Below are 140,364 nucleotides of genomic sequence, written 5' to 3'. Positions count from 1 at the left end.
CCCGGCCTTCCATAGAGTTTTGCACCCCAATGTGGCCCTCAGGCCAAAAAGTTTGCCCACCCCTGGGCTAGGGACACTCAGAGCATGGTTTTGCATCCCTGCCCATCCTGGCTAATAGCCATTGATGGACCTATCCTCCATGGACTTATCTAGTTCATTTTTGAACTCTGTTATAGTCTTACATCCTCTGGCAAAGAGTTCCACAGGTTGGCTGTGTGAAGAAATACTTTCATTTCTCCTCATACGGAAGCTGTTCCATACCCCTAATAATTTTTGTTGCCTTTTTCTGTACCTTTTCCAATTCCAATATATCTTTTTTGAAATGGGGCAACCAGATCTGCACACAGTTCTACACAAACGGAGAAGACCGTGCGCGCCTTTAGAGGATGCCAAAACTATTTAGGGGGATACTGCCCAGGATGGTCCAGGGGTTAGAGCACTGGCCTAGAAGTTGGGAGACTTGGGCATAATTCTGTGCTCTGCCACAAACTTTTTGTGTGACCTTGGGCACATCAGTTAGCGTCTCTGGGCCCCAGCTTCCCAGCCGGAGTTGTGAGGCTTAATATATTACAGCCTGCCTGTGAAATGCTTTGAGATCTACTGGTGAGAAAAGTGCTGTATAAGAATGGGGCGTTATTATTATCAACAGCTCCTTCCCTTGTAGTGTGAAAGTCCATCAAACAAACAAATAGGAAAATCTACAAATGTGCTACTCTTTAGCAGAACCTCAGGGCTACAAACACCTTGGAAATGGAGGTTGCTCTGAACTCTGAAAAGTGCAGAACTCTGAACAAAACTTTATGGTGGTTCTTTCAAAAGTTTACAACTGAACATTGACTTAATACAGCTTTGAATCTTTACTTTGCAGACGAAAAATGCTGCTCTCCGTTTTTGTTTTTTGTCTCTGCAGCTGCCTGAATGCGTACTTCCGGTTCCAAATGAGGTGTGGGGTTGACTGGACAGTTCGTAACTCTGGTGTTCTTAACTGTGAAGTTCTACTGTAACTCAATATGCCGCATGTTACAAAGTAAGTCTGAAAGGTGGCATATGACTTCTACCCCTTGATTAGCTCATTCGGTACGTTAGTTTGGAAGCAGTAGCAGGCTCATGATTCTCTGTGTTTTCTGGCCGCTAGAAGAGGCCAGAGGCAGACCGACATACCCACACGCAGAATTTTAGCCTGGATTACACTAAATTTGAAGTACCAACTATGGCATGATCCAGCCAGTGGGTGAGTGGGACAAAGAACCACTCTGTGTTTGAAGAGCTTGCAACAGAATGAAACCAAGGAAGGAAAAGTTGAGAGTAATTGTCAGGGAAAACTTCCTAATAGTGAGGTGTGCTAGGCTGTGGAATGTTCTTCCCAAGAACAACAGTGAGAGCTCCCAATTCTTGAGATATTCTGGCCAAAATCCTGGGTCATGTGGTAAAGGGCATGAATGAATGACACAGCTAGTTTTTGCAGCGTCGTCGTAGAGCGTCGTGTGTGGCGCAAAAGGCTTATCTCTCCCCAACAGAAGTTGGTCCAATAAAAGATTCCCCCCCCAAAACACACACCTTGTCCCAGCTGATCTTTGACACCCATCACTTCCGTGAATCTGTGACTCAGCTTTCAAAGAGCTAAATAACAACACAAAGATCAGCAGCACACAGACTGTGCAGGAATCTGGGGGGTGTGGGGTATCTAACACAGTCTCACCTGCAAGAATTCACTCGCTGGCTGCTGGCACTTCCCCTCCATCTCGCAGACCAGATCGCTGAGGCAAGAGAGCGCCTTAGAGTATTTGGTGGCATTTTCATCCCTCATCTTCACAATCTCCTTGTCCAGCTCGCCCAGCCGGCCCAGGTGGTATCTCTCTTGTTCCTCCAGAAACACGCGCAACTGCTGAAATTCAGACACAACCTTCTGCCTCTCGGCTTCCACTTCTTTCTGCAGCGAACATGCACACAGACAGGGAAAAGATCAGGTCAGGGACACACAGAGAGTCATTGGGACATTTCATAGACTCTTCTGTAGCTCTCTGCAGGATAATTACAGTAAAGGCTTTGTTATCCGGCGTGTTGGGGTAACGGGGGCTGTCGGTTAGTCAAAAACTCCGGTTAACGAAAAATTATACTTACCAACGGAATACCAATTTTCAAAGAATTAGAATACAATAAAATGAATACAGTATAAAACAGTAGACAGGTACTCACCAATCCAGTCATGGTACTGCACTGCGGAGTGGTTGGTTTCTTGAAGCACGTAGGTGTATACAGGGAAAGTTTTCTGTACAGCAGGTTATCTTATGACACTACATATCACGCTGGGCAGCGCATGGTGTACACCCAGATCACTAAAAATAGACAACACTAAAACGATACTGAACAGAATTTAATCTTTCTGGGATGGTCAAGGTTCCTCCCCCACTCTGAACTCTAGGGTACAGATGTGGGGACCTGCATGAAAAACCTCCTAAGCTTATCTTTACCAGCTTAGGTCAAAACTTCCCCAAGGTACAAAATATTCCACCCTTTTGTCCTTGGATTGGCCGCTACCACCACCAAACAAATACTGGTTACTGGGGAAGAGCTGTTTGGACACGTCTTTCCCCCCAAAATACTTCCCAAAACCTTGCACCCCACTTCCTGGACAAGGTTTGGTAAAAAGCCTCACCAATTTGCCTAGGTGACTACAGACCCAGACCCTTGGATCTTAAGAACAATGAACAATCCTCCCAACACTTGCACCCCCCCTTTCCAGGGAAATGTTGGATAAAAAGCCTCACCAATTTGCATAGGTGACCACAGACCCAAACCCTTGGATCTGAGAACAATGAAAAAGCATTCAGTTTTCTTACAAAAAGACTTTTAATAGAAATAGAAGTAAATAGAAAAAAAAATCCCCCCTGTAAAGTCAGGATGGTAGATACCTTACAGGATAATTAGATTCAAAACATAGAGAACCCCTCTAGGCAAAATCCTTAAGTTACAAAAAAGATACACAGACATAAATAGTTATTCTATTCAGCACAATTCTTTTCTCAGCCATTTAAAGAAATCATAATCTAACACATACCTAGCTAGATTACTTACTAAAAGTTCTAAGGCTTCATTCCTGGTCTATCTCCGGCAAAGACAAAATGTAGACAGACACACAAACCCTTTGTTTCTCTCCCTCCTCCCAGCTTTTTAAAGTATCTTGTCTCTCCATTGGTCATTTTGGTCAGGTGCCAGCAAGGTTACCTTTAGCTTCTTAACCCTTTACAGGTGAGAGGAGATTTCCTCTGGCCAGGAGGGATTTTAAAGGGGTTTACCCTTCCCTTTATATTTATGACAACGGGGAAAGTTTTCTGTACAGCAGGTTATCTTATGACACTACATATCACGCTGGGCAGCGCATGGCGTACACCCAGATCACTAAAAATAGACAACACTAAAACGATACTGAACAGAATTTAATCTTTCTGGGATGATTCAGAAGGCACTTCAGGATCTTGCAGTGCCTCCGGGACAGCATTATCAACATCAATTATCGTTGTAGACGGAGAAGGCGTAGGAGATTGGGCTGAATCTGTTATGATACACCCTGGAAGCTGCTCTTTTGACTAAATCCCTGATATCCTCTTGCTGACTTGTCTTCTGTCTCTTTGGCATAAAAGCAGAGTGCAGAATATGCAATTGCATAACCTCCTGGGCAGTATACTTGACCCGGTTACTAGATTGAAGATTTGTATTGGGAGAGATCAGAAATGCCAGTTAATAGAGCTTGCTGGTTGATAAAAGTGCTGGATAACACAGCTTTTACTGAGTATGGCAACCCATAACAATACAAGTGCAGACATATCCTGTTGACAGAGAATTTTCTGATCGCTTCCCCAGTAGCAAAAGCGCCTCCTCTGGTCAGCAGCCTCCTTAAACCAGATCCTCTGAATAGCAAGAAGGGGAGGAGGCTGGCCTCAGAAGGAGGGACTTCGGAGAGCAGGCATGGCAGAGAACAAGCATTATTAACCTCATTGTTTAGATGATGCATTTTTCTGCAGTCTCCATTTTCCTTCTTAGGCTCCATGTACATTTGTGTTAGCACCTAGAGCACAGGCGCTGACTTTCCAAAGTGCTCAACCCTCAGCTCTGCCCCAGGCCCCGCCCCCACCCCCAAAGCCTCACCCCACCCCATCTCTTCCCGCCCCATCCCGCCCCACCTCTTCCTGCCCCTGCTCCACCCCCACCCCACCTCTTCTTGCCCAGTTCAACCCCCTCCCCCAAGCATGCTGCGTCCTCGCTCCGCCCCCTTCCCCCCCCAGAGCCTCCTGCATGTCTCGAAACAGCTGATCTCGGCGGGCCGGAGGCGCAAGGAGGGAGGGGGAGGTGCTGATTGGCAGGGCTTGCCAGTGGGCAGGCAACACTGGGGGGTGGGGGGGAGCTGATGGGGGGCTGCTGGTGCGTGGTCAGCACCCACCATTTTTCCCCCATGGGTGCTCCAGCCCCAGAGCACCCACAGAGTCTGCGCCTATGCCAAGAGGCCCAGACCCATATATGTGTATGCAGTACCTATCACAAACAAAGAATCTCTGAACCAGAAGAGAATTTGCAAAAGACAGCAGAGTAAGTAAGTACTGATCTCACTCAGAGGGGAGCATGTTACTCTTACGTTACTCCAAGTATCAGTGATGTCCTGGAGCTGAGAAGCAATAACGGCACCTACCAGAAGTTCCTGGCTTTTCATTTCCCCACTCGATTGAAACACTAGAATCTCAGCTCTCTCTTTCTTCAAAATCTCCAGGTGGCTCTGAATTTGCACCTAAGAGGTTGGGAGATGAACAAAAATAAAAATGTTTTATGAGCTCTGTTTAAACATACAACATATTTTTGAGGCTTTTCCATCAACAATAACTAATAGATTATTTTTTAGCCCTGTTGCTTATTAATATGGTGTATTCATTCCTGTGTTTTAAACCGGGTGCTAATGCTTACAATATTATTAGTTAGAATGTGGTAGCAGCCATAGGCGGTGACTTCTGCAGGTGCCGGTGGGTGCTTGACCTCTGCTGCCCAGCCCTGCCTCCACCCCAGCCCTGCTCCTTCCCACCCCCATTCCAACCCCTTCCCCAAAGTCCCCGCCCCAACTCTGCCCCCTCCCTGCCCCTATTGGACTCCTTCCCCAAATCCCTGCCCCAGCCCCGCCTCCTCCCCTGAGTGCGCCGTGTTCCCGCTCCTCCCCCCTCCCTCCCACAGCTTGTTACGCCGCGAAACAGCTGTTTCACAGCGGCAAGTGCTGGGAGGAGATGCAGGGACACTGCACGCTCAGGGGAAGAGGCGGAGGTGGAGATGAACTGGGGCGGGAGGGCAGGATGCTTGGCTGCCAGTGGGTGCAAAGCACCCACCAATATTTCCCCGTGGGTGCTCCAGCCTACGGAGTCTGTGCCTATGCTCCTGTCGACGTCTATAATCCACCTCAATGAGCGGCAGAAGTTCTGTCGCCGGGAGCGCGTCTCCCGTCGATGTTGCGTAGTGTGGACATGGCTGTAAACTAACCTAAGGTACATCAACTTAAGTTACGTTACATAACTTAACTAGTTCAACTTAGATTGATTTACAGCACTAGTGTAGACCAGGCCTAAGTCAGTGATACTCAGACATGAGCGGTTCAGGAGCCAAATGAGCGATCAACATGACCCAAAAGAGCCACAGTCATGTGAATTCATTGTTTCATTTACTACAATATTATTCGTATTTAAACAGTAGGACAGGGGAAAGATTTCGTTTGAGCATTGGCCTACTAAACCCAGGGTTGTGAGTTCAGTCCCTGAGGGGGCGATTTAGGGATCTGGGGCAAAAATTGGGGATTGGTCCTGCTTTGAGCAGGGGGTTGGACTAGATGACCTCCTGAGATCCCTTCCAACCCTGATATTCTATGATTCTCACAGCAAATAAATTAATAATCTGGTGCAAGTTAATAATTTACTTGGTTAATAAGATAGTAAAAAGCATGCTGATTGATTTAATTGTTAACCCTACAATGTTTTAAGATCATGTGGTAAAGGAAGACACATTAAAGAACCACTTGTGGCTTGCCAGCTGCGGTCTAACTATCACTGGTCTAAATAGCCAAGGCAGAAGGGGGAAGGGGGAGTTACTCGTCCAAGGCCACCGGCAGACCTAGAACAAGAACCCAGGTGTCCTGAATACCAGTTTCACACTTAAACGCTGCCCCGGGCTGGGTCAAGTTGAGCAGGTGCTAACAAAAAACAGACCAAATCTTGTGACTAAAAACAAACCCCCCTCTCAGTTGTTCAGGTTTTCCTCTTCCTTATTACCGGTGACGTCATAACCCTGTTATGGGGCTTTCAGGGAAACGAAACAAAACAGGCACAATAAGACCTAAATGCAGAATGGGGCTAGTGGTGAGAAAGCTCCTTGTGAATGGGTGTGTGTGGGGGGGGAGACGACAGAGAAATAGGAGAGACAGCAGCTCCTGAGGCTGGTAGGGTACAGCTCGCTCCAAACTGGGAATCAGTTACTACCTGGTTCCTGGCCCAATTCAGGGTGCCAGAGAGGCTGTTCCAGCCCCTCTGGGTCCCATTCTTATCCCCCAACCCAGCTTGTGGGTGAACTGATGCAGGGACAGAGCCCCCACACTATTTCCAGTGCAGAGACTCCACCCCGCACTGCAGCCCCGGTTCACCACCCCATGCAGAGTAATCCCATGCCTATGGGGGGAAAATGAGGTTTAGATCCTTTAGTGTGTGTAAAACCGTACTTTAAAAAATTCTTTGTGTATTCCCTTTAGCTATAGAGTTTGCTATGCAAGATCTCTGTAATAATGCAGTGTTTCGCCAGTGATTTCCGCTCTACTCCGTGCTGATTAGGTCTCAGCTGGAGTATTGAGTCCAGTTCTGGGTGCTGCATTTCAGGAAAGATGTGGACACATTGGAGAAAGTCCAGAGAAGAGCAACAAAAATGATTTAAAAAATCTAGAAAACATGACCTACGGGGGAAGATTGAAAAAATTGTGTTTATTTAGTCAGGAGAAAAGAAGACAGAGAGGGGACATGATACCAGTTTTTAAGTACATAAAAGGTTGTTGTTACAAGGAGGAGGGAGAAAAATTGTTCTCCTTAACTTCTGAGGATAGGACAAGAAGCAATGGGCTTAAATTTCAGCAAGGGAGGTTTAGGTTGGACATTAGGAAAAAATTCTGAACTGTCAGGGTAGTTAAGCATTGGAATAAAGTATCTAGAGAATTTGTGGAATCTCTGTCACTGGAGATTTTTAAGAGCAGGTTGGACAAACAGCTGTCAGGGATGGTCTAGATAATATTTAGTCCTGCCACGAGTGCAGGGGACTGGACTAGATGACCTCTCGAGGTCCTTTCCAGTCCTACGATTCTATGGTTCCTACCTTGTACTCCTGGGCAGCCTCTTCTATGGGAACCACCGTGTGAGCCCTGTGCTCCTTGGATCTGTCACACACCACGCAGATGGGGGTTTGATCCTCCTCACAGAAGAGTTTCAGAGCCTCCAGGTGTTTCTCACACACCCTCCCACCTCGGGGCTCTTTGAACAGCTGCAGGCTGAGCTGTTTGGCCACCTCTGCCATGTTGGCCAGCTGCCTGTTGGGCTTCAGGTGACTCTGGGGGAAGCCGCCCCTGCAGCAGGGGCAGGAGAGGCTGGTCTCCTGTCGCCCCAAGCACTGGGTGATGCAGGCTCGGCAGAAGTTGTGCCCGTAGTCTATAATCATCACCGGGTCTTTAAAATAATCCAGGCAGATGGAACAAGTAGCTTCCTCCTGGAGCGTTTTGGCTGGATTTGCGGCAGCCATTGTACCCGGCTGGGCAGGTTGAGTTGAGCTGCACTTATCTGCTTCCTGAAGCCCAGGGCTGGGTGGAGCTTTCATCAGCAATCAGCCCCCTTCCTGACGTTGCAAGTTGTTTTGGCCGTTGTCGCAGCAGCAGCCACTGGGCCTGCTCAAGAGAACAGAGCCTGAAGGTTTGTGTGCTTCCCAACTTCTGGCCAGCCTACACGTTTTGCTCGTGGTGGGACTGATTGGTTGCCAGTTCACTCCAGTTTGCACACACCTGGATATATGCTAGCACCGTGACACCCCAGGCATGTTTTGGTTTGCCCCAGTGCAGGGGCTCTCAAACTTTTCAGACGACTGGAGTCTGATTTGTCTTGCCTTCCCCCAAGTTTCCCCTCACTCAAAACCGACTTGCTGACGCCATCAGACATAACCATACAAAAGTGTCACAGCACGCTAGTCCTGAAAAAGGGCTGACTTTCTCCTTGTTCCCCTATAACGATAAAATAAATCCATTGGAATATAAATAGTGTCCTTACGTTTTCAGTGTATCGTCTACAGAGCAGTATAAACAAGTCACTTGTCTGTCTGAAATTGTAGTCTGTCCTGACTTTGCTGTTAGTGCTTTTTCTGCAGCCTGTTGTAAAACTAGGCAAATATTTCGATGAGTTGGTGTACCCCCCACCGGGGAGGTCTCTGTGTACCCCCAGCGGGACACGTATCCCCGGCTGAGAACCCCTGCCCTAGCGTGGACCACAAAGCAACCTCAGAGGCAAATATTTATGTCCTGGGAGTAATAGTGCTGGTGATGCTCATGGGGCTTGAGCAGTGATGAGCTGCCAAAATCTTGACAACGGGTTCCCTCCTCACCCCACGAGGGGGTCGTTGCCCACCCCCGCCCCCCCAGGACTCCTGCCCCATCCAACCCCCTCCCCTGTCCCCTGACTGCCCCCAGAACCAGGCAGGAGGGTCTTGTGGGCCACTATAGTGGGTGCCCAACCCACCCCTAAGAGCCGGAGGGACCTGCTGGGGGGCGAGGTGGGGAGTCCCGGTGGTGCTTACCTGGGGCAGCTCCCAGGAAGCATCCGGCAGGTCCCTGTGGCTCCTAGAGGCAGGGGAGCATAGCTGGGGGGAGCAGCCGCTCCCCCCACTGGTCACATCAAAAGTGGCGCCTTAGGCGCCGACTCCCTGGGTGCTGCCGGGCTGGAGCACCCAAGGGGAAAATTGGTGGGTGCAGAGCCCCCACCGGCAGCTCCCTGCCCCGCGCCCGGCCCCAGCTCACCTCCGCTCCGCCTCCTCCCCTGAACCCACCGCCTCGCTCTGCTTCTCCGCGCCTCCCCAGGCTGCTTCCCGCGAATCAGCTGTTCGGCGGGAAGCCGGGGAGGGCTGAGAAGCAGGCCGCGGCTTCCCGCTCAGGCCGAGGGTGGCGGAGGCGAGCTGGGGCGGGGAGTGGTTCCCCTGCACGCGCCCCCCCTCCCCGGTTACCTGCTGCGGCTCGGGCGGCCCTCCTCGCGCCCCCTCCCCCCGCCCGAGCTCAGCTTTGCCTCCCTGGGCCTGAGCGGGAAGCCGCCGCCTGCTTCTCAGCCCGCCCCGGCTTCCCGCGTGAACAGCTGATTCGCGGGAAGCCTGGGGGGGCGGAGAAGCAGAGCGGAGCAGCGCCTTCAGGGGAGGAGGCGGAGGTGGAGCAGAGGTGAGCTGGGGCCGGGGGTGGGGTGGGGAGCTGCCAGTGGGTGCTCTGCACCCACCAAATTTTCCCCGTGGGTGCTCCAGGGCTGGAGCACCCGTGGAGTCAGCACCTAAGGCACCACTTTGGGCCGGTTAAATTTAAAAGCCCATTTAGAACCGGTTCTCCCTCTGGTTCTAAAAGGGCTTCTAAATTTAACAACCGGCTCCAGCTCACCACTGGGCTTGAGGAGCGTCTGTCTAGATTATAATATTGCCAACCTCAAAGGTTGAAAAACCATGACTCAATCCCCCCTTCCCCCCCAAAAATGTTGAGATTGGCCCCAAACCCATGAGATTAAAAAAAAAATGGAGCAGTTTTTTGGGGGTCTGTCCTCTGATTTTTGAACTCCCTCCAGTGTATGTCAATTAATGTTGCCCCCTCTCCCAAATGTGTGACTTTGGTCTCTGCTGCAGGTGTCCGTCCCCCCATCTGAATATCCCCTGCCCAGCAATGAATTCTCCCCTCCCAAAACCCAGATCAATCCTGTCCCCCACTCCCAGATCTGACTGTCACCCAACCTCCACATCTGTCCTTCTCCCTTGTCTGCCCCCCTCAGCTCCTACCTGAATTCTGCCCTCAGATCTGCTGTCATCCAGCTCCCTCCATCAGTTCTGACCCCACATCTGCCCCTCAGACCCTATATCCCCTTTGCAGCTCCTGGGGTTCTTCAACACCTGAGCCAGATGAGCAGGAGAAAGAAGTGGACTCTCAGACCTGGCGGAGGTGCTGTAGTGGGGTCCCCGTTCCCAGGCTGCGTGTTGCAGGGATGGGAAGGGGTGGGAGTGGGGGGGGGGCAAAGCAGAGGAGCCATCCCATTGTTCATAGTAGGGGAAAGGAAGAAAAATGAGGGAATGGATTTGCCTTGAGCTGCTGGGTAGAGCTGAGCAAAAAAATCAATTTTTGATTCAGTGGCCAAACAAGAAAAAAGAAAAGAAAAGAAAAGAAATTGTTGCGGGTCAACCTGAAATGACTGTTTACTTGTTTTTTTCTCAGCAAATATTCCAAAGCCATCTCACTTAAAATGACAATCTTCTTGAACTTCATTTTTTTTTCCAACCTGTGTTTAGCAGGCAAGGAGCTGGGAAAGGATTGAGATGCAATGAAGTGAAAAAAGGGACTAAATGTTTATTGCAAAATCAGGGATATTTCTGCTAGTTACAGAAAAGCAGGAAGGACACATTCTGAACAGAAATCCCCTCATTAACAGGCCTGGGGCATGCCTGGCACTGGGCTTTGTTTTATTCTGTGCATCTCACTGGAGTTTCCCATTGACTCACTTCACATTTATTTCATATTCCCGTTATTGCTGGGGTAGTCCCCACCCGAGCCATTGGCTTGTTTCTTAACTTGAATAAAACAGGGATGGAGATGAGGAAGGGCCAGCCCATGATGGGCCTGGAGCATCATTCTCATATGCCTCATGTCTCGTTCCCTTTCTGTCACAGAGCAGAGAGAATAGACCATATGTATGTCTACACAGCAACCAGACACCCATGGCTGGCCCATGCCAGCCGACTTGGTCTTGCGGGACGCAGTCTACCGGACTGTTTCATTGCTATGTGGACTTCTGGGCTCGGGCTGGAGTCTGAGCTCTGAGACCCTCCCGCCTTGTGGGGTTTGAGTGCCCTGCCTCAAGCTGGAGCACGGAAGTCTATACCGATATTTTTAGCTCCATAGCCAGAGCCCCGCGAGCATGAATCAGCTGATCTGGGCTCCGGACTCTCTGCCGTGGCTTTTTAATTGCTGTGTAGACATACCCTATGCTGCTAGGAGAGTCTCCGCGGGAGCATGACCACAGAGACTAGGGAGAGAGTTTCACTTCCTCAAAGCTATTTAGGTACCTATCTCCTACTGAGAATCTGGGTCTAGGAGGTTAGGAAGAGGACAAGACGAAGCTCTGAGTGAACTAGGGAGTCTTCCAGGCTCATCAAAGCTAGAAACGAAGGGTAGATCTGCACTGCATTTTGGAGCCCAAGGGAGTGAGAGACTCAAGCTCACGGGGCTGGTGCTAGTGCTCTGAACGGTGCTGTGTGGACGGGGCTTTGAAATTGAGGCTTGGGCTCTGAAGCCCCTCCTCCTCCCCAGGCTTCAGACCTGAGCTGCAACGTCTACGCACGACGTTTTGGAGCCCTCGCGCTAGCCCGAGACCCTTGACCCAGGCTGGGATGATCCACAATGGGGCATAGACATTCCTGAAGGGCTTGTCTCCGTGCAACACTGCACCTGTTTAACGACACCTGGGATTTAAGCCGCATGTAGTTAAACCCCTTCAAATGCCTGCGCGGACCCTCTTAAATCAAGACAAACGATCCTTTTAAAGGCAATTAGGAGTAAGTTTAAGCTAAAGCCAGTCTTGCCAACCCCCAGTGTTCAAAAATGATGAGTCAGGGCTCCTCAAAAATCAGGAGATTTTAAAAAAAGATTGTTGTAGCAGCTAGTCATGGATCAGGACCATGTTGTGCAAGGTGCTATACAGACCCAGATTAGAAAATGACCCTTTGATGCAAAGATATTACAGTAATAAATGTTTTAATTTGTTGGAGCCTTTAGGAGTCACATTTTCAATCTTTCCTCTGCAACTCGGAGGGCTGAAAACTTCTTTTAGGTATTGAATTAATCTTCTTCTTCTGTTTGTGTTATTAACGGTTAATTAATAATTACCATCACTATTATTATTTTAATGGACTGATTTAATAAGAGCGCAGATCCGGATGGAATCACAAGAAAAAAACCACCAAATATCATGACACTCACAAGAAAACCACGTGTGCTGGCAACGCTTAAAATTGAGCCACACCGCTCTTAAACCAAATTAAGATCATCCAGACTGGTGTTTGCTCCAGGTTCAAATTAAATCAAACCCTGGTGCAAAGCCTGCATGTAGACAAGGCTGCAGAGGCTCGGGGAGGCGGTGCAGGAAATGGCTAGAAAGAGGGGCACATTTCATGGGGGGGGGTCCCAGTGGGATGTTTCCCCCCCGTGCCTCAAGGGATCAGTGTGAGGTGGACCCCTCCGCCCAAGTAGAAGAAGGGGAGAATTTTTTCCCCGTCGAAGGAGGCCAACATTATAGTCGTACGGTCATCTTCATAAAATGCCACCCACCCCCCTTCATAATCCAGACAAACCCCGATCATCCCAGGCCTCCCACTATGGGGTTGGAGGGTCTCAGAGGAGCCGAATGCCTCCCTCCGAAGCCACCAGCGCCCTTGAGACCAGATCCCATCCTCAGGGCTAAGAGTGAGCCATTCCTTCCTCTTCACGGACTCTCTGGCAACCCCCACGGCCCACTCCCTCTGATCCCCAAACTCCACCTCCCAGTAATGTCTTCCTGAAGTGAACCCCTGGGCGCCCAGTACACAGGGAGCAAGATCAAATCTTTTGGGATTCTCAGGCAAGAACTCTTGTGGTATCTCTCCTGATCGCACAGATTTCCCGTCCGCAGACACGATGAGCCACGGGTTCGCGGTGTCAGGATCCAGAATCACATCCTCTGAGAGGGGTGAGAGAGAATCAGAGCGTTAGATCTGGCTGTGTACAGCACATGGGGTCCGAAAGATCTACAGATGCTGGGCTTCTCTCCCGTAGACCATCCCTGGGCAGTGCTCCAAGTATCTAGAGCTGAGAGGGCATCTGGCCAATATTGCCAGCAACCAGAGCTTCATGCGTTCCTCATGTATCTAGGCTCAACAGCCACAGCATTTGGGGTGCTCACCACCTGCATCCCAGCTGGGAGTGCCTGGGAACTGTCATCCTCGAGGAATTGCTTTAGGAGACTCCTCAACCACCAGCGTACCGGGGAAAGGGCATCCGCTCCTGTAGCCCCTTAGTGGTGGGGCTGGTCAAAAGTGTTCCTTCCACTGAAACTGTTCCAGTGGCAATTGTGGGGTTTGTTGAAACGGAAAGGTTCTGCTTTCCTTGATTTATTTTTTTTTAATTGCTATTTTTTCATTGGAAAACTAAACAACACACATCCGTGCAAAAAAAAAAACAGCCCAGATTGATTATTTTTCCGCCGTAGGCCAAAACTTCTTCCATTTTCACTCTCCCTTCCACCTTCCCCCAGCCCAGAAATGTTGCTTTCCAGGTTGTTGTTTGTTTGCTGGCTTTTAAGAAAGGTAACATTTTTCCGCGCAGGGGCGGGGGTCGTCTCCAATTTTCCAGTCATCTCTACTTAACAGCATGGGGCCCTTCCCCTCTGCCCAAGGCCCCGCCCCTCCTTTTCTGCCCCCTCTCACCCGCTGGAGCCCAGAGTGGGCACACACACACACACACACCCCTGTGTGCCCCCAGCCCCAGTGCACCGGCTTCAGGGAGGAGCATGGGCGGGCCATGCAAGGCTGTTTGGGGAGGCACAGCCTTCCTCAGTTTATGCTATCCACCACCCATGCAAAAGCTTCCTCAGTCACTGGAGTGCACCAGGAAACTCATCGGCACCTCCAGTGGCTGTGAGAAAGCATCACACCATGGAGTGTTTTAGGCTCAGGGTTAGGATGGATTGATTACCTCTGAATTCCTCCAGAAGCTCACTTCTCTTAGGGAAAGTCGCATGGATGAGTTTTGGATCGGGAGCAAGAGTCATCTCTGCCTGAAACTTCCCGTCTGACTGCTAGAGATAAAAACAAACCAACCAACTAACCAACCAAACCCAGAGATTGATAATACCTCTTCATCTGATTGTTCAATCCTAACAAGCTTTATCCTTGGTCTTTGCCTTGGTGTGCAAGCGCGGCGGGGTTGGTGTAAGCTTGAGTGTGACTGGGGGTGCCATCAGGAGAGGAATTAGTAAGGGTGAGACAGGGGGTTGCAGAGGAAGATCCAGGGAGGAACATGAACATGGTCAAGTTCAGGCTGAATATTGGACAACGTCCAGATTGTGAGATGGGAAAGTATCAGGCTGTGGAATCGTCTCCCAAGAGAACTTCCAGGAGTGGCTGCTCCATCACTTTGGAGTGTGGACACAAGACTGGACAAAAACCTAGAAAATGGCCTGCAGGGAGAAATCTTGTCCATGGGTAGCAGGTGAAACTTCCCCTGAGGAAGGCTGGCTCCCTGTCCCACCTCTTCCACCCACGGCCCTGCCCACACTCTACCCCAAGCACTGCTCAATCCCCACCCCACCAGTGGCCGTGTCCCTCCTCTCCTCCACCCTCTCCTCTGTGGAGGCATGGCGGGGTGCGGAGGGGAGAAGTGGGCGGGAGGGGTCTTGTGGGGGAAGGGTGGCGGAAAGGAGGGACAGGGCCGGGACCTCCAGAGTGGGGGTGGAGTGGAGGAGAGGAGGGACTCCCCAGGCAGTGGTGGGGCCTCGGGGACAGGGTGGAGCAGGGAGGGGAAGAGGTGGAGCACAGACATGGCTTAGCCTCTCCTGGCCTATTATACCCACCACCTATGATCGTGCCCTAGCCCTGGGAAGATGATACGGACGGTCTAACCGTGCCTTCCCCCTCAAAATTTATGATTCCTTGAAGTCCCTAGACAATCCATTACCTGTTCTTTGCAGCATTGTTGTAGCCGGGCTGGTCTCAGGATATTAGAGAGACAAGGTGGAATTGATTGGGCCAACGTCCAAAGAAAGCCCTGTATAGCTTGCAAGCTTGTCTCTCTCACCATCAGAAGTTGCTCCAATCAAAGATATTACCTCCCCCACCACGTCTCTCTGTTTCACAACCCAGCATTTCAGGACAACACACTCTGCCGTGGGCGGCAGGTATCATAGGCAGGGGGAGGCGGTGCCTCCCCAAACAGCCTAGCGTGGCCCCCGCCCAGGCTCTGCCTCCAAGCCAGGCCCCCTCCTGCTGTTCTCAGCGCTCTGCCCTGGCCCAGATTGGCTGGCCTGCCTCCCACAGGGACTTAGAGTGGCTGGTGCTGGGGCCGTGCTGCCCAGCTGCCCGGCGCTCCGGGGCTGGCCACTTTCCACACCAGAGCTGGAACCTTGCCCCCTGGCCGCCCAGCGCTGGGGCCAGGGGCAGTGGTGGGGAGCAAAAGGGAGGGGGAGGGGTGGCAGAAGGGGAGGAGCCTCAGGCACTAGGGGCGGGGCCAGGGGCTAGCCTCTCCCAACGGCTGGGTCACCGGCCACCCCTGAGCCCCGCACTTAGCAGAGGAAAATATTTTCTGTAGATTTCCATTAGCCCTAACTGCACTTAAGGGTTGGGTATCATTTTTCAAAACATGACCAGATGATTTTGTTTAGTAGTCCCTGGAAAGTCATATCCTCTCAATAGCAGGGTAGGTGGCAGAAGAAGGGACTTCTTGAGACCAGCCAGGGTAGAAGAAAAGCAAACCACCACAGCTTTCATTTGAATGGTGGGACTGAGGCTCTTCACACAACACACACTGAAGTGGCCACGGTCCACACAGACGTACAAGACTTGATGGCCAGAGATGCTAAGAACTCAGAGCTTCCACAGCCTCTTTGTTTATTTGCAGCTTCTTCGAGGCAATTTTTTTCATTATTTACATGAAAAAAAATTTTTTTTCATAATTTTGAGCCAAAAAAAATGAGAATTTGGCAGTTTGGGGCTGATTTTTGTGTGTGGCAGTTCTGGAGCAAAACTTTTTCAAGTGTTGGCAGCTTTTGGCTGAATATTTTTGGTGTGTGTCTGAAAACTGAAAAATAAATCAGGTTTTCATTTTCTTTTAAGTCAAAATTTTCTGTGGAGAAAACAAACATCCCAATTTCCAGGCAGTTCTATTATTTGATCCTCTTCCCAGAAAATAAAAAAAAAATAAAGTACACTCTTGTTAAAAAGCAGGAATCAGCATTCAGAGACTTCACAAACCCATCCTGAGCAGACAGATTGTAATCCCTGTTAGAGACAAACCAGACGTCTGCTCTGATCAGAGGCTGTACAGCCGAGTCAAAGGAACCCTCACAAAGCAGTAACAAATTGACCAAACACACAGCCCACCAGATCCCTTACCTCCAAGCACAGGGTCTGCAGCTACTTCTCCGAAACTCCCCGATAGCCTTCTCAAGGGCGCTGGTTTGCAACTGGCTTATATACCTAGCCTCACAAACCCTCTATTCCCAGCTCTCTCCCAGATTGCGAAACAAAATATATGTCCAGTTCGACAGGATTCCCCGCACGCCTGTTTGAGCTGAAGTTTTTCTGGCGAAAGATCTCTCTGCGCTCAGGGGAGGAGGTGTTTCTGCCTGGTGCCTCTGAGCACTGGGTGATGCAGACTCAGCAGAATTTGTGCTCATGGTTTGTAAACACCAGATTTCATACACAGTCCCAGTGGTGCTGGAATACATTTAATAGCGGGGGTGCTGAAAGCCATCCCCCTTTCCCCTGTCTGTCCCCTATCCACAGAGCTGGGGCTGAGAGCAGAGTCATTTCTCTGGAAGGGTGGGACATGGATGGGGCCACAGCTGAGGGCAGGCACTGGGCCAGCAGCAGGACCCTGGGCACAGGGCTGACAAGCAGGACCCCAGGCGCGGGGTTGGGAGCCAGCATTCGGGACTGGGACCAGAGCCTCGGGAGCAGGGCCAGCAGCCAGGACCCCACATGGGGGCCAGAAGTGGAGCCCGGCTGTGGGGCCAGCAGCTGGGACCCTGCATGGGATTCGGGAGCGGAGCCCCATGTAAAACCCCTGCACCCCAAATCCCGCGCCTATGTACAATCTAGACAGCTGGGTGAAACAGCCTCCTGTTGGAGTATTTTCCTTGATTCACCGAAGGCAGAACTCCTTCTGTGAAGTTCAGTTCCAATCTCCTCTTCACAGAAATGAACTGAGCCTTGACCCAAGGTTTCCTGGAATGGTCTTGTGCATGTCCTTTGGCTGATTGCATTGTGTCTATTTTAATCAGTCTGTAGGTCAGAGTTAGAGACTTTGGATGACTCAAACAAGAATACCCCATGAGGTAGGGGGGCCTCATTGAGAGATCACTAGACTGGGCCTCAGGAGACCTGGGCTGTAGTCCCAGCTCTGCTTCCAGATGACCTTCCTGCCTCAGCTTCCACACATGTCAAACAGCAATGATGCTAATAACCTCCTTTGCAAAGTGCTACATAAGAGCTAGATATTATCATGAAAGTGCGTGCGTTCCCCGAAGTTGGAAAAGGCACATTCGCCCGTGGCATAACTCCTCGGCAGCCAATGGTGTTATCACTGGGATGCATCTGACCCTGAGGAAATCCCTCCATGCAGATCAGAATGCAAATTCCTTGCTTTGCCTGAGAGGTCCATTGGCCATTGACCCTTGGAAGCAAAGTGTTGATGGCCCATTGAAATCAACAGTGAGTCTTTCCACTGATCATCACAGGTGCTGGATCTTATCAATTAAATGGCACAATGACCTGATGTAGGGTAGGGAGACACACTCTAAGCGAGTGCAATTGCTACCAGGTTGGCAACACTTGTGCGCCATCACTTGTGAGCCATAACACATGCTCGTGATGGTGCAGGCATAGCAAATACCAGATCTAGTGTAGACTGACTCCAAGACACAACTCTAGGCTTCCCCGCATCCCCACAGAGAATGTTCCTACTAGGGAAAATCTCCACGCTATTGCAGTGCTTCTCAAACTGTGGGTCGGGTTGGGACCCCAAAGTGGGTCATAATCCCATTTTAGTGGGGTTGCCAGGGCTGGCTTAGACTTGCTGGGTACTGGGGCCAAAGCCCAAGCTGAGCGCTTCCGCTCTGGGTGGCGGGGCTTAGGTTACAGGCCCCCTGCCTGGGACTGAAGCCCTTGGACGGTGGGGCTTTGGCTTTGTTACCCGCACAAAATTCTCTGTCACTTGCTCGCTCTAGGGCACCCACCTTTACCCAGTTCCAGGGCTCAAGGCTTCCACCTTTACCTAGTTCCTAGGGTTCAAGGTGTAACCCTCTTAATTTAGGCATTCATTTTTATCCCGTTCCTAGGGCTCAGGCGTAACCGTATGCTCTAGGGCACCCACCCTTACCCAGTTCCTAGGGCTCTGGCGTAACCCTGTCAATTTAAGCACCCATTCCCTCCGGGCTCCGGGCAGACACCAGTTCCCTCTGGGCCCCAGGCTTAATCTTTTGTGGGCTTACGGGGTCTTTTACCAGTGAAAGCGTCTTACACAGTAATATCCTACTTAACATCTATTTATTAACAATTACCAAAACCAGAATACAATGCTACACCTGCAGTGCACACCACTCCCAGTAAGGCAGATGAACTTTTCTTGATGGCCAGTCGGGATCAGGTCCATCTGGGGGACTCCAGTTTCTGAACGGTGTCATTGCCAAAGTGTTGAGGTCTGGCAGCTCTGATCTTTGGGACTGTGTCCTGGAGTTGGTTCCCCAAAGAACTTCCTTTTGGACCCCAGTTTTTATAGTGAAACTTGAGTCCTGCTTAGCTGTACCTCAACCAATCATTTTACTAAAATTTTACTAACCAATCCTAACAAAATTCTCCAACCAATCATAACCCAAAACCTTAATTAATTTACACCTAGCAAAACTAATTATATGGCAGACAGAAACAATCAAAGGACCAGACAGAGATCATACAGACAAACAATAGGGAAGTGGGGACCATAATGACAAAACAATACAGAAATGAGGATTTCCCAACCACAACTACTGATAAGTGGTCTCTTGCCAGACAGGATGCCATCAAACTAAGTTTTCTTTAACCATCTTAAGATCTGTTTCTTTATCTGGTGATAGTGGGTGCCATTGGGACAGGATCTCCTTCTTAACAACCTGATATTACGTTGTTTTAATCTAATTTATATGGAATGAGAGGATGTGACTTCCTGCTTCTCAGCTAATGGCGGCTGCTCTTTTAATCTGGCTGCAGACAAAGGCAGTAGGCTTTCAGCCTAACGATAAGGCTATAGGCCAAACAATATGGCATCCGATGAAGTGAGCTGTGGCTCACGGAAGCTTATGTTCAAATAAATTGATTAGTCTCTCAGGTGCCACTAGTCCTCCTTTTCTTTTTGCAATATGGCTACAGGAAAAGGCCTTATCCTTACAGTTCCACTCCCCCACCTGGGGTGGTAGGGCTCAGGCAGGCTCAAGCTGTGGCCCCACTCATGGAGTCCTGTAGTAATTTTTGTTGTCAGAAGGGGGTCGTGGTGCAATGAAGTTTGAGAACCCCTGGGCTATTGTATAGCCAGAGAATAGTGATTGTGAAGGGGCAGCTAAGGATCATTCACTGAAGGGTAGAAAATAGAGTTGGTCAAGAAGTGTGGCTTTTTGTTTATTTGTTTGTTCCCCTTCCCCCTCCACTTGGGTTAATTTTACACAGAAAAGGGGGGAGGTTGCCTACGTTCTGAGTGGAGAATGTTGCCTTTTTGTAAAAACAACAACAAAAAAATCCCCATGAAAACCAGAAAACTCACCAGACAGCAAAACATTTCTGCTGAAAAATGCACCAAACCACACAGGATTTTGGCTAGCAGCATTGCTGCAAACTGGAAAAGTTTCGATTTGGGGTGACAATAAATAAATAAATAAATAAATAAAGTAAATATGAGGAAAGCAAGCAGCCATTTTGTGCAAGAAAAAAAGAGTGAATTTCATCAAAAATCCAATTTTCCAGTGAAAAGAGGTTTTGATGGAAATATTTGACCAACCCTAGTAAAAATCATCTCAAGAACATTGTGATTCTCATTAAAAACCTATAAAAAACCCTGGTAAAGACAGAGACTGTATTGCATAGACAGGCCAAATAAACAGGGATGGCTGATTGGGGACAGCAGCCGTAGGCCCAGTTTATAAGATGATACAACATATTTGCATCTAGTTTCCTTCTAGGATCCAGTTCCCAGTGCAACAATACCTTATCTGGGAGGAACAATTGCATCTCTCTAGCCCTGCTAGTTTTTCCTGTCCCTAGTGCCACATACTTTCCCTGGGAGCTTTTACCAGTTTGAGGGCAGGGACCAATTGTCCTCTGAGAGATGTCAAAGGATAACACCGAATCTCCCTCATTTGGAGCGTCTTTTCCTGTGTTTTAGGGGCCCCCCAGGGATTAGAATTAGACAAAAAATGGGGGGTGGGGGGTGGGGAGTTGCGTAAAAATGAAATTTCCAAGTTATTTTCATTTCAAAGTGTTTGGAAATACCCAGGTTTAGAACTCTGTTTTTCTCTCTCTCTCAGAAACTTTCTTGGAAATGATTGAGATCCAATAAAGTGAGTGGTAGGTTCTGCAAAATCAGGGGTATTTCTATCCAATACAGAAAAGCAGGGGAAAGTGACTTACACAAAGAACAAATATGACACATTTTAAACACAATTCCCCCACGAAATAAATCTGGAGTGAGATGCACACAGAGCATGTTTTTATTCTGTTGTATCTCACTCACTTCACTTTTGTTTCATGTTGTTCCCATTATTTCTGGTGTATGCACCACACCAGCTGTTGGGTCCTTTGCCTAATTGCTTAAGCAGAAACCACAAGGTATGATGGGTCGATGGTATTTGTCCTGTGTTCTTCATGTACTTTAGTCTTTCTATCACACATTCGATTGGTCTGTGGGGAAAAAGAAAAAAAAAGAAAAAAGCCTGGACAGAGGCTTTCAAGCATCTGCTGTGGATTAAAAATAAATGCGGAAACCAACCTTCTGCTTCCATTAATACACTGACCTCAAAAGGCGTCCCACACAGCAAACCAGAATGTGTTATAAGACCCCTTTTAATGACCAGTTTCCCAGGCATACCGTACGTCTACACTGCCGTAAAAGACACGCAGCACAGCCGGCCTGGGTCGGCTGACTGAGGCTTGCAGGGCTAAACAATTGCATTGTAGACATATGGGCTTGGGCTAGAGCTTGAGCTCTGAGCTCCCACAAGAGGGGAGGGTCTCAGAGCCTGGTCCCACATATCTAGGTTGCAGTTTTAGCCCCGCAGCTCAAGCGTGTGTCAATTAACCCGGGTTCTGAGACTTGGCATTGTGGGTTTTTATCACAGTGTAGACATAAACCATAGAGTCTAGGCACTAAGGGACTAGGAAGGGCCCATTTCTCAATTATAATGAGGCAATTATATATAGGAGAAACTCAAGAGACTCTTGACTGTCCCCAAGTGAGCTCAGCCGTGAAGGCATCTGAATCTTGCTGCCTCTTGGGGAATTCCCCTACTCATTCCCTGTCCCCGCACAGCCAGATTCCCCCTGGCTTTGTGACAGTGAGAGACTACCATGGTCTGTCTCAATGACAGAGAGACATACAAGGGCACTGGTGGGATGGCTGCTGTCTTGGCCAATGCATAGTTACACACAGCAGTGAGTGTGGATGTAACTGGTCTTTCAATATGGAGTGCAGATACACATACCCTATGCACCACTGCAAGAGTGGGCAAGGCTGTAGTCCACAATTAGAGCGTCTACACAAGGAGCTACTATGGAATAGTTGTTCAGGCTACTTCCCAGCGTAGACAAGCCCTTAGTCTTGGATACCAAGGAGCTGCCTTCTATGCCACTGGGCAAGTTTTTTGTGACTCATGTTAAGACAGGTTTCAGAGTAACAGCTGTGTTAGTCTGAATCCGCAAAAAGAACAGGAGGACTTGTGGCACCTTAGAGACTAACAAATGTATTAGAGCATAAGCTTTCGTGGGCTACAGCCCACTTCATTGGATGCATAGAATGGAACATATAGTAAGAAGATATATATATATATATATATATATATATATATACACATACAGAGAAGGTGGAAGTTGCCATACAAACGGTAAGAGGCTAATTAATTAAGATGAGCTATTATCAACAGGGAAAAAAACTTTTGTAATGATAATCAAGATGGCCCATTTAGACAGTTGACAAGAAGGTGTGAGGATACTTAACATGAGGAAATAGATTCAATGTGTGTAATGACCCAGCCACTCCCAGTCTCTATTCAAACCCAAGTTAATCGTATCTAGTTTGCAAATTAATTCAAGCTCAGCAGTTTCTCCTTGGAGTCTGTTTTTGAAGCTTTTCTGTTGCAAAATTGCCACCCTTAAGTCTTTCGCTGAGTGGCCAGAGAGGTTGAAGTGTTCTCCTACTGGTTTTTGAATTTTATGATTCCTGATGTCAGATTTGTGTCCATTTATTCTTTTACATAGAGGCTGTCCAGTTTGGCCAATGTACATGGCAGAGGGGCATTGCTGGCACATGATGGCATACATCACATTGGTAGATGTGCAGGTGAACGAGCCCCTGATGTGATTAGGTCCTATGATGTGTGTCACTTGAATAAATATGTGGACAGAGTTGGAATTGAACTTTGTTGCAAGGATAGGTTCCTGGGTTAGTGTTTTTGTTGTGTGGTGTGTGGTTGCTGGAGAGTATTTGCTTCAGGTTGGGGGGCTGTCTGTAAGCGAGGACTTGTCTGTCTCCCAAGATCTGGTCGAGGTTCTAGGCATGTGTCTGCACAGATCTGTTCCTGGGCTTTTTCAGGGAGTTTCTTGAGCAGATGGTGTAGTTTCTTTTGGTAATCCTCAGTGGGATCAGAGGATAATGGCCTATAGAATGTCGAGTTAGAGAGCTGCCTAGCAGCCTCTTGTTCATATTGCAACTTATTCATGATGATGACAGCACCTCCTTTGAAGACAGTTGGTCTTCATCTCCCTCTAGTCACTGGTCTATGTACTACACCCATTAATAAGCCTAGTCCTTTAGTACCCAGTGTTATCGGCTGGTGCTTTTAGAGTTGAAGGACTCAGGTTCAAACCTCACTATTTCCATAATTTAACCGCAGCTCCCTACAGTGGAAGCTTTTCTGGAAGCTGCTCTTCCATCCCCGCTTCCCTGCTGGGGCTGCTTTCAGAGCAGAAACAAAGCAGGAAAGGGAAGATGAGGAAGCCACTATATTCAGTCCCCTGCGTTGACATCACGCCCAGCTCTCCAGCCGCACACAGACAGGGAGAATGGAGGAGACTGTGCCTGTGAGCGGGGATACAGAGTCCTCTACAGTCCAGAGGAGAAATGACACATTTTAAATACACTATTCAGCTGGTAGAAGAAGTAGTCCTGGGATCAACTCCAGCCCTGGAGGAGAAAGGAAGTGGTAGCCTTGAAGAGAGAGGGCTCAGTGGACATTTCTCTGAATGCTGGTATTTAAAACAGCACGTCAATGTTTACTGGAACTAGGGCATCAGCGTCAAGGTGTTTTGGGTGCTGTTTCTATTCAATATAGAGAGTTTCTATTCAATGTTATGTGTGTGTGTGAGAGAGAGAGAGAGAAATGGCTGTTTGTGTGATCGTAGCTTGTGATTTCCTTAGTTTATAATGTTTCTATTTGTATTTTTGTGGTGGGTCTTATTTTGATATGAATGTAGAAGCTTTAGCTGGAACGTAATTAAAGGGGTTTGGGGTTTTTTTTTTGAGGGGGATTGGAAGAAAAAGTTCCACATGGGAACTTACCCTTTTATAGGGTCCCATAGTTTTAATCATTTCTTTCTCCAGGTTAGGTGGCTGAGCATCTGGTGGCTGGAACAGGTGAAAGAGACAAAACTAGTATATTATAATTCTGTATACTCTATTATAATAGCCCATAGAAGTCCCAGGGGCTAGATCACACAAAAAATCCCCATGGAAAATGTTGGCTTTTTATCTCCCATTTCCCCCCAGATTTTTCTTTTTGTTTTGTTTTGTTTTTCAGCAACCAAAAATTCTCAGCCAAAAACTGCTGAAAAACAAACAAACAAACAAACAAAAAACCAAAAGTTTGACAACAATTTTTTTAAAAAATTTGTCTAATTTTTTTTGTTTCAGTTTCCTGATTGGAAATTGAATTTTTTTCAGTTAAATTAGACACATTCTGATATTGAAAATAATATATTAAAAAAGTTTTGAGGGAAATTGTTTTGACCAGCCCAACTCGAGCCCCAGTGTGTTAAGCTCTTAGTACAAACATGTCAGGAAAAGACAGCCTCCGCTTCTCAAAATTTACAATCTCAATAGACATCTAGAGACAAGTGGATACAGCAAAGGATTGGTGAAGGAGCACAAGTGAACCATAAGATTTCATGCTGCCTGGCCCAATTTTATGGCGATGTTTTTAAAAATGTGGTTAAGGTAGTCCCTTAAAAGGAGATTGAACATTTGCAATCAAAACGGCGGGTTTTTTTAACTGAAAATTGGGTTTTGGCCAAAAAAAAAGTAGAAAAATCAAATGCCTGAAAACCAAAATATGGAAACTGAAAAATTTCCATGCAGAAACACTTCCATGGTATCTCAGATGGAGCAGTCCAGAGAGAGACTGGTTGTATAGGTGTGGAGAGGTGAAAGTTAGAGTTGGTGAGACCCCCACCCACCCACTCTGGCCAGCCCCCTCTTAGCAGGAGACCATGGCCGGGAATCTCACTCTCCCTCCAGCCACTAATTCACTAATTTCGTATTGGAGAGACCTGATGGAAAACTAGCTGAGCTGAAAGCCGACCCCAGCATGTCTTTGCTGCTCTTCTGCTGGACCTGGCTAGAAACTTACAGTATTATCGCCAGACCTCTTTTTCTTCCATATATACTGCTCTATAGGCGCACAGCCTTTCAGTCACCCGGGCTTGTGCCTATATTTGCTCCACCTGGCAGCCTCAGAATCTCCTTTTTGGGTGAACTTTGCACCCAGGGAGCGAAGGGGCAAGAATGAAGCAGACAGCTCTTGTGTGCTATCAACGCCAAGCGAATCGCTATCAGGCAGAGCAACCAACCTACATCTTCATAGAGAGGTTGATCTCCTCTAGCTCTATGCCGGTAGATTCTCAATGATTTAAACAGAAGAACGCCATATTTAAATGGTTTTGTTTAAGTTCAAACTACTTCCAACAAAGTCTGATGTCAAGCCAAAAATCTGGGAAAATGAGAAGGGAAGGGGGGAAAGTATCCAGAAAAGAAGACAGACAACAACAGGGGCTCTCTCTGGTCAAAGGTTTTGAGACCTGGGTGCCTACAATTAAAGTCTTAAATACATAAGTAAACTCCAAAAATCTGTAGGCTCCCCATCCCCTCCCCCCCCAAAAGTTCTAAGTTATCAGCAGCACCTATTCAGCTCAGGAGTAGCTGCTGGGTGGACAGTGGTTTTAGAATCAGGACACCTGTTCAGACACCTAGGAATAGATTTAGAAACCTAATTTCAGACACATAGAGAGAGAGAGAGATTAGATGAAATGATTTTCCCCCCAAACAAGTTAATTGTTTAATAAAGGACAGGGATGACAAAGGTTAAAAAAATCCATTGACCCCTGCAAAAGGAGCCACATGGCTCTTTTGTACAGATGGCAAGTGCTGATCAAAACGTCTATTTTCTGTCAACCTGAAACTGTGTACCAAGAGTCAAAAGGCCAATGGTCAGAACTGCACGGAACTGGTTCTTGTTACATCTATGATTCACATGTAAAAAGTGAAAATAAAATGATTTTTTTTAAATATGGGAAAACAAGATAACTTCCAACACGCTAGACATTCTCCAATGGAAATTTAAATCGTAAATATTCTGACTTTTACAAAGCTTTGTTGGAATCGTAGAGGATCAAACTGCTTTGCTGAGAGTGTGCTAATCTAAGAAGAAAGTCTGAGACAACACTAGATTATATCAATTATGCCGCCTTCTCAGTAGCAGATAGTGAAGAGAGCCGTCATGTTCAGGCGATCGGACTTGACGCGCGAACGAGGAGTGGGTAGAAAAGGGGAGGACCGAAGAGCTTTCAGTTTTCATTCAGGTCGGCCAACAATCTATATAAAGACGAACTCCGAGGGGCTTGGTGTTTCTTTATGTTGGTGGAAAACGAGAAGGAGAGCAAGATGTCTACGCGTGTGCCGAAGAAAGGGGGAAAGAAGCTGATTGCGGAAGGTGCGAAGAAAGGCGATAAGAAGCGTAAGAAGAGTCGCAGAGAGTCATATTCGATTTATGTCTACAAGGTGTTGAAGCAGGTCCATCCGGACACGGGCATTTCTTCCAAGGCCATGAGTATTATGAATTCTTTCGTGAGCGATCTTTTCGAGCGCATCGCTGCAGAGGCGTCGCGTTTGGCTTTATACAATAAAAGGTCGACTATTAGCTCTAGAGAGATCCAGACGGCGGTCCGCCTGCTCTTGCCTGGGGAGCTGGCGAAGCATGCTGTTTCGGAAGGCACTAAGGCTGTCACCAAATATACCAGCTCTAAGTAAAGCTTTGCGTGCTATGGCAGTGCTAAGGTGAAACCATCCACCGAATTAAGACCCAAAGGCCCTTTTAAGGGCCACCCACTTTTCCCATAAAAGAGCTGCTTATAGTAAGGGAAAGTAATCTAATTAGATCAGTTACTGATCGAAGTTTTATCAATTAAATATTCGTCATTTCTGAATGTAGAGATGGGATAAAAGCAATATTGGGGAAGGAAACTGGTAAAAAGGTTGTTTCTTAACCTATCCACATAAGAATCCTTCGTGGAAATTAGGTTTGGCTTATAAAATGAGGTTTACCGTGCTATAAAGTCTTTGCGTAGTAGATATTTTGATTGTTTAATAATCTTGCCTTTTATACTGAAATACAGGAATGAAGCGCAGCTAAGGAATTTTTTTTTTTTAAGAAACTTCAACTTGTTTTTATGAATATTGCAAACTCTTGAAACGTTTTCATTCGCAAAGGACTTGGAGACCAAGGAGTCTTCATTTCCCAAAGGCTGGAAAAGCAGCAGCCCCAAAGCTATAACGAAACAAAAAACACCACAAGCCGAAATGAAAGGGGATGGGGAAGGAATAACGTATAAACTGCTTTCATCTTCCCCCAAATAACCTGACGCCACCGGGCTCTTTCTCTCTCTATACCCCTTCTTAGCCCTATGTTAACAAAATCCGCTGATAAAATTTCAGTCTGAAATGGTTGTTTTCCTCTCCGACAATTGCAGCCTGCTGTCACTGTAAAATACCCTCACTGTCTGCACGGGGCTGTCGCAGGAGCCTGGGCATAGCCGTGGAGTGATGCTAACTAAGCACCAACCTACTTGTAAATCTGCAGTTAAGGTGCAGACCGCTCGCAAATACACCAGGAACCGCGAGGCAAGATCCACTCCCTGCCTTTCCAGCTGCGGGAAAACCAACCGCGCTCGGACATATACAGGGCGGGTGGCGGCTCCTCCTGCTCGAGATCACTGGTGGTGGTTATAAAACAGCTTTATCAGGTCGGGGCGGCAGCATGCGTGTGACGATTATCTGATGGGGGAGCAGGTCCTTTGTGCTGTGAAAGCCTTTTTGAAAGGCAAATTCCTCCTAAATCTTAAACTGGAGCTTTTATAAGACAGGGCCACCTACCTACCTTCCCTGCTCCCCCCACATGTCCATATTCTAATCTGCCCTTGAAAACGCCGGAATCTTGGCCCTCCACCCCAGCTAGCCCTGGCTAGTTGGGGGCAGAAACTGGACAGTCCTGTCCCGTCCTTGAACCCCTCCCCAGCCGTGGGTAGTCACGGAAACCTTTCGAGCATCCTGACATGACAGCATTATGGGCAATATCAGAATGCACATAATACGTGGGGATTTAGGTTGTTCCCAGACTACTTGTACGTTTCCTCCACCTCTTACATCATATTCTGAGATAAGGTTGTGAAGAATTCTGGGGTTTAAAATTTTCATAGTTCGATACACACAACTCCTATGTTTTCTGGTCACTTGCTCACCATATCTGCTGGGGGGGGGGGGGGAGGGTTTCCACAACGTTCCCGTCAGACATTGAGAGAGGTTCCATCATATTTAACAGTATAGCAAACCTGATCGCATATCTCGTCTCTTTCTAAAGGGCAGATCTGAAAGCCTATTTCTGGTTTCCGAGCGCACCCACTATTTTCTGTTGAAATCAAAAGGAGATTTACCAGAGTGAGCAATGCAGTATTTGGTCCTAAACAATGCACATCAGGGCCTTCGTGCTTAAAGCTCTTCTGGAAATGGTTTAGGGTGGCTCTTAAAAGAGCCGTTGTTGTTTCGTTGCGGTGAATCAATAGATCTGTTAAGATTTCCCCTGGGGAGCCATTGTCCCGCGAGCAGAGGAAACCGCAGAAGTCTTGCCAGCTCCTTTGCCTTCGGCCACGTTCCTCATCTTCCCGGGGGCCTTTGTCCCCGTGCCTTTGTTTTTCTTCTTGATCTTTTTAGCTTCCTGGTTGGCAGGCGGCTTTTTATCTGCTTGTCTCTTCTGCTTTGCCGGCTTCTTGGCCTCCTTGGTCTTGGGCAGCTGCAAAACGAGCTGCGTTTTGCCGACGCCTGGTTCTTTGCAGAGCTTGTAAGAGCCGGGAGCCCCCGTAACTCCAGGCACCTTGCACAGGATGTTGTTGGTGACCAGCTTCTTGAGCGCCGCTTTGATGCGGCTTTTGTTCCTCTGGACGTCGACTCCCGTCGCCGCTAGCTCCTTCTCGATGGCCACCAGGGAGAAGCCCTTGCGGCTCTTGGAGAAATCCACGCTCCACAGGATGAGCTGGGCAAAAGCCGGCCGCTGTCTTCGAGGCGGCTTCTTCTTCCTTCTTTTCTTTTTCCTTTGGCTGGTTGGAGCTGGAACTGCAGCAGGAGCTTCAGCTGTGGTTTGCGCTGCATTCATCTCGGCCTAGAGGCGGCGCCGCTTCTCCAGCCACCAGCACCGCTCCGGTTCCTATTCCTTGGAAGCCTATTGGCTCGCTGCTCCAGTCGCTGCTCTCGCCGCTCCGGCCGCAGACTAGAAGCCAGGGCTGCTGCCCGCGGCTAATTATAGCCTGGACCCGGACGCAACCGAATCAACCTCCCGGCCCTCCTGCCTCCGCAGCTCTAGGTTCCCCTCCAACGTGTGTCTCTGTAGCACCGAGAACCCGCGTTTCCAAGAGCCCAGGAGGCCTCCTGTCATTCCACAACAGACATCTTGCCGAGATCTGGAGGGTGTTTCATTTTCTGGCGATGGTGTTAAGGAATGAACCTTCTGCTGAGGGGCGGGGGGAGACAGAGAGAAAATAAAACCACCAAAGCCACGCACACATCTCCAGCGCTACACTCAGACGGGACCAGTGTTTGATACGTTTTTCTCTTAACGAATGTTAAAATTCGCAGCCTTACCTCTGACAGAAAGAGGAACAGGGATGAATGAACAAATCAACCTATGAAGGAATTCAATAGATGATTTTGTGGGGGTGGGGAGGAATTGTTTTTAAATTAAGCGGGTGAATTTATCAGTCAAGACGATCAGGGATCCAACACCATGCTCTGGGTGTCCCTAAACCTCTGACGGCCAGATGCTGGGACTGGTAGACTGGATAGATCTCAAGGTAATTTCCTTGTTCTGTCCATTCCTTCTGAAGCATCTGGCATTGGCAACTTCAGAAGACAGGCTATTGGGATAGATGGACCATTGGTCTGACCCACTATGCTCATTTGTGTTGATGGTAGAGCATGACAATTTTAGGGGAAAAAAAAGACCGAGAAAGAAAAGGGGCCCTCTCACTGGTTTGTTCAGGATCCTCATTCTCATTGGTTCAGGGGAGTTGGACTCCTACTAGCCAATCAGGATGGAGGAACTGCCCGGCTCTGAGGTTATAACAAAAGTCACTCAACCATTCCGTTTTGTTGAGAGAAGAAAGCGGTCCAGTTGATGGGTTGTAAGGAAAGGAAGTTGCTTGGGTGGGGCTATGGTTCTCTGTGGGTAGGCTGAAAAGCTACTCCATGAGATGTAGTAGAAATATTGCCTTTAGATAATTTGGTTGGTGTGCTGAAGTATCTGAGGACTAAGAATCTTCTATTAGCAGAGAATGAGTCCTGGGAACAGTGAGAAGAGCCCAATTGTTCTGCACCCTAGCTGTCTACAAAGATTGAAGTGCTGAACAAGCTCTTGTGGGGTCTTGCCCAACATTGAAGCTGTGTTTTTGTGTGAGAAAGCACCACCCAGTAACAGTAGTAACTAACACGGAATGTAGTATCAAGAACTAAGGCTGTGTCCTGTTTTTGCCTTCCTATCACCTTTATGGGAATGGGCATAACAAATTCTCCCTGACATAGATAGGAAGAAACTTCTGATAATACATCAGCCCCACTCTTCATTCTAGCCAGCTATTGTTAACTATTTCTTTCATTGATCTGTATGGTCTTCATGATAGAAAACACTCCAGAGGGAGCACTGAGTACCGGTAATGCATAGTCCACCCGATTGCAATGCATATAATTCCATAGTGGGTGCACACAACAAAATAAGAATTTGTCTCAGTATGTGGCCAGCTAAGAAGTATACAGCTCGACTGGGTATCTATGTATATGGGATATGTTCATTTGCACATTTCTGAAAATTTGTTCGTTAAATGAGAAATGTTTAGATACATAAATGGGAGATTTTCAAAGGTATACATGGCAGTTAAACTCAATCAGAGTTGGGAGTCTTCTTTAGAATTAGGCTGTTCCAGGTAGGCCTAATTGCTATTGGTGACTTTGAAACTCTTTCTTTAAAAGTCTACAAGGACAAAAGGATGCAGAGTTACAGGAGAATTAAGGAAAAACAACGAGGAGTCCTTGTGGCACCTTAGAGACGAACAAATTTTATTTGGGCATAAGCTTTTATGTGCTGGAACCCACTTCATCAGATGCATGAAGTGGAAAATATAGGAGCAGGTATAAATACATGAAAGGATGGGCGTTGCCTTACCAAGTGTGAGGCACAATCATAAAGGATCTCAGTGCTGTAGGGCTTCTTGTAATTTTTTGGCAGGTAAATGTACTGCTTAATGTTTGTAATCCTCAATCAAACACATTTGTCATATAGTTACACAGCCCAGTTTTGTGACCTATCCCAGACAGCAACTTATGAATATTTCGGACAACGCCAGCGGGGGAACTAGCTCAGTGTCCTCGAGCGGGGAGGGGAAACGATTGTGCAATCGGGGCTGGCGCTTTTTTGCGGGCAACTTGAGTGGGGCAGAAGAAACACCGGCTGGGGAGAGGGCGCAGGGGCAGGAATAAAGCAGGGGATTGATTCGGCTGCGTCGGGCTCTGCTCTCTATCTGGCCTCAGCGGCGGCCGCTGGGTTCAGTGTCAGGGCGGCGGCCCCACGTGTGGGTCTGTGTGGCAGCAGCTGGGATTGACTCGCAGGGACATGCCCGGTTCGTGTCCTCTCCCCGCGGCTTTTGCAGCCTCCCGCCCGGCTGGGGAGAATCCCCCGCGCAAGGGAAGGAAGAAACCGACTCTCAGCCAGGTCATTCTCCGGGCGGCTGATGTCCCCGCCGCCGGCAGAGGCGCCTCTCTGGCCGCCATCAAGAAGACGCTGGAGGGCGAGGGATACGACGTGCGGAAGAACAAGGGCCACATCAAGACTGTGCTCCGTTATCTCCTGAGCCTGGGGGCTCTGCGTCGGGTCAGTGGCAGCGCTGCCTCTGGCTCTTTCAGGCTCCAGCGAGGAGGCGGCTCCCCGAAAGCAGAAAAGGGGAAACAGCCGCGTCCAAGAGGAACCAGAGCTCGGCGAAGACAGGAACAGCTGCCCCAGGGCCAAATGACCCCAGCGGGGAAATGAAACCGGCTGCTGCACGACCCAAGAGGGTCAGCAGGAGCCCGGGCAAAATCAGGGGGACGGTGGCAACCCGCAGGAAGCAAATTTTAGAGGAGATTATTAAGGGCACTTTCCTTATGGAGTGAGGGCTCAGGCCGGGGGGGGGGGGGGGAGGAGGAAATCAAAACGGTTCTTTTCAGAACCATCCCCCAGGGCTCATCAAAAGAGCGAATGTCTTTGCTCTCTGGTACCATATTTTGTATCGCGGCTTTTTCAGAGATAAGGGAGGGCTGTGTGTGTTGTATGTATTCATAGAATAGAAAGCAAACTGCAGCGCTACCATTGATGAATGCATTTTATGATAGGCAGGTCAGGAAAACCAACAGCAGGAAAAGGCAGGGAGCTTTCAAGATTAGTTAGATCCTGCCATTGAAGTAACTGACTTAAAATAAAGGGGGGGTTGTCCTTTTTTGATTTGGTAAAGAAGGCAGCTGACCCAGGCTTATATAGTTTTCATCTTCCCTAACCCCTGGGATCTGGTCCTATACAAATACAGAAAAAAAAGTTGTTTTTTTTTAAAAGGTACATTTGTGTTAACGCTCTTTTAGGGAAAGTTTTTGGGGTGGCTCTTAAAAGTGCCTTTGGGTATATTTATTTTTTCAGCAGAATGAACCGGTAAAATTATGCCTTTTAGGACTTCCCTTCGAGAGATGTTTCCCGATCCACAAGATCCCCTGCTTTCTTCTTGGCTTTTTTCTTCGCTGCTTTTTTTTTTCCTCTTGATTTTCTCAGCCCCCTGCTTCTTTGCCGATTTGTCCTTCTTCACCGGCTGAGGGGGTAGCTTCGCTTCTGCGATAAGCTTGTAGGAGCCCGGGACCCTAAGCAAGTCATTAGTGGAGACCAGCTTCCCGAGCCCCGCTTTGATATGCGCTTTGTTCTTCTTGACATCGATCCCCTCCGCCGCCAGCTCTTTCCTGATGACTCCCAGGGAGATCTCCCCGGAGTGCTTGGAGAAATCCGCGGTCTGGAGAATGAAGTGGGCAAAACCTTCCAGGTCTTTTCGAGTTATCAGCAGCGCCTTCCTCTTCTTCCGCTTGGTTCTCTTGCTGGTTGGTGCCTGGGAAGGGCCAGCCGGCTGATCTGTGTTCATCTGGGTAGGTACAAGAGGCGCTGCGTTTTCTATTTTTGATAGTTGTTCTCTACTTGCTCCGGCGCAGCCTGAAAATCAAGCTCGTCGCCTCCTGCACCTCAGGGTGCCGCAGATTGAAGCCGGGCCCGGCAGCTGCAGCCCCAGGGGTAGTTATACCCCAGTGTCTGACGCAACCGAATCAACCTGGTTCCATCCCCTGCTCCTCAGCTCTAACAACCTGCGTGGTATGTTCTCCTGGTGACGATATTTCATTCTCCAGAGTTTGGTGATCAGATCAACTAAAACAATAAAGCTCTGGCAGGGAAAACATACACAAATCTCGGATCTGCTCCCCGACTAAGGAAACAAAAATCGTGATTTTTGTCTTCAAATTACTGTTAAAATTCCATCATTTTCTCTGGATATTCTCTAAAATAAGGATAAGAGAAGGGTTTACACTATGGCATTTTAATTTCATGTCAGATACTTTAGAGGCGGGGAAACATTGGTTCTATTTTTGCTTGGCTTGCCGGATGAGCTAATGAAAAGGAGAAATGTTTGGATCCTTAATTGCACATCAAGAAAGCGAGGTGTGATGGGTAGATATAGAAGTGAAAAAGGGTGAGACTTCTAGTAGCGAAAGCTTAGGTGTTAGGTGGTCTCAGTCTCCCTTCAGGTCTGCCACTACTTAATAAATGGGAACTCTGCGCTCCTACGTTTCGCTTTTTTGTAGGGAAAAGAATAGGGAGACAGGTGCTGATTGGTGATGTCGCAAAGAAGTGTGCTGAAAAAGAGGAGGAAAGAGTTTTATTCCGCATACTTGTACGAGATGCTGAAGTAGGTTCACATGGGCACCCGGGCATGTTTTCTAACGTCCTGAGCATCTTGAATTCTACCGCAAATTACCTGTCTGAGCGCATTGCCACAGAATTTATTGCGCCCGTCCATATACAGCAAGCTCCAGGGAAGTCGAGGCTGCTTGGATCTTGTCCTGAAGCGTGAGTGGGTTTGTGCTTTCTAGGTCCCCCCCCCACACACACTTGTCTCTTCCCTCTCCTTGTAATGCTAAGTGTAAATGATCTTGTTATTTATACAACTATCCAATCCTAAAGTCTTTTCCTCAATAATTTTGAGTCCTGCTGGGTAATTATTGCGTTAAATCATTCTTGTCCGTTTTAAAGTTATTCCTTTTCGATTATATGGTTATGTTGAATGACACTTTGGTCCTGTAATGTGAGACAGCAATTGTCAAATAAATTGGTTAGTCTCTAAGGTGCCACAAGTACTCCTTTTCTTTTTGCGAATACAGACTAACACGGCTGCTACTCTGAAACCTGTAACATCTGAATTATCAACATCAATCAAACCACTACTTCTCCCCTCCCCCCAATAGTCTGGTGCTGGGAACTCGACATTTGAGGCACCCATAGCTTCTAGCCACTTTTGCAGGTTACAGGTTAATACCTTTAAGCCAGAGGCATAAAACAATCGGGTTCTAAATTCTTCACAAATATGAAGGTTTTAATAAAACGAAATAAAATAAAATGCCTCTGTTGTAAAACCTAAAGTATCATATCATAGTTAGCTTCCCCTTTTACTAAAAACCTGTACCTTAAAACAAAATAATTATTTGCCAAACACATGAAAATAATTATTCTTCCTCCCTGTTACATTTTTTTCTGCATGTGTATCCTACAGTTTTCTCTAACTTTTGCACTTTCTACTGAAGTAAATGGATATTTTGACATTAATTTCAGCCAGGTGAATGAGAGTAGGATGCATCCCTATAGAAATTAAAATAGCAGTACGTTTAAAGTACTTGGTAATGTTTTACTATGACAGAAAACTAGAGATATTTATTTCCTTTTGAAAGTAGACAAATCCTCATAGGCGAGTATGGGGAATCCTAGGTGTGTTTCTTGTTTGTCTTTGGAAGGGCTCTGCACAAAAAGACAAAGAAGGAAATCATTTAATTTCTTTGTGTGGGATACCTCACTCTGCCTTAATACTGTTCCCTCGATATCTTGAGGGCAGGTACAAAAATTTAATTGTAATTTAAGATTAAACCCAAATTTTGTTTACTTTTGGGGGACAGGCAGACGGATAAATCGAGGGTTTTGTCGATTTCTGGCGGGGGGAGCCCATTCGGTGGACCCAAAAGATGCAGCGAATGAAAACACCTAACAGTCCTAGCCTGGGGACGTCTACATTAATTGAGCAAAAAGCCAGTGGGACTTTTAAAATTAGAGATCAGTGGAGTTTCAGAAACACAGATTTGTGTGACGCTGGGAGGCGAGTGGAGGCTCATTGATTCTGTTGCGTCCGCCGTCGGGGGAGGTGGTGCGCGCGGCGAGTTGGTTGAGTCGGTTGCGTCGGGTTCTTCTCTATATAAAGCCCGGGAGGGGGCCAGTGAGATCAGTTTGGAGCGGAGAGTCCTGGAAGCTTCGTGAGAGGTTATCGCTTTGCAGATAAGAGGCGGCGGCGGCGGCAGCAGCAGCAGGCAGGCGGTGGCGGTGGCGGTGGCGGTGGCGGTTCTTGTGGCTGTGAATACAGTGGGGAGACATGCGAGATTTGAGCTCCATTCTCCAGACTTCTTCCTCAGACGTAGCTTTAGCTACTTTTCCAATCAAGAAAAGAGGGAGGTCGTCTCTCCCCGACCTCATTCTGCGGGCTGTTTGCGTCTCTACAGCCCGCAAGGGCGCCTCTCTGGCTGCCATCAAAAAGGCGCTCTTGGCCGAGGGGTACGACGTGCAGAAGAACAACGGTCGCCTAAAGGCGGCGCTCAGCTCTCTGGTTAGCAAAGGGTTGCTGCAGCGGGTGACGGGCAGCGGGGTCTCGGGATCCTTCAGGATCAACAAGCACCAGAAGAAGGGGGGCGCCTTGAAAACAACGAAGAAAAAAACGGCCGTCAAGAGACCCAAAAACCAGATAGTAGCCAGGAGATCTCCGAAAAAAATTAACGTCCCAGCAGCTAGGAAAGCAAAGGGGCCCGGCAGGGAGACCAAGCTAGCTGTTAAAAAACCCAAAGCTCGCAAGAACCTGGCCAGGCCCAAGGGGAGGGCTGCCCCTCGTGGCAAAGCTGCTGTCAAGAGGCATTAAAAACATTCCTTGTCCGCTAATATAAACTCAAAGGCTCTTTTAAGAGCCACCCTCAATACTCACTAAATGAGCTAATGTTTCGGCGGGAGAGCATGGGCGGTGTGGCGTGAGCTTTTACCAACGACGATGCTTCTTGGAGGGAAATCTTTGATTCGGAATTTCATTCTGTGCATCTATTCACGATGATAAGGTTACACTGAACAATGTAAAAAAAATCCAAAATTTCCTATGGAAAAATATTCAAAGTTGATTTTTTAAATAGTTAATAAAATTGTCCTCCCCCGAAAAAAGAGTCCCGTGAAAAAAATCCTCACGTAAACACAGACTTTAAAAAGGTCATTTTACTCCGTAGTAATGATCAAAAATCGTAACCTCAATACACTTTGACTAGGAAATTTATATCCATGTTTGTCTCTTTAACAACGATTCTAGGGGAGAACTGGAGCCCGGGCTTCCACTGGTGCCTGTTTCCTATCAGGTCCAGCAAAGCGGTAACGTACTGCCCAAAGAGAGTGCAGGCCTCCTTCCCCTGCCCAATCCCTGTCCTCCCCCTCAAACGCTCTACCAATTATTCCTCTTTTCATCCAATGAGCACCCGCCCTTGCCTCTATCTATGAGCTCACAATTGTACCGTATTTCCTGTTGTGGTTATTTGATTGGTGTTTTTGGTGTAGCAATGTTGAGACATTCACTGCCTGGTTGAGGTGAGACCAAGGCAGATTGCTGGGAAATCTACTTGGGGGGAGATGCCACAGAGTCAGCAGGCACCTAACGCTGTTCGGAAGCATGATCTTGCTGCAAGTGGGATGAAAAAAATTAATCGGTATCGATTTAGCACTTGTGGCGCTGCAGGTGGTTTGCTATTGCGGCTCCTCCCTAAACTGCTTTCCTAGCTAGCGCCTGGTCAGAAAAGTCGCTCCAGATTTCAAGAGCGACCTTCGTTTTCAGAGCTCCGCTGTCCTGGTCCCGTAAAAAACAAACAAACAAACTGAAAAACAATGAAGCTTATCTCGTGGTCTTATTAGAAGACAGTAATTTGTGAGCTGTTCCACTAAGCGAGACACCTTCCCACCGGCCGCTGTCCGAGCGATTTGCTTTGTTCTCACTACTATAGCGGGATACAGTTTGGCTCCTTTAGGGACATTCATGGATTTATGAACAAGGCGCTGTGTTCTTGCTACCACCTGGGAGAAAAATGTAGGAATGAAACAAAGATCCTTTGCTGGGCCACAGCACTTCCCCTGTATTAAGAGAAAAAAAGAAAACAACCCCCCCACACGCACACACACACTTTTTGGGGTGCTCCTCTGTGATAAGGATTCTGGTTTATCTATCACACTTGTGCTTTGTAAATGGATAGAGGCAGAATTAAGGGATTATTTCAGCAAATATTTCATTGTATTGATACATCAAACTGAAACCCCGATCAGGAACGAAGCTTAACTATGCTAGGCGCGGTCGGACCATACAGCCCCGGTCCCTGTGAGCAATGGTTTCTAAGTAAGAGAGGGAGCCATGTCCCCCACCATGAAACAAGTCTATATTTTCCTTCAAAAGTCAGTGCCGTTTGATTGGTTTCCCAAACAAACCAATGAAAAAGCGAATGGGCGAAACGCTTCCGTTTATTTCCATATCCAGGTAGGGAGGAGTTGCTGTTCGCTGCTGGAACACGCCAGGGGGCAGTGTTACCCCAGGGCCGCAGGGCAAGAGGTCTCAGTCTTCCTTCAGGTCCTCCACGCTCTATAAAAGGAGCTAGGGCGGGGGCAGCGGCCCGTTGCCTGCCTGGAAAAGCAAGCAGAGAAGGGTGCATTTATTTATTTTGGTGATGTTGTAGAACAGAAAAGTTGTATTATTTATATTTCTCAGGGACCTTATACAGCTAGTTCTCCCAGTCACAGGCTTGTTTTCAACGGTTATGAGTGTAAGAATGTATTTATAGCTTACTTGTTTGAGAGTATCAGTGGAGCAATAATATCACTGGCTTGGTACAATAAGTGCTTGACCACAAATTCTAAGAAAGATCCTGACTGTGGTGTGCTTATTACTATGTGGGGAGCGATCTAAGCATGCTTTATTTAAAGGTACTACTAGAGTTGATGCTAAATACACCATCTCTAAGCAAAGTTTTTTAGCTAACCCTTTAAAATTATTAGATTCCAAACACACTTCAGGGTCACCCATTTTCTGGGGGTTTTTTTGGTTTTTTTTTTTTAAGTTCAGTAAAATCTTTAACTGAAGAATGTTTTTTTAATATTTATTGAATTAAAAATTTTTAACGTATAGTAAATTTTTACATAAACTAAACTTATAAATTTTTGGCATTTATAGGTTCTATTCCAGTAGCAGTAAGACAAAAAAGGACCACAACCTGTATCTGTAGAAAACATGAAATGGTGTAATGATTTGCTGTGGCTAGAAATTTTATGCAGGTGCTCTGCCTAAACTCGTTCAATACTTCATCTTTCAGTAAGAACATTGCACAGGGGAGGTGTGAAATAATGATAGTTTTATGAACCTGATAGCCTTCAGATATGTTAAGGGCTTCTATGAAGAGGATGGTGATCATTTTTCATGTCCATTGAGGGTACAACAAGAAGTATTTGTCTTAATCTTTAGCAAGTGAAATTTAGGTTAGCTATTAGGAAAACTGTTCTAACTATAAAGATACTTCAGAAATGGAATAACCTTACAAGGGAGGTTGTGGAATCTCTGTCATTGGAGGTTTTTAAAGAACAGGTTAGACAAACATTGTCAGGGATGGTCTATCTAGGTCCCTTCCAGGCCCTACACTTCTATGAATCAATGAAAAATCTAGAGTACAAATTAAAAGGGGGGAAAAATTTAAAGGTATGAGGGGGATAAAAGCAAGAGCCAAAATAAAATGGGGAAATAATTATCTCTATACTGAAAACCATGTTTTTAGTTTAGGTTTCCCTTCCAGCAAATGCTATTAACATTTGTAAAATCAACTTCGAGCTAACTGCATCCTTTCCTGGACACCCAGAGTGTTTATGGAAACCTTTTAAAACTCAAAGCCATGACAGCCTGTGCTACAAACCAGCTCTGTCAGCCAAGAGTAATAGAGAGACAAAGTGGGTGAGGTAGTATCGTTTATTGAACTAACTTCTGTTGGTGAGAGAGACGAGCTTACACAGAGACCTGAAAAAGAGCAAGCTCGTCTCTCTCTCACCAACAGAAGTTGGTCCAATAAAGGATACCACCTCACCCGCCTTTTCTCTCTACTATCCTGGGACCAACACAGCTACACTACCACGGCATACAGTCAAGGCTACTGCAGTTTTATCAACCTGGGTATGTGACCCAGCCATCACTAGAGAGGGATAAAGCTCCACCCTGAGTGGAGTTCGATTACAGATCCATTGATAAAGCTCAAAGTTTCTTCAGGCGATTTTATCCTTTCAGCCACTCCTAGCCCCCCATCACTTTAACTATCCCTGCCACGCAGCAGGTGGGGACACCGTGACACCCTGGGAGCAGGCCAGGGATGGTGAGAACTAAGCAGCAAACTGGGCTCATTTTTCTGGCTCTAAGTAAAGCTTCGAACATGTCTCCAAGAAGTTGCACAAAAAGTCTTTCTGGACGTCCCTAAGAAGAGCTGGTGAACACACACACCAAAGAAGCATCTGAAGAAGTGGGGTTTTTACCCACGAAAGCTTATGCCCAAATAAATCTGTTAGTCTTTAAGGTGCTACTGGACTCCTCGTTGTTTTTGTGGATACGGACTAACACAGCTAGCCCTCTGATACTTGACACGCACCAAAGGAAGTTTGCCCTTCGGGCTTTGTCAGTGAGTGGGCGTCCAAATAAATCACAGCCAGAGCACCTGCTTAAACAGGTGCCCCACAAACACCTGCCTCTCAGTCACCTCCAGCCAAAAAAGATAGAGAATGTTAGAGAAGCCAAGAAATTCCCCATCCATGAGAAACGTTAAATTCCCCTCCAAGAGGGCAAAGCATCCCAGCAGCCAGTGAAGAGCAGCGAGAAGGCTCAAAAAGAGCAGCGAGAGTCAGAGCACCGGAACTCTCTCAAACACAACCATAATTATTCTTAACAAAGAGGACCTCTTGCTGTACACTGGCAGAGGGCTGTGCTGGACACCTCCCCCTCTGATGCCAAGCTCCGTAAGGCGCTGACTGTCTTTGGTGTCTATTCTTAGCTTGGCTCCTGTCTCCTCAGGTCTGGCAGATTCCCAGCCAGTTCTCTCTCCTTCCTCTGGGAAGGAGCTGGACTTCTCTGCCCTTCTCCCAACTCTTGGTCAGCAGCTTCCTCTGCCACTGACAAGCCTCAGCTGCCTTTCAGTCCCATTAAGTCAGTTTACCTTTCTCCCCATGGTAAAGAGTTCCTGGCCATTCCTTAGTCTGCCTCTGCTCCCAGCTGATCTGGGTTATCCCCTTCACTGGACCAGTCCCCCCTGCTTCTCAGCCAGCTCAGTAAATTATTTTTCTCTTGTTTCTCTCCATGAGCGACATGTAATGCTGCCAATCTTTTCCCACAGGGGAGACGAACTGATTCACTCACTGCTCCCCTGCCCTGCCGTCTGAGGAGCATCTGGCATCCCTTGATGCTTGTCATATGTTTGATTGTGTTCTATCTTCCCCCACACACCACACTTTCTTAAACAGCCTTTCATCACACCAATGTGAGTGGCATTTCCCGTTTATGTTGAAGAATCCACATATGAAACACACACACGGCAGCTAGGAAAAAATAATAAAGTGGTGGTGGGAGGGAGAGAATAAAAACATACTTTTTTAATAAAGTTTTAATTAAATACACGTGCAGCTTAAAAGGAGTTGACTATAGCTGGTGTGAAAAAAAAAATTAACCAATTGGTGTGGGGTTTTTTTGTGTCACACTTTTGGAAGTTTGCTGACCCGCTCCACTTCACAGTCACAGTTTGGTAACCCAAGCAAAGCCAACAAACGGCCTACATTTGAGAAGATTATTTTGAAGGCAACTGCCATGTTCCCATTTGTCCTAAATTGGGGGCTCAAAGGGATTATTACTGTTTGTTAGTTGCACAATACAGTAGACCCTCAGAGTCCTGAACACCAGAGTTACAAATTGGCCGGTCAACCACACTCCTAAGTTGGAACCAGAAACTACTGTAAACTACTAAAAAAGTAAAGGGAAAATTAAAAAAAAAAAGATTTGACAAGGTAAAGAAACTGTTTCATGCTTGTTTCATTTACATTAAGATGGTTAAAAGCATTTTTCTTCTGCATAGTAACGTTTCAAAGCTGTATTCAGTCAATGTTCAGTTGTAAACTTTTGAAAGAACCATAATGTTTTGTTCAGAGTGACGAACAAGCTCCGTGCCCGAGGTGTGTGCGTAACTCTGAAGTTCTGTATTCTCATAGCGCCAGTCTTTGATCAGGGTGACCCACTGGGCTCGATGCTGTAGAGACAGAGACCAAAACCACAGTCCCTGCCCCAAAGAGCTCAGCACCCAAGTAATAAATTACAGTGTCCCTTTCAATAACATTTAACACGCTTGTTTCTCTCTTCCCTTTGCCGCACGTTTCTTATACCTTCCCTTCTCCCTCCAGGTTACCCTGTTCAGTCCCTGCCTTTCTCCCTGAATCCTTCTCCCCCACCAGGTTCCCCTTTCCAGTCCCGACTGTTTTTCCCTTCACCCTGCCTCGCTCTCAGACCCCCATAAGCTGTCGTCATGCTACATCGGCCTAGTATGGGGTTTTCAACGGGCTTGGTGCAATGAGTTTGGCTTATCCAGCTTGATCCTTGGGTGCTCATCGGCAGGCGGGAAACTTTTAGGGCTAAGTGACACTTTGACCCCCTGCCGTCGGCTGGGATGCGCCTCGCGTCTGTGGCTGAAAGCGTTGCTGTTGATTACGGACGGGGTTACGCAGCCTGTGATTGTTCCGGGCTCCATTGTTCGTTCACTGCTAGAGGGGGAGGCAAGAAGCGCAATGACCAGCTGCCTCCACTGCCAAACTGCCTATAGGTCACTGGATTGAGAAGGACCCACGTTATTCCTCCTAGAAACACCACCCTTGGCCATCCCCCCCAAGACCTGAGCGGAAACGGCTGATGAACAGCGAATTCTTACACATCGAAGGGTGCCGCACTAGAGGAGTGGTTCTCAACCACGTACCCTGGGGGGTACGCAGAGGTCTTCCAGGGGCGGCAGGTTTGTATAATTTTTGGTGGTGCCCAGAACAGGTCCAAGTCCCGCCCCCCCCACACCTGCCTTGTAAGCTGATATATATATTTTAAAATAATGTAAAAATGTGAGGGCTTTGGGGTGGGGCTGGGGATGAGGGGTTTGGGGTGTGGGAAGGGCTCAGGCAGAGGGTTGGGGTTCAAGGGTGAGGGCTGTGGGGTGGGGCCAGGGCTGGGGGGTTCATGATGCAGGACGGGGCTCAGGGCTGGGGCAGAGGGTTGGGATGTGGGGGGTGAGGGCTCTGGCTGGGGTGGGGGAGAGACTGGGGGGGATGAGGGCTCTGGCTGGGGCTGGGGATGAGGGGTTTGGGGGGTGGGAGGGGCTCAGGGCTAGGGCAGAGGATTGGAGTGCAGGGGGTGAGGGCTCTGGCTGGAGGTGTGGGCTCTGGGTAGGGCAGGCCTGGGGATTAGGAGTTTGGGGTGCAGGCAGGCTGCCCCAGGGCTGGGGCCAGAGAGGAGGACTTCCCCCAACCCTCTCCCCACCGGCAGCATGCTCACCCCACACCACTGTCACTGCACATGCTCCTAGGGCCCCTCTCAGGTCCAGGAAGCCCCCTCACCTCCCCTGTGGTGGGTGCAGTTGGGGGGGGCTGCCATCACATGTGGGCCTCGTCCCCTGCTGCTGCCCCTCACTGGGATGGGGCTGCCCCTTGCCCAGCGTGGGGCAGGAACGGTGACTGCAGGCGGGGGGGCCCTGTGCTGGTGGAGGGTCCCGCTGGAAAAGGGAAGGGTCCAAGGCAGCACTAGTGGCTTGGGGGGGGCACTAGGACCCTGCGGCAGCAGTTGATGCCGTGAGCCAGGGAAGCGCAGTGGGGGCCCAGGGGAGGCCCACAGGCAGCACGTGGGGGCCGGGGGACACTCAGGGGAGGCGCATGGGAGCGGCAGGCGGGGCCGGGGGAGAGACCTGGCCTTGAACATTGGTGGAGCCAGGCTCCCGGGCCCTGAATTTGCTGGATCCTGGACACCACGGGCCCATGTAACTCGCCGCCCCTGAGCACCTCATAGCTTTTAGCCCAGTGACTAGGGGTCTCAGCTGGGTGGGGGGGACTCAGCTTGGGCTAGGGCCCCTCCAATTTCAGGTCCCCTTCACCTGAAGGGAGAGAAGGCATTTGAACAGAGATCTCCTACTTCTCAGAGACTTCTCCTAACCACTGGGCTGTGGGATGGCCTTAAGCAGGGCTCCCTCAGTCTCTCCCTGCTGAAGCTGCTCCGCTCTGGATAAATAATTAAAGACTAATTGGAGCAGGAGATTGTGGGTTTCCCCACGTCCCAGCTGAGCGGCCTACCCGCCAGGGTGCAGAGGCATTCTCACGGTCGCTCTCTGGCCCGTGGAGCGCTCGTGCCTCCTGATACTGGGGGGGAACAATGTAAAGGGGGGGGGATACGTCACTTCTGGAGCCCCGGAGCACCCACAGAGTCGGCCCCTGTGACCCCACTGCTATCCCACACTGCACTGCTGTCTAGAGAGGCAGGAGGAACAGCGGGGAGCTGCAGGGAGGGGCCACTGCTTTCTGGGGGGGGGTGGGGGGCTGCCTGTGGGAGGCATGACTCAGCTGTTCCGAGGTTGTGCCTTCTCCCCCTTCCCCCCACTGTCAGCAGGCTTGGGTCGGCTCAGCTCTGAAGGAATACTGGGGGTCCTCCAGGGACATGGAGACTCGGATTTCAGAGACTCGAGGAGGCCCATTGAGGTACTGAACCCAACGGCTCAGGGACGCAAGCTGAGCCAGGATCCCCAGAGCCAGAAAAAAGGGCAAATTCGCTCCCCGGTGAAAGAAGCCAGCAGGAAAGTGCAGACCGGTGTCTTGTTACCAGCATCGAAAAATGTCACCTGCCCCCTGTTCGCACAGCGGGGGATAATGAAAACCTGTGGGTTCAGCTATCCCTGCCCTGCTGTACTTGCAGCCAATGCCAGGCCTGGAGGAAGGAGAAGAAAAGGGAGCCTGGATCATTTGGGGGCTGACCAGGGTGCAGACAGGAATTCTCTGCCTGCCTGCAAGGGATGGATCAGCGACCTGCCAGCCAGCAGATAAGCCCCAAATGTGGGGTAAGTGGACTAAAGAGACTTGTAGGAAGTAACCCCAGGACCCTGGTCTTGACCCCATCTCCCCTGTTTAGGGGTTGAGCTACACAGGGTCCTGGGCTGGGACCCAGTGGAGAGGGAGGGCCCGGGTTCCCCTACCACCACCTTTGGCCTTACACATGGCAGACCAGCGATCTACCTGGCCATGGAAGACCCTATCACAGATGGCAAATCCCAGAAAAAAAAACAAATCTTCCTGTGTGGAATTGAATTCTGATGTGATTTTTTTATCTGAATTGTGATCCTGCTCCACATGCTGAGATGGGAGTTTTTGCTTTAACATGGTGCCCAAGGCCCTTCCTAGCATTATGACGTGTCAGGGGGAGTGAGAAAGAGCCATGTACCTGCTCGAGGCGCTTCTGACGTCCTAGAGCGGAGAGAGAGAAAAGAGAGCTCCGTGCCACATACTGGGGATCCCTCCTGCTCTGGAGGGGTCTTGCTTTGCCGTCACCTAAAGTCGGCATCTTTTCAAATGATGACAGATTCAAACGTTCATGCTTCAGAAGGCCCTCTTCCCCGTGCAGGGACCTGGGGTGTCTCTAACACAGTCTCACCTGCAGGAATTCACTCGCTGGCTGCCGGCACTTCCCCTCCATCTCACTGATCAGCTCGCTGAAACGGGAATTCTCCTCGCAGAGCTGGGTGTCAATTTCATTCTGCCACTTTTTAGTCTCCTTGTCCAGCTTTCCCAGCTATACTGAACACAATCTTTCTTTGATTCAGAAGGCCCTGCAGGATCTTGCAGTGCCCCACGGTCGTCATTATCAGCATCAGTTATCATTGTAGATGTAGAGGATGTAGGAGATTGCGGTGACTGGACTGACCCTATGACACACCCTGGAAGTTGCTTTTTTGAATAAAATCCCTGATATCCGCTTGCTGACTTGTCTGCTGTCTCTTTGGCATAAAAGCAGAGTGCAGAATGTGCAATTGCATAACCTCCTGGGCAGTATACTTGACCCGGTTACTAGATTGAAGATTTGTATTGGGAGAGATCAGAAATGCCGGTTAATAGCGCTTTCCGGTTGATAAAGTGCCGGGTAACACAGCTTTTACTGTACCTTCAGTTCTCTAGAAAGTTTGCTGCTTTTTTTTTTTCATTCAATCAATTGTTTTTTTACAGCCTTAAGTTATAGGGTTGCCATAATCATAGAATCATAGAATATCAGGGTTGGAAGGGACCTCAGGAGGTCACCTAGTCCAACCCCCTGCTCAAAGCAGGACCAATCCCCAACTAAATCATCCCAGCCAGGGCTTTGTTATAATAGCAGAGGGAGAAATAAATCAGGCCCCAGAAGCAAACTGCAATGGAATTAAATGGTAGTTAAAATCCAGAACAATTAACTATGACACTAGACAAAGATTTCCTACCTTGTACTCCTGGGCAGCCTCCTCCATGTGAGCTCGGTGAGTCCGGGATCTGTCACACACCAGGCAGATGGGGGGTTGATCCTCCTTGTAGAACAGTTTCAGGGCCTCCTGGTGTCTCCCACACACCCTCTCCCCTCCTGCTCCTTTGGCTGCCTGGAAATTCATTAATCTGGTTATTTCTACAACATTCCCTAGCTGCCGGTTTGGCCTGCTGCTTGTCTGCTGAGCAGTTTCCCTGCACTAAGGGCAGGAGATGGTGGTCTCCATCTCCCCCAGCCAGCACTGGGTGATGCAGGCTCAGCAGAAATTGTGCCTGCAGTCTATAATCATCGCTGGGTCTTTAAAATAATCCAGGGCAGATGAAACACGAGATACCCAGCTTGGAGTAGCCACTGGGAGGGTTTCCCTGCCTGGAACTGACTCATAGTCAGCTGATCTCCTAAGAGTTTACTTTTTTAAAGTGACAGCCCGTCCAGTGAGCAAGGGAACCTGGTCTGCCTAAGGAGCACTAGTAAATACACAGGCCACAGCCTGGGTCACCTGGAGCTACTGCTGTGAGAATCTACTTGGATTGTCCTGAAGAGTCTCCAGGAATTAGAGATTAATCTTTAACTAAAACAGGGGCATGCACCGGGATAAAAATTTGGCTGCGTTTGGAGGGGCACTTTCTGTGCCCCCCCCACTCCCCCATGGTTGGTGGGGGCAGCCAGAGGAGCTGGATCTCCTGCCCCGGCCTGGGAAAGGAGGAGCTCCCACACTCTGAACTCCTCATTTCTGGCCCCACCCCAGAGCCTGCACCCCCAGCCGAAGCCCTCACCACAGGGACGGCTTTAGGGGTAGGCCACCTGGGCGACTGCCCGGGGCGCCATGGTCAAGGGGCGCCGTGCAGCAGCGTAGACCTGCTCTGTGCTGGTGTAGAGTCAAAAGCTGCTCCCGGCTGGCAGGGCAGTGCCGCGTGGGGGTGGGGGGCAGCCAGATTTCACTCTGCTTCCTCCCGGCGGAGGAACATGGGGGGAGGGGGCGAGTGGTGACGCACAGATACTGCTCCCTCCCTCCCCCCACAATGTTCCTCCATGCCCCCCTAGGGGGCTGTAAGTGGGGGAGTGAGGAGCAACACCAAGCGTGCGGAGCATCCAGGTCACTTTCCCCAGCTGCGCTGCTGCTCTCCTCCCCTCCCCTTACACAGCGCAGCTGGGGAAAGGGACCAGGATGCAGTGAGCCCTGACACTGCTCCTCGCTCCCCCCTTCACTGCCCCCTGGGGTGGGGGGAGCGAGCAGCAGTGCCAGCTGCTTCATGCATGCAGGTCAGTTTCCCCACATGGGTGCAGGAAGGGAATGCAGCGGTTAGGTGTGAAGGAGGGGGTAGGGATTAGGGGCACAGGAGGGGAGTGTAGGGGTTCGGGGCAAAGGGGGCACAATAGAGGAGTTGGGGGCAGGGTTTAGGAGCGCATGAGGAGGGTGCTGGAGTTAGAGGCAAAGGGGGCACAGTGCAGGGGTTAGGAGTGAAGGGGATGGGGAACCTGGGGAGCCCATGGGGGCCAGGGGCAATGGGGGGTGCCACACCCACAGGGGCCAGGGGCATCAAAATACAAATTCGCTCAGGGCACAATTTTCTGTATGGCTGGCCCTGAGGCGCTCGCTCTCCCTGCCCCGTCGGACTTCTGGGCAAGCCATGTCCCTGTCCCCATGCCTCAGTTTCCCCACCTGTACTATGGGTATAATGCTACTGCCCTGCTTTGTAAAGAACTTCGGCTCTACTGATACAAAGTGCTAGGTAGGAGCTAGATTTGGTATTGCCTGTCAGGAGCAGAAGCAGTGAGCTCTCTCCCCTGGGGAGCAGCAGGGAGCGCCTCTCCCCTACAGAAAGGCAGTATGGGGGCCCTGCTCCATACCCACACACATACATACATATACAGCTGAGATGTCTTTGCTTGGTGGCGAGGGGAGGCTGTGCTCTTCCCCTCTTACCACAGACAGAATCCCCTGCTGGGGTTGGGTTGGTAACTGGCCTCCCTTCCCCGAGGACTGGGCCTGGGAGTTAACACCTCATTGAATTGCACAAGGTGTTTCCCTCCACTCAGAGCTATTCTCTCAGGTTCTTTGAAAACTTGGGCAGATGTTGCTCCATTGGTTAAACTCAGGGCAGCTCTTCCCCCCACCCCCAGAGCTATTGTCTCAGGTTCTCTACAAACTCAGGCAGACGTCACTGCCGAGGTGGCCACATCTTTGAGGTTTCCTCCCCAACCACGAGGGCTAGGTTTTTTGCGGCCTCTAGTAACTTATTCATTAATCACACCCTGCCCAAATACCACTAACGCTTCCCCCTCCCTTCCCCACCAGCCTCCCACCTTCATCAACCACTCTGTTTGCACAGAAGGTGAAAGGGAGGAAGAATTTTAAGTGAAAGAAATTTACAGAAGGACAAAAATCAGGCATCCTAAATTCTCCTCCCTCCCCATTCCCAGTCCATTTCATTTCCAGTATTTTGTATATGGCGTCTGAGGAATCCAAAGCACATGGCTTTGGGTTTGTATCTATTTGTCTGTAGTGGGGCCTGCACAACTCCTTGTAAATTAGGTGTAAACTATCTAAGAGTGGACTCTTTGGTAGGGCTTTTAGGGTATGTCTACACAGATTAAAAGACCTCTGGCACCTGACCGAGGTCAGCTGACTCAGGATCATGGGGCTCAGGCTGAGGGGCTAAAAATCTCTGTGTAGACATTCGGGTTTGGGCTGGTGCCCAAGCCAAACATCGACCCAGCAACTTTTCATCCCCAGAGCATGAGCCTGGTGATCTGGACTCAGTTGACCTGGGGCACCTGTGGGCTTTTTTATCCCTGTGTAGACATACCCTTATAGGGCTGGTTTGAAAAAAAGTAGTAAGCAATTTTGGGGGGAAAAAACCAACCAACCAAAAGCTTTTGAATGAATCAGTATAAAAACTGTGTGTTGGACAAGCTTGAATTTTTGGTTCCATTTGAAATTTCTTCCAGGGTTTGGACAAAACTTGTTTCAGTTTTTGTTTCATACTGAAAACATTCACTTTGGTTTGTGCGTGAATGGTCATTTCATTCGTGAAGCTCTCTCCGCACACCCTTCAGCTCCAGATAAAGGGCTCTGCACAGCCAAACCTGAGCTGTCCTAGCAATCGGTCGTCATAAGGAAACGAGACATGTGTTAGCTCAAGACACAAGGAGGGAGAAGTTTGCTGCTTCCCTGCTTTCTGGAAGGGGAGCACTTGCTCCCGCTGGGATGAGTTTAACCTACTTTCTGCCTCCAAGACAGCACCAGCTCAGGGGACAGAGAGGAGAGCCTGTACTGCAGACACCACCAAAGAGATACAGTTCACTTCCCGCTGCCGGGACTGATCGCTCCTGCCCTACCTCCCTCGGGTCCCCCAAATAAACCAGTTGTGCTACAGCTCAATTGCATCATGCTCGATCCCAGGGGTTCTCAAACTGGGGGTTGTGATCCTTCAGGGGGGTTACACGGGGGTCAACTCCCCCAGAGCCCCTGTTAAATTAAATTAACTCCCCATTTTTAATTGATACGGGGGGGGTCACACTTAGAGGCTTGCTGTGTGAACCAATACAAAAAGTTTGAAAATCATTTCTAGTCGATCCCTTCCTCAGTGTGTTGGCTGTGATCCCAGCTGTGCTCTTCCCCCAGACGGATTTACACCGCTTTGATCCTGTATCTTGCAGTCCCCGGCAGAGACAAGGCGGGCGAGGTAATATCTTTGATTGGACCAACTTCTGTTCCGTAAGCGAGACAAACTTGGGAGCTGTCACCAGGAAGCTGCAGTTCTGAACCATGACTCAACTCCACAAAGCCTGTTTACAGGAAGGGAAACTCCCCTTTCTCGTTCAAGGGTCAACACATTTCAGGGAACAGGGAAGTGAAATTAAACTGCTCTTCTGCCTGGGATGAGCCATGGCTGCTGCTGCAAAGGCAAGGCAAAGCCTCCAGGATGAAGCTTCTTGTTCCATCTGCCTGGAGTATTTTAATGATCCGGTGACTATAGACTGTGGGCACAATTTCTGCCGAGCCTGCATCACCCAGTGCTGGGAGGGCTCAGATAAAGACTTCTCCTGCCCTCAGTGCAGAACGACCTTTCCCCAGAGAAACCTCAGGCCGAACAGGCAGCTGGCCAACATGGTAGAAATCGCCAAGCAGCTACATTTGCAATCGACAAAAGATGCCGGAGCCGGGAGAGCATGCGAGAAACACCAGGAGGCTCTGAAACTCTTCTGTCGAGAGGATCAGTCCCCCATCTGCGTGGTGTGTGACAGGTCCAAGGAGCACAGGGCTCACACGGTGGTTCCTGCAGAGGAGGCCGCCCAGGAGTACAAGGTAGGAAGGAATCATTGTCCAGCACAACTGTCTGATATGACCACGCCTCATTGTGTGTGCTATTCTGTGCAGCAGGCACAGACCAGGGGGAGAGGGGGCAGTGCCAGCTTTAAACCGCATCGTGCCCTCAGGATTCTGGGCTGGACAGAGACCCCTGGCATATTTTAGAGCAGTAGTTCTCCACCGGGGGTACCTGTCCCCCTGGGGGCATGCAGAGATCTTCTAGGGGGTACATCAACTCCTCTAGAGATCAGCCTAGTTTTACAACAGGCTACATAAAAAGCACTAGTAAAATTAGTACAAACTAAAATTTCAGACAGACAGTGACTTGTTTATACTGCTCTGTAGACGATACACTGAAATGGAAGCACAATATTTATATGCCGATCAATTTATTTTATAATTCTATGGTAAAAATGAGACCGTCAGCAGTTGTTCAGTACTAGTGGCTGTGCATCCGATGAAGTGAGCTGTAGCTCACGAAAGCTTATGCTCAGATAAATTGGTTAGTCTCAAAGGTGCCACAAGTCCTCCTTTTCTTTTTGCGGATACAGACTAACACGGCTGCTACTCTGAAACCTGGGACACTTTTGTATTTTCACGTCTGAGTTTGTAAGCGAGTCGTTCTGAAGTGAGAGGACACTTGGGGCTATGCCAGAGAAATCAGCCTCCTGAAAGGGGGACAAGTGGTCTGGAAAGGTTGGGACCCGCTGGGTTAGAGGATCCCTCTGGATTCCACATCAGTGCTTTAATGACAAGGGCATCCCTCACCTCCTTGTAATGGCGATCTCCTTCCACGTGCCGGAGCCCCATGTTGGCCTGAGTTTGAAAGTTATAGAGGAGTAACCAAAACTTTTTCCTATTCCCCCCCCCCCTCGGGGCCACTCTGTGCTCTGGCAGCCCTGCCTGGTTGACGTGGGGGGGGGGGGGCTGCGAGTCTGTCACAGAATTCCAGGACCTCTGGGACTTGTGCAGCTGCTGGTCGTGGCTCAGGGGCAACCCCTGGGCCAGCAGTAGCAGCTTGGGTGGGTGGGAGGGGGCTCAGAGCTAAGGGCAGGGCGTTGGAGGTGCGGGGGCCACTTACTTTGGGGTGGGGAGGTCCCTGGCTCCCACGGGTATGGCCCTGCAGCTCCTAGGCGGCAGGGGTGGGGGGAGTTTTAGTCACAGGTATTTTTAGTAAAAGTCATGGACAGGTCACGGGCATGAATTTTTGTCTGTCCATGACTTTTACTAAGAATACCCGTGACCAAAACGTGGGCTCACACATGGGCAGCTCCCTGAGCCAGCACTTCGCAGAAGGCCTCCAGGAGCAAGTCCCAAGGGTCGCCTCCTGATACAAGCCAGGGCTCGGAGCCAGAAGTGGATTTGCCATGAAACAAACAGTGCGGTGGCACGGGGCCCCCCAGTGACAGGGGACCCCCAAAATGCAGGACCAATCTCATCTGACAACCTGCCCCCCGAGTCCCAGCTGGCAGCACAACAGGGCTCAGGCAGGCTGCCGGTGGCCCCACGCTGCTCCCAGAAGCTGACGGCTGCTGGCAGGTCTCTGCATGCCCCTGGCGGGAGGGAGGAGGCTTCACACACTGCCCGATTCACTGCCCCCCTTCCCCCAAGGGGCACGCAGAGACATGCCAGCTGCAGTGCAGCAGGGCTAAGGAGGCTCCCTGCCCACGCTGCCTCCTTCCCACCACACCGTGCCGCTCCTGGAAGTGGCTGGTGTACGTCTGCAGCCCGCACCCCTCACCCCGTCCCACACCCCAACTCCCTGCCAGAGCCCGCACCCAGCACCCAAACTTCCTCCCAGAACCCTCACCCCGTCCCACACCCCAACCCCCTGCCCCAGCCCAGAGCCCGCACCCAGCACCCAAACTTCCTCCCAGAGCCCTCACCCCGTCCCACACCCCAACCCCCTGCCCCAGCCCAGAGCAAAAATGAAGCTGCGCACAGGGCCGCACTAACTCTAAATCCGCCACTGATTGGAGCACATGCTGGAGTCTAAAGTTCAATGTCCTGTCCTGCCACAGACTTCCTGTGTGACCTTGAGCAAGTCCCTTAGCCTCCCCATAAAACAGGGTGAATGGCACTTTTCTGTGTTGGTGTTGTCAGGACTGTGAGGTGCTCAGACCCGATGGGCGTGGGGGCCATGTAAGGCCCTAAAGACTTGTCTACATGGGGAAATAGTGTAATTATACTGCTATAATTACAGCAGGATAACTCCCCATGTGGGCTCTTAGGGTGTGTCTACATGTACACAGCAATCAGGAGGCGTGATGGGGGATGGCAGCATGTGTAGACATGCCTGAGCTAGCTTGCTGAACACAGCGGGGTAGCCACTGAGGCACGGGTTGGCCACCCGCGTTTGGCCCTGTGCAGTACGTTCTTAGGAGACTGGCTGGGGCTGGGGTGTCTACGCTGCTATTTTTAGTGACCCAGGGTAACGCCAACCGACCACGGTGGCCGGGATCAAACCTGGGACCTCTGGAGCTTAATCCATGAGCCACTGCTGCATGAGTTAAAAAGACACGTTTTTCTTAGCCAAGGCTGTAGCAGGCTCAGCAATCCCTGGCTCAGTGGTCCCCAAACTGTGGGGCATGCCCACCCCCCGCCCTGGAAGGCGTGCAGGAACATCTGGAAGGGATGCGGGGGGGATGACACCCAGCTCTGCTCCAGACCCCAGCCCCAGCTGCAGCCCCCGACCCCAGTAGGGTTGCCAGGTTATCCACAGTAACCAGCATCTGCCACCGGGGAGCCGGAAGAGCAGCAGCTGCTGCTGGAGTCTGGAGTAGCCCTCAGCGATGGCTCCAGCAGAGAGAGGTTCTCCCGTCCTGGCCCACTCACCACCTGGGGTGGGGTGGGGGGGCACGGACTGGGTAATGGGGGGCATGATCAAAAAACTTTGGGGACCACTGCTCTAGCTGGCCTAGCTGCCCCTAGAGGGGGACAGAGCGCTACACCAAGCAGGCCTGGGTTACACCAGCTCAATCAAAACTAACTCCGGGGATACCTGCTGTCCTGCCTGCAGTGAAGACGTACCCTCTCGTGCCAGAATCACAGGGCCCATAGGGGGAGTTATAGTGGTGTAACTATGCAAGTATAATTATAGCTGTGTAGCTAGGTCAGCAAACTTCCCTGTGTAGACAAGCCCTCAAATAGGGAAATAGATAGATCAGACCGATACGCCCCCTAGCCTGGGGCATAAAAGGGGCCCCGCATAGGCCAGCCGACAGCCTGTCCTGTGCAACGCTTGTGCTGGAAGCGTTCTCCCCTCCCACGCTGGTGGCGTGCGGGTCTCCACTGGAAAAATAAAAGGTGGGCTCTTAAGTCGAGGTAGAAGGCTGCTGTCGTTTTAACACGAGTTAACAGGTTAAGTGTAAACCCCAGGCGCCTTCTCTAGTCCGGATCCTGGGTGAAAGCGACAGCTGCGCTCGGTTTCCACTGGGAGGTTGGAGGCTGCCCCCTGCTGGCAACAGAGATGAACTCCAACCCTGTGTCCCGGCTATCCCTTGGCATAGCCCATTTCCCAGCCCCTTTATAATCTCCCCTCAGTGGGGCGTAGAGCAGAGAGAATTTGAAATAGATGGGAAGAGAGCAAGTCGCCCTCCGTCTCTTCCCAAAATCCTTATCGTCCCAGACTGGGCTTCCACCCCCACGCTGCTCCCTTACTCCTTTCTCTAGAAGGTCGGATGGTACCTGCAGGTGTATCAGGGCAGAAGGTTTCAAGGACCACTCCTCAATCTCTCTCAGCCTGGGGGCTGGAGAGAAAGGTGGAGGGACACAGCTGCCCGAAAGAGACACCTAGCATCAACTTCCCACTTCCTTGAGACGGGGGATAGGTAAAATGGCCTTCACCATAGCTCGTGCGGTCCACTGGGCCACTGGGCCCCAAACTGTGGGGTGCACCCCCCTAGGGGAGGAACATTCGGGGAGGCACTGGGGGGGAGGGCAGGGAGGTAGCACCACTCAGCCCTGCTCCGCCACCAACTCTGTGCCGGCTCCACCCCAGCCATGGCCCTGGCTCCCGGCCCCATGCCCAGCTCCACTCCCAGCCTTGGCCCCCAGCCGGGGCTCCATTCCCAGTCTGGCCCCAGACCCGCCCCAGCTGCGTGCCCAGCCTCAGCCCCCTTACCCCTGTCTGTGTTCCCTCCTCGCCAGGAGCAACAGCTCTGCTCTGGCCTAGGGTTGCCAACTTTCTACTCACACAAAACCGAACACCCTTGCCCCGCTTCTCCTCCAAGGCCCCGCCAATGCCCAGCCCCTTCTCCAAGGCCCTGCCCCCGCTTCCCCCCTCCCTCTGTCGGTCACTCTTACCACCCTCACTCACTTGCTCATTTTCACCGGGCTGGCTCGGGGGGCTGGGGTGCAGGAGGGGGGGTGAGGGCTCCGGCTGGGGGTGCAGGCTCTGGGGTGGGGCCAGGGATGAGGGGCTTGGGATGTAGGAGGGGGCTGCAGGCTGGGGGCTGGAGCTGAGGGATTCAGAGTATGGAAGGGGGCTCTGGGCTGGGGCAGGGGTGTGGGGGGTGTGGGTGTGTGAGAGTTTGTCTGGGGGTGCAGACTCCGGGCTGGGGGTGAGGGGTTTGGGGTGTAGGAGGGGGCTCCGAGCTGGGATTGAGGGGTTCGGAGGGCGGGAGGGGAATCAGGGCTGGGACAGGAGGTTGGGGCCTGGGGGAGGCTCAGGGGTGTAAGCTCCAGCTGGCACTCACCTCAAGCAGCTCCTGGAAGCAGTGGCATGTCCCCCCTCTGACTCCTACGCCAAGATGTGGCCAGGCGGCTCTGCGCACTGCACCGTCCGCAGGCACCATCCCCTCAGCTCCCATTGGCCGTGGTTCCCAGCCAATGGGAGCTGCGGGGGTGGTGCTTGGGGCAGGGACAGCCTGCAGAGCCCCCTGGCTGCCCCTACGCATAGAAGCTGGAGGGGGGACATGCTGGCTGCTTCCTGGGAGCTGCGTGGCCAGCAGGCTAGCAGGGGACCTGCCAGCCCCACTACAGTCAACAGACAGTCAACGGCCCAGTCAGCCATGCTGACAAGAGCCACCAGGATCCCTTTACGACCGGGTGTTCCGGTAGAAAACCAGACACCTGGTCACCCTACTCTGGCCCCAGCTCCCCGGGGGATGGGTTGCGGACAGGAGTAAGAGAGGATGTGACTCTGAAAAGTTTGGGGACCACTGCGCTAGGCCCTGCTCCCTAAACACCTTATATGCTGAGGCAGGAGAGTTTGACACCGGCTCAGGATTCCCCTATAAGGGCTGGTTTAAGGGTCCTTTGTGCCGCTGCAATGATCTGGCCACACTCACAGTGTCTGGAGCAGGTAACTTCCAAATGCTTGGCCTGGTTAATGCTTTTCTGTGGAAACTTTATTGTTGTTTGTTTTGATGAAAAATTGAGTTTTCGACTGAATTAAAGTGTTCATGGAAAGCAGGTGCTTTGCGCAAGAATGTTGGGTTTTTCCTCAGGGGGGAAAAGTTTTTGTTCAAAACTATTTCAGTTTTTGCTAAAAAATATTAGATGTTTTTCTTGTTTTTTTTTTAATGAAAATTTTCCACGGGGGGGAAAAAAAGTCATTTTCTGGCCAGATCTCATTTCATGTACCTTTATTGGTTGTTAACTACATAACTGCAACGTTCTTTCTTTTTCATGTTTAATAAGTTACTGGCATGTGCTCTTAACCGGCACTTCACCTTAGCAAAGTCTTTCGCCTGGGAGTTTGGTTACTTTGCATCAGTGACAGATAAGGCTGTGACCTGCTAAAGAAGAGCTATGAAAAGAATCTTAAATGTGTGTATCGTACTTAATGTTCCTAGTTCTGCCCAGACAAGAGACAACTGCTGATTTTACACCTTAAGACCTGATCTTGCAGGGATCCATTGCTTAGCTCTGTATTCCCATCATAGTGCCTGGACTGTAAGTTCTGTGCTATATCTCTAAGAGATACTGCACGGAATCTCACCCATAATTTTAAATTTTGATAAATATTTTTTGTTGCTGTTTTTATTATCTTAAACTGGCTGGGAGGAGGAGGCGTTCTGACTGGGAGTCATGTAGCCATTCGTGAAAATTCATTTTCAAATTCTTTTCTTGCGAATTGTCATTAAGTTTTGTGTACGTACACGATCAAGTGCGATATTTAGTTTTATTCTAAACTGTGGATTTTAATACCCCATCCTATATTTACAATAATGTCTCTAGAGCCTAATATTCCTGTCTATTTAACTTGATTGGAGCATGCAGTTTGACTTAACTTTCTGTCTGTCAAATACATGTATATAATAATTGTTATTTTGCTATTGAATGCATGGCTGACAGATGTGACGTCTTCTTCTATCCAGGGTGACATATGAACTTTGCTAGACAAAGCAGATTATCTTTATTCATATATAATTTATGATGTGTATATACATTTTGAAGGACAGAGCTTGTGAGTGTTTTATAACCGAGTTAATAATTGTGAACCTATAAATAACTCTGAAAAATACCCTCAGGTGCAAAAAGAAAAGGAGTACTTGTGGCACCTTAGAGACTAACCAATTTATTTGAGCATGAGCTTTCGTGAGCTACAGCTCACTTCATCGGATGCATACTGTGGAAACTGCAGAAGACGTTATACACACAGAGACCATGAAACAATACCTCCTCCCACCCCACTCTCCTGCTGGTAATAGCTTATCTAAAGTGATCATCAAGTTGGGCCATTTCCAGCACAAATCCAGGTTTTCTCACCCTCCGCCCCCCCCACACACACACTCACTCTCCTGCTGGTAATAGCCCATCCAAAGTGACCACTCTCTTTACAATGTGTATGATAATCAAGGTGGGCCATTTCCTGCACAAATCCAGGTTTTCTCACCCCCCCACCCCCCTCCAAAAACCACACACACAAACTCACTCTCCTGCTGGTAATAGCTTATCCAAAGTGACCACTCTCCCCACAATGTGCATGACAATCAAGGTGGGCCACTTCCAGCATAAATCCAAGTTTAACCAGAACATCTGGGGGGGGGGGGTAGGAAAAAACAAGGGGAAATAGGCTACCTTGCATAATGACTTAGCCACTCCCAGTCTCTATTTAAGCCTAAATTAATAGTATCCAATTTGCAAATGAATTCCAATTCAGCAGTTTCTCGCTGGAGTCTGGATTTGAAGTTTTTTTGTTGTAAGATAGCGACCTTCATGTCTGTGATTGCGTGACCAGAGAGATTGAAGTGTTCTCCGACTGGTTTATGAATGTTATAATTCTTGACATCTGATTTGTGTCCATTTATTCTTTTACGTAGAGACTGTCCAGTTTGACCAATGTCCATGGCAGAGGGGCATTGCTGGCACATGATGGCATATATCACATTGGTGGATGTGCAGGTGAACGAGCCTCTGATAGTGTGGCTGATGTTATTAGGCCCTGTGATGGTGTCCCCTGAATAGATATGTGGGCACAGTTGGCAACGGGCTTTGTTGCAAGGATAGGTTCCTGGGTTAGTGGTTCTGTTGTGTGGTAATTGGTTAGTCTCTAAGGTGCCACAAGTACTCCTTTTCTTTTTGCGAATACAAACTAACATGGCTGTTACTCAGGTGCAAGTAACTTTTCTTTTCTCTAGGGACAAATTAGGAGTCGTTTGGAGATGTTGAAGAAGGAGATGGAAGGCATTGCTGCACTGAAATTGAATGGGGAAATAACAAGCCAGGAGCTGCTGGTACTTACTCATTAGCAAATGAACCTATGTGATGACTCTGAATACCACTGGAGTCGTACAGAGTAATGTGCGATGCTCTATAACGTATTATCACTTATTTATGTGTAACTCTGTAACACTTCTGCCAGTCACAGTTGGGCGCCTCTAAGAGGCAATACTTCCCCTCTCGCAAGCACAAAGTCTCAGTGTAGCAAAAAAACTTTTAATAAAAGGAGGAAAATAATGCAGCATTAATTTTGGGAAACACCGCAAACAGGGTTTATAAACCTAAACCATGAGCAAAAGACCTACCACCAAGGAAGTTGGGCAGTGTCCTTTTCTCCTCAGGTTCTTAAGTCTAGTAACCCAAAAGTCCCTTTAACCGTCCCTTTTCCCCACTCACAGTTGCTGTCCTTGGACAGTGCAGGCCCAGAGTTCAGAGGTGTATCTGCAGAGTTCACCTCCCATCCTGGGGGGGGTGGGAGGAGGCACCTTACTCACTCCACTGCTCAAGTACTCATTCACCGCCACTCTCTACAGGGCTCTGCTCTGGCACTCTCAGCTAGCTGCCCCGCCAGCCGCATCTCTCCACCAGCTGCCCTGCTGGCCATTTGCCATGACTCTCCGCCAGCTGCCCTGCTGACTGCTCACCACACCTCTCCACCAGCTACTGTGCTGGAAGTACCAAGATGCCTTCAGGGCCCCCCCACTTAACATAGGTCTTAGTGATTTCAGCTGTTAGTGCAGGGAGCCTCACTGATGATGCACACTGGGCAGTCTCTTGCATCAGAGACACTGTCCCAAAGCAGGGCTAATACTTAGACCTAAGTATCAGTGATTTCAGCTCTGTAGTGTGTAACGAGACTCTCAATTGAGTCTAAATTACCTCTGTTATTACACAGTAGAGAGCTGCAGAGTCAAATGGTATCTGGGGCCCTTACACAAGGCCCACACCACCACATACAAATACCTGTCTCCCACTCACTGGGCTTTGGAACCCATGTCCCCAGCTTAGCGAATGCTGTTCAGTTGAGGGTGAGTCCCTCAATCGGAAAATGTGAAGTCCAGCTCTGCTGCCCTTGATTCACACAGCAAGGATAACAACCCTTTATTACTCCTGCCCCAATAACAAGGAGACTTGGGCTCCCACACCAGCCAAACGTGACCATTTGGGCAAGCAATCCCATCATGCTGAGCACCTAGGCAGGGTGGGTGTGCCCATGCAAATGAGATCAGCTCCACCCCTTGTCTATTTAGACTCAGATTTTCAGGATAGCTACTGTCTCTCACCAAGGGCGGCAGAACTGAGTGGTGGGAAGGGAGACTAGCACCCCCACAATGGAAATAATATGGGGCTCTGCCCCCATATGAACTCATGAGAGGGAAGAGAGGACAGCGCAGGACCCAGATGGGGCTGGAGAACCCATGATCAGGCAGAGGAGCAGGAAGCGGGACAAAGAGGGGCTGGAACATTCGCGGAAAGCAGGTAGGAACCTCCAGGACCCTCCATCCCAGCCTGCATCCGGCTGTGTCTCCACTGCTATGCCTCCCGAGTCTCAGTACATCCCTCTCTCCCCCCACTATCCCTCCAACCCACAATCTCTCGCCCTGTGTTTGTACAGCACCTAGCGTGATGTGGCCTTGATCTCAATTGGAGCTTCTGTAGGGTTGCCCTTGTTGGTGGGACTTGTTCCTGGAGGTTTCATCCCATGACGTAATCTTCAATTAAAAATTAATCTTTAATTCCTGGAGACTCCGGGACTGTTAACAACCCCTGCGCCTCTGAGCACTATCCTAATACAACTCATAATAATATGTCCCTGGTCTAAAACCTACAGAAGTCAATACAAGTCTTTCCAATGACTTTAGTGGTCTTCGGATCGTGCCTTGGAAATGCTGATAAAGCTCATTAGGAAACATTTAGTTTACACCAGCAGGGTCTGCATGGACCAATTAATGTGTAACGCATTAGTTCACTATGGAAATCACAGGAGAGCTCTCTCCTGTCGGCTTAGAGTGTCTTCTTTAAAGAGCTACAATGGCGCAGCTGCATCGGTGCAGCATTTTAAGTATAGATCTGCCCTTAATGTGAGTGAGAAACCTGTTTAGACAAAGAGCAGCAACTTGCTGAAATGACGTTTTAGCCACTAAAAGCCTATTTTGTTGTGTTTTCCTTGTAACCACAATCTGTCTCTTCTAGTCTTACTCATTAGCACTTGAGTCTCAATTCTTTGTTCGCATATGTACCCATGTTTCATTATAAAACCATCTCAGGGCTGTATATAAAGCTGAAGGGTAAAATCCACAGCTAACCTAGCAGGCTGGTGTATATTAGCGATCTTGATAATTTTTGTGAGGTGCCAGTGATGGGAGATGGTTTCGGGGATACACAGGACTGGAAACACTGTTGGTGTCACCATACAAAAGTGGTCCCCAGACTGTGGGGGCGTGCCCCCCTAAGGGGGTGCAGAGGAATGTCCGAGAGGTTGTGGCAGCCTGGGCCAGCCCCCCTCCTCGGGTGCAGGAGGGAGGGAGCGCCACCCAGCCCTGCTCTGCCCCCAGTTCCACTCCAGCCCCAGCTCCTCTCCTGGCTTAGCATTGCCAGATGCCTGGTTTTCGACTGGAAGGCCAGTCGGAAACGGGACCTGGCACTATCCGGTCAGCACTGCTGACTGGTCACTAAAAGTCCGGTTACTCGCAGTAACCGGCCTCCGCCACCGGGGATCAGGAAGAGCAGCAGCTGCTGCTGGAGCCTGGAGGAGCACTCAGGGATGTCTCCGGCTAGAGAGGTATCGATGGCTCACCTATCCTGCCCTGAGCGTGGCTTCCCCTCCCCCATCCTGCCCCACTCACCCTCCCATGCCCCACCCTGGCTCTTGGGGGGTCACGGACCAAGTAAGTGGGGGGGAATTGAAGGAGTAACCGGACTGGTGGCAGGTAGGGTGAGGCCATCGTGCTCTGAGCAGGCTGCTGGTATGAGGGCTTTGAACCAAAGATGGACAGCACAGAGACACCCAAGGTTACAGGGCAGGTGGTGAAAGAGCCCCTTGCTGGTCTGGGTGAACCCCCAAAGTGCCACAGACTCCTTTGGAAATGTTACTCTGTATGGGCCGTCACATGTTTCTCTCCACCCTTTCCCTGCTTGTGTCTGCTCATCGCAGCAACAGACAGAGAGCGAGAGGATGAAGATTCTGTCGGAATTTGAGAAACTCCATCTGTTTCTAGAGGAGAAAGAATTGCTCCTGTTGGCCCAGCTGGAAGTGCTGGACAAGGAGATACTGAAGAGGCAGGATGAATTCACCATGAGGCTCACCCAGGAGAAAACTCGTCTCGGGACCCTGATCAATGAGATGGAGGGGAAGTGCCGGCAGCCACCAAGTGAATTCCTGCAGGTGAGACTATGTGAGAGGTACCCCAGAGCCCTTAGTAAACATGTCCCTGACTCTTTGCTATCGAAGTCCAAGTTCACAATACACCGCATTGCAGAAACATACATTATTTTATTCATTGAGGTCCTGATGGTACAAGGTGCTCAGCATACTGGTTCTCTGATTAAACAAAGCACTTAAACACATGAGTTTTCCCATAACTTTCGTAGATTTTATGCCCAGGAGGGATCATTTGGATCAGTTTGTCTGATCTCCTTCATTACGGGCCAGAGAATTTCACCCAGAGATTCCTGTATGTTGCTCACTGCTCTTGGTTGACTTAGAGTGTATTTTTTAGAAAGACGTCCAGTCTTGATTTAAAGGTCACAAGTAATGGACAATCCGAGAATCTATGATTGCTCAGATTAATAGACTGCAGATAGGGCCAAGTCAATAGCTCAGGTGAGGCTTACCTGACCTAATGTGACATCAGAGAGAACTCAACCAATCATCTCCCTTCCTCTCCAGCTAATTTGCATGCTATACTTCTATTGGTTGGAATGAGTCCGTGTCATGAGGGACACATTTCAAGAGTTCTCATTGGCAGATTAGCCCACAGCTGGATGCTAACCTGTTGTGATGCTGTGCGTAACTCATGCCAACATGTGTCTTTTTTCCCCTCTAGTGGCTGTACAGGTTTATACATATACAGATTTATGAGTCCTCCACTGCGGGCCAGCTAAGGGACCCGGGAGTAAAAGTTTTAAAAGGGACCTAAGGGATGGATCCTCAGAAGTATTTAGACTTCTAAACTCCCCTTAATTTCAGTGGCAGTTAGGTGCCGAAAGCCATTAGAGGATCTTTACCTAAGTCCCATTTTCAAAAGTCCCTCAGGCATTTTAGACCCTAAATCCCATAGACTTTCAATGAGGCTCAGAATCCTATGTGCCATGGGACTAGATTTTCAAAGGTTTTTAGGCACCCAGAGGGATTTTCAAATAAGCAAATTAGATACCTCAGAGCAAGAAGGATCTCCAGTATATGGTGTGTGGGACTGAACTCCCTTTTCTTTCTCTCTCCTCTCTAGGACATCAGAAGCACCTTAAGCAGGTACATGGCTCCTTCTCACTCCGCCTCACACTTGAGCATGCTGGGAAGGTGTTGGGTAAAGGACAAAGCTCCCTGCAGCTCCTAATCTCCCTCCAACCCCAGAATTCTGAGCCGTCATATGTTTCCCCAGTGTCCAGAATGCAGATTCAGCTGCAGATACACTATGAATTATCCACTCCTCTGATGGTCTGGATGCCTCAGGAGATCAGAGATGGAATATGGGCTATTCACCTACCTACCTTTACCAGTTAAGGTAGCACAGGCTACCTAGCTAACAAACAACTAGCTGTCTAGTCTATAGCTACCTACCTATATCTACCTAGGGGTGTTGTCTGCTGCCCATGACCCGAGTAACTTCTGAGTCAATGATTGCAAAACTCCATCTAGGTCAGTAATGGCGTGAAGTCATTTCCATCTGAGGACTGGTCAGTGCCCTGATTAACCTTTCTGTTAAGCACCGTCTGCATGTTCAGGGTTGTGCCTGTCAATTTGGTGCATGTCCCAGTGAATTTAAAACATGCCATGAGACAAGGATGTCGTATTTATCCTCATAAATACATGACTCCTCACTCCTGTTTGAAAGGGGTACGTGGGTCTCACTCCACCTCCTTCCAGGATGGGCAGTCCCCCCATCACAAAAGCCCTTCATGCACCCATTGTCAGCAATTTCAGCAGAGCAGCCAATGACTGAACGGAGCTGGAACGGTTCTGTCACCTTGACAGATGTACGTCGCTACCCTCCAGGCATACATGACCCTATGGGGTGGTGGGTTGGAGAATGTCACTGAGCCAGTTCTTTGGCTCATTAGGGAACTGAAAGGCCAGATCCCGCACTGGTGTAAATCAGCAAAACTCCATTAGTGTCATCGGAGCCAGATTCCCAGCTTGTATAATTAGCCGTAACTCCATTAAAGTCATTTCAGCCAGACCCCCCCCACTACTGGGGTATGTTGACCATGACTTCATTGCAGTCAATGGGAGCAGATCCCCAGCTGGTGCAAATCAAAGTCAATCCCAAGCTGGTAAAAATGAGCATTACTTCAATGGAGTTAATGGAACAATGCCAATTAACATCAGTTATGGATCTGAACCGAAGTCTCGACAGCCTGTCAGTTTATCGCCTTCCATTAGAACTAAATTCACTTTAAGAAAAAAGTAGAGCTGGGTGATTTGGGTGGGGTTTTTTTTTAAAAGAATTTCTTTGAAATTTTGAAATTTCGGATTTAGAAAAAAAGAGATTTTTTAAATCAAAAAAGTCTGATAATTCTTCCTCACCCACTACATTTTTATTGTTGTTGAAATCAGTTAACAATGACTAACAACAGGCCATTTTTCTCCCTAGATACGAGACAGGGAAGTTTCAGAGTCCACCATCCCTTCCTCTGGAACTGAAACGGAGAGTCAAGGAATTCTCTCAGAAGCACACACTTCTGGAGCACGCTCTGAGTAAATTTAAAGGTAACAAACTCTGGGGCCATTCTTGGCTATGATTAAAATATTGATTTACTTGTATAGGGATCAAAGCCCCATTGCTGTAGATGTTGTGCACACATATAATGAAAAGATGTCTCCAGAGAGCTCAGAGTCTTGTCACTAGCTTACAGGTTATGCATGGTCTGCCTTATAGAAACCCATGAGAACCATGGCCACCGGTTTGGGTCACTTATCTTTCCTGCCTCATATTTACAAAGGGATAATAACTTTCCTATCTCACTGGGGCAAAGGGGAGAAGGTGATGCTTAAGACAAATTTTCTAAGGTTTTTTTTTTCCTATAGGAGTTAGGTACCCAGTCCCAATGGGCGACAGGCACCCAGTTCCCCTAAACCACTTTGAAAATTGAAGCCCAAGTAGCTAGTGGTTTGCAAAGCACTGTACAGATACCAAAATTCATTAGATTGTGGCGCCTGGTAGCCCCATGTCCCCCAGCTTATCTGGATGATTTCCCCTTGCAAAGCAATTATCTGTTGGCAACAATGCTCGGATCCATCCCAGCATAGGCAACTAGGGAGCAGAGCAAGGCCAGATATAGTTGTTGTTTTTTTTCTACCCTCCCGCCCCCAATGGAAATTTTCAACAAAACCAAAAATGTTTGCAGTAACATTTTCCCTGGAAAAAATTGATTTTTCAGACCCTCGCCCACCGCCAAAAAATCGAACAAAAAATATTTCAGTCAAATAACTAAATATTTAAATTTGGAAATATTGCTGCAATGTTTCATGGGAACTGTAGTTTAGGTGCCACAGGCTCCCATTCTCCTCTATGGCCTGGGCTCCCTGGTTGGATTACATTTCCCATGACCCACCACAGTCTCCTCCTGAGGAAGGTATGCTAGGCATCATGGAGTCCCTGACTGTGGTGCATCCTGGGTGATGTAGTCCAGTTCAAGAGCCTGTCCCATAAAGGAGAATGGGAACATGAGCAAACCAAATTACAATTCCCATGAAGCACCAGGGCAGCATTTTTGGCCAAAATCTTTTCAGTTTTCAGGTGTTCAGACTGTCAACAAATAAATTGAACATTTCTGTGGAAAGTTACCACTTTTTGTGAAAAATGTCCATTTAGTCGAAAATCCAATGTTTAAGTTGAAAAGTAGTTTGGGATGGAAAATTTTTGACCAGCCTTACTGGGGGGGTGAGTATGCTCTGTGCTGCTCGTCACTGCTAGAGGGAGAACATGTCTCTGACTCTGAGAGGAGATGCTAGTTCTGTGTGCTCAGTGTGTAGCAGGTCCTACCTGTTGAGATCAGCCCAGTAAAAGCTCATATAAAACAAGCCACTTCCCAGGGAGGGTGGATCCCTGCGTCTCGAGACAAGGAAGAAGTTTCTGTGTCCATGCGGGAGCTCTGCAAAGCAAAGCAAACTCACTCTGGGTCCAGTTTCCAAAGCCCTGGGCCTGCTGCCACGGCTATAAGGGCTTTTTCCACTTTGTCCTCTTGTCAGTGAGGGGGGAGGAGGGCTCAGGGCTCCGGCCATTGGGGGAGGCCTCAGGAGGAAGGGGCGGGGCTGGGGGCTGGGGGCTAGCTGCCCTGAAGGGGGGATGGTTCACCCACCCATGTGCACAGGGCAAAGATTTCTGATAGCAGAGGGCTCTTTCATCTAGCAAAGGCAGGATGAGAGTCGGCGGCTGCAAACTGAAGGTAGACCAATTCAGCCTGTAATGCACCCATTTTTAACAGCGATAATAATTGACCACTGAGGCCCACCTACCTGTGGACATTGTGGATTCTCCGTCGCTTGGAAGTTTTTAAATTAAGACTGGGTGTCTCTTTCCAAAAGATTGTAGCCAGAAATTACTGACTTCATGCAGGGTCACTGGGTGAAATTCGCTGACCTGTGTTATGCAGGAGGCCCGACTGCCCATTTTGGTCCCTGATCCAAAAATCTACAATAGGCATCTGTCCCCAGTTAGAACAACCGAGATTTCACCTCTTCCACCTTTTTTTTTCCCCCTCCCTTCTAGAGTCTCTGTCTGAACCAAAGCTGGACAAAGGTAAATTTCTGGAGCTAATGGGGAATCTCGTTTCAGTTGAGCTGAGTCAGGGAAAGCTGATGAGGGGAACTTTCCTATAACGATGAAGTTGTATACATGTATGGATCCATAGGCGCTCACTCTGTGGGTGCTCCGGGGCTGAAGCACCCATGGAAAAAAAATAGCAGTCCCGTGATCGGCCCCTCTCCCTCCCCCCCCCCCGAGCCTCCCTCCCACCGCAGATCAGCTGTTAGTGGCGTGCAAGAGGTGCTGGGGGAGGAGCGGGGGGCGGGGTGCACTCGCGGGAGGGGGAGGAACGGGGTGGGAAGAGGCAGGGTGGAGGTGGAGTGTGGGCGGGAAGATGTGGGGTGGAAGCTTGGGGGAAGGGGTGGAGTGGGGGCAGGGCTTGGGGCAAAGCAGGGGTCGAACACCCCTCGGCAATTCCCAAAGTCGGCACCTGTGTATGGATCTCTGTTTACTGATCATCTTTCTCCCACTCGATGAGAGATGGGAGATGAACACAGATTCCCTTTTATTAGTAGCATTACAGTAGCCCATAGAGGCCCCACCCAAGAACGAGGGCCCCATTGTGCTAGGTTCTGTACATACCTTTCATGCCTTGTCTACCCTGGCAGCGGTGTTTAGGGTATGTGTAGCTGCATGCAGCGGTGAAAGGCTCTGGCGGAGGGAAGGCCGCAGGGAAAGGCTCTGGCAGTGGGAAGGCTACTGGACACTAAGTTGCTAAAAATATCAGTGTAGACATGGGGGGCACTGGTTGGACACGTAGAGACTCATGTAGGGTGTATCTCCTGGGTGTATCTGGCGTGTCTGTATTCAAGTCACCTAAGCTGTGTCTCCCCATCTGCATGGCTGCGTATACCCAGACTAGCTGGCTGTGCAGTGCATGGACTCTACATTTCACTGCAAGTGTAGACATAGCCATAGAGAAAAACATTCTCTGCCCCAAAGAGCTCATAGTCTGGGGCCTGGTGTACACCCAAAATTTAGGTTGACCTAGCGACGTTGCTCAGGGATGTGAAAAATCCACACCCCTGAAGGATGCAGTTAAGCTGCCTGGTCTTCTTCCATCAACCTAGCAGGGAGGTGTATTAACTACATCTATGGAAAAACCCCTTCCATCACTGTAATGTGTCTCCAGTACCACACTACAGCAGGGTAGCTGCAATGCTGCAACTGTGTCACTGTAGTGCAGACAAGCCCTAAAACAAGGGGTTTCAAAGAGGCCTAAAGGGGTTAGGCACCCAGATCTGTTTGGAAACTTCAGCCCACTGGATGAGACCGACAAAGAATGGGAAGGGAAGAAGGAAAAGATACAGACAGGGGAAGTAACTGGAGCTCGTCAGAAAATGGATTTTCCATCCCATGAAAAAAGCTGGGATTATGGGGGAAAAATTGTCCTGAATCAGGATGAAAAGCAGGATTTTATTATTAATATTATTTTATTTTTTGTGAAATGAAATTCCGGGAAAAAAATCACTGGGGGGATCAACTGAAACGTTTTGATTCAATACATTTGAAATGTTTCATTTTGATCTTGACCCGTTTTTTATTTCATTTATTTCAAATATAAAATGACAAATATTTTGAAACAAAAAGTGGCTTTGAAATGCAAAATGAAAACTTTTTGTTCTGAAATGTTGAGATGGGTCATGTTGACATTTCCAGACCTTTTATTTTTTTCCCCCAAAACAAAACTTAATAAAAATTAAACCAGTTAAATTTTTAAAAATGAATCAGGATGAAAAGCAGTTTTTAAAAATGACATTGCAGAAACAAAAATATTCATTTTGGGTCAGTTGAAGTGTTTTGTTTCAGTACATTTGAAATGTTTCATTTTGTGTTTGACCCATTTTATTTTATTTTAATATAAAAGGAAGAACAAGAAGTAATTTCAAAATGAAAAATCAAAACTTTTTGTTTTGAAAATGTTGAAATGGGATATTTCCAGCCCCCTACTTTTCCCCCCCAAAACAAAATTTCATCAAAATCAATACAATTTTAAAAAGTTCAATTTACTCAAAATGGAATTTTCTGACAGAAAACTATTTCAAGGAAAATTTTCCAACCAGTTCTAGAAGTGACTTTCCCAAGGTCACGCAGTAGGTCAGTGGCAGAGATAGAAATAGTACCCAGGATTCTCGACTCTGATCCAGTACCCTTGCCACTAGTTCATGCTGCCTTGCTCTTGACAGAGGTGCGGGGATCAAACAAGTTAAGTAATCCTAAATACCATTTAGCTTTATTAACATTGTCTGACTAGAAAGAGCTTTGCTGGTTTCTTTGCATTTATGTCTGCCCTATTTTACATGAAATGAATCTGCAGTTACGTTCGTTAACAACAGAAATATCTTCGTAACATTGACAGCAGCTACATTTAAAGTGTTTCACTTTTTCTCCCACTAGTGACTCCATCTGGAGTTGGGGCGGGGACTTTGGGGAAGGGATTGGAATGGGGGTGGGAGGGCGCGGGGCAGGGGTAGAGGGGGGTTGAGCCAGTTGGACAAAGGTAAATTTTGGGGACTGATGGTGTAATTGAGTACTGTATTATACCCAGGCTAAAAACAAAAACAAAACAAAACAAAATCTTTAAGATGGGGTTAATTTGGGATAAAAAAAAAACATTACAGGGATGTTGCAATGATCCCAAAACCAAATATTATAAACCCAGGAAATTCAGAGTTAATCCTAATCCTCCTTCCCTATTTAAAACTTTTTCCCAACCCAACCCCATTTCACTCTCCTCTGTCTAAATCAATGGGTGGGGATTTAGCAGAAGGGGGAGTTTGAAATTCCACCTGAAAAGGGGACTCTAGTTTCGGGCATTTAAGAAGTGATATAAGATCCTAAAGAGCTAGTCAATACAGTCAGTGAATCACACCATTTCTCAAACACTATTCTGCTCTAAGCAAGAAAGCCCCATGGTTTCCTCCAGGAACTCATGAATTCTCTTAACTGGTCAGATAAATGGACTCTCTAGTCCAGTATCCAATTGGACCAGTGGTCCATCTGGTCCTGTATCCAGTCTCTGATTGAAGCTGCTGGTAGTGGCTACCGAGGAAGGCTGCCAACCCTGCTCCACAGTGGAAATTTGGAATAAGATGCCCATAGGGAAAAATGACTTCCTGACCCCCACCCCCATCAGTTAGTGGTTGGCTTATGTGTGAGACATCAGGATTTATATCTCTTGTACATCTCATGGGTCAGTAACTGGTTAAAAGATAGGAAACAAAGAGTAGGAATAAACGGTCAGTTTTCACAATGGAGAGAGGTAAACAGCGGAGTCCCTCAAGGATCTGTACTGGGACCGGTGCTGTTCAACATAGTCATAAATTATCTGGAAAAAGGGCAAACAATGAGGTGGCAAAGTTTTCAGATCATACAAAACTAGTCAACATAGTTACGTCCAAAGCTAACCGCGAAGACTTACAAAGGGATCTCACAAAACTGGGTGACTGGGCAACAAAATGGCAGATGAACTTTAATGGTGATAAATGCAAAATAATGCACATTGGAAAACATAATCCTAACTATACACACAAACTAATGCTGTCTGTATTAGCTGTTAACACTCATGAGAGAGATCTTGGAGTCATTGTGGCTAGTTCTCTGGAAACATCTGCTCAAGGTGCAGCGACAGTCAAAAAAGCGAACAGAATGTTGGGAATCATTAAGAAAGGGATAAATAATAAGACAGAAAATATCATAATGCCACTATATAAATCCGTGGTACGCCCACACCTTAAATACTGCATGCAGTTCTGATTGCCCCATCTCAGAAGAGATACATTGGAATTGGAAAAGGTTCAGAAAAGAGCAACAAAAATGATGAGGGGTATGGAACAGCTGCCAGACAAGGAGACATTAATAAGACTGGGACTGTTCAGCTTAGAAAAGAGATGACTAAGGGGGGATATGATAGAGGACTACAAAATCATGACTGGTGTGGGGAAAGTGAACAGGGAAGTGTTATTTACCCCTTCATATAACACAAGAACCAGGGGTCACCCGATGAAAATAATAACCAGCGGGTTTAAAACAAGGAAAAGAAAGTAGTTCTTCAGACAAGGCACAGTCAACCTGTGGAACTCATTGCCGGGAGATGTTGTGAAGACCAAAAGTAAAACTGGGTTCAAAAAAGAATTAGATAAATTCCTGGAGGATAGGTCCATCAATGGCTGTTAGCCATGATGATCAGGAATGCAACCCACATGCCCTGGGTGTCCCTAAGCCTTTGACTGCCAGAAGCTGGGACTGGACAACAGAGGATTGATCACTCAATCATTTTTTCCGTTCTGTTCATTCCCTCTGAAGCACGTCGCATTGGCCACTGCCGGCAGACAGGACACTGGGCTAGATGGACCATTGGTCTGACCCAGTCTGGCCACTCTTATGTTCTTAGGTACATTTTTTTAGTGACAGAGGGGAGGCCTTGCAGTCAATGGCAGTTCTCTGTCTGTAATGTGATAATTTTTGAAGACCGTGTCCAATCAGTTCTAAAATTTCAGGGAACCTTCCAGGCATCGATGGGAAAAACCCTACTGATTTTGATGGCAGTCAAAAAACCCAGACACCAGAAAATCCTGATTTCCGCTCAGGGCCCATTTGGTACTGCAGGCCGAGGAGCATTGTGACATCAGAAGTATTTCAGCCCGTCATCATTCACGCCCTCCAGTTCCTTTGCAGTCCCATTGGTTGAAATGAGTCAGCAAATGAGGTCACAATGGTACAACTCGGGCTCCTCTGCCAGTAACGTCCAATGGGCGCTGTTAAGGGGAAGTTGTGGAAAGGAAGTTGATAAACCAGCAAAGAGAAGAAGGGGAGCAGTTTAGATGCCTTAACAGTAAAATGTAGGTTGAGTGGCAGGACCTTGCTACGGACTCAGGAATAGACACTCCGGCTCCTCCCATCACCTGCTGGCTGAGCCTACATCAGCAACAAAGTTGGTGACCTGCCAGTTATCCCATCTTGTGCAGCTGAAGGTTTTCCTTTTCCATTAAAGGCAGGAATTTTCAAAGGGATTTAAGGGAGTGCCCCTAACACTCTGATTCTCTCTTCCCTCCCCACCCAACCCCCAGTACACGTGACCCTGGATCCAGACACGGCTCATCCTCATCTCATCCTGTCTGAGGATGGGACAAGCGTGAGATGGGGACCTGCACGGCAGGACGTGCCCGACAACTTCAGAAGATTTGATCCTGTTCCCTGTGTGCTGGGCTGTGAGGGGTTCACCGCGGGGAGACATTGGTGGGAGGTGGAGGTGGACGGGAGCAGCTGGGCCGTGGGGGTAGCCAGAGAGTCTGTGAGGAGAAAGGGAGGGGTCAGCCTGGAGCCAGAGGAGGGGATCTGGGCTGTGGGGCAGCTGAACCCAATTCAGTATGTGGCTCTCACTTCTCCTTGGACAAGCCTGCCACCGGATAGGAGACCCAGGAAGGTCAGGGTCGCCCTGGACTGCAAAAGGCGGCAGGTGGCATTTTTCAATGCTGAGAACAACACTCAGATCTTCACTTTCACTGAAGTCGCTTTTGCTGGGAGAATCTTCCCGTTCTGCTGGGTGTCAGACAAAAGCTCCCAGGTCAAAATGTGTCACTGAGCCGCGAGATCAAGTACCCCTCCCCGCCATCCCCCGGGGCCTGGATCTGGCATCTGCTCCCTAGAATCTCAGCACAGCCAGCTGGTGAAATTCTGGTCTGTCCGACCCAGCTTCTAACACTCACTTCACAGCAGTATCTGACTGCCCACGCCACCTCCTACTGGAGCCCAGAGAGAGCGCAGTTTCTCTAATGCCTGCAGACAATTCATAGCGCAGACAGATCATGACCCCCTATACTGCAGCGTACAGGGGTCAGAGCGAGGGGACAGATCCCTCCTCGGATGAGTGGGAGAGGATCTTTTCTACGAGGAGAGAGATCAGAGGGATTAGAGGTGGGGGAAACAAAGAGTAACTGGAGAGGATGTTTATAGAAGGAAATATGAGAGGAAAATGTATAGGAGGAAAAGGGATGAGGAGGAATATAAACTCTTTGGAGCAGGGACTGTCTTTCGCTGTGTGTCCGTGCAGCGCCCTGCACAACAGGGCCCTGATCTCAGCTGGGGCAGGGACTGTCTCTCACTGTGTGTCTGTGCAGCACTTGGCACAATGGGGCCCTGATCTCAGTTGGGGTTATCCTAATACATGTAATAGGCAATGATACCTACACAAGAAACATTGAGAATCATTCAGAGGATTCATAGACTTGGGGTAAAATTTTCAGAAGTGCCTAAATCCCATTTTCAAAGGAGATGAGTGACTCTTGAGAACCCACGACTCAATGGAAGTCGACGGGACTCTGGCTTTGAAGTCACTTCGGTGCTTTTGAAAATATTAGGTACCATTCTAAGTACCCATCCCATTGCTACATCAGCAGTGATTTAAGTGGGGGGGGGGGGTCCGTGCAGGCCCATGGCACCACCCATGTAGATTGGGGGGTGTTGCAGGATGGGAGCCTTTCTTAGCTTCAGAAGATGGAAATCGCCAAAGGATTGTCCTGCGTTCCCTGGTTAGGTGAGATCAAACGGCAGCTTTCTCTGTTGTCTTTGCTGCTCACGCAAATGTTCAGCGTTCAAAGCCAACTTGTGTTTATTTTAGGATTCGCATTTACCTAAGTAAGAATAAAATCCATATTTTTAAATACCCTTATTTTCTATTGTGCTTCCTCTCCCCCATCTATATTATTGAGCATTTGTGGGGAGGGAACATAAATATGGTTCACCAGAGGGGACTGTGATGTGAACACCAATGGGGAACACAGCAAACTCGGCAAGGATTGGTGGGTGGAATATGTGGCGGGGGCGGGGGGGGGTTCTGAGCAAAAGTGTGACTTTTCATCCAAAAATGAAAAAATTTCAGCAGCTGAAAAGCCCCTGAACATTTGGTTTTCCACTGAACATTTTCAGCTTCAACTGAACGTATTCAGGGGGTTGGTTTCCCAATAAACAACTGAAAATTTCCAAGGAGAGCAGACCCTTTTTGTCAAGAATTTTATTTAGAAGAAAATCCAAATCTGCCACAGAGGGGAAAAAAGTTTTGAGAGCAGTTTTGTGCCCTGCCCTGTTGACAACATAGATTAGTAGATTTTAGAGGTTGAAGGAACCATTAGATCGTGTTGTCTCCTCAGCTTTCTGCATTACACAGGCCAGAGAATTCACCCCCTGGGTCCTGCACCCGGCTAAGTTTCACAGGGCCCGACAAATACAAGTGTTCAGCTTTCACCGTCCCCCATTTCCAGCTCCACTTTCTCCCTCAGGTCCTTGCTTCTCCCCCATTCCCAAACTCCACTCCCCCACCCAAGTCCCTTCTTCACACAGTCCTCTCACCACCATGCCCCACACTCCATGGTACAGCTGGTCCCAGTTCGCTTCCCCCGGTCGCACCCAGGTGCCTCCCTCCTTCCCCTCTCCGCCTTCCCCTAGCCCCATGGTTCCCAGTTGCTGGCCAGAGTGGGGGTGATGGGCCCGGCTGGGGAAGGGGCAGGGCTGGCAGAAGATGGGGTGAGGGATCCAGCTGTTGGGGACCAGGCTAACACAGGGCTGAAGGGCCTGGCTGCCTGGGACTCCTGGCTGACTGACATGGGGGCAAAAGGTCTGGCAGGAGGGTGGCTGGCTGGAGTTCAAGTGAAGCAGCTGGCTTTGGGGGGGCCTGTCCGGAGTCGGGGAGAGGGACCCTGCTGAGAGGCTGGCAGGAACGGGGAGGATAGGATGATTAAGACTGGAATTTTCCAAGGCCTCTAAGGAGGCTAGGCCATGGGAGGCAGGCACCCAACTCCCCTAAGCAACTCTGACAATTCCAGTCTGACCAGAGCTGGGGAGAGGGGACAGTCCGGGCTGAGGTGAGGGTGCGACGGAGTGGAAATTTAAATAATATTTCATTGAACAATGTCTGTGCCTCAGTTTCCCCTATGTAGTGAAGCGTTAACGAGGTGATGGGGGAAAGGGTGTTTTCTTTGCAGAAAGATCCAGGTGGGGCTGACCACTACCTGACTGGGGCTAGGCCCAGACAATGGGCCAGCGATTTGTTAACTGGCAACTGAAATGAAACCTCCAGCTGCCGTGTAAACATACCCTTGGGATCTGATTCATAAATCAGAGACGACCCTGTGCCTGCCAATAGTGGGGAGGAGGGGTGGAGTGGGGGGACAGAGTGAGGGCAGTTGGCTTCTGTGGTGTTACTGAGCATGCTCATTCTGTGTGAGCATGCTCAGTACAAGCCAAGAAGTAAATCTGGGGGCGGGTAGTTGACCCCTCATTCCCCTCTCCATGCATTGCCTCTGTCCCTTCATCTTCATTAATGTCAGAGGAGTTACAGCAGTGGCTCTCAACCTTTCCCGACGACTGTGCCCGTTTCAGGAGGCTGATTTGTTTTGTGTACCCCCAAGTTTCACCTCACTTAAAAGCAACTTGCTTACAAAATCAGACACAAAAATACAAAAGTGTCACAGTCTCACTATTACTGAAAAATTGCTGCCTTTTTCATTTTTACCATATAATTATAAAATAAAGCAATTGGAATATAAATATGGTACTTACATTTCAGTGTACGGTCTACAGAGCAGTATAAACAAGTCATTGTATGAAATTTTAGTTTGTCCTGACTTCGCTCGTGCTTTTTATGGAGCCTGTTGTAAAACTAGGCAAATATCTAGATGAGTTGATGTACCCCCTGGAAGACCTCCACGTCCCCCCAGAGATACGCGTACCCCTGCTTGAGAACCACTGAGTTACAGCAAAGGAAGATTTGGCTCTTCAGATCCACTTTTCATTCATTTCTCTGCTGGCTCTGGCTCTGGCCCGCGGACAAAATTACACGTTGCAGCCTAAAGAAAACCCTGAAGCAAACACCAAAACAACACGCACAAACAAGCTTGCAGGGAAAGAAACATCCGGTTGCTGGATAAGACTCAAGCCATGTCTGTGATGAGGAGATTGCAGCTGATCTTCTCTCTTTTACACAGTAGGAGCGGTGGCTTCTGAGAATCCAGCCGAAACTCTCCAATAGGAGGCCGCTTGCACTATCCTTGTGACTTGCTTATAAGGTCCAGTGTTCACGGTTGGCGAGAGAACGTTTGCTGTGCCTGCATTAGCCAGTGCTTGGAAGAATCACCTAGAAACATCTCTCCGCTGTGCAGAGAAACCCGGGGGAGCGTTGTAGAACTGGGCAGACTGTTCATTCTGCAATCGGCCAAAGATCCAGAAGCAGAGAGGGTGTGTGAGAACCATCAGGAGGAATTTGCTTTGTTGTTTGAAGAGGGGCCAACAACTCACCTATGTGATCTGCATGGCGCACAAAGAAACCATGTTACAGCTTCCACAGAGACAGCCGCTGAGCAGTGCAAGGTAGGAAATTGCTAGTGAGTGAAACATATTATAATAAAAACCACCATTAGCAAATCAAGTAACTAAATGGGGGATCTGCTGCAAGACATTTTACAACAAATCTCTAAATATTTGCTGCATTGTTTATCTTATCAGAGCTAGAATGATGGGATGGTAATTGCTAGGGTCACTCTTTCACCGATAAAAAGAAAACCAGCTCCCGATGTCTCCCGAGCAGTCTAGAATTTAGAAACACTCTGCATTATGCAGTAAGTTTGTTGTTCAATTCCCTTCAAACTGATCCTTCTCTCTTTGCAGTCAATAGCCAGTCTCCTCTTGACTACAGTAGGAACAATGCCTTTTGGGCACCTGCTATCTGCCTTGGTTGTTTTTTATATCCTCATATTTCCCATATAGCCTTTTGTCTGTTCTTTATCCATAGGTATTTTTACTTCTGTGCTAACTGCTCCAACTTCTTCTGTTTCTTTGTTGGGGAAGGAATCCAACATCTCTGCTATTTTTGAGACATCATTAATGGAGAGCAGGTTGAATTATTCAACATCTAGAAATGTAACCCCTGTTTTTTCCAGTCATGAATTATCTACATACGGGAGCTGTGCTTTCTATGAATCTGTTTGTTATTTAAACTCCATGGATTCATAAATACCCAGGAACCATTGGGATCATCAAGTCTGACTTCTGGTATAGAGGCCATAGAACTTCCCTGAAATAATTCCTGTTTGAGCTAGAGCATAGTTTTCAGAAGAAAAATAATAATCTGGTCTTGATTTTAAAATTGCCAGGGTTGGAGAATCAACCAGCCCCCTTGGTAAATTGTTCCAGTGGCTAATTACCCTCATGTTTAAAAACTAACACCTTGTTTCCAATCTGAATTTGTCCAGCTTTAACTTCCAATTACTGGATCTTGTTTTTTCTTTGTCTGCTAGATTAGTTGTCTGCTAGGACTTTGACTAAAAGTTTGTGTGAATTAATTTTAGCCTCTGCATCCAGAGGCAATGCATAGAGGGTGGGGGAATGTGGGGTCACATGCCCCACCCCAGATTTGCTGCTTGGATTGTACTGATCATGCTCACTGAGGAAGCCAGGTGCCCTCACTCTGCCCCCCCTACACACACACACACACACACTATCAGCTGGCACCGGTGTCTCTGCCTGGATCCATGTGTCACACCAGATCTCAGTGCAGTTCCAAGTGACCGGGGCCAGCTTCATGGGGGAGGGCGTGGTCCCAGTGCATTTATCTCTGTGAGACACATTTTGACCGAGGCGTCAGCCCAGCTTGTCAATTCCTGCAGCTCCAGTTGCAGGCACAAATTTGTAAGTGACTCCGAAACTCAGGTTTGAGCGTGCACCTGGGCCTTTAGTTTGCAGGTGGGGTATGGCTTGCTCATACACAGGCTGCTACTATGCCTATGCAATGTTCATGGTTTGCTGCTGATGCCTTGTGATGGACGCCAAAACCACATGGTTTTGTTTCTGTTCCCTGGGTGATTTGACTTAGGGTGACCAGATGTCCCGATTTTATAGGGACGGTCCTGATATTTGGGACTTTTTCTTACATAGAGGCCTATTGCCCCCCACCCCCGTCCTGATTTTTCACACTTGCTATCTGGTGACCCTTTTTTTGACTTCCTACGGTTCATAAATCGGGAGTTTCTATTTTAGCGGTGGAGAAAAGGTTCCCCAAGCCCTAATTGCTGGGGTTCAGAGCGTTAACGATTAGATCTGAGAGATTAAAGACATAGCTCTGAATTGACCAGCTATTGGTAACTGTGAAACTGAAGTAGTGATCAAAAAATAAGCTTATTTTGGAGCTGGAGGAGTCCCTAGTATGTGGCGTGTGGAGCTGAACTCCCTTTCCTCTCCCTCTGATTTATAGGAGGCCAGAGACGCACTGAACAGGTACGTGGCTCCTTCTCACTCCCCCTCAGACTTCACAATGCAGGCCAGGGGCTTGGGCACTGGCTGAAAGACACATCTCCAATGTTACACATCTGGGTGGTGATATTTTATGGTGGGTTTTTGTTGTTTGTTTTCTTAAAGCCCCAGTTCCTGGAGTCATGTGATTACATTAAAATCTCAGCCGCTTCTTTTTTTAAGGCAATTTCTAGCTCTCACGGCTGCAGAGAAAAGCTTTCAAATATGCACCCAAAGGGCTGGAAAGCTATAAAACAGGGAATAAGCAGCTGTCAGAAGGGACCAGGGATGGACATTTTGCCTAGTTCCTGTGTGGGAATGGCGGTGAAAAGACTCCCTAGTATTTATATTATCATGGTACCTATAAGCCCAGCTGAGATCAGGACCCCACTGCATACACACAAAGAGACAGTCCCTGCCCTGGAGAATGTACAGTCCAGACAAGCCAGACAGAAGGTGGGAGGGGAAGTCACTTGCCTTTAGTCACCCAGCAAGTGTGTTGCAGGACACAGGGAGCTGAAGCCTGGTGTCCAGGTTCCCAGTCCAGTGCTCTTTCCACTGCTCCATGCTGCCCACCTTTGTGGGTCTTTCCCCATCACTTCCCCCACCTTGAGAGAACTTGCAGACCCATGCCAGGTCCAGGCACAAATGGGCCCCTTGTTGTTTTGCTGCCACGTGATCTGAGCAATCAGGTGAAGAGTCATAAATGTGTGGTTGGTGTTTTTCCTCCTCTAGCCGTGAGAAGGGGAAGGTGCAGGCTGCAATGGCTCTTTCTCCTGAACCGAGGCAGAGGACGCCGGAGTTCTCCCTCAACCCCCAAACTCTGAGGCAGTTCAAAGGTAAGACACACAAATCCCCGCTCCGAAATTTCGTCAGGGTGCAGTGCACTTTCCCCAGCCACTGAAGGTTCTGCTGAGCTTCCCATAGGGACCAACTCCATGGATGTTCTGGGGCTGGAGCACCCAAGTCCCATGGGAAAAAAATAGTGGGTGCTGGTGTGCCCTGCCGATCGGCTCCTCCCCTTCCCGCCAGTGCCTCCAGCCCGCCACGGATCAGCTGTCCAGTGGCAGGCAGGAGGTGCTGGGTGGGAGGGGGTGGAGCAAGGGTTGGGGTGGAATGGGGCAGGAAGAGGGGGGGAAGGGACAGGAAGGGGTGGGGCAGGGGTCTTGGGAGAAGAGGTGGACTGGGACAAAGACCCACCCTCAGACCCATGTGGGTTACCCTGCGTTTAGCCCAGTAAGCCTTACATGGGAAGAGGGGAGCTAGGATGATAGGGCAAACACATAAAGGGTCCCGGCCCTTATCCAGGCTGTATTACAAGGGTGCTAAGGGTTCCAGGCCCAGCCCTAGGAGCCTTAAAAGGGTTACAAAGGGAGTTAGACAGCAATGATTAAATGGCATTGGTAGCTGCTCACCGTAGCTTTTAACTAGGGAAATGCCCTGGTTAAAATGCCTCTGAACAAGGCATTTACAGCTGTTCCCAAAAGCCATTTTCATGAGCTTTAGGGAAACCATTTGTAGGGGCTGTGTTATATCTCAGACAACACCACAAAATTCAGCCAAGATAAGTGTAAGGTGCTGCACTTAGGGAATTAAAACCAAATGCGCAAACACCGAATGGGGGATAACTGGCTTGACAGCAGCACGGCAGAGAAGGATCTGGGAGCCGTGGTGGATCGCCGCCTCAGCGTGGCTGCAGTGCGATGCTGTTGCAAAAAAAAAAAAAAAAGCAAATGCAGTTTTAGGCTGCGTTAACGAGCAGCATAGCATGTGTAACCCACACACCTCCTGGGTGTGGTGTTCTGTCCCATCTAGCGGCACCGATTCTAGCGGAGAACTGGAGCCCGGGCTTTCACTGGTGCCTGTTTCCTATCAGGTCCAGCAAAGCGGTAACGTACTGCCCCAAGAGAGTGCAGGCCTCCTTCCCCTGCCCAATCCCTGTCCTCCCCCTCAAACGCTCTACCCATTATTCCTCTTTTCATCCAATGAGCACCCGCCCTTGCCTCTATATATGAGCTCAAAGTTGTACCGTATTTCCTGTTGTGGTTGTTTGACCGGTGTTTTTGGTTTTTGTGGTGTAGCGACGTTGAGACATTCACTGCCTGGTTGAGGTGAGACCAAGGCAGATTGCTCGGAAATCTACTTGCGGGGAGATGCCACAGAGTCAGCAGGCACCTAACGCTGTTCGGAAGCATGATCCTTGCTGCAAGTGGGATGCAAAAGATTAATCGGTATCGATTTAGCACTTGTGGTTTGCTACTGCGGCTCCTCCCTAGAGGGAGCGATTAATGAGTTTGCTCTACAGCCTTAGCTAACAGCCGGTTGTTTTTTAGCTCAGGCTGTAGAGGCTCGTGCACTAAGCGCCAGAAGTCCCAGGTTCGATCCCGCCTGCTGATGCCCGGTGTCTGTCAGTGTTACACGTGTTACACGTCATGGGAGGTGATAGTACCACTCTACTCGGCGCTGGTTAGGGCTCAGCTGGAGGACTGTGTCCAGTTTTGGTCACCAGTGTATAGAAAGGATGTAGAGATACTGGAAAGGAGCCAGAGGCAAGCGACAAAGATGATCAAAGGGGTGGAATGCAGCCATCTGAGCAAAGGAGGAAGGAACTGGGTATGTTTAGTTTGGAAAAGAGGAGATTAAGTGGGGATACGATAGCGGTCTTCAAATACTTGAAAGGCTGCCATAAAAAAGATGGAGAAAAGTTGCTCTCTTGCCACAGAGTGCAGGACACGATTAAATCTCAGGAAAATCTTCCTAACTGTAAGAAGAATAGGACAATGGAACAGATGCCGAGGGAGGTTGTGGAAGCTCCTTCACTGGAGGATTTCAAATGGAGGCTGGAGAGCCATGAGTCTTGGATGGTTTAGAAACAACAAATCCTGCATCTGGGCAGGGGGTTAGAGTAGATGACCCTTCCTAACCCTATGGTTTTGTGATTCTAACCGCTAGGTCAAATGACCCCACATTTGGATCCTTGATCTTAGCCAGAGCCCCCTTGAGGCGGAGCAAATTTCCAGGCAAACTGAGTAACTGCATGGATCTTAGAGCACTTAGAAGTCAACAGAAAGCTGGTCTAAACCTTAACTATAGGAGACGTGGTGGTGCAATATAAGAACCAGGGGACATCTCCTGACCAATGAACTTTCTTACCTTGAAATTGAAAGGACAAATCAGCACTTTGCAGGAACATTGGGATTTTTAAACAAAGCACTCATTAGCAACTAGGAAATTCAGGATGAAGGGGCCAAGAAACACAAAGATACAATATTGTTTAAATAAATACATTAGGGCAGACACAAGGTGGGGGAGGTCATATCTTTTATTGGACCAACTTCTGTTGGTGGGAGAGACACGCTTTCGAGCTACACGGAGCTCTTCTTCAGGTAAAAGATAATCCCTCACCCGCCTTGTCTCTCTAATATCCTGGGACTGACACTGCTACAACACTGAAGACATTCGGGCAGGACATTATAAGAATTACATTGCAAAAATACACAGCATGCGAAAGCAAGGAATTTCTCAGGTCAGGTCACTGATGACCATAAGGGCCAAATTCTCCTGGCACCAGTGGGTGCTCAACCCCCGGCCCTGCCCCGCCCCCATTCCAACCCCTTCCCCAAAGTCCCCGCCCCAACTCCACCCCCTCCCTGCCCCTATTGGACTCCTTCCCCAAATTCCCACCTGGCCCTGCCTCTTCCCCACCTCCTCCCCTGAGTGTGCCGCATTCCCACTCCTCCCCGCTCCCTCCCACAGCTCATTATGCCGCAAAACAGCTGTTTTGCAGCAGCATGCACTGGGAGAAGAAGCGGGATTGCAGCACACTCAGGGAAGAGGCGGAGGTGAGGTGAGCTGGGGGCGGGGCGGGGAGCTTGGCTGCCGGTGGGTGCAGCGCACCCACCAGTTTTTTCCGTGGGTGCTCCAGCCCCGGAGCACCCACGGAGTCAGCGCCTATGCTGATGACAATCTTAATTCTTCCCCCACTGTATGAAAGACTCTGCAATAACTCTATCCATCCACACTAGGAAATATTTGGGTGTCTTGTAAGTTTAAGCTTCTTTCCAGAACTTTAGTTGGTTGATAGTTATCAGTGATTTTGTTTTTGGGCGGAGGCGGGAAGGTGAGAAAATGCCTTTTCAACTAAATGGAAATTTACACACACCCCCACTATCATTGGTTTTGTTTTATTTTATTATTGGAAAATCGAACCCCAAAATGTTTTTAGGTTTTGGCAACTGTCAGTTTTATGTATAGATATAACCTCACCACCACCACCAAAAAAAAAACCTTTACAGGGTAAAAATTTCATTCTCTTCTCATCACAAAGACTTGCTTATAGACTCATAGAAATGTGGGGCTGGAAAGGAGATGAAGTTGTCATCTAGTCCACACACCCCCTCACTGAAGCAGGCTACTCTTGACAGGCATTCTCTAACCTGTTCTTCAAAACCTCTAAGGATGGGGATGCTAAAATCTAAAAAGGTTTAGTCACATTAACTCTTCTTTAGGACCATGTGGAGTCCACAGGAGATGAGCTGCTTTGCCCGTTTCTGATTCGTCAAGGTACATGGGCATCAATTATCCCACCTTATTTACAAAGATCCTATGCCCCAAGAGTTGCACAAGGGTCCTCGTGCACAGAGCTGGCGTGTCTATGTAAACTTACGTCCTGTGTCTAGTTCACAGGTGTACAAAACTGGTGGGTGCGGTGAGGCAGCATATTTATTATGTATTATTGTGTATGCATGAGAGGAGCTTTTAAAATGGTGGTTTATTGTTCTCATTTTCTTAACTCCACTCTCAGTGCAGTGTTCACTTCTACCCCGTCTATGGCTATGGACTGAAAACTTGTATACTTGATCCTAAAAAGACACATTTTACAGAACCAGGAGGGATGGAAGCATAGGTGCTAGAACTAGGGGTGCTGCCATACCCCCCGTCTTGAAGTGGTTTCCATCATATACAGGGTTTACAGTTTGGTTCAATGGCTCTCAGCACCCCCACTTGTTTCAGCTCCCCTGGATAGAAGAAGGGAAAGATGGAAGAGTGAGTATCTAGAGGGCAGAGTTAAGGTTATTTGAATGACCATCACTTATAATGTCCTATCTTTTCAATGTTTCTTGCTTTTAAAACATGTCCTTGTACCTTGCTTTATCCTCACCTCCGAATGTCCCAGTTTTTTAACACTGGTCGTTGATAGCTCCAGCATCCCTGCTAGGCCTTTAACATCCAAGGGTTTGGTGTGGACTTTCTGACTTACCTTTCACCTAGAGAAAAGAAGTTGTCAGGGGGACACTGAGTGCACCCAATTGTAGATGATAATTTTGTACTAATGTCTAACCTCTTGAATATTCTGTCCAACCTTCCCCCCAGTGCTGAGCTCAGCATCTAACACTCTGATTCTCTCTCTGTCATGCAGTGAATGTGACTCTGGATCCAGACACGGCAGGTCCTGAACTCATCCTCTCTGAGGACCTGAAAGGTGCCAGATGGGGAAAACCAAGTCAGGAGATGCCTGACCGTCTGGAGAGATTTGACACTGATCCCTGCGTGTTGGGCTGTGAGGGATTCACCTCGGGGAGACACTACTGGGAGGTGGAGGTGGATGGGATGTTCTGGACCGTGGGTGTGGCCAGCGAGTCTGTGAGGAGGAAAGGACGTATTGTCTTTCGACCCAACATGGGGGTCTTGGGTTTGCAGAAATATCATCACCTCTGTGTGGCGCTCACCAACCCTTCCAACACCTATGTGCCCCTCAAAAAGAACAACAATGAGATCGGCGTCTATTTGGACTATGAACTGGGGCGAGTGTCATTTTACGACCTCAGCAACGAGGAGCTGCTCTTTGCTTTCCCGCCGGTCTCTTTCAATGGGGAGAGAGTTTTCCCTTACTTTTGTGTATTGTTGTCCCACATAAAACTGTCCCCCAGAGGGTGATGCATGGCTGTGATCCCAAGAAACTGGATTCTCTGGCCTGTGGTGTCATACTCTCTATGATCCTAGAAGTTCTTGCTGAACCTCTTCTAGCTTCCATTGCCCTACACTCTATGACCCTGGAGGATTACAATGTTCTTGCTGAACCTCTTGTCGTTTCCATTGCTCTAAGCTCTATGACCCTGGAGGATTACAATGTTCTTGCTGAACTTCTTCTAGCTTCCATTTCCTTAGGTTCTATGACCCTGGAGGATTACAATGTTCTTGCTAAGCCTCTTCTAGGTTTCATTTCCCTAAGGTCTATGACCCTGGAGGATTACAATATTCTTGCTAAGCCTCTTCTAGCTTCCATTTCCCTAAGCTCTATGACCCTGGAAGACAACGTCTTTCCTGTAGAGCTGCTCCGAGCTATGTTATTAGTCTCCATGCCTCAGAAGGACTCCCATGTTTCCTCACAGAAAATCCTAGGCTCTCAATCCTGGTCTCTATGGCTCTGCAAGGAGTACAGTGTTGTTGCAGAGTCCTGTTTAGCTTCTTATTTTCTAGTCTCTATGCTCCTGTCAGGGTCCCATGTTCCTTCATACCCCCTGCTAGCTCTCTGTCTGCAAACTGGACCATCTTGAAGTACAGAACGTGACACGTTTTAATGGCAGAAATTAAGGAAAGAAAATCCTGAGTGGGTGTCTCGATTCAGCCTGTATGACCGTTGTGACAGATATTGCAAACACACGCAGCCTCTTTGGGAGCGATTGTTTCCACCTGATAAATGTGATCTGTGTGCTTGAGATGGGCCGGACGACATGGGCCTGTAGTATATTCACAGACCTATGGCTCAATGTGTATTACAGGTAATTGTATGTTCCCGGCTCACTGGGTGGATTTTCTGGGGAACCTGGGAAGATCAATGCAAGTTCCTATGGTTGGTTACACAGACTCCCAGCCTTTGAGGCTGATTTTACCTGCTTCAGGAGCTTGGGAACAAATTTTGGGGTCTAAAGGGTGAGTTTAAACAGACTCTCTCATTTTGAGCCAACAAACTGACATGAACTTTTAATCAATAGGTCAAACCTTGTGAAGGAGTGGAAGGATTAGAACCTGCCAGGGTCTCCATAGGACTGATGGGGGACCTCTGGGAAGCAGAAGTCTGCCTTTCCACTTGTTATTGTTTTATTGATCTGTTTTCTCTGTAAGGCTTTTGTCCTTAAATAAATGCTCTGTGCAAAGTGCCTAATCACTGGTGCCCCGCTTGAGAGAGAGAGCGCAAAACTGCAGTGCTGATTTAGGTCACACGCCTGTCTTCTCTCTGCCATGCAATGGTGCGATATAAAGGGCGAGCACCCACGAAACACTGGTGAGATGCTAAAGATCTGCCCTTCTGGCCTCTATTTATTAAAGTAGAACAATGAGCCAATAATGGCAGTAAAAGCAACATGAAATAAATGTGAAAGGAGTGACTGGGAAATCCCACTGAGATGCGCAGAATAAAATATGCCCAGTGTCCATCACATCACAGGCTTTTCCAGGCGGGGAATTATTTATTTGGGATTTTTTCCCCTAAAATATGTATTACATTTTGATGTGCAATTGACTTTTCCCTGTTGCTCAGTATCTGATAGGAAGATCCTTGATTTTGCAATAAATATTTGTTCCTATTTTTCACGTTATTCTATCAGAATCCTTTCTCAGCACCACCCCTGTGACGTACACATCTACAGGAACTCCTCACTTAACGTTGTCCCGGTTAGTGTTGTTTCGTTGATTCATTGCTGATCAGTTAGAGAACATGCTCATTTAAAGTTGCGCAAGGCTCCCTTATTACCTTGTTTGGCAGCCGCCTGCGTTGTCCACTGCTTGCAGAAAGAGCAGCCCGATGGAGCTAGTTGGTGGGGGCTTGGGTGGACTGGCAGCCCCCCATCAGCTCCCTGCTCCCTTAAGTTCCCTGTGTGGCAGCCACCCAGCAGACTATCAATTGCCAGCAGTTCAGGTGTCCCTCCCCCACATTGACCCGTGCTGCTCCTGCCCTCTGCCTTGGAGCTGCTCCTGGGAGCCTCCTGCTTGCTGTGCAGGGGGGGGAAAGAGGGGTGCTAATGTCAGGGTGTCCCACTCCCCCCACGCCTGCCCCCCCGTTCCTGACCCCCATCTCTACAGAGCAGGGCGGGACAGGACAGGGCTCAGGACTGGGAGCTTGTTGGCAGCAACTGCTGTCTCAACTTGCTGATCTACTTAAAAAGGCAATGGACTTAGAGCGCGGTCAGCGTACTTAAAGGGGCAAAGCGCGTCTCTCTGTCACACACACGGGGTGTGTCTCTGTCTCTCTCTGACATGCTGTCTCCCCTCCCTCCATTCATGCTGCCTTGTAGCGTGTGAGGCAGGACATTAATAGAATTATAGAACACTTAATTCATGAATCAGGGAATCACTTACCATTCATAAGTGTCCTGCTTATGTCACGCTCCAGTCAGTGTTCTGTTGCTTAGATCCAAACTCTGCATCATTTCTACTGGGACTCCATCTTCTCCTGACTGATCGTGCTGGGGGCTCTGCCTGCCTCCAGCACTCAGGACCCTGAGCTACCACCATCACCTGGGAACCCCGACCAGTTCAAGCCTTCTGGAGTGGGTGAGATCCTTGGCCTCCACGTACTACTTCCTATATACTTAATGTTGTGGGGGGTTTTGTTTGTTTGTTTGTTTTTAAAAAGGAACTAGATTGAGCCCCCTACTCCCTTCAAGCCAGTTCATTCCTCCCCAGGTTTCCATACACTCCTCAGGCACTAAAGCCTCTTAATGACTGCTGACCTGGTTTGAATTGTACCCAGTGCCCTACAGGTGAAAGGCCCATATTCCATCTCCAGAATCCTGAGGCAGCCAGTCCCTCAGGGATGTGACATCTTTGGGAAATATTTTAGGATAATCTTTCCCACTGAACAGAATTCCAGAGGCTGGTATAAAAGGGTGAGAACTTCAGGATTAAGTTCAGCAGAGAAATTTTTATCCAATATGTGACCTTCCCCACACATTCTGCTGTGGAGCCCTGGGGAGAAGTGGTGCTAACCTGGTCCCCATGCCCTTTCCCTGCAGTGTGAAACACAAGGGGGAGTGAGGGAGAGCCACTTACCTGCTCAAGGTGCTTCTGACATCCTAGAGGGGAAAGAGAGAGAAAGAATCTCAGTCCTACCTGACGCATGCTTGGGATCCCAAAACAGGGATTTTGCAAATCTGGACAAAAGAGGCCGTGTCCTGGCCCCAGAGCCCTGGATTCGCTGAGCTTATGGGGCTTTGCCATCTCTAATATTTATGTGTCTGTAACTCAAAACAATAATAATTCCGATTCCAGCAACGCACACAAACAGTTACCTGATTCAGGAGCTGTCCTGTCCCTGCACATGGATCGGGGATGTTTTTAACTCAGTCTCACCTGCAGGAATTCACTCGCTGGCTTCTGACGTTTCCCCTCCAGCTCACTGATCAGTTCGCTGAGACGGGAAATCTCCTTGGAGAGTTTGGTGACATTTTCCTTCTGTATCCTCAAAATCTCCTTGTCCGGTTTTTCCAGCTGGGCCAGCAGGAGTCGCTCTTGTTCCTCCAGGAACTGCTGCAGTTGCTGAAATTCAGACACAATCTTCTGCCTCTCGGTTTGTGTTTGTTTCTGAACAAAAACAGGAAAGGGGATGGTCAGGGCCACAGACAGAGCCTGGGGTCCTTTCACGGAGCGCTGAGTGTGCAGGAAAGAAAATATATTTGTAAGCTTGAAGATTTGACACTTGACTCTACCGTATGCTTACTAGGAAGAGGATTCTCTCACATCTTACCCTCTGGCCCTGATGATATCTCTTAAAGGGAGGTTTCTATTGACAAGGGAGGCTATTGTGTGATCAGTGGCCTCTCAGAATCCAGAGCAGCAGGAGGCAGGACTAATCAGCACTACACTGATGGAGAAGCCAGGGGAGAAAAAAGAATCAAACATTTGAACAAGGCAAGACACTTTGGGCAGCCGGCACTGCATGGTGTTCCTGTCCGTCCAACTTAGGAGGATCTTTGGGAAAGCCACGTGAGCTGGAAATTCACTCGTTAATTGGAATGGAAGCTTGGATTCTGCAGAGAATGACGTGTTCCTGCCCCGGGGAGAAGATTATCTAACACAGCAATCCGTGATCATGGAGAACCACACACAACAAGGCCACGTTCCCTGAGGCCACAGCGGAACTTGCCTACAAACGGGCCTCCCACCCAGGAGCGACGGAAGCTTCTTAAAAGTGTCCGGGGGGTCACTGGCACCTGAGCTGTGGTGCTGCCCCCTGAGGCCTCGCGCACACAGCCACGTGTTTCATTTTTTCGACTAGGTTTCCCAGCTGCCAGTTGGGCCGGAGTTTCCCTTTCAGAATTTGGGATCCGCGGACGGGACATGTCAGGGGTCGGCATCCCGCCCATTCCGCACAGTACTGGGCGACGCAGCCTCGGCAAAAGTTGTGCCCACAGTCTACGCTCACCGGGTCGGTCAGGTACTCCAGGCAGATGGGGCAGGTGGTTTCCTCTCGCATGTCCAAGTCTGAAGGGGAGGCGGCCATGGCTGTTGGGGTCTCCAGGCTTTCTCTGATCTCTCTTCCTTTGGATTCTGCCTGTGGAGGGGAGAAGCTCAGTGAGAACCACGCTAGGGAAGGGGAATGGCTGGGAGAAGGTGAGGAAAGCAGGCATGGGCGGCAAGTATCATAAGCCACGGCAGGCTAAACCTCCCCTGACCCAGGCTGTGGCCCCACCCATGTTGCGCCCCGAGACCCTGCCCTGCCTTCCCTCCCCCTCTACCTGAAGCTGGTGGGGGCTCAGCTCCAGCCGGCGGCCCTGAGCTCAGGCCCGCCAGTGGCGGCGCTGTGGGGTTAGGGGGCCAGCCCCAGCATTCGGGGTGGGGGGCGGCGGCATGCGGGGGGTATGGGCTAGCCTACCCGAAGGGGGGCTCACCCATCACCCATGAAAGCAAGATAGGAATGGAGAAGAAAAGGCAGTAATACCCAGATGGGGACTGCTTCTTCCCCACTCCCTCTGGAGGGGTGGGCGTCTCTCCATAGCGGGGGCCATTCCTAGCCACAAGAGCCCAGTTTCAAACACCACCTAAAAATACATTTTTAATGCCCTTTTATTTCAAGTGTATGTGAAGTTTCTCACTGAAAGGCCCTGTACGTTGAACTTTCACTTTAGTTAGTACATTTCGGAACTCAGTGCTAAAGATGGACCCCGGACCAACACCTCCAGAATAATAATGGTCAAAAGTAAATATTGGATCCCCACAATCTCCCAGAGAGGGGCATGAATGTTAATCCGCTCTTCAGCGAGAGTGATACAAAGGTGGGTCGACTGATCGTGAATCCCAAGTACAGTAGAACCTCAGAATGACGAACGCCTCGGGGACGGCGGTTGTTCGTAACTCCGAACAAAAAGTTATGGTTGTTCTTTCAAAAGTTTACAACTGAACAGTGACCTAATACAGCTTCGAAATTTTACTCCGCAGAGGAAAAATGCTGCTTTTAACCATATTCACTTAAATGAAACAAGCACAGAGGCAGTTTCTTTACCTCGTTAATTTTTTTTTTTAAACTTTCCCTTTATTATTTTTTTTTTTTTGGTAGCTTAGATTTAAACACGGCATCGCCCTGGAGTTGTCCTTTTTTATTTTTGTCTCTGCTGCTGCTGCCTGACTGCTTATTTCCGGTTCCAGATGAGGTGTGTGGTTGACTGGTCAGTTCGTAACTCTGGTGTTCAGAACGTGGAGGTTCCACTGGAAACAGGCTCTATGCAGCAGGAATGCAGGGAGTGGGGGAGACGAAATTCACTTGTGGGGCCAGGGTATGGGACTCCAGCCCAGCCCCTGTCCTAGATTTTGGACTACAATAACGGCTGCCCTTCTACACTACTTGGTGCTACGGGAGACCCCTTCCACGGTGCAGGGCGGGCTGGGGAAGCTAATTCCCTGCTGCAGAGCAAATTCCTCTCCTAACATCCCTGCACTGTGGAGGATTTAGTGCTGGTTCTCCAAGTGATGGCCGGATATCCCCCAGAGCACGAACAAGTACTCAGGAGGAGAGCCCCGCTCCTTGGCCCTGTGGTCCGGCCACTAGGTCATGCTGCCCTCTCTCTCTCTCTCACACACACACACTCACACAGGAAAGACTCACAAACTGAAACACAGATCGAAGGATTTTTTTTAAAAAAAAAAGAAGAAGAAGAAAAATATTTCTCCTCTGACCTCAAGTGTCTGTGAGGAACATTTCAGCTGTTCCAGGATCCTGGGTGTAATCCCAGCTCCCCCGCCTTAGAGAAAATGAATCAATAGGGATTCCTGTTTGATAACATAGTCTGAATTTTATTCTAAACTATGCACAGTTTCAGCTGAGAGTTTCAATCCAGTGCTCCCTCTCCTGCAGGGAGAGACACCAAATACTAGAATGCAAGGGAAGGAAACATTCAGACATCACATGATGTTAGTGTCTGGAAGTGGAAAAAACCAATTGGGGGGGGAGGGATAATTCAGTGGTTTGAGCTATTGGCCTGCTAAACCCAGGGTTGTGAGTTCAATCCTTGAGGGGACCATTTGGGATCTGGGGCAAAAATTGGGGATTGGTCCTGCTTTGAGCAGGGGGTTGGACTAGATGACCTCTTGAGGTCCCTTCCAACCCTGGTATTCTATTAATTCCTTTTCTGGAAGGGAAGGAGGGTGGAGTCACTGTAACACTGCAAGCCAGTGATTGAGTTGAAATCATCAGCCCTCACTCAGATCAAGCTGGAGCTGAGCCCAAAGAGGGTTTTCACTGATTGTTTTTGACCAACTGTCTCAGGCAAGAGAAGGGGAACAATCAAGGGCAGCGGAAAGGCTGGGTGGAACAACAGGATCGGAGGCTAGATTTGGGATGATTTTAATCTGGATTATTTTGCAGTCAGGGGGCTGGAACAATTTGTACAGTGGGGGTGCTGAGAGCCATCAAACCAAACCGTAAACTCTGGATATGATGGAACCCACTTCAAACTAGTGGGTGCGGCAGCCCCCCCAATTTTCAGCACCTATGTTTGCAGGCCAATACCTTGTGTGGCAGCGTTAACTCCCTCTTGACAGGTTTAACTCTGGATTTCTGAGATTTCTACAGTTACCATAGGGTTGGATCAAAGGTGCCGTGTGACAAATAGTTCCCACCCTCTCCTTCTCAGCTGGCAACTTTGCTGAGCATGCTAGCCCAGTGGCTCTCAACCTTTCCACAAGACTGTACCCCATTCAGGAGTCTGATTTGTCTTGCCTACCCCCAAGTTTCCCCTCACTTCAAAACAACTTGCTTACAAAATCAGACATAAAAATACAGAATGGTCACAGCCACACTAGGACTGAACGGTGGGTGACTTTCTCATTGTTACCATATAATTATAAAACAAATTGATGGGAATATTGTACTTACATGTCAGTGTACTGTATATGTTGGGATATGTAAGGGTTAAGTCGAGACCTGGGAAACTGCTGTTATGCTGACGTGGTATTAGGGGTAGAAGCATAGGCAGGCACGGCTTCTGCACTTCATAGATAAAGTGCTACCCCTTTCTGTTCCCGTCTCCTTGTTAAGGATTGATAAGCGTTGCATCTGCACAAGGAATGTCAGGTTTCAGAGTAGCAGCCGTGTTAGTCTGGATCCGCAAAAAGAAAAGGAGGACTTGTGGCACTTAGAGACTAACCAATTTATTTGAGCATAAGCTTTCGTGAGCTACAGCTCACTTCATCGGATGCATATGAAAGCTTACGCTCAAATAAATTGGTTAGTTTCTAAGGTGCCACAAGTCCTCCATTTCATAAGGAATGTGGGGATCTAAAGGATACCTTTGTGTAAAGCAGTGTTATCTCTCCCCTCCCTTCCTTCCCCAGCTACATAAACGAGCTCGGGGTCATGGCCCCTTCCTCCCTTCCCTGCAAACTGTTGATCAAGGGAATCTATGGCTGCAATTACTGCAAAGAAATGTAGCTTCAAGGTCAAATTATCCATATGCTAAAGCTGTAAACAGTAATCACGGGCGGGAATAATTATATTCAGTAGGTAGGTTTCAGAGTAGCAGCCGTGTTAGTCTGTATCCGCAAAAAGAAAAGGAGGACTTGTGGCACTTTTGAGACGAACAAATTTATTTGAGCATAAGCTTTCGTGAGCTACAGCTCACTTCATCGGATGCTGTAGATAGCTATTAATATTCATTGTATGGGCATTCATATTACTCTAGGGTTGGGGGGTGTTGTAGTAAATGTGGGTATTTACATACTAACTTAGATAAAAGGAGTGTGCTGTAACTAATGCAGTGCTTACTCGACAATTGGGTCGAGGGGAACAAATACTGTAATAAAGAAGCCCGGGTACTCAATCCGCCCCGGGTCAGCCTGCTCATTGTATAGAGAGCACAATAAACAAGTCATTGTCTGTATGAAATTTTAGTTTGTACTGACGCATTAGTGGTTTTTATGTAGCCTGTTGTAAAACAGGGCAAATATCTAGATGAATGACGTACCCCCGGAAGACGTCTGGGATACGCGTACCCCTGGTTGAGAACCACTGGCCAAGATATCCCAGTGCATATTCAGATCACAGGGCCCAAAATGGCAGACGAAGCAGTTAACAGCGCTGCAGGTAATGGCAGGCTTGCCGTAGAAAGATTTGGCAAGACAAATCAGCGTCCTGAATGGGGTACAGTAGTCTGGAAAGGTTGAGAGGCACTGGGCTAGGCACTGGGCATCTCGGTGCCTTTAAAACCACCAGACAGGCCAACTCTCATGAACTGATCGTGAGAGATGTGATTTCTGAGTAAAATTAAGCCTCACTCATGATCGCACGATGGAGTTCTAAAAGTGAGGCTTAGTTTTACGTAGAAATCCTGTCAGCTGCCCGGGGCATGGAGAGGCCTCCCGCTGTCAGCCCTGGGGCAGCTGCTCCCCTGCCATCCTAGGAAGTGGAAGAAGGGACCCCACTCCAGCCCCCCCATCAGGCCTGGGGAGGGTGAAGAACCTTAAGGAGCAGAGGTGAGGCTGGGGACAGCTGAAGTGAGGGGGGGGGGGCTGATGGAGTGGAGGGACTGTATGGATGGAGGGTTCTGAGCAGATGGGGCGGTGCTGGGGGGTGAACTAAGGGCGGTCAGGGGGCGATGGAGTGGGGGGGGCCGAACTGGTGGGGTGGTGATGATGGGGCTGAGGAACTGAAATGGAGGCTGAATGGTGGGGACAGAACTGATGGGGGTTTGGGGGACAGGATTAATTGCTGGGCAGGGCAGACTTGGGGATGAGAGCTTCTGCAGCAGGGGCCAAAAATCACCGTATCCAGTACAGGTGGGAGAATGGGCCATGCTAATTGTCACGTGCGCACACCCCGGGGATGGGCCGGGGGAGTTGAAACATCAAGAGACTGGCCTAAAAAATACAATATAATTTATTTTTTAAACAGCGTGATTTTGGGGCCAATCCCCGTGATTTTTGAACTCTTGAAAGTTGGCAGTACTGAACCACGGCCCCGGGCAGGGAGTGCTGAGATGATCTGGCCAGGGAGAGGAGGAAAAAAAGTTTCATTGGTGACCACTTTCTTAAAGCACTTAACCCCTCTCCTTCCCTGGCCTCCCACTCTGACATGACCCAGCCTGCCTCCCGCCTCTCCCTTTATAGCAGGGAGCAGAGTGTGAGGGCAGGGAACTCCTGGTGGCTGCTTCAGCAGATCTCACTGAGCATGTTCAGATCACTCCAGCATGCTCAGTAACAGCCAGCAAAGTTGCCAGCTGGGGAAAGCAGGAAGAGTTTGTCACACTGATCAGTATTGCGCTGGTAAGTAATGCTCTACACTGCAGAAATCCGGAGTTAAGGGGGCGAGAAACTCCCAAGGGGCTCAGGTGAGGGTGAACCCTGCTCCACAAGGAAACATTGGACTGCAAAGTAATCCTGGGTAAAGTCACCCCAAAACTTAGCCACGAGGCCTTTTCCACCTAGCCTTTCTGCTGCCCTTGATTGTTTCCCTTTTCTTGCCTGAGACAGTTTGTCAAAGAGTCAGTAAAAACCCATCTCGGACTCCACTCAAACCTGATCTGGGTGAGGGCTGATGATTTCAAATCAATCCCCTGCAGTGTTACAGTAAGTCCCCGTCCCCCCGCGCCATAAAAGGAGTTTTCCTTTTCCTGACACTAGCATGTGATTCCTGAATATTTCCTCCCCTTCCCACTGTAGCATTTGGCCCCACTCACTGCAATAGAGGGGAGTTCCAACTACCCATCAAAAAAGCACTGGATTTAAACGGGGCATTCAGCTGAAACAGTTCATAATATGCCATGAAATTCAAACTGTGTGATTAAACACAAATCCCCTTGATTCATTGTCTCTTGAAGCTGGGAATGCCCCGAGGATCCTGGAACCGCTGAGACGTTTCTCCCAGACACATGAGGTGGGAGCAAGAATTTTTTTCTTTCTTTTTTTTAATCCTTCGAGCCATCTTTCAGTTTGTGAGTCTTTCCTGTGTGTGCGTGTCAGGCCCGAGCGCTGATGCCAGGGCACTGGGATCTCCGGAGTTCTTGTTCGTACCCTGGGTGAGAATCTAGGCATCATGTGGAGAACCCGTACTAAGTCCTCCACAAAACTGAGGGCCCAGATGTGGGGCTTCAGGGAGGGGAGGAGGCTCTGCTGCGGGAACTCTGCTCCCCACCCCCTAGCACGGTGGTCAGGGCCGTCCCTAGACATTGTGGTGTCTTACGCAGCCCCCCCCTGTGGGGGGGCCAGCCCCAGACCTCGGATGGGGGTGCATCCCAGGCCTCTGCAGGGGGTGGGGGACGTCCCAGGCCTCCGCAGGGGGGGCTGCGCCCAAGGGCTTTGGAAGAGAGGAGCAGCTAGTGCAGGAAGGCAGCAGGGGTCGGGCCCACCCCCGCATTCACGGGGCAGCGGGAAGTAGAGCGACCCAGCCCCAGCCTGCTCCGCTCTGCTCCCCCGGCTTGGGAGGAAGGGGGGGAACCTCCCCCCAGCACTCACCGGTGGCACGGCTGGGAGCAGGTGTAGTGTAGTGGGCTGGGGCTGGGTCACTCCACTTCCCGCTGCGCGGTGAGTGCAAGGCGGGCTGACCCCTGCTGCAGTCCCCTGGGACGCATAGCTCAGGGGACGGGGTTTGGGGGGCAAGGGGCGGTGTAGGGGCAGGGCTGGGGCAGAGCAGGGGTGGGAAGAGGTGGGGCGGAGCAGGGGTGGGGGCTGAAGGGAAGGGGTGGGCCAGGGGCGGGGGCAGCTTTCCTGGGCCCTGCTGTGCGCAGCCCACGAGTGGCCGGCTCAGCCGTCCAGGGGATCGGGCTGGCCGCTGGAGGGGGATGCAGCACGCAGCTGCATAGGGCACCAGGAAATGTGGGGCAATTTGGTGCCCCAAATTTCCTGGTGCCCTACGCAGCTGCGTAGTTTGCATATGGGTAAGGATAGCCCTGACAGTGGTAGGGGTCTCCAGTAGCACCAACCATTGTGTGAGGGCTTCAGCCATTAACTGTAGTCCAGAGTCTGAGGAAGAAGTTGCTACAGGGGGAGCTGCACTGGGGTCCTAGGCCCTGGCCACACAGTGGAAGTTAATTTCACCTCCCCTAAGTTTGCCCATTTACTTGAGATGCTCACTCGGCATCTTTGTATCACTCTTGCTAACGGATGATTAATATTCGTGCCCCTCTCTGGGAGATTACAAGGATTCATTAGAGTCCATTATGTACTTTTAACCTTAGACTCATAGGGCTGGAAGGGACCTCGAGAGGTCATCTAGTCCAGTCCCCTGCGCTCAAGGCAGGACCAAGCATTCTCAGACCGTCCCTGACAGGTGTTTGTCCCACTTACTCTTAAAACTCTCGTTTATTTTTCTGGAACTGTTGGTCCTGGCTCCATCACGAGGGTTGAGTTCTGAAATGTAGTAAATGAAGGCGAAAGTTCCTCTTTGCTTTCTAAGTACAGGTCCTTTCAGTGAGAAACTTCACATGCATTTTTTAATGCCCTTCACATTTTAGGTGCAGTTTTGTGGGTGGTGTTTGAAATTGGGCACTTGTTGAAATTCTGATGTAATGGTCTCATTTTTTTGGTTGGCGTGCATTTTTAAAAGAGCATTGTAAACCCACAGAAAAACTAGCCGACTGGTATTTTGGGTAGATCTGGCATATTGGAAAAGGTTCAGAAAAGGGCAACAAAAATGATTAGGGGTATGGAACGGCTTCCGTATGAGGAGAGATTAATAAGACTGGGACTTTGCAGCTTGGAAAAGAGACGGCTAAGGGGGGATATGATTGAGGTCTATAAAATCATGACTGGTGTAGAGAAAGTAGATAAGGAAGTGTTGTTTATTACTTCTCAGAATACAAGAACTAGGGGTCACCAAATGAAATGAATAGGCAGCAGGTTTAAAACAAAAGATTTATTATATCTTTTTATTAAATCTTATTAAAGATTTATTATTTATTATTTATTAAATTTATTAAATCTTTTTATCTGAGCATTGTTGTGCGGTTTCATTCACCCATGTTGGTAAGTTACTTTCCACGGGTGGACTGCACTCGCGTAATGCAAAATATTAATGCCGCTCTATAAAAGCTTAAAAAAATACTTTGTGTAAATATATTCCCTCCGGTCTAGTCTCCGATTTAACAAAATCCCCCTTGAAACTTTAAACATCTGTGTATGTCGTTTTTAAAATCTGACTCTAGTAAGGACAAGTTAATTGTGATAAATCAACGTTTGCACAGAGCATTATTTTTCTCTATTAAGTGAGCTCTACATTTGTTGTGGCAGCCCGTACATTTAAATTATGTCTTTTATTCTACCTTAACTACAGGGTGGGAGCTCTGCTGTAGTGAAGGGAGAGCCTTGCATCCTGCTTAACAGCCCTTGTTTCTAAGGCCCAGATCCACAAAATAGAATTCACTTTGTGGCCCCTGTTCCATTTTAATTGAAAAATGAATATGGGTTGGGCCAGAGCCAGAGTGAGAATCACGCTCTAGTCCAGTGCTTTGGGCACTCCCCTAAGACCCCTGTTCAAATCCCTTCTCCTCATCAGGCTGGAAAGTTTCCTGAAAGTTTATAAAGGCGTCCTCCTCCATCCTGGCCATTTTGTGTAGTGCTACATGGCCTCTGAGGACACTTATCGGGGCGGCCCAAGATGCGTGATAGGTGTTCCTCCACCTATCTTCCCCCAGTTCCTGTTTCACTCTGGGGCTTAGGTGGAGATAAGCATCTGCAGGGCTAGAGGGAAGCAGCCGTGTATATTCCAAGGGTGAAACAGAAGCACCTACAGACCTCCTACCGTGAAAACTTACTCACCGAGTGAGGTTAGCAGTGTCAAGCTGTCTGCAGTGACTCAGGAGAGTGAGTACCAACCTCAGGGCAGGCTGTTAGGAACCAGGGCACAAACCCCACACTGGTCATGTGTTCTGTACGTAGATTTCACCCGCCAGTAATGAAGTGTAAACTCCTCAGGTGCTATCACAGCCTAACTATGGAGTCACAGACAGGCCTCGTGGGTACTCTGATCTGTCTCGCCACCCAGGTGAGCCTGCCTTTGGGCTAGATGGTCTTTTACACCAAGAATCACAGCATTATACAGGTTTCAGAGTGGTAGCCGTGTTAGTCTGTATCAGCAAAAAGAACGAGGAGTCCTTGTGGCACCTTAGAGACTAACAAATTTATTTGAGCATAAGCTTTCGTGGGCTAAAACCCACTTCATCAGATGCATGCAGTGGAAAATACAGTAGGAAGATATATGTACACACAGAGACCATGAAAAAATGGGTGTTGCCATGCACACTATAACAAGAGTGTGTTATCCTGATTATCACTACAAAAGGTTTTTTTTTTTCTCCTGCTGATAATAGCTCACCTTAATTGATCACTCTTGTGATAGGAGTGAAATGCAGCATTCAGGCTAAACACCCTGGCAGCCCCAGCACAGAATAGGCACAAAGAGGGCAGGAAGCTCAGCTCAGACACGGGGTGAATTCAGCCCGTGGTGTCCAGGCAGCTGGTGTTGTCAGTTGTTGGCAGCGGGTGTGTTCTCTCTGCATGCTGCACCGGTTCCGGCCGGAGAGCCGGTACACCACTCAGTTCGGTGGCGAAGGCACTTGGCCAGGTTTATTGTTAACGAAGCATGGTCCTCGTGCCCAGCAAACTCTACGGAGACGCTAAGACCTGTATGCCCGTGACAATGGACTCAGCTGAATGAGCGGGGGCACTTGCCACCCCCCCCCCAGTAGACAAAGACACCCCCTCTGCGACCCAAGTTACGTATTGCCCCCTGACGTGGTTCGTTACTACCCTATACCTTGTACCTGCTGGTTCGAACAAAACATTTTCATCCCTCATCTTGTCCTGTCCTCCCATCTTTGTTTCACTTGGGCTTGGTGTGTTCCTGTTCCATTTCCCAGCATTGTGTTTATGCCACCCCTTTATGTCGGGGTACTTGCATCTTTTTGGAATGTGCATACATGAATACCCTGCACCTAGTATTTCTTGGGAGTGCCTGTGTTTTTTTGCCAACTTCATGTACCTGATTGTTGCTCAAAGCCTGAGAGATGAATAAGACTGGGATGTTTCAGCTTGGGGAAGAGACGACTAAGCGGGGATGTGATGCAGGTCTATAAAATCATGACTGGTGTGGATAAGGAAGTGTTATTTATGCCTTCTCCTAACACATGAACTAGGGGTCGCCCAATGACATGAATAGGCAGCAGGTTTAAAACAAACCAAAGGAAGTATTTCTTCCCACAATGCACAGCCAACCTGTGGAACTCTTTGCCAGAGGATGTTGTGAAGGCCAAGACTGTAACAGGGTTCAAAAAAGAACTAGATAAATTCATGCAGGATAGGTCCATCGATGGCTATTAGCCAAGATGGGCAGGGATGGTGTCCCTAGCCTCTGTTTGCCAGAAGCTGGGAATGGGCGACAGAGGATGGATCACTTGATGATTCCCTGTTCTGTTCATTCCCTCTGGGGCATCTGGCATTGGCCACTGTCGGAAGAACACAAGAGCGGCCAGACTGGGTCAAACCAAAGGTCCATCTAGCCCAGTATCCTGTCTTCCGAAGACAGGGTTCTGGGCTAGATGGACCATTGGTGTGACCCAGTATGGCCGTTCTTATGTTCTCTTGCTAACTTTGCTTTATATCAGCAGAGCTTGACTTTTTTGCTCACTTTAGTTCAGGCCTCAGGCCTTGTACCAGGCCCCATGTTTCAGGCTCTCTCCTTCTACTAGAGCTGGGACAGGCTCTAGCAAGCTGTGCACTGGGTTATTTGCTGGGTCAGTTTCATTGAGGGGGCCGCTTTTGCGCACTCAAAGGAGGGGGGCTTAGATCGGTCTGGGTTTAGCAAGTGGAGAGGGCCGGTGTGGGCACACATTGGTGCAGAAGGAAGGAAGAGGAGCTCGTGACGGAGAGATACTTACAGCCCCCGTTATGGAGAGACACCCAACTCTCCAGAGCGAGTGCAAAACAGGCCTTGCCCATTCTCTTCTCCAATCCCAACCAGCTTTCCCTCCTCTTCTCCCTGTCATGCCCCCACCTTTCCCCCATGTGGTTCTCACTGAGCTTTTTCTCCCATCACATGCAGCATAAAGGAAGAGGCCAGAAAAAACATTGGTGATCCCAACAGCCATGGCCTCAGCGGCTCCTGTACAGGGAATCCAAGAGGAAACCATGTGTCCCATCTGCCTGGAGTATCTAACGGACCCCGTGACCATGGACTGTGGGCACAACTTCTGCCAGGGCTGCATCAGTACCTACTGTGACAAATGGGAAGGATATGGCCCCTTGGAGTGTCCCGTCTGCAGAGACCGGATCCAGAAAGGGAACCTCCGGCCCAACTGGCAGCTGGGGAATATAGTAGGGAAAATTAGACAACTGGAATTAAATCCTAGCAAAGAGAATCTGTGCGAGACACACCAGGAGAAACTCAACCTGTTCTGCGAGGAGGACCGGGAAGCCGTGTGTGTGGCTTGTTGGAGATCCCCACAGCACAGATCTCACAGGGTGCTGCTCATGGAGGACGCTGCTCAGAAATACAAGGTAGGAAACACTCTGACGTCCGTTAATTCAATCCTTTCCTTTTCAGACTAAATCTATCTTTTCCCCCATAGGCGCCGACTTACTCAGATCCTGGGCGGGGGCTTGACCCCTGCTCTGTCCCAGGCCCCACCCCCGCTCTGCCTCTTCCTACCCCCTCCCTCCGCCTCTTCCTGCCCCTGCTCCTCCCGCTCTTCCCCCAGCGCCTCCTTCACGCCAATATACAGCTGATTGCGGCGGGTGGGAGGCATTGGCAGGGAGGGGGAGGAGCTGATCGGCATGGCCCCCGGCGGGTGGGAGGCGCTGAGGGGGAAGGGGAGGCGCTGATCCGCGGGGCCCACTGGTGAGTGCTGAGCACCCACTTTTTTTTTTTCTGTGGGTGCCCCAGCCCCAGAGCCCCCACGGAGTCAGCGCCTATGCTTTCCCCCAGGGGCGCTGAAGTTTCTCTGAGCCTCTTTCAGAGCAACAGGTTCTCTCAGTTTCCCGGATTTCCTCTCCCAGAAGCCAGCTCCATCAATAGTCCTGCCTTACAGAGCTACTCCCTCTGGGCTGGCACTGAAGCTGCTCTAGCACTGTGCTGAGGTATCCAGAAGAGGCGCTGTCTCCTTAAAGGGAATTGACGATGGTGGCTGTATGGTTCCCGTCAGACCAGAGATGGAGCGGATGAGCCTGCTGCAGCCTAGATGCAGCCAGAAAGGAGGTTCAGACAGAAGAGAAAGAGACAGCAATTCTGCTGCTGGGGACCTGAATTATGGTGGGTTGGCAGCACCGCTACAGTTAAGGTTGAAACTAGTTTACTGTTTGAAAGCCAATTTTTCTAACTGCTCTGAAATCCTCGCTCTTATTCCTGTTGTCTTGAAAATTCCCGTCCCTCCTGGGATTCCAGGCTGGTGTTAGTGGGCCACATTTGAAGTGGCCTGAGCCAGGTATTCCTGAGATCGAGCTTTGTTACCGATGTGACGTCCTGGAAAACACATGGGGGAAAATAACCCTGGGAAAAGAGAAAAATCAAAAGTCACTGTTCTTTTGTTTAGGATCAAATTCAGCTCCATTTGCAGAGCTTGATGAAAGAGAGAGATGAGATCCCGGCCGTTAAACTGAGGGAGGAAAAGAGACTCCTGGAACTGCTGGTAGGTGCATTTGTTAATCGCTAGCAGATATTCCCGGGGGCATTGTCAATGTTCTCCTTGCTCTGAGTGATGGGAAAGCGACAGTGGGTAACTTTCCCCTTTCCGCGATGATTAGTTAGTTATTCCTCTGTGTCAAGTAAACTCTGTTCTGGTTTAATGGCGATAAGGCAGGCAAATGGTGAAGGCAGGAGAATGTTTATTTATGAAGACAGATCCTTTCTAGGGATAATTTGAACGTACATCACAGGGCTAATAGTCAAGGTGATGCTTCCTCTCAGGTCACTTGGCCTATCACAGGCAGGCAGCATGTGCTGCGCTGGTGAGAATCCCTGACCCTCCAGCAAGGGATCTACTGTGAAACGGCCCGTGACTCGCCGCATATCCCCAACCTGCCCTTTCCCTCCATGTCCCTTACAGGCGAAAACGGAAGCCGAGAGCCAGAAGATTGTATCTGTATTCACACAGCTGCACCAGTTTCTGGAGGACCAAGAGCGACTCCCGTTGGCCCAGTTGGAAAAGTTGGACAAGGAGATTAGGAAGAGCCAGGATGAAAACACCACCAGAGAGTCCAAGGAGATACCCCGTCTCAGCGAGCTGATCGGCGAGATGGAGGAGACGTGCCGGCAGCCGGCCAGCAAATTCCTGCAGGTGAGACTGAGTTAGGGACCCCCTTAGATCCCTGCACAGATGTCATGGCAACCGAGTCCAGGAGTCAGTAAGTCAGTTGGTGCATTCCTGGGATGGGAATTATGATTGTCCTTTGGAGAGTCACAGACTCCTAGATGTTTGAGATGGAAATGCCCCTTTCGCTCAGACACTCCATGGCCCTGGGGCCAGAGCAGGGTTGCTCCCACCAACTCACTTTCTTTGGTTTTGTGTAGCCAAAGTTCAAAACTCCCAGGGGTTGTGGCTTCCACCGTTTTTCCCCTTGAGAGATGATTCACTAGCCAGATACTTCTCAGAGTCAGGAATTTCGCCCTGATATTCAGCCACAACTTTCCCTTTCGTAGTTTCTTCCCCTTGCTCCTCATTCTATCCCCACGTGTCACACCTGGCAATTCCTGCCCCTCCTTGGTCTCTGGATTCTGCAGGGCAGCAGGCTGGGATACAGGAGAGCTCTGGGCTGTGTCTGCAGGAATGGGCAGCATCGGGGCTGACTTTTATTTTTCCCAGGGGGGTGCTCCACTCCCGCTCTGCCCCGAGGCCCCGCCCTCGCTCCGCCTCTTCCTGCTCCATCCCCTCCCCCCCGAGGCCCCCGCTTGCTGCTCTCCACCCTCCCCTAGCTGCCAAACAGCTGATTGGCAGCACTGCTGACCAGCTGGGGCCGGTGGGAGCTGAGCACCCACCTTCTTTTGTTTTTTCTATGGGTGCTTGAGCCCCGAAGCACCCACGGAGTTGGTGCCTAAGACAGGCAGGACTAGGGAGGTGGGGGAAGATGAGGGTGGGGGAACAAAGTTACTGGGGCTATGGGAGTGAGGGTGGGAGGAGGAGATATTGTTTCTCTTCCTTGAGCGAAAGACCTGAGCTTTATAAACAGCAGAGTGCCCTGGTCTGGTCACAGACTCTCCACGCTCGTTCATGACCGTGAGAGGAGCACGAAGAGTTAGAGAGTTGGGCATGAGAGAGAGAGAGAGCGAAAGAAAGGGCCCTTCCCGTGAGAACGCTCCTGCACATTCACGCTCCCAATACCATCTCTGTGGCTTTCGTTTTCCACAGATAACCGCAAAAACCAGCTTGGGCACAGACGCCAGCTTCCTCATTCCACCGGGGGGCGCTCGACCCCCTGCTGTGCCCCAGGCCCCGCCCCCTCCCCCGAGCATGCTCCCCCCTTGCCCCCGGTGCCTCCTGCACGCCGCTGAACAGCTGCTGCGCGGAGGGAGGGAGGCCCTGGGAGGGGGAGGAATTGATTGGCGGGGCCGCCCGGGGGCGGGAGGCGCTGGGGGGAGGGGGAGAAATTCCCTGGTGGGTGCTGAACACCCACGATTTTATTTTTCATGGGTGCTCCAGCCCCAGAGCACCCATGGAGTTGGCGGCTCTGCACTTGGGAAAAAATATTTATGAATAAACCGGTCTTAGGTCCCCATCTGCACTGTGCTGAATTCAGAGCGAGCCCCCTCCAGAGCAGGAGGGGCCCTCGACATGTGGGACTGAGCTTCCTTTTCTTTATCGTCCCTCTAGGACCTCAGAAGCACCTTGAGCAGGTACATGGCTCCTCGCTGCTTTACAGCACCGGGAAAGGACTTGGCTGCTATGTTCAAACCCCATCTCCCCAGGGCACCACAGCACAGCACGTGGGGCTGGGTCACAGTCAGCTACAAATCTCGGTTGAATTTAACATCTGGAGGTTCTCAGCCTTTGACACGACGCTCTGGAATTATCCATCCTGCGGGAAAGATTCTGAACCTAAAGTGTTTCCTAGAGATGTCCCATCCCTGGGGGACTGGCTGCCCCAGGGTTCTGGGGATGGAATACGGGCCTCTCACCACTAGGGCACAGGATACAATCCCGCTCGGGTCCGCGATCATCAAGAGTCTTTACTGCTTGAGGACTGTTTCGCTAACAACAAATTATGGTGTGTCACTAAATGAAATACAAGAATGTGAAATTTTCTCTCCAGGTGTGAGAAGGGGAAGTTCCAGCAGCCAGCGGAGAAGTCTTTGGAGCTGGAAAAGAGACTCGGAGAGTTGTCTCAGAATAATATTGCTCTAACGGAAACTCTGAAGAAGTTCAAAGGTACCAAGATGGGATCAAGGAGGGTAAAGTGGGATGAGTCTAGAGACTGTGGGAGAAGATGGGCTCTGACCGGCTGGTTCATAATTAAATTATGAATCCATTTAATAAGAAAAGTGAAGCAGACAACCTGAGCAAATCCAGCAAGGTCCCAAGCATCAAGATAGCTCACGTTGAGTCATTCGATCACCTTTGGTAAATTATTAAGGTCCAGATTTTAGCAAAATGGCCTAATTTTTGGAACCTCAGTGTCTCGTCCCGCTGCAGCACTGCAGGCCACGTACTTCAGAACTTCTGTCCTCCACAGCTGCAGGTGGAGTCCGTGGGAGCTGCAGGTGCCCAACCCCTATGTGAAGCAGGCCCCAGGTGCTTCAAGTTCAGCATCCAAAATGTAAACCCTCAATTAAAGGCCACTATCGAAATTGGGACCCAGCCCATCCTTGTGCTCCGGCCCTGTGTGCCAGCTGGTTTGGGCCCAAGGGGCTGTAGGAATGATGCAAACCCCTCTCCCACCCCAAGGGAATCCCTCCAGAACAGAAGCCACTTGTTCCTTCTCCACATCAGCTGCTGGCACAAGGAGTGTGCCCGGGCATGGAGTGGAGTTGGTGAGGGCACGCTGGCGCAGGGAGAGGGTGGACCGGGATAAAGAGGTGTCGTCAGGATGAAGATGTTTCTCTTATACTCTGCTAGCTGGCAAAGCCCCATAGAGGTCGCTCAGCTGACATGAGGAGGCAAATCTGGCTGGATTTCAGGACTTCCCTGTGCCAAGTTTTGCATTCGCCACTGAATAGGGAAGACCCAACCTGCCTCCCCTCTATCCCTTTGCCAGTGCAGGGGTGAATCTGGGCCATTGAGCTGAACCTCTTCCTGCCTCAGTTCCTGCATTTGTAAAAGGATACCATTATTCTTTGCATTTCAGTCTATCCAGGGCGAAGACCTCGTTTGTGCCGAGCTCAGTAGAGACACTGAGTAAACAGACCTAACGTATACAACAAAGGGCTCTGATCCTGCAAATTCTTAACCTCCCATTAATGTCAAAGGGTGGCAAGTCACTTTCATGCTAAAGTCTTTGCAGGATCTGGGTCTAGATTAGGACGAAATGCAGCAGGTGAATGTGACGCACCAGCTGGGGTCTGGGGTTGGGAGGGAGAGGATGATGGAGCCGTCAAGCTTTCTTACAGCTAATATCTCCTGGGGTGTGGTGAGGGTTAATAGAAGTGGATTCTGTTGATCTGAGAGGCCAGGAGGAAAGAGAAGGTTTGGGATTAGCTTTTATTAAAGACCTGAGTGTGTGTCTGTCCCTCTCTGTCTGTTTCTCTCTTGCTATTAAACCAAAGTTATGTCAAGTCAGAGTGGGGGTTGTAGAGAGAGGTTTGTGGAAAATTATAATTTAGAGACACTCCCTCATAGGGGACAGTATTATGAATACAGGAATTTAGAGATGTGCCCTGGAAGCTGGGGTTGAGAACACAGCGTAGCTGTATACAGCAATCAGGGGCACCGGAACTGGGGGAGCTGGGGGCCGTGGCCCTATTGCTTTTCACCGGCTGTAAGGGCGAGCGATGGGGCAGAGAGGCGCGAGTGGAGGTGGGGTCTTGTGGAGAAGAGGCGGAGCAGGGGCGGGGCCTCAGGGAGAATGGGCAGCGCGAGGGCGGGGGCTCGGGAAGTAGGGGCGGTGTGTAGCCCAGTGGGCTATCTTGCCTTCATGATATTTAGCAGTAATGCAAAGAACCTACAGACCTGTATCCTATAAGACGTTAGCTTTAGCAAGTTAGCATAAGGCTTGAGGCCTGTGCCCTTTGCACAGATAAATGGCCAACGGAAAATCCCAAATATTGGGGAGCTGAAAATAGAGTGTTTAAGGGGAAGTTTTGACCACAGGTACATGGTTTAACATGCAGAAGTGTCCTGGCAAAGAGCTGACATGTGTAACAGGTACATGAGCTATATTTGCAGATACCTAATCGCTAACGGGCCATGGCAACGAACTGACATATATGATAATAAGTTGAGAAGGCATGGGATGCATTGTCCTAGGGATGTGGGTTTCACGACCACCACTCCCAAGAGGAGGAGATGGGTAGTCGGGGACTCCCTTCTCAGAGGGACGGAGTCCTTCATCTGCCGTCCAGACCGAGAGACTCGAAAAGTGTGCAGCTTGCCTGGAGCTAGAATTCAGGATGTGACAGAGTGTCTGCCGAGACAGATCAAGCCCTCAGACCGCTACCCCTTCCTACTTCTCCACGTGGGCACCAATGATACTGCCAAGAATGACCTTGAGCAGGTCACTGCAGACTACTTGGCTCTGGGAAGAAGGATAAAGGAGTTTGAGATGAGAAGTCGTGTTCTTCTCCATCCTCCCTGTTGAAGGAAAAGGCCCAGGTAGGGACCATCAAATTGTGGAGGTAAATGCATGGTTGTGCAGGGGGTATCAGAGAGAGGGCTTTGGATTCCTCGACCATGGGATGTTGTTCCAAGAAGAAGGATTGCTAGGAAGAGATGGGATCCCCCTAACAAAGAGAGGGAAGAGTATCTTTGCAGGCAAGCTTGCTAACCTAGTGAAGAGGGCTTTAAATTAGGTTCGCCGGGGGACTGTGACCTAAGCCCAGACATAAGTGGAGAAGTGAGATACTGGGAGAAAACACAAGGAGGAGGGTGCAACAGGGGAGGACTCCTGATTCATACTGTGGATGGGCAATCGGCTAGTTATCTTAAGTGCCTGTACACGAACGCAAGAAGCCTGGGAAACAAGCAGGAAGATTGGAAGTCTTGGCACAGTCAAGGAACTATGTGATTGGAATAACAGAGACTTGGTGGTGTAACTCACATGACTGGAGCACTGTCATGGATGGGTTCAGGAAGGACAGGCAGGGGAGAAAAGGTGGAGGAGAAAGGCAGGGGAGGAAAGGTGCATTGTATGTAAGAGAGCAGTATGATTGCTCAGAGCTCCAGTATGAAACCGGAGAAAAGCCTGTTGAGAGTCTTTGGGTTAAGTTTAGAGGCGAGAGCAATAAGGGTGATGTCGTGGTGGGCGTCTGCTGTAGACCACCAGACCAGGAGGATGAGGTAGACGAGGATTTCTTCAGACATTGGCAGAAGTTTCCAGATCACAGGCCCTGGTTTTCATGGGGGACTTCAATCACGCTGACATCTGCTGGGAGAGCAATACAGCAATGCACAGACAATCCAGGAAGTTTTTGGAGACTGCTGGGGACAACTTCCTGGTGCAAGTGCTGGAGGAACCAACTAGGGGCTGTGCTCCTCTTGACCTGCTGCTCACAAACAGAAAAGAATTGATAGGAGAAGTAGAAGTGGGTGGCAACCTGGGCAGCAGCGACCATGAGATGGTCAAGTTCAGGATCCTGACAAAAGGAAGAAAGGAGAGCAGCAGAATATGGACCCTGGGAGGCTAATATGAAGGGGAAAGGAGTCCAGGAGAGCTGGCCGTATTTTAAAGAAGCCTTATTGAGGGCACAAGAACAAACCATTTCGATGTGCAGAAGGAATAGCAAACATGGCAGGTGACCAGCTTGGCTTCACAGAGAAATCTTCGGTGAGCTTAAACACAAAAAGGAAGCTTACAAGAAGTGGAAACTTGGACAGATGACTAGGGAGAAGTATAAAAATATTGCTCAAGCATGCAGAGGTGTAATCAGGAAGGTCAAAACGCAATTGGAGTTGCAGCTAGCAAGGGATGTGAAGGGTAACAAGAACGGTTTCTACAGGTATGTTAGCAACAAGAAGAAGGTCAGAGAAAGTGTGGGACCCTTACTGAATCAGGGAGGCAACCTAGTGACAGATGATATGGAAAAAGCTGAAGTATTCAATGTTTTTTTTGCCTCGGTCTTCACAGACAAGGTCAGCTCCCAGACTGCTGCACTGGGCAACACAGTATGGGGAGGAGGTGAGCAGCCCTCAGTGGTGAAAGAACAGGTTAAGGACATTTTAGAAAAGCTGGACATGCACAAGTCCATGGGGCTGGATCTTATGCATTTGAGGGTGTTGAGGGAGTTGTCTGTTGTGATTGCAGAGCCATTGGCCATTATCTTTGAAAACTTGTGGCAATCAGGAGAGGTTCCAGATTATCGGAAAAAGGTAAATATAGTGCCCATCTTTAAAAAAGGGAAGAAGGAGAATCTGGGGAACTACAGACTGGTCAGCCTCACCTCAATCCCTGGAAAAATCATGGAGCAGGTCCTCAAGGAATCCATTTTGAAGCACTTGGAGGAGAAGAAGGTGATCAGGAACCGTCAACATGGATTCACCAAGGGCAAGTCATGCCTGACCAACCTGATTGCCTTCTGTGATGAGATAACTGGCTCTGTGAATATGGGGAAAGCGGTGGACGTGATATATCTTGACTTTAGCAAAGCTTTTGATACAGTCTCCCATAGTATTCTTCCAGCAAGTTTAAAAAGTATGGATTGGATGAATGGACTATAATGTGGATAGAAAGCTGGATAGATCGTCGGGCTCAACAGGTATTGATCAACGGTTCGGTGTCTAGTTGGCAGCCGGTATCAAGCGGAGTGCCCCAGAGGTCAGTCCTGGGGCCGACTTTGTTCAACATCTTCATTAATGATCTGGAGGATGGTTTGGATTGCACCCTCAGCAAGTTTTCAGATGACACTAAGATGTGGGGAGAGGTAGATATGCTGGAGGGTAGGGATAGGGTCCAGAGTGACCTAGACAAAATGGAGGATTGGGCCAAAATAAAGTTGAGATTCAACAAGGACAAGTGCGGAGTCCTGCACATAGGACAGAAGAATCCCTTGCATTGCTACAGGCTGGGAACCAACTGGCTAAGCGACAGTTCTGCAGAAAAGGATCTGGGGATTACAGTGGACAAGAAGCTGGATATGAGTCAGCAGTGTGCCCTTGTTGCCAAGAAGGCTAATGGCATATTGGGCTGCATTAGTAGGAGTGTTGCCAGCAGATTGAGGAAAGTGATTATTCCCCTCTATTCGACAATGGTGAGGCCACACTTGGAGTACTGCATCCAATTTTGGGCCCCCCACTACAGAAAGGATGTGGACAAATTGGAGAGAATCCAGCAGAGGGCAACACAAATGATTAGGGGGCTGGGGCACATGATTTACGAGGAGAAACTGGGGGAACTGGGGTTATTTAGTCTGCAGAAGAGAAGAGTGAGGCGGGATTTGATAACAGCCTTCAACTACCTGAAAGAGGGAGGGGGGCAGTCCAAAGGGGATGGAGCTCGGCTGTTCTCAGTGGTGCAGGTGACAGAACAAGGAGCAATGGTCTCAAGTTGCAGTGGGGGAGGTCTAGGTTGGATATTAAGAAAAACTATTTCACTGGGAGGGTGGTGAAGCCCTGGAATGGGTTACCTAGGGAGGTGGTGGAATCTCCATCCTTAGAGGTTTTTAAGGCCCAGCTTGATAAAGCCCTGGCTGGGATGATTTAGTTGGTGTTGGTCCTGCTTTGAGCAGGGGATTGGACTAGATGACCTCCTGCGGTCTCTTCTAACCCTAATCTTCTATGATATATGAACCTATATACCAAAAACAGACTCCAACGTGAAACTGCAGAACTGGAATTAATTTGCAGACTGGACACCATCAGATTAGGCCTGAATAAAGCCTGGGAGTGGTTGGGTCATTACAAAACCTAAACTTAATTTTCCCCCATACTAATTTCCCCCTACTGTTACTCACATCTTCTTGTCAACTGTTTGAAATGGGCCACTCTCATTACAACTACAAAAGTGATTTTTTTCCTCCCTTCGTATCCTACTGTTAATTGAATTGTCTCATGAGACTGACCTCCCACTTGGTAAGGCAACTCCCATCTTTTCATGCATTTATACCTGCTCCTGTATTTTCCACTCCGTGCAACTGATGAAGTGGGTTCAAGCCCACGAAAGCTTATGCCCAAATAAGTGTGCTAGTCCCTAAGGTGCCACAAGGACTCCTCGTTGTTTTTTCTATAGAAAAAAGACACTCCGACATTAGTAAGATGAGGAAATACAAATAAGGAAAAGGGGAAAATCCCCTACTAACTATAGCGGTGTCAGAGTAACATATTGTAAAAGTTGCATCGCAGCCTACGGGCAGTAGGAGAAGGAGATGTAGTTCTTGGGAGGTGCCAGAATGATGGCCATGGGTGATGTTGAGGAAGGTGATGGTGATGAGGAAGATGATGGCTAACATCTCAGGTGGTTCTGCAAGGGACGGTGTGAGTATATGGATGTGCAGATGGACATTCAGGAGTACCTCTCTCTCCCTTACTGAGTTGGGGGGTTTGTGACTGAACTAAATGGATTAATCAGCATTATTTGTAAATATAGAGGAGTTCCAATAATGTGAGTGTTGCAACTGTGCACATCGGGGTTTCCAACTATATAATAATTTGAATCATACTGGGCCTGATTTTGGGACAAGATCTTGCTAACCCTCAAAGTGATAAGTGGGGATTCTTAAGTAATTAATATATATATAGTTTATAGATCGGGTTACAGATTGGGCGGGGCCTTGGGGAGAAGGAGCGGCGCAAGGGTGGGGGCTCAGGGAGAAGGGGGGCAAGGTCACGGGTTGGGCACCAGTGCCCCCCCACACTTTTAGGGAGCGTCCTCCGCTCCTGACAGCAGTTCACCCATGAAGCTCTCTAGGTTGTTTTAATAAAAGCTTTATTCCTTTCTCATGCACTGGTATGTTGTTTAATGAACTCCAAGGTCGTTACAGGGGTGTTGTTTCAGACATGAAAACATGCCATCTCATCTCTTCTCTCCCTTCCCCCTCCAGACACTCTGCCGTCTGAACGGGAGAAAAGAAGACGGGAATCCCTAGGATCGCACAGACGGGGTGAGATTGCTGGTGGAGATGGTCTTCAAGTGAAGACAGAAATCCCATCCAGCCACTTTCATGAACCCGGAGCTAAAGTTACAAACCAAACTAACACTGCTCATGCCGCGCATCCACACATCCCATTCACAAATAAAATAGAGAATTGTAAATACAAAGGCAACCCTGAGCTCAAGTCACATGAACAATCCTGACACCAACCTTAATACTGAGTCCATGTCCATGCCCACGCCAAGGAACAGAAGCACTTTCACAAACCTGCATCTGAACACTTTCCTCTGACCCAGGGTAGGGTTGCTGTCACGAAGTCCCCGGGCGATGCTCTGGAACGGCTCCCGACGAAGCCAGGCAGGACTCTGGTGAGGTCTCCTCTCTGTGAGCAGACTGTTTTCAAGGCAAACAGCTCACACAGCTTCCACCTTCCTGGGTCTGAGCTCGGAGCATTCAGCATCCTCTGCCCCTCTGTGCGCTTCCTGCAGCAAGTCCGCCCAGGCCGGGTCCTGGGGAAGCCAGAGGGTCCTGCCCCGCAACTTCGCAGTCAGACATGACTCTTATCCAGCCAGTAAAATAGAGGTTTGTTAGATGACAGGAACATGGTCTAAAACAGAGCTTGTAGGTACAGAGAACAGGACCCCTCAGCCAGGTCCATTTTGGGGGGCAGTGAGCCAGACAACCACGTCTGCACTTCACTCCTCGTCCCCAGCCAGCCCCAAACTGACTCATTCTCCAGCCCCTCCTCCCCTGGGCTTTGTCCCTTTCCGGGGCCAGGAGGTCACCTGATTCCTTTGTTCTCCAACCCTTTAGCTATCACCTTGCAGGGGGGAAGGGCCCAGGCCATCAGTTGCCAGGAGACAGAGTGTCGGCCATTTATGTACCCTGGCCCTTTGCTCTGAAACAATTACACTCCCTTATTCCACCACCTAGAGACTTAAGAAATGCATAGGGGAAACTGAGGCACCCCTACAATATTCAGAGGAAACGTTAAGAACAGTCCCACTTCGTCACAGTTGCCAATTTGGTAATACTTAAAAATTAACCTCCCCTGCCCCGCCTCTTCCCCCTGAGGCCCTGCCCCGCCTCTTCCACCCAAAGCCCCATGCCACCTCTTCCTCCTGAGATCCCTCCCTGGGATCCAGGACTGTCCCATCCAGCACCAGGCTGCTGGGAAGTGTTAGAAATGGTCCCAGCCTCCCCCAGGGCCGAGCTCTGCTCCTAATGCTTTGATTCTGTCTCTCCCCAGTGAATGTGACTTTGGATCCGGACACGGCTCATCCCGAACTCATCATGTCGGAGGATTGGAAAAGTGTGAGATGGGGATTCACAGAGGAGGATCTACCCGACAATCCGGAGCGATTTGACATTTTGCCCTGTGTGCTGGGCTGTGAGGGATTCACCGCGGGGAGACATTGCTGGGAGGTGGAGGTGGGGGGTGGGCGATACTGGGCAGTGGGGGTGGCCAGAGAGTCTGTGAGGAGGAAGGGATGGATTAGCCATAGCCCTAAGGACGGGATCTGGGCTGTGGAGTGGTGTGGAGATCAATATCAGGCTCTTACATCCCCTGAGACCCCCCTGCCCCTGAGCCAGGTCCCCAGCAGGATCTGGGTTTCTCTGGACTGTGAACGGGGGCAGGTGACATTTTTCGATGCTGAGAACCAGGGACTGATCTTCACTTTCCCACCCGCCTCTTTCACTGGGAGGAGAATCCGACCCTGGCTCCGGGTGGGGAGATCCCAGCTCAGATTGTGGCCCTAAAACACGGGGGAGGGGGAAATATCCCCCCTCCGGGGACCCTGAAATCAGCCTCTCTAGCCTCAGATGTCCTCATCTCCATGACCCCAGCACCTCCGTGGGGGACAATAGATTGTCAAACCATAGAGAGGAAGCAGCGATGGAGATGGAGACGTCAGGTTTTCCCCCTATGGACTGTGCAGCCTATTTCTCACTGCCCTCCATAGTCAGGAAGACTCTGGGATCCCAGCTCAGACACTGAGACACTGGGGGAATAGCCCACCAGGAATTAAAAGATGGGTTTCTTTAGCCGCCATCATCCTAGTCTCCATGACCTTGGAGGACTCCTGTCTCCCCATTCTCCTGTCCCCTCCTATCTCTCACCCCCTGGAAGCTCATCCCTCTCCTTGCCAGCACTAGGGGTGAGAAGAGGGTAGGTGAAGAACCACTGAAGCTGCAGGAAGTGCAGAGGGGCTCTGAGGGACAGGGTCCGATGTGGGGGTTGCAAGGCAGTGTGGGGCAGAATTGCACGAGTGCAAACCTCAAGAGATCAACAATTGTGAGACTGCCCTATAAAGCATGAGTTTTTAATAAACATAGGTTTTTTCTTCCGTCTTTTGACTATTTACCTGCCCTCTCCTCTCCTGCTAGTGTTTGTGGGATAATTTCAGATGACAAAGTTAAACTTTAATGAACAGGCACATGCATGTCTCTCCCTGGCTGTTCCGATGGAATTCCCATTTCCTTGCTTCCTAAGTTAGGGGACCTGCCATCCACCCCCCAATACGGTCTTGCCTCTCTTCCTTCTTAGGCGAAGTCTGTCTTCACAAAACACCACGGCAGCACTGCTGTAGTGCTTCCAGTGTAGACGCACACTCCAGCGATAGGAAGGGTTTTCCCATCACTGTAGTTAATCCACCTTCCAGAGAGGTGGGAAGCTAGGTCCACAGAAGAATTCTTCCACGGATCTATGCTGGGGATTAGATCCTAACTGCATCATTCAGGGGTGTGGGTTTTTCAGTGTCCTAATCAACACAGTGGCATTGACCTAACATTTTAGTACAGACACGGCCTAAGCCAACTCTCCTGACAGCACAGCCCCCTGGTGTAGATGCAGCCTGACAAAAGGGGTTTTGTTCTCTCTGCAAACTAATGCCACCAGCCCAAAGTTGGGTATGCCGCCAAAAGCCCTTTTCCATCAACAAAGGTGCCTCGATCGATTACTGGCGGTTTTGTCAGCATAGCAATGTCAGTCAAGGACATGGCTTCTTTCCCCACCCCAACCAACCCTCCTATTCCAATGTAACTTTTCACTGTAGGCCCATCCCTAGTTTATCTTTGAGAAAAGAAAAGATGGATGGTAAACAGTGTGAGAACCACTGACCTCATCAATGCATCACGATTCACACTCGCACATAGAACGTGTAGTGCTTGGTAGGGTTGATGAGTGTGTACATATTGATGAAGCAGATGTAGTACCTGGTAGGGTTGGTGAGTTATATATATATATTATTAAAGAACTTGACATCTACTCCTGCTTTCTGAAAGTAGCTGCAGAAGAACTAGGGTCAGGGCAAGGGGTGGCCGACAAAAATGAGGATTGTACCTTATATGCAACAGCAGGAGAGAAAGATGCTTTCTCGCTATCGATGCCAGTGCTAGCCCAGTGGGGGTCCTAAACAGGAATACCCCCCCATATTAAAGCAGGCATGTTCTGATCATAAAAAGTGAATAGGGAGCCCCCTCCCCCGAGCTGCCTGGGGCTCTAAGTAATTGTTTAGTCTGTTTATGGCTAGGGCTGGCTCTGGGCGTTACATCGGAGTCAATTCCTAAGTTCAGGTAGGACTACAGTGAAAGAACACGACATATTCACAAACCTGTGTTGACTTGTAGACGGGAAGGGTGGAACTGGTGTGGGGGCTGGGGAGGCAGAATTAATTGCTGGACAGGGGGACAAGCAGATGTGCGGGTGGCAGGGACACAGAACTAATTAAATGGGGGGGGGGGTGTTTGAGGAGAAGCTAGCAGCCCTGCAGCAGCTGGAAGCGATTTGTACCAGTCTGTGTCACTGGATCTCATTGGGGGTCTCCCAGCTACTGCTCCTGCTGCAGGAGCCAAAATCACCTTCCCTTATAGCTATGGGGGAGAGTTGGCAACATGAGCTGGGCACAGAGGGGGCTTTAATAAAGGTGCCCTCCCCCCTGCACTGACCCACCCTGCTGGGGGAGCAGCAGCTGCTCCGTTCGGGCTCCCAGATCCTAAAGGAGAAGGCGGCAGCAGCTTGTGACTTAGGCCAAAAAACGGAGACAGATGGAGCAGGGACCAGACACAACAGCTACTGAATCAACTCCCCTCCCTGCCAGACCCCCAGCCCTGGAGGGATCCCGTGCAGCCAGGGCTGGATTAAGGCACTGGCAATTTACGACCCAGTTTGCGTACGTGTGTGTGTGTGTGAGGCGGCTCAGAGAAGCTGCCCTTGTCTAGACTGGTAGAGGCAGGGTCTGGGGCAGGGGGGCTGCAGAGCTGTCGGTTTATCGCTAGGACCCAGGAGCGGCTGGGGGGCGGCTCTGCGGGGAGCGATCGCTGGGCTCAGGCCCGGCAGCAGGAAGTGACTCGCAGCCGCTGCGGTGACTCTGGCTCCCGGCGAGATCCCCGAGCCCCGGCGGCTGGTGCTGGGAGCCCGGAGCGGGGAATCTCCAGCCGGGCCCTGCCCGCTGCTCCCCGGGAGCCTCTCCCAGGGCAGAGCCCCCAGCCTGGCCAGGGCCCCCTTCCCCCTGCCCCGGGGGGCCCCGCTCGGAGGGAAGGTAAGAGAGACCCGCCCCCCACCGGGCTGCAGGGGGCGGGTTTGGCCCCGGGCTGCTCCCAGCGGAGTTGGCTGCGATTCCCTGCCCCGGGCCCGGGAAAGCTGCCGCCAGCTCCCGGCGTGTGCGGGGCGGGGGGAGCCCGGCCGGGCCGGGCCGGGGGCTGGGACAGAGACGCGGGGGGCAGACGGGGGGAGCCGGGGTCACCCGCTGCCCCTCCCCCTCCAAATCTGGTGTTTTGTGCTCCCAGCCCCTGGCCGCGCTGGTGTGAACGGAGGCTGCTGCTCAGTGAGATCTGCTGGCACCGCCCTGGCCCCCCTTGGGCTGACAAGCAGCTCCCGGCTGTTCCTGGGGGGCGGAGGGACAGAATCTGGGCAGGGGCCAAACTGAATGCACGGGGGGGGGGTGCAACAGCTTGGGGAAGGAGAGAGGCCCACAGTCCAAATCAAGGACTGGGGGTAGGAGCCGGGTACAGGCACGGCCAGACAGAGCAGAGGGGGAAACCCGGAGAGGGGATAAAAGTCCCACCAGATTGGGGAGAGCCAGGTGCAGTGATTGCAAAACGAGGGAGGGGGACGCAGAGGGGCTTTTCCTGCCCCCCTTTTGCAGGATTTTAGCTCCTGCTTCCCAGGGCTGTGTCCTTAAAGGCCATGGGCATAGGGCCCCTCTCCCTTCCTCTTTATGGTGTATCCTAGGCAGATTGACTCTTCCTGGACCAGAGGCAGGGGAATGGGAAATGACAGAGGGGATTGGCCCTGCAGATGATGGATTATCCCCACAGAGCTAGAGAAGAGCCCGAAACCAACCTCCTCCCCCCACCCAGTTTTGCAATCTGCAGTCTGGGCTCAGTGTTGCAGAAATAACACTGCAAAGAGCCTTCCAAGATGGCCTCCGACTCCTTTAAAGACCCTGTTTAATCGATATTCGAGACAAAAGGCTGGGGGGGGGGGGCATTGAGAAACTCAGTTCTGCTTTATTATTTCAAAGGAAGAAAGAAAAGCAACCCCCACCCTTCTTCCACCCAATGCTCAGAGCCCAGCACCCCACATTTCAGCCCCAGCCCAGCCCATTGTTGGTCCCGGTTCCTGCAGGCACCAGACACAGAGCGACCTTTTAAGGCTGGGAGAAAAATGTCACTAATCCATGTGAGACACTGGGATCCCGTCACAAAAGCAGGCACAGAAAACGCAGGGAGCTCTGGTGAACGGGGAGCCAGAGAGGAGGGTGACTTTAGGGTCAGCAGCTCCTGTCCCAGCTCAGCTTTGATTCCCCTGGGGGACATCCCTGGCACAGTCCCCATTGTCCCCAGCCCATGCTGTGGCCACTGGGGACGGGGCGAGCCACTGGGCTGTGTCAGGCTCCTCATCTTCCTCTGGACTCAGCAATCCAGATCAGTCTGGCATCAGGGCTGGCTAGGCCTATAGACATCCCTACCTTCCTGCTCAGCTCTGCTCAGCCTCGGCCTCTCAGGAATGGAGGAATACGTCCCCCGCCTCGAAGTCCACTGATGGTATCATTCAGAGCCCTATGTAATCCTATTGGGATCCGGGAAGTGGGTGGGTGAAGCCCGTCCACTGCTAAAGGATCCCTCCCCAGCCTAAGAGGGGGATCCACAGGACCTGGATACCAAATAAATCCGGGGGACAACTAATGAAATAACAGGGACAGGAGTGCGATCAAAGGGTCAAACGAAGGGAAAAAGTATGGAACGCTTCACGAATTTGCGTGTCATCCTTTGTAATCCTATTGGGATCCAGGAAGTGGGCGGGCAAAGCTCGCCCACTGCTAAAGGATCCCCCCCCCAGCCTAAGGGGGGGATCCACAGGACCTGGAAACCAAATGATTACGTGGGACAGCTAATGAAGAACAGGAACGGGAGTGCGGTCAAAGGGTCAAAAAAAGGGAACCGGACGGGGACACCGAGCAGAGGACCCCGGACAGCGCCCACCGCTCCTCAAAGGCGTCAAGGGTCATCCTTTGTAATGTAAGGCAGGGACTCTCAACCTTTCCCAGCCACTGTACCCCTGGCAGGAGTCTGATTTGTCTTGCCTACCCCCAGGTTAATAATGACTTGCTTACAAAATCAGACGTAAAAATACAAAAGGGTCACAGCCACTATTACTGAAAAATTGCTTCCTGTCTCATTTTTACCATATAATTATATAAGAAATCAACTGGAATATAAATATTGTTCTTACATTTCAGTGTATAGTCTATAGAGCAGTATAAACAAGCCATTGTCTGTCTGAAATTTTAGTTTGTCCTGACTTCGCTAGTGCTTTTCATGGAGCCTGTTGTAAAACTGGGCAAATATCTAGATGAGTTGATGTACCCCCTGCAAGACGTCTGTGTACCCCCAGGGGTAAGTGTACCCCTGGTTGAGAACCACTGATTTAAGGAGGGCTTCTCCCGACATTCACAGGATATTTCCGGTCTCTCTCATTATTTGGCTCTGTTATTGACGAAAGTTTTAGCATCATCGCAGAGAAAGAAAGCTAAACTAGCATCCTTCCCATCAGCAAATAATCTGCGCATGGCAGACAGAAGCCCACAGCTACTTTTACCAATAGATGGCAACTGGGATTTATCCTCAGGATGATCACCCCCGCTGTGGGATTCATTACATTCCCTCTCCAGGTCCTGTTTCATTCCCGGCCCTTGAGAGTCTGCTTTAGGATCCAAGAAATCAGAGTGTGGTTCCTAAGCATGGTGAGCGGAGAACGCTGTGGAATACGAACAGTCTGGGAGTGGTAGGGATAGAACGGGGAGTGGATGAACGCTCCAACGCTGGGACAGACGCCGTGGTGTCGAAGGCAGACCCTGATACTGAGGCAGAAGGAAGGAATCCCTCGGCCTCACCCCCATCACGCTCAAATAAACCAGAGGTTGAAATTGAGCTTTTTACTCTCCCTGCTCCAGCTCTTTTAGACTCTGTTTCATTCTGTTTATACGAACGAGAAAGGGCAGAGAAAATAAATGTTTTTCAGCACATCCCCAACTCAACGGGACAATAATCGGGGATGAGACAATCTGCCCCAAAGGGGAAACTTAGCAGCTCTAACATTCACTCTGCTAAAGGGGGTGGGGGGCAGAGCAGACTAAATGAGATGTTCAGGGTCGATCTGGACTAGAAAAAGTGGTGGAGGGTCAGGGGGAAATGTGCGAGTTAACCCAACCACTTTGCCCAGTCGGGACAAACCCAGTTTCCTGCTGAAACAGAGGTAGGATCCCCCAGGCCTCTGGGCCTCTCACAAAAGGCACTGTGGGAATTAGTCCCTCTCAGCAGTGCTGTCTGAATGCAGAGGGGACAGGGAGAAAGGCCAGAGGGGGTGAGTGATAAGGGTCTTATTTGTGATCCCCAAATGTTCAATAGCCCCAGCACCCTGCTCCTTCTGATTCCCAGCTCCACCAGCCCCACCCATTCAATCCCGCCGTTCTCTGCCCAACATCCTCCCTCCTGGTCCCTTAGCATTTAATCCCCCAGAGCCCAGCGCCCTGGGGGATTTGGGGAGGGGAGGAGTTACCAGCCCCCAGGTACACTCCCCCTGCAGGGAACAGCTCCAGGTAAGTGGGGGAGCCCAGCCCAGGGTCTGGTGGAAGATGTGGGGTGGGCACAGGTGTCTAGAGTGAAGGTGGGGTCTGGCGCAAGTGCCCTTCTCCTCATCTCTAAAGAAGGGGGATCCCATCTGGGAGGGGAAGGGAGAGCGGGGAACTTCAGCCAGGCAGATGGAAAGGCTGGAGGCGATTCTCTCTCCCTTCCCCGACCTGTGGCCCATCAGCTCAGCAGCCAGGGCTGCAGTGGGAGGAGAGGTGATGGGGGCTTCTCCTCCTCTGCCTGGGGTTGGAAACAGGACCCCAGCACAGTGGTTCTTGGAGTTAATGCTGTATTAGGTTGCATGGGGCAGTTCTGCCCTCTGTGGTCTTAGTCCCTCTGCAGACTCAGGCAGATCTTGCTGCACCAGTTATGGTTGGGTCTCGGTTTCAAGTTTTCCGCTGCAAACATGAGGGCTTGAAACTTACTCCAGGGTGGTTTTATGTAATTGGTTATTTTATTTATGAAAAGCAAAGTGCTGATCTAATCAGGTGACTCCAGGAGGTGGGGCCTCATTGTCTTCTCTACTTTTCCTATTCCCTGATTTTGACTCCTTTTCTTGTAATCTGCTGTAGATAAAGTTTCACTCCTTTAAATTATTTTAAAATGTTATTTTTATTCCTCTAAGCACTTCATCATTAACGTCGTTAACATTGTGCCGATGGATGTTATTGTGCTATTTAATTTGTATTTTTAATAGCAAATAATCATGGGAAATATTAATAATTGCTAGCAGCTTCAGCAAAGAGATTTCACAGCGTTTCTAGTGTAACATTTCCTGTTTGTATTGCAGTCTTGTAACTGGCAGTTTTCCGTTCTAAATTTTTGTTCTTTTTTTCTGTTTTTGATAACGTTGACTCTTTGGGATCTTTTGAGTTTGAGGCTGACTGATTTCCTGGGCTGGTGTCAAAACTGCTTCAGCAAAAAGAACGAGGAGGACTTGTGGCACCTTAGAGACTAACGAATTTATTTGAGCATAAGCTTTCGTGGGCTAAAACCCATTTCATTGGATGCATGAAGTGGAAAATACAGTAGGAAGATAGATAGATAGATAGATACACACACAAAGAGAACATGAAAAAATGGGTGTTGCCATACACACTATAACAAGAGTGATCAGTTAAGGTGAGCTATTATCAGCAGGAGAAAAAAAACCTTTTGTAGTGATAAACAGGATGGCCCATTTCCAACAGTTGACAAGAAGGTGTGAGTAGCAGTAGGGGGGAAAAATAAGCATGGGGAAATAGTTTTACTTTGTGTAATGACCCATCCACTCCCCATCTTTATTCAAGCCTAATTTAATGGTGACCAATTTGCAAATTAATTCCAATTCAGCAGTCTCTCGTTGGAGTCTGTTTTTGAAGGTTTTTTGTTGTAATATTGTGACTTTTAGGTCTGTAATCGAGTGACCAGAGAGATTGAAGTGTTCTCCGACTGGTTTATGAATGTTATAATTCTTGACGTCTGATTTGTGTCCATTTATTCTTTTATGTAGACGCTGTCTGGCTTGTCCAATGTCCATGGCAGAGGGGCATTGCTGGCACATGATGGCATATATCACATTGGTAAATGTGCAGGTGAACGATCCTCTGATAGTGTGGCTGATGTTATTAGGCCCTGTGATGGTGTCCCCTGAATAGATATGTGGACACAGTTGGCAACGGGCTTTGTTGCAAGGATAGGTTCCTGGGTTAGTGGTTCTGTTGTGTGGTGTGTGGTTGCTGTTGAGTATTTGCTTCAGGTTGGGGGGCTTTCTGTAAGCAAGGACTGGCCTGTCTCCAAGATCTGGGAGAGTGAGGGATCGTCCTTCAGGATAGGTTGTAGATCCTTGATGTTGCACTGGAGAGGTTTTAGTTGGGGGCTGAAGGTGATGGCTAGTGGCGTTCTGTTACTTTCTTTGTTGGGCCTGTCCTGTAGTAGGTGACTTCTGGGTACTCTTCTGGCTCTGTCAATCCGTTTCTTCACTGCAGCAGGTGGGTCCTGTAGTTGTAAGAATGCTTGACAGAGATTTTGTAGATGTTTGTCTGGTGCCACAAGTACTCCTCGTTCTTTTTGCTGATACAGACTAACACGGCTACCACTGTGAAAACTGCTTCAGTTTCCTTTGATCCACCAATGGGGATTGCCTTAATCCACTGTTATTTTCCATTGTGCTTTTTCAAGTCGCCGCTTGTGTGTAGAAAGAACTTGGTTCTCCAGTGTTCATGGAAGGCCAGAATTTTAAAAGTTGACAGCCACTAGATCCTTTTAAAAATCCCACAAGGCGCCTAAATCCTCTTAAAAATCTGTCCCTTAGGGCATTTGTATAAAATCCTTCTCCAAAGGAAATTTCCACTATATTTTTTACTAAACATGCCCGAGATGGATTGAGAATCACAAGAACTGAAAACTCATGTTATACCTCCAAAAGTCATAAAATAAAGAAAAAAATAAATGCATTTTTTATTCTTTTTGTTTGCCTGTCCATGCCTTTAGGGTGCATTCATACTTTTGCTGTTAGTTTTCCCAAAGGACCCATATATCTAAAGTGGTTGTACAATCCTGTACCATTTGATGCCATTTTGCACTTCCAGTGACGTGATTTCTCCCCTTTTCTAATTGAAAATTTCTGAGAGTAACCCCCCATCCTGCACACACTGAAGTACACGCTTTACTCTTCTATGACTTCATTTATTGCAGAGATAAATGGCGATTTTTCTACTGATTTCTTTAGGCTTCCAATTGTCTGTTTTAATTTCATAGCCTTGTATGTGTGCTACCTAGTTTGTTATGATACGTTTCAGGGATGTTCTTCATTCTGACACGTTTACTGATTTGTACTGCCTATATCAAAGATTTTTTGACTTTTTAAAAAAATTATCCTGTTTCTCCTCAGGTGGCGGGAATAGTGCTGACCTCACTTAGTTTGCCTTTTGGTGAAACCAAAGTGCCTTGCCTCCATTATGTTTTTGCAGTGGGATAGCTAATGCATATTAGTTAAAAACATCCATTGTCTTAGCACTGCAGATACAGTGACTATAATGTTGACTGTGACGTTAAATGGGTTTGCGGGCTGAAAACTCTGATACGGATTGTATGGCTGCTACTCCTGCTCCTTTGACAGGGGTTGCATCTGAATGTCTGCACCCATTTGTATGGGAGTCCTGGAAAACCAGTTAAAGCATTTAAAACTAAAGGAATTAGTTCACTCCACTCCCAATTTCCCTTGTTCCTTTCCTTTTACTTATTCATGGCTTGTCTACATGGTGTGACGCTGCAGGTGTGAAGTTAATGCAAATAACTTACAGATGTTCTCATTAAGAAGTAAGGTGGCCTTAATTTTGACAGTGGCAGTCAGGGCAACCACAGAAGATTGCAGAGAAGGAGCGAAGCAGTGGGACGCTCAGCTCATCTTCCCTGAGTGTTGCGCTCTGAAGAAAAGCCATTAGGCTATTTCACAGGTGTCAGTTTTGGCCTGACAGAATTTCATTACGTGGGTTAAGGCTGAAATTCAAGGTGATCTCGCTCCTCCTCTCGCTCCTGCAAAGGACAGGACATCTTTCATGAGCAGGAGAATGGAAGCCGGATAGTGTCATGGATCCTGCTGTGCCCACAGAGGGTGTTGGCCTGACTGTACAGGGATCCCCTTTATAAGCAACATAGACAAAGTGGGGACACTCTTGTCCCATGGCAGTGAACCAATTGATCCACATATCACTTCCAAGTCTGTTACCCCTCTTACGCTATGATGGTCAGATTAGTGAGCCCACGACTGTGGTATTCATCAAGGTGTGAGGACACCCCCAGCCAGGCGTAGCAAAAGTATTTTCAGCTCACATCAAACATTGTGATGTGTCTCGGCACATGTGCAGAGCACGGGGCTAATCTGGCTCAGAAGCATCCGCAAATAGGGTACGGCTGCAGTTACTAGACATGCGCTGGTTTCAGAGTAGCAGCCGTGTTAGTCTGTATTCGCAAAAAGAAAAGGAGTACTTGTGGCACCTTAGAGACTAACCGATTTATTTGAGCATAAGCTTTCGTGAGCTACAGCTCACTTCATCGGATGCATACTGTGGAAAGTACAGAAGATCTTTTTATACACACAAACCATGAAAAAATGGGTGTTTACCACTACAAAAGGTTTTCTCTCCCCCCACCCCACTCTCCTGCTGGTAATAGCTTATCTAAAGTGATCACTCTCCTTAGACATGCGCTGTGTTTGTTTCTGAAGCTGGGGCGGCTGTTTTCGTTGTCAGCAAACCACCTGGCGTGGCCACTCCCTGTTTTTTCACCTGATAAGGGAGGCAATCAGAGGTTAAGCAAGGGTTGGGAAAATGTTCTAAATATATCTGCTTAGAACAGCCTTGGGATATCAGCGACTGCTCAGTGCAGGAGCATGCACATCTGCTGGGTGGGATGGGTTTGCTGACAGCGCTGAGCAGTGTTTTGAGAGGAAGGAGGCACGATATTCTTCGGATCTGATGAAGCCAGGTGGCTATGCTACTTGTGGTCACGTTATAGAGACTTAGGGGTAGATTCACAATGGTACACAGGCACCCAACCCACCCACCCCCCCACTCCCCCCCGGCGAAGCTCAGAGGTCTGAGTTTAGGTATTTAAGTCCCAGTTTAGGATCCAGTGAGAGATACAAAACTCCTGACGAGCCCCAAAACTCACTCAGCACCTATACTTTCAAGGTAGAATTTCCCTAAGGAGCCTTAGTTTCTGCCTCTGAGCATGAGCCCTGCTGCCTTCCTGTGGGCATCTGGATGCCTGTTTACTGCTGAAGCCCCAGAGTGATTCAGGAACAAGGGAGAGGACAGGCAGGTGAATGTCTCTCTTGCCTTCAGGAAACAATCCGATAAGTGTGCTCACAGGTCCACTGGCTGGATTGGGTCCCATTCAAAATCTGGCTGGAAAAGGAGGCCCTGGGGTTGTTATTCAACTTCTAGCCCAATGGTTAGTGCACTTGCCTGGGATGTGAGAGACCCAGGTTCAATTCCTGCCTCAGAGAGAGAGGAAGGGTTTGAGGAGGGGTTTCCGACATCTCAGGCGAGTGTGGTAACCATTGGATTAAAAGTGATAAGGTGGCACCCTTCTCCTCTGGCTGTTTTGTGAGGCGCCTGCTCTAGCTTGTTCTAACAAGGAACGGCTTAGGTGCTTGAGCCGCCGGACTCCAGGAGCAGGGCACGTCCCTGCAGCGGGGACTTAGGTACCAAACTCCAGGAGATGGGCAGGGTTTAGAACACGGCCCTGTGGTCAGCATCTACAGTTGGTTAGCTTAGGCCAGTGGTCCCCAAACTGTGGGGTGCGCCCCCCTCCGTGGCTGGAGCCAGGCCAGCCCCACAGCGGTCAGGGAGGGAGCGCCACCCAGCCATGTCCCCGCCACCAACCGTGGCTCCCAGCTCCGTTCCCAGCCCCTGACCCAGACCCATCCCCGGCTGCGGCCCCAGCCTCAGCTCCCTTATCCCGTCCTGGTTCCCCCTCCCGCCCCCCACGAGCCACGGCCCGGCTCTGGCTCCCGGGAGGGTTGGGGCCCAGACAGGAGTAATGAGCGGGGCATCACCCTGAAAAGTCTGGGGACCACTGACTTAGGCGACTCCTTGCCTAGTGGGCTGGCTTTTTCGGATGCCATTCTAAGGCACCCATCTCTCCCTATTCACTGTATAGGAAGCCTAGGCACCTAACTCCGCTTTGTGGTTGCAGTGATGTGTATAGACACTTCCTATACAGTGTCTATACACATCACACCTGTGACTTCCTATACACATCACACCTGTGACTTCCTAGGTGTCTAACAGTTAGGCACTGCGACAATCAGCATCACAACACTTCAGTCCCTTCGTGAGTCTAGCCCATAGGCCTGTCCGTCACTGCTGAGAGAGGTGGTTTTTGTTCTTTGCTTTGGGGTAACTAAGGAGCAGGCGTGATGCTGAGGTAAAAACACAGCGAGGACAAGGCACTTTGACTTTCGCAGTGAGGAAAAGGCCTGAGGAAATAGCTGGGAAATAAGATCAGAAAGGAACTTGTTAACATAAGTGTGCCAAAGTACAGACCTGCAGATATGTGTTACAGTGACAGTAGGGGGATAAGTCAGTCTAAGGATATGTCTACACTACAAAATTAGGTCGAATTTATAGAAGTCGGTTTTGTAGAAAGCGTTTTTATACAGTCAATAGTGTGTCTCCCCACACAAATGCTCTAAGTGCATGTCGTCGGCGGAGTGTGTCCACAGTACTGAGGCAACCATCGACTTCCGGAGTGTTGCACTGTGGGTAGCTATCCCACAGTTCCCGCAGTCTCCACCACCCATTTGAATTCTGGGTAGAAATCCCAGTGCCTGATGGGGCTAAAACATTGTCGCGGGTGGTTCTGGTTACATATCGTCAGGCCCCCCTTCCCTCCGTGAAAGCAGCAGCAGACAATCGTTTTGCGCCTTTTTTCTTCAGTTACCCGTGCAGACGCCACACCACGGCAAGCATGGAGCCCGCTCAGCTCACCGTCACCGTATGTCTCCTGGGTGCTGGCAGACGCGGTACGGCATTGCTACACAGCAGCAGTTTATTGCCTTTTGGCAGCAGACAGTGCAGTATGACTGGTAGCCGTCGTCGACGTATTCCTGGGTTCTCTTTTAACCGACCTTGATGAGGTCAGAGGCGCCTGGGCAAACATGGGAGTGACTCAGCCAGGTCATTTCCCTTTTAAGTTTCGTCTCATGGCGATTCAGTCCTACCGGCAGTGCACTGTCTTTTAATCAGCAGCCAGCAGATGATGGCCAGCAGTCATACTGCACCGTCTTCTGCCGAGCACCCAGGAGATGACGATGGCTAGCGGTCGTACTCACAGTCTGCTGCCAGCAAGATGTATAAAGATAGATGAAGTGGATCAAAACAAGAAATAGACCAGATTTGTTTTGTATTCATTTTCTCCTCCCTCCCTCCATGAAATCAACGGCCTGCTAAACCCAGTTTTGAGTTCTATCCTTGAGGTTTTGAGTTCTATCCTTGAGGGGGCCATTCTGTTTCTCGCAAAGCCACCCCCTTTGTTGATTTTAATTCCCTGTCAGCCAACCCTATAAGCCATGTCATCAGTCGCCCCTTCTTCTGTCAGGGCAATGGCAGACAATCGTTTCACGCCTTTTTTCTGTGCAGACGCCATACCACGGCAAGCATGGAGCCCGCTCAGATCACTTTGGCAATTAGGAGCACATTAAACACCACACGCATTATCCAGCAGTATATGCAGCACCAGAACCTGGCAAAGCAAAACCGGGCGAGTAGGCGACGTCAGCGCTGTGACAAGAGTGATGAGGACATGGACACAGATTTCTCTCAAAGCACGGGCCCTGGCAATGTGGGCATCATGGTGCTAATGGGGCAGGGTCATGCGGTGGAACACCGATTCTGGGCTCGGGAAACAAGCACAGACTGGTGGGACTGCATAGTGTTGCAGGTCTGGGACGATTCCCAGTGGCTGCGAAACTTTTGCATGCGTAAGGGCACTTTCATGGAACTTTGTGACTTGCTTTCCCCTGCCCTGAGGCGCAAGAATACCAAGATGAGAGCAGCCCTCACAGTTGAGAAGCGAGTGGCAATAGCCCTGTGGAAGCTTGCAACGCCAGACAGCTACCGGTCAGTCGGGAATCAATTTGGAGTGGGCAAATCTACTGTGGGGACTGCTGTGATGCAAGTAGCCCACGCAATCAAAGATCTGCTGCTATCAAGGGTAGTGACCCTGGGAAATGTGCAGGTCATAGTGGATGGCTTTGCTGCAATGGGATTCCCTAACTGTGGTGGGGCCATAGACGGAACCCATATCCCTATCTTGGCACCGGAGCACCAAGCCGGCGACTACATAAACCGCAAGGGGTACTTTTCAACAGTGCTGCAAGCACTGGTGGATCACAAGGGACGTTTCACCAACATCAACGTGGGATGGCCGGGAAAGGTACATGACGCTCGCATCTTCAGGAACTCTGCTCTGTTTCAAAAGCTGCAGGAAGGGACCTTCTTCCCAGACCAGAAAATAACCTTTGGGGATGTTGAAATGCCTATAGTTATCCTTGGGGACCCATCCTACCCCTTAATGCCATGGCTCCTGAAGCCATACACAGGCAGCCTGGACAGTAGTCAGGAGCTGTTCAACTACAGGCTGAGCAAGTGCAGAATGGTGGTAGAATGTGCATTTGGACGTTTAAAAGTGCGCTGGCGCAGTTTACTGACTCGCTTAGACCTCAGCGAAACCAATAGTCCCATTGTTATTACTGCTTGCTATGCGCTCCACAATATCTGTGAGAGTAAGGGGGAGACATTTATGGCGGGGTGGGATGTTGAGGCAAATCGCCTGGCTGCTGGTTACGCACAGCCAGACACCAGGGCAGTTAGAAGAGCACAGGAGGGCGCGGTGCGCATCAGAGAAGCTTTGAAAACCAGTTTCATGACTGGCCAGGCTACAGTGTGAAAGTTCTGCTTTTTTCTCCTTGATGGAAACCCCCCACCCCTCCCTCGGTTCACTCTACTTCCCTGTAAGCTAACCACTCTCCCCTCCTCCCTTCAATCACCGTATGCAGAGGCAATAAAGTCATTGTTGCTTCACATTTATGCATTCTTTATTAATTCATCACACAAATAGGGGATAACTGCCAAGGTAGCCCAGGAGAGATGGTGGAGGAGGGAAGGACAAGGCCACACAGCACTTTGAAAGTTTAAAACTTTAAAACTTATTGAATGCCAGCCTTCTGTTGCTTGGGCAATCCTCTGGGGTGGAGTGGCTGGGTGGCCAGAGGCCCCCCCACCGCGTTCTTGGGCATCTGGGTGAGGAGGCTTTGGAACTTGGGGAGGAGGGCGGTTGGTTACACAGGGGCTATAGCGGCCGTCTGTGCTCCAACTGCCTTTCCTGCAGCTCACGCATATGCTGGAGCATATTAGTTTGATCTTCCAGCAGCCTCAGCATTGAATCCTGCCTCCTCTCTTCAGCCCGCCACCTCTCCTCCCGGTCATTTTGTGCTTTCCTGCACTCTGACATTATATGCCTCCATGCATTCGTCTGTGCTCTGTCAGTGTGGGGGGACAGCATGAGCTCAGAGAACATTTCATCGCGAGTGTGTTTTTTTTCACCTTCTAATCTTCGCTAGCCTCTGGGAAGGAGAAGATCCTGTGATCCTTGAAACACATGCAGCTGGTGGAGAAAAAAAAAGGGACAGTGGTATTTAAAAAGACACATTTTATAGAACAATGGGTACACTCTTTCACGGTAAACCGTGCTGTTAACATTACATACATAGCACATGTGCTTTCATTCCAAGGTCGCATTTTGCCTCCCCCCACTGCATGGCTAGCCCCTCATCCCTCCTCCCTCCCCATGGCTAACAGCGGGGAACATTTCTGTTCAGCTACAGGCAAACAGCCCAGCAGGAACGGGCACCTCTGAATGTCCCCTTAAGAAAAGCACCCTATTTCAACCAGGTGACCATGAATGATGTCACTCTCCTGAGGATAACACAGAGAGATAAAGAACTGATGTTGTTTGAACACCAGCAAACATACACTGCAATGCTTTGTTCTACAATGATTCCCGAGTACGTGCGACTGGCCTGGAGTTGTAAAGTGTCCTACCATGGTGGACAGAATAAGGCTGCCCTCCCCAGAAACCTTTTGCAAAGGCTTTGGGAGTACATCCAGGAGAGCAGCGAATGCCAGGGCAAATTAATCATTAAACATGCTTGCTTTTAAACCATGTATAGTATTTTAAAAGGTACACTCACCAGAGGTCCCTTCTCCGTCTGGCGGGTCCGGGAGGCAGCCTTGGGTGGGTCCAGGGGGTACTGGCTCCAGGTCCAGGGTGAGAAACAGTTCCTGGCTGTCGGGAAAACCGGTTTCTCCGCTTGCTTGCTGTGAGCTATCTACAACCTCCTCATCATCATCTTCCTCATCCCCAAAACCTGCTTCCGTGTTGCCTCCATCTCCATTGAAGGAGTCAAACAACACGGCTGGGGTAGTGGTGGCTGAACCCCCTAAAATGGCATGCAGCTCATCATAGAAGCGGCATGTTTTGGGCTCTGACCTGGAGCGGCCATTTGCCTCTCTGGTTTTCTGGTAGGCTTGCCTCAGCTCCTTAAGTTTCACGCGGCACTGCTTCGGGTCCCTGTTATGGCCTCTGTCCTTCATGCCCTGGGAGATTTTGACAAATGTTTTGGCATTTCGAAAACTGGAACGGAGTTCTGATACCACGGATTCCTCTCCCCGTACAGCAATCAGATCCCGTACCTCCCGTTCGGTCCATGCTGGAGCTCTTTTGCGATTCTGGGACTCCATCATGGTCACCTCTGCTGATGAGCTCTGCACTCACCTGCAGCTTGCCACACTGGCCAAACAGGAAATTGAAATTCCAAAGTTCACTGGCCTTTTCCTGTCTACCTGGCCAGTGCATCTGAGTTGAGAGTGCTGTCCAGAACGGTCACAATGGAGCACTCTGGGATAGCTCCCGGAGGCCAATACCGTTGAATTGTGTCCACAGTACCCCAAATTCGACCCGGCAAGGCCGATTTCAGCACTAATCCCCTTGTCAGGGGTGGAGTAAGGAAATCGATTTTAAGAGCCCTTTAAGTCAGAAAAAAAGGGATTCGTCGTGAGGACGGGTGCAGGGTTAAATCGATTTAATGCTGCTAAATTCGACTTCAACTCCTAGTGTAGACCAAGGGACAAAGACAGACTTTCTGCCTAATGGCTTGTGTTTACAAGGTATTCCCAAGACTGTCTAGTAAGCATTACACCCTTCACAGTGTTTTATGTGCATTAAATGTTTGTTCACTATAGAATCCTAGAATATCAGGCTTGGAAGGGACCTCAGGAGGTCATCTAGTCCAACCCCCTGCTCAAAGCAGAACCAGTCCCCAATTTTTGCCCCAGATCCCCAAATGGCCCCCTCAAGGATTGAACTCACAACCCTGGGTTTAGCAGGCCAATGCTCAAACCACTGAGCAAATGCCCACGGGAACAGGACAGTAATCAGTTCTCTGTGGCAGAGGGAAGGTGATAGAAACAGAGAGTGAACAGACTGGAAGGGGCAGCAGGAACAGTAAGTGGGGAGGGAGGTTCGCAGCTCCCAGCCCTGCCCAGATCCATTCCCTGCACACCCTGGGCAGACTGACTCTCCTGGAAACAAGGTGAGGAGCTGACAGAGCAAAAGCCACTTCCTGTCCCGGACGAGTCCCCGCGCTGCTGGGGGGATACGCTGCCCTCTGGGCCAATGTCAGGGGGATTCCCAAAATGGCTCCTTTGATTCTGCTCTTTTTCCAACATTCTGCTCAGAGATGCTGTTATGGGGAGGGTTTAATGGTGTCCTGGTGGGTTTAGTTCTGCTGGGAGGGGCCTTGCCTGGGTGGTAATAAACTAACTGGGTTTCTTCCCAGCATGGCAAAGTCCGGAGAGTCTGTCTCCAGGGAGAGAGCCTGGGGGGAATCAGGCTGTGACATGGACTCAAGCCCCTTCTGAAACCTCCCCCATTGCCCCTCTCGCCCCAACAGGCTGAAGAATCACATCTACATTTCGCTCCAGATTGTCCTGTCTTCGGGAGACGAGGAAGAGAAATGGCTGTGATGGAGCCAGCTCAGGTAGGGGATTTTCAGGGAGCTGCGGCGGGGAGGGGTGCTGCAGATGAGGAGGGGCAGGAAACACACAGGGTGAGGCAGGGAGGGGACAGGGTGTCATAAACCTGCCATAACACGTTCAACCCGGGACCTGATTTTCTAAACAGGCCCATTGGCGGGGGGGAACATTCCTCCATTTCTGAACCAGGAAACGCCCCCCTGGGCAGGGCTGCGAAAACTGACCAGACTCCCAGTGCTGGAGCCTAAACCAACTTGGAAGAGGCTGCTGTGAAATACGAAGGGAAGCTGTCGGGATTCCTGTCCCTGTCCCCGGCTCAGAGCTCTGCTTCCTGTATCAGCCTGTGTCTGGCAGGCGTGTGGTAAATGAGAAGACCCTCCCCTGCTCCATGTGCGGGGGGAACAAGGTGTCTGGCTGGTCTGAGACCTGGGGTGAGATTCTGTATCTCTGGCCTTTGTTGTTTCAGATGCCGGTGACCTTCGAGGAGGTGGCTGTGTATTTCACCCAGGGGCAGGGGGCTCTGCTGGACCCCGCTCAGAGAGCCCTCTACAGGGACGTCATGCAGGAGAACTACGAGACGGTGACCTCGCTCGGTAAGGGTTTCCTGTCCCCTCAGTTATTAGAAGATGCAGGGTCTGCATATCTGAATCTAGACAGGTTCTTCCCTGGTCAGTTAGATCGGAGGGGAATGGGTTCCATAATGCACAGCTGCTGTGTGAGAGAAACTTGCATCTCCGTGCCCTCTCCAATGGGACTAACTTAATGGACAAGCTAAACCATCACCACCCCTCCAGTTTTCAAAGGGGCAGAAGCCATGTATTGTCCTATCTATATTGTTTCTCATTTCCCCACAGAATCCCTGGTCACCTCCCTCCTTGGGAATAGCTCCAGCCATGGGGAATGCTCTGGGCTCTGCAGGTTTAGAAATAGGAATGGATTTAACATTAGAGCTCTGTGTGTATCAGCAAGGCCCCTAGAGTGCACAGATCCTGGGAAATCCTAGTGAGGGCATGACAATTCTCACCTCCCCAGACATCTGCCTCTCCCAAGGGGATTCTGTGACCATGTTCCCGTCCTCTTGAATTGCATGATCCCCCATCACAGACACAGGTTCAGCTCACGGAATGCCCTTTGTGTCAGAAAAAAGAAAAGGAGGACTTGTGGCACCTTAGAGACTAACCAATTTATTCGAGCATAAGGTTTCGTGAGCTACAGCTCGCTTCATCGGATGCATTTGTCAGATGCTCTCTCAATCCTCTATGCACCCTGATCTGGTCTGATTTCACCCCCTGGGCAGGATTTCCCATTCCCAAACCTGAGCTGATCGCCCAGCTGGAACGAGGGGAGGAGCCGTGGGTCCCGGATCTCTGCGAGGAAAGAGAGATCCTGAGAGGCACCCGCACAGGTGAGGACTGACACAGAAACCATCTGGGGAATGAAGGAAAAAGCTGAGCATCCCAAAATGTGGTGTGAGTGAGTGCCCCCAGTTCTTCCTCATCTCACCCAGGGCAGGGCTGTAGTCAGCAGATATCGCTCCTGACTTGCCACCCATTCTGTTAGCTGCAGGAGTTTACTTCCCAACTTTTCTTCCCTGTGAGTGTTTGGGTGGGAAGTGGAGGCATAATCCAGTTGCTCAGTCTTCACAGCATTAGCATGTTGGGTTTTCCCTCTGTGCTATTCCTCTTTCTCCCCAGCACAATGACTCCTTTCTGGATTGTCTCTCTCCCAGCAGGTGATGAGCGAGGGAGTGAGAACGAGGAGGGGAATCATCATGAGGATGTTCCTGGGGAAGTGGAATCACAAGGGACCTTTGTGGGAAGATCTGAAGGGAATTTTTCCCAGTGCTTGGAACAGGGAGAAGCCTGGGGAAATTGGCACAGGTCAGAGAGGCTGCTGGGAAACCACCCAAGGAAGAAAGTGGATGAATCTGTTATATATGGGGGAGGAGACAAGGATCCCACAGCCCAGCAGACAAATCCCAAGGAAGAGAAACCCTACCACTGCCTGCAGTGTGGGAAAGGATTCATTCTGAGATCACAGCTTGTTACACATCAAACAATCCATAACAGCTCAGACTTTAATACCCATGGGAGAATCGACACAGGAGAGAGACGCTATCAATGCCTCAAATGTGGCAAATGTTTTAATTGGACGTCAGCACTTATTACACATCAGGCAACCCACATGGGAGAGAGACCCCATAAGTGCTTGGAGTGTGGGAAAAGCTTCAGTAACAGCTCAAATCTTACTAAACATCGGAGAATCCACATGGGAGACAGACCCTATAAATGCCTCGAGTGTGGGAACTGTTTCAGTCAGAAGACCACCCTTATTATGCATCAGAAAACCCACACAGGAGAGAAACCCCATAAGTGCTTGGACTGTGGGAAAAGTTTCACACAGAGATCAGCCCTGAGTACACATCAAACAATCCACACAGGAGAGAGACCCTATAAATGCCTCGACTGTGGGAAAAGTTTCATTCAGCGCTCACACCTTCTTCGACATCTGAGAATTCATACTGGGAATAAACCTCATAAATGCCTCCACTGTGGGAAAAGTTTCATTCAGAGAACAAACCTTATTTCCCATCAGACAATCCACACAGGAGAGAAGCCCTATAAATGTTTGGACTGTGGGAAAAGCTTCAAGAACAACTCCTACCTCACTAAACATCGGACAATCCACACGGGAGACAGTCCCTATAAATGCCTCCTCTGTGGGAAAAGTTTTGTTCTCAGTTCCGACCTGATTGTGCATCAGAGAATTCACACAGGAGAGAAGCCCTACGTATGCTTGGACTGTGGGAAAAGCTTCAAGAACAACTCCTACCTTACTAAACATCGGAGAATGCACACAGGAGAGAGACCTTATAAATGCCTTGATTGTGGGAAATGTTTCAGTCAGAAGTCATCCCTTAGTACCCATCAGACAATCCACACTGGAGAGAGACCCAATAAATGCTTGGACTGTGGGAAAAGTTTCACCCAGCGATCAGCCCTTGTTATACATCAGAGAATCCACACAGGAGAGAGACCCCATAACTGCTTGGACTGTGGGAAAAATTTCACGCACAGATCAGCCCTCCTTAGACATCAGGCAATCCACACAGGAGAGAGACCCCATGAGTGCTTGGAATGTGGGAAACGTTTCATTCAGAGATCAACCCTTATTAGACATCAGGCAGTCCACACAGGAGAAAGACCCCATGGGTGCTTGGATTGTGGGAAATGTTTCACCAACAGATCATCCCTTATTAGGCATCAGGCAATCCACACAGGCGAGAGACCCCATAAGTGCTTGGACTGTGGGAACAGTTTCATTCAGAGATCGAACCTTATTATACATCAGAGAATCCACACGGGCTATAAACCTCATAAATGTCTGGCCTGTGGGAAAAGTTTCAGGAAGAGCTCATACCTTACTAAACATCTAAGAACTCACAAAGGTGTGGGAGACGCCAGGAACGGCTTGGTTGCGGAAAAAGATTCAATCCTAGCTCACACATCCGTGATCCACAAAACGGAGAGACCTTGAACGTGGGGGAAGCTTCATTTGGTGCTCCCGGAGTATCAGACATCCGCGAATCCGCACAGGGAAGAAACCACTGAGATGTTCTCAGTGTGGAAAATGCTCCAAGAGGAGCTAACACCACAGTGGACATCAGAGATGCCCCTACACAGCCAGGAAATTCTCTGAGTGCCCTGACTGGGGCTGGCCATGGTGACAAACCCATTTCCTCATTCCCACACACATCAGGGACGTTTGGCTTCCAAGGATCCAGCAGCCCATCGCTGGGGTGAGGATCCAGCAGCAGCTGATCATCAGCTGGTCAGTGACCTTCTGGCTCTGCCTGGTCTAAGCAAACCCCAGGCAGAGGAGAAGCCCCCATCGGCCCCTCCTCCCTGCTGCAGCCTTGGCTGCTGAGCTGATGGGCCACAGGTGGGGGAAGGGAGAGAGAGAAACTCCTCCAGATGCTCCCTCTGCCTGGCTGAAGTCCCCCCCCCCCCCCCCAGCCGGGATCCCCCTGCCATGGCGATGAGGAGAAGGACACTTGGGCCAGGCCCCACCTTCACTCTAGACAGCTGTCCCCACCCCCCATCTTCCACCAGCCCCTGGGCTGGGCTCTCCCGCTTACCTGGAGCTGTTCACTCCCCTGGGGGCTGGTAACGCCTCCCTTCCTCAAATCCCCCAGGGCGCTGGGTTCTGGGGGATCAAATATTGAGGGACCAGGGTGATGGATTCTGGGGTAGGAAACTGGGGATTGAATGGTTGGGGGTGGTGGAGCTGGGAAGCAGCGGGAGCTGGGTGCTGGGGTATTGAGTGTTTGGGGATCATGGATAAGGGGCGAGGGAGAGCACAGTGGTAGAGAGGTGCCTCTCCTCACAAGCCCCCTCTGCCCCTTCCCCCTGCCCCCTCTGCATTCAGACAGCGCCGCTGAGAGGGGCTGATTCCCACAGGGCCTTTTGTGGAAGGCCTCGAGATCCCACATCTGCCTACGCAGCATCAGCCTCTGAGCATCTGTCTATGGTAGAAAATGTGGTCGGGGTCAGCCAGAGCATCTGTATGACCCTGCACCAGATTTTGTGGTGTAAACTGTGTGACACTGGCCGACCAGGTGCCAGCTCCTGCCAGAGCCCTAGGCCAATTCACTTATGTATTAGGCTAGATTAAAGAGATGGTTAAACGTATAAGAGTGTATTTGGTGTTTAAACTTCATGAAAAGCAATGGGATGTTACTTGCATTGTTTTCACTTAACTATATCTTGTTATAATGTAGTAGTGAATATTTTGCATTGTGTATACCCCTGTAACGAAATAACCCATCAAATGAGGAAGAAGCCTTGTGGAATGCAAATGAACTTTAACAGAAAAAAGCTAATTTCAACGCAAGTGGGCATTGTGTGTTATGAACGGAGGTCAAAGACTCAAAATGCATTCCTCACTCTGTCATCAGAGGAAGAGCCAACGTGGGTAGTGACCCTGTCAGCCTGTTTTTTGTGACAAGAAGCTATAAGTATGGATTTAAAGAAAGATCCTGGATCTCTGGACTGTTTGGACTCTTACAGGGAAGTGTATCAGATACAAAGTTGAGACCCCAAGGGACAATCTGGATGCCCTGAAAAGACTTTTGGGAAACTGGCAGTTTATTACATCACTGCCACCCTTTGGAATAACAAACTGTGACTCACCTGGGCATACATCTTACCTGCTTTAACCTCTCAATAACTCTCACTTCCTTTTCTTAGCTAATGATCCTTTAGTTAATTTACTATAGAACTGGCTACCAGCGTTGTCTTTGGTGTAAGATCTAGGGTACCAATTGCTCTGGGGTAAGTGCCTGGTCTCTTGGGACTGGGAGCGACGTGATGTGATTTTTGGTGTAAGTGACCTTTCATCACAAAGTCCAGTTTCTCTGGGTGGCAAGACAGACTGGAGAGTCTAAGGGGACTGTCTGTGAGTCTAGGGTAAGACTGGGATAGTGATCCAGGAGTTCACATTTGTCACTGGCTTGGTGAAATCTAATTACAGGATGAACCAGCAGCTTGGGGGGTGTCTGCCCGGTTTTCTGCCAAACTGCCTGGAGGTCAGCATGCCCAGTTGTGAACCACTCCAGACAGTGTGACAAACTCACCTGGAGCATTTTATCTCTTCGGATCTCCCCCCCCCCGCCCTCCCTCATTAGCAGTGATCATTAGTCCCTGAGTTCCCCCTGTGGGGCCGGATTGTCTCATTCCCAGATAGTCTCACATTACTCCAGGCCCTGCTGAAAAGCATTTAGTGTTCATACATTTTCTCCCTTATGGGCCAGAATTAAACACATGTTAAAAGAATGGGAGCAGGGACAGTGAAATATGGTGTTTTAGCTTCTGTGCTATTTCAGGGTGATGGGGTGAGACTGAGGGATTCCCTCCTTCCCCCTGCACGGTCACACTCCACTCTCAACAGAGCAGCCTCTGTCCCAGCAATGGAGAGTTTTATCCTGTCCCCGTTCTACCCCTCCACCTTCCACGATGTCATTTACCACCCTGTCCCTGGCTCTCCATGCCTTGGAATCACAGTTTTGATGTCTATGATCCTAAGTCAGACCCCTGAGGGCTGGAGAAGGAAGGGTCACAGACCTGGAAGGGAATCCAAAGAACCTCAAAGCACATTTTGACCTTTCTGATGTTATATCCCCATTTGCCTCTCTTGGTAAAATTGCTTCCAGTTTTTGTCTGGGCTAGTCCAGATCATTTGTAGACGGGAAGCTGGTTTGTGAGGTTTTGGTCTATTAAGATGATGCAAAAACTTTTGTAACTAACATGACCAACTGTGGTCGTGGTCATGTGGTCATGAGGTGAGAAGTCAAGCAGGTTTAGCCCCTTTAGAAGAAAATGGGTTCACTTATTGTCTGGATTTTGAGTCTTCAGATTCTCTGGAACTTCCCTTTCTGAATATGAAAGTGAGTTGTAGCTCATCCTGTATTGTGGCTTTTTCTCTGTTCCCGAAGACCTTTTGGTCACATACAGTAACTCCTCCCTTAAAGTCGTTCCGGTCAACGTTGTGTCATTGCTGATTAATTAGGGAACATGCTCGTTTAAAGTGGCGCAAGGCTCCCTTATCAAGTTGTTCGGCAGCTGCCTATTTTGTCCACTGCTTGCAGAAAGAGCAGCCTGTTGGAGCGAGCTGGTGGGGGCTTGGAACCAGGGTGGACCAGCAGCCCCCCATCAGCTCCCCGCTCCCCTAAGTTCCCTGTGTGGCAGCCGCCCAGCAGGCTATCAATTGCCTGGAGTTCAGCTGTCCCTCCCCACACTGCCATGTGCTGCTCCTGCCCTCGGCCTTGGAGCTGCTCCCGGAAGCCTCCTGCTTGCTGGGGGGGGAGGGGGGCTAATGTCAGGTTGTCTCCCTCCCCCCTGTTCTTGCCCCCTGCTTACCACATCTCTATAGAGCAGGGGCAGGGACACAACAGGGCTCAGGACGGAGGGAGCTTGCTGGCAGCAGCTGCTGTCTCAACTTGCTGATCTACTTAAAAAGGCAATGTACTTAGAGTGGGGTCAGTGTACTTAAAGGGGCAATGCTCATCTGTCACACACGGTGTGTGTCTCTGTCTGCCATGCTGTGTCTCTTTCCTCCACTTGTGCTGCCTTGTAGAGTGAGAGGCTACATTAACAACAATGTGTTAACCCTTGAGGGCTCAGCCGAGTGCTAGTTCATCATTTAGCAGTAAGGCATTCCCTGGGAAATATCCCACCCTCTTCCACCCTCTAACTTCACCACCTCAACCAAGCTTCACAATCATCATTGCTGTGCATAATATTAAATGGTTTGTTTAAAATGTATACTGTGTCTGTATGTGTGTGTGTGTGTATATATATTATATAAAATATAGTCTTTTGTCTGGTGAACAAATTTTCCCTGGAACCTAACCCCCCCCCTTACATTAATTCTTATGGGGAAATTGAATTAGCTTAACATCGTTTCGCTGAAAGTTGCATTTTTCAGGAACATAACTACAACATTAAGCAAGGAGTTACTGTACTTGGATATTAGATTCGTAGCTCAGATTTATTGAAGGCTTCATGGGGCAAATTTTCATTTGCCAGAACAGTCCTTTTCAATTTAATTTTGAACTTTTTCTACCCCTTATTGTGTGATTTTTTTTCTTTGAACAATGACAGTGAACAAAGGCTGAGGGTGCGAGCTATATTCACACTCCCAGAGGCAGACACTGAAATGGGGAAGCAAGTTACTGCCTGGTCCCTGCAGTGATGTGAGACACAGTCAGGAGGGGTAGAGGGTGACAGATGGAGATGAACAGAGCTGGGAAACTGCTGGGTTTGTTCCTCAGAGCCAGGCAGCTGAGGCTGAGAACTGTGAACTTGCTGCATCAAAGCCAGAGAGAGACAGGAATTATCCTGCGAGTGTCGGGTCAAGCCCTACCTGAATTGTATAATGTTGTGAGTCCTGCCCAAGAGGAATGTTGTGTGGAGGGGGCAGCATCTCCTGATTGCTGAGAAGACAAGGCTGGGCCAAGACGAGAAGGCCAGGGATGTCAGGGGACCTGGGCAGCTTTGAAGCCAGGCAGACTCACATCGTGGAAGCCAGAGGGAGATGAGGAGCCATAGAGCCCAGCTGGTCACCTCTCCCCATCTACCACTGTGCCCTGTGTGGGGACGATAGCAACTGTCTCTGCCCCGCTCACCTCACACTGCATCCCTCTAACTTGAGCTCTTTGGATTCCCTGCTTTCGGGGTGTTTGCTTTTGTGATGGGTTCCCATCATTCTTCATGGCTTCTCGGCACTTTTCTCCCCATGTGTAGATGTTGCTCGTGCATGGGGGAGTTGGGTGGAGCAGTGGGCTGGGCTGGGACTGAACTGGGCTGGTCTGGGGGTGGGGAAAGGAGTCTGTCTTTTGCTTGTCCATTTAAATAATAAAGTAGAATTTAGTTTCTCCCACTCCTGGTCTCCGTTGTTTTGCATGAAATGGCTGCCAACTGCAGAGGTAAGGTGAAAGGTTAAAACAATGCAGACGTAGTCTGGAATGGAAATGCACAGGGCGGTCACCCAGCCAACCTCATCCCTCCCCTGTCACAGGCTCCTCAAACTCCCCTTAGAGATAAAACTCTCTTCAATCTTGTGCCCCTCTCCCTGACCCCAGTACAAATCAGGAACACTTTGACAGCTCATGGGCTCATCCCCTTCTCCCTCACCCAGGTGCTAGGCAGGAGTAATCCCACTGAGGCCACGTGACCTGTCTACACCAGTGTGAAGTTGTTGTGAGGGGAGAATCAGATAACTGGCCTCTAGGTCTGTTTGAAGGAGATACAGTCACACATTGTGCGATGATGTTTCTGATCGCTGAGCTGGGCTTCAGCCCAGTGCCCCTGTTCTCACAACCTCACCACCTGCCTACTTCTAGCTCAGTCCCATTGCAATTACTGGGGCTAGGGGCTGAAAGACTGTGGAAATGGGAGGAAATGTTATAGCTGAAACCACACACGTGTGTTTTGAAAGCTTAATGTTAATAGGATCTGCTTCACTCTCCTGCTTGGACATTTTCTCTGGAGATCCCGGGGACGTAAAGGAGTAAGCGATACCATCTTGGCTGCGAATCCCCACTGTGACTATCTACACCAGTGGTTCTCAAACTACGGGGTGGGCCTCCCATGGGAGGCACGACCTGTGTCTCTGGTGGGGGTTTTTAAGAACACCGGCTGTCCGCCCCGGGTGGCTGCGGCTCACGACGGAGGGCTGTGCACATCTGGAAGGCGGGGATAAAAGGGACAGCTGGAGCTCTGCCACTCAGGCTCGGGCTCTCCTCCCTGCCCTATCCCTCACCTGGAGGAAGAGGGGCTCCGGCTGTCAGCCCCAGGTGGAGCAGCAGCAGAGAAGTCAGGGTGGCAATGGGGTGATAAGTCTGCTGTGAACAGCGATATTGAGGAATATCACTTTTCACGTGGCCACACTTCCTTCTGTGCTGCTTCTGGCGGTGGTGCTGCCTTCAGACCTGGGCACCCGGCCAGCAGCCGCTGTTCTCCACTCTGCCTTCAGAGCTGGGTGTCGGTATACGTACTTGTGAGGGTGGGGGCGTAATGTCCACGGACACAAAGAAGGGGGCCCGAGGAAATAAATTGGAGACCCACTGGTCTACACTATTATGGTCACCACTTTTACAAAATGATGATAAATCTTGCAGAAAGTATGTCTTGTGAGGAGGGATAGTTCAGTGGTTTGAGCATTGGCCTGCTAAACCCAGGGTTGTGAGTTCAATCCCTGAGGGGGCCATTTAGGGATCTGGGGCAAAAATTGGGGATTGGTCCTGCTTTGAGCAGGGGGTTGGATTAGATGACCTCCTGAGGTCCCTTCCAACACTGATATTCTATGATCCTATGAAAAGTCATTGTCTGTTGAATATTATTGTCCTGTTAAAATGTGTGTGTCAATATTATGTATGGAGTTATGAGGTTTTGTTATATGTTTGTTACTGAAACATGCTGTAAACCAGGGGTCTCAAAGTCCCAGCCCGTGGGCCATCTGCGGCCCAAGAACCTCCCCACTGCGACCCACGGAAGAGAGATGCCGGCAGACACGCGGCTGGCAATGTCTGCTGTAGGCACCGCCCCCTGCAGATCCCATTGGCTGCGGGAGAGGAACAGCGACACCATCACTCGTCGCCGGGCAGAGTCAGCCATGGGGCAGCATCACTTTTCCCCACAATGAATATAAACAAGTCCAAATATCAGACACAACTCTCTGACACCCACCTCGCTGCAATCCTGACGGCTTCAACGGCCCGGTCACCGAGGCCAAGCAGCCAGAAACTGACAGAACTGAAGCATTGCCAGGTGTCTTGAAAACATTACAAACTCTGGCATGCGAAGAACTGTATAAAGTTGTACGACAGTTTTATTATTTCTAAGAAATTTGAAATCAAATTTCAAATACCCACAATACAAACGTTGTCTTTTCCGAACACCATCTTCAGTGACATTATTGGCCCGCTGGGAGGAGTTGAGGACTGGCCCTGGCCCTAAGGTAAATTGAGTTTCAGATCCCTGCTGTAAATCTTGAAAACGCCCACAGATTCGCTCCTGAGAGTCAGGTGCTCGGTGGGCATTAATTGCTTAGCCAGCCATTCACCAGTGGGGTAGGGGGAGTAGTGAACAAGAAATTTACAATTCACCTGAAGGATGGTTGGAAGCTCACATGTGCCACAGACTGATTGTCGCCTGCCCCCCACATCTGGGGGTGATCCTCAAAGAGGAGAGTGGTATAAAAGCACAAGGGAGAATTGCCTCCATTTTCACCTCTCCTCTCCCATCTTTACAGAAGGCAACAAGATGGCTTGAAAGACAACAACAGGAGCATTGAACTGGGGAGGGCGGACCAAGGCTGGAAGGAAGTCGGCCTGGGTGCTAAGAACTGTAAACTGTCTGCAACATCGGGTGGGGTGAGAAAAACTGTTTGGTACAAATCTTACTGAGCGTGGTAAAGTTTGGGATTTAA

At 49.5% G+C, this 140,364-nt stretch overlaps 7 protein-coding genes across 9 annotated transcripts in view; 5 read left to right on the top strand and 2 right to left on the bottom strand.

Moving 5' to 3' along the window:
- Nucleotides 1–7,800, bottom strand: part of LOC141998487 (zinc finger protein RFP-like) — a 17,809-nt gene extending 10,009 nt beyond the window's left edge. The window contains exons 1-3 of the mRNA XM_074971346.1: nt 7,381–7,800; nt 4,685–4,780; nt 1,700–1,930 (exon numbers count right to left, since the gene is read on the bottom strand). Of these exons, the coding sequence (XP_074827447.1) occupies nt 1,700–1,930; nt 4,685–4,780; nt 7,381–7,800 (747 nt within the window). The remainder of the gene's footprint in view (nt 1–1,699; nt 1,931–4,684; nt 4,781–7,380) is intronic.
- A 4,689-nt stretch (nt 7,801–12,489) lies between these two features.
- On the bottom strand, nt 12,490–23,857 carry LOC141998555 (vespryn-21-like). 2 transcript variants are annotated; one of them, XM_074971423.1, is made up of 3 exons: nt 23,828–23,857; nt 14,009–14,111; nt 12,490–12,995 (listed from the first exon to the last, which is right to left on the bottom strand). In XM_074971423.1, exons 1-3 carry the CDS (start codon nt 23,855–23,857, stop codon nt 12,490–12,492), a joined length of 639 nt encoding a protein of 212 aa, XP_074827524.1. The 2 variants fall into 2 exon arrangements, with proteins under 2 accessions (XP_074827524.1, XP_074827525.1); XM_074971424.1 differs by lacking the exon at nt 23,828–23,857 and adding an exon at nt 16,423–16,603.
- A 2,346-nt stretch (nt 23,858–26,203) lies between these two features.
- LOC141998563 (histone H2B 7-like) lies at nt 26,204–26,569 on the top strand. The gene has a single exon (XM_074971433.1). It carries the CDS (start codon nt 26,204–26,206, stop codon nt 26,567–26,569), a length of 366 nt encoding a protein of 121 aa, XP_074827534.1.
- Nucleotides 26,570–35,536: 8,967 nt separating this feature from the next.
- On the top strand, nt 35,537–36,163 carry LOC141998556 (histone H1C-like). The gene has a single exon (XM_074971425.1). It carries the CDS (start codon nt 35,551–35,553, stop codon nt 36,085–36,087), a length of 537 nt encoding a protein of 178 aa, XP_074827526.1. The 5' UTR covers nt 35,537–35,550; the 3' UTR covers nt 36,088–36,163.
- Nucleotides 36,164–49,587: 13,424 nt separating this feature from the next.
- LOC141998051 (E3 ubiquitin-protein ligase TRIM39-like) lies at nt 49,588–84,559 on the top strand. Its single transcript, XM_074970689.1, has 11 exons — nt 49,588–50,095; nt 57,685–57,780; nt 60,921–61,151; nt 62,215–62,237; nt 63,580–63,695; nt 65,698–65,727; nt 70,803–71,307; nt 74,742–75,096; nt 76,976–76,998; nt 77,749–77,852; nt 82,433–84,559. The coding sequence occupies exons 1-11, from the start codon at nt 49,676–49,678 to the stop codon at nt 82,948–82,950; spliced, it is 2,421 nt and encodes an 806-aa protein (XP_074826790.1). The 5' UTR covers nt 49,588–49,675; the 3' UTR covers nt 82,951–84,559.
- An 8,158-nt stretch (nt 84,560–92,717) lies between these two features.
- Nucleotides 92,718–111,973, top strand: LOC141998471 (zinc finger protein RFP-like). The gene is made up of 9 exons (XM_074971322.1): nt 92,718–92,766; nt 93,321–93,376; nt 98,537–98,991; nt 100,023–100,118; nt 100,536–100,766; nt 102,297–102,319; nt 102,736–102,851; nt 109,610–109,669; nt 110,910–111,973. Exons 3-9 carry the CDS (start codon nt 98,581–98,583, stop codon nt 111,419–111,421), a joined length of 1,449 nt encoding a protein of 482 aa, XP_074827423.1. The 5' UTR covers nt 92,718–92,766; nt 93,321–93,376; nt 98,537–98,580; the 3' UTR covers nt 111,422–111,973.
- A 2,048-nt stretch (nt 111,974–114,021) lies between these two features.
- On the top strand, nt 114,022–133,376 carry LOC141998444 (uncharacterized). Of its 2 annotated transcripts, XM_074971275.1 has the most exons (5): nt 114,022–114,201; nt 129,294–129,380; nt 129,842–129,968; nt 130,673–130,780; nt 131,105–133,376. In XM_074971275.1, exons 2-5 carry the CDS (start codon nt 129,357–129,359, stop codon nt 132,910–132,912), a joined length of 2,067 nt encoding a protein of 688 aa, XP_074827376.1. In that variant the 5' UTR covers nt 114,022–114,201; nt 129,294–129,356; the 3' UTR covers nt 132,913–133,376. The 2 variants fall into 2 exon arrangements, with proteins under 2 accessions (XP_074827376.1, XP_074827377.1); XM_074971276.1 differs by lacking the exon at nt 114,022–114,201 and having other exon boundaries at nt 129,342–129,380; nt 131,108–133,376.
- The last annotated feature ends 6,988 nt before the right edge of the window (nt 133,377–140,364 follow it).

Source organism: Natator depressus, chromosome 14 (genome assembly GCF_965152275.1).
Source record: "Natator depressus isolate rNatDep1 chromosome 14, rNatDep2.hap1, whole genome shotgun sequence".
Taxonomy (NCBI): domain Eukaryota; kingdom Metazoa; phylum Chordata; order Testudines; family Cheloniidae; genus Natator; species Natator depressus.
This window is presented reverse-complemented; position numbering and strand designations above follow the sequence as displayed.

What these genes read in the sequence shown, in the direction of transcription:
- LOC141998556 (XM_074971425.1), top strand. Translation starts at nt 35,551, where the DNA reads ATGCGAGATTTGAGCTCCATTCTCCAGACTTCTTCCTCAGACGTAGCT.
- LOC141998444 (XM_074971275.1), top strand. Translation starts at nt 129,357, where the DNA reads ATGGCTGTGATGGAGCCAGCTCAG. An exon ending in CTGTGATGGAGCCAGCTCAG is followed by an intron (nt 129,381 to 129,841) that starts GTAGGGGATTTT and finishes TTGTTGTTTCAG; the next exon opens with ATGCCGGTGACCTTCGAGGA. An exon ending in CGAGACGGTGACCTCGCTCG is followed by an intron (nt 129,969 to 130,672) that starts GTAAGGGTTTCC and finishes CCCCCTGGGCAG; the next exon opens with GATTTCCCATTCCCAAACCT.
- LOC141998563 (XM_074971433.1), top strand. Translation starts at nt 26,204, where the DNA reads ATGTCTACGCGTGTGCCGAAGAAAGGGGGAAAGAAGCTGATTGCGGAA.
- LOC141998051 (XM_074970689.1), top strand. Translation starts at nt 49,676, where the DNA reads ATGGCTGCTGCTGCAAAGGCAAGGCAAAGCCTCCAGGATGAAGCTTCT. An exon ending in AGGCCGCCCAGGAGTACAAG is followed by an intron (nt 50,096 to 57,684) that starts GTAGGAAGGAAT and finishes TCTTTTCTCTAG; the next exon opens with GGACAAATTAGGAGTCGTTT. An exon ending in AACTCTGAGGCAGTTCAAAG is followed by an intron (nt 77,853 to 82,432) that starts GTAAGACACACA and finishes TCTGTCATGCAG; the next exon opens with TGAATGTGACTCTGGATCCA.
- LOC141998555 (XM_074971423.1), bottom strand. Translation starts at nt 23,857, where the DNA reads ATGATTAAAACTATGGGACCCTATAAAAGG. An exon ending in CTATGGGACCCTATAAAAGG is followed by an intron (nt 14,112 to 23,827) that starts GTAAGTTCCCAT and finishes TTTTATCTCTAG; the next exon opens with CAGTCAGACGGGAAGTTTCA. An exon ending in GCTTCTGGAGGAATTCAGAG is followed by an intron (nt 12,996 to 14,008) that starts GTAATCAATCCA and finishes CACCCCTCTCAG; the next exon opens with AGGATGTGATTCTGGATCCT.
- LOC141998471 (XM_074971322.1), top strand. Translation starts at nt 98,581, where the DNA reads ATGGCCTCAGCGGCTCCTGTACAGGGAATCCAAGAGGAAACCATGTGT. An exon ending in AGAGACTCCTGGAACTGCTG is followed by an intron (nt 100,119 to 100,535) that starts GTAGGTGCATTT and finishes TGTCCCTTACAG; the next exon opens with GCGAAAACGGAAGCCGAGAG. An exon ending in AACTCTGAAGAAGTTCAAAG is followed by an intron (nt 102,852 to 109,609) that starts GTACCAAGATGG and finishes TTCCCCCTCCAG; the next exon opens with ACACTCTGCCGTCTGAACGG.